The sequence below is a fragment of the Nelusetta ayraudi genome, unplaced genomic scaffold, assembly GCF_046127955.1.
Source record: "Nelusetta ayraudi isolate G7.1 ecotype Tasmania unplaced genomic scaffold, CSIRO-AGI_Nayr_v1 ptg000068l, whole genome shotgun sequence".
In the NCBI taxonomy this organism is placed as follows: Eukaryota; Metazoa; Chordata; class Actinopteri; order Tetraodontiformes; family Monacanthidae; genus Nelusetta; species Nelusetta ayraudi.
In genome coordinates, this window is record NW_027466118.1 from 1,494,308 (window position 1) to 1,636,591 (window position 142,284).

Genomic DNA, 142,284 nt, shown 5'->3' on the forward strand with positions numbered 1-142,284 from the left:
CTGGACACCAATCATGGTGTATGACACCTAAATTAACAGATCAATCAATCATAAAGCTCTCATCGTGAGTGCAAAAGGATTTTTGCAAAATCCAGTTGTCACGTGTCTGAACAAATCACACTGAAGGAATATTTTCCAGACTACTTATTGATGCAAATAACACTTCAACAAAAAAAGTGACACTTATTTTTCGGATCGAGGCAATGCATCATCTTACAGACGCCTCATCCGTCTTCCGCAGGAAAAACAATCAACAGCGGCGGCTGAAAGCTCATCATCCGAGCCCCTTGGCAACGACCGCTGCTTGCAAAGACGCTCAAGTTGTAATAAGAACTAATATAAAGGCAACAAACTGTCGCCTGCGGGTTAGACCGGCTGTACAGCAATGCAATGCAGTTGGAAGCACCTCGTCAAGCAGGAGGTCAAACTCTGTCTGGTCTAAGTTTTGTGGAAAACTTTATTTATTTATTTATTTGGAACTTTATTTTGTGCAGTGTGAAGAGCTCCAGTAAGAGATCACATTGCCTTCCTGTGGATAAGTCAGACATCCAGCGTGTACAGGCCTCTCCTCTGTCTGTTGCTCTTTTTTTTTTTTTAACCCCTTCAGCTTCCAAATAGTCCGACTGCTAATTGGGGACGTGAACGTTCCAAACTGTTGGGGAGCAAAACAGATTCTTGAGAAGGGGGGGTGGGGGGGAACCAAATCTCCTTCCGTTCTCACATCCCAGCTAAAACAAACGTGGTGGCACCCGCGCGTGCACGCTCTCGCGCACACACAGAGCCACAGTTCCCCCCAACCCCCATCACCCCCACCCTCTCCGCTTCTTTGCGATAACTCCTACAAAACGCCTGTCATCCTTGCTCAGTCATACACAAGCAGGGAGTCGGGCGCGAGCCGATGGATCAATTTAGCACAGAGAAGCTGTGGCATTCTTCAAATGTAATGGGGCTTTGATGTCGACGCTGAGCTGCATTACAGAGGCCCCGATGAAGCCGGCGAAGCCTCTTTTCATCTGCCTGCTTCCTATGCAGAGGACGTTGGCGGGAAACATGCCGCACTTCAGCTACGCTGCCGCTGTAGCTGCTGCTTCTTCCTCTTCTTCTTCTTCTTCTTCTTTTTCTTCTATCTTGTGCAAAGTGGAGTGCGGCTCCTGGCGTGCACACCTACCACTTGCAACATGCACTCCCCTCCGCCCCCTTGCTTCCTCTCATCTTGCTTCACATCACATGATTGGTCCCCTTCCTGCCAGCCAGCCATGTCACTTTTGACCCATTTGCGACACTGATATGCTCATTTGCGGCCCCTTTCGAAAAAGGGGGAAGACGTGCTCCACCCCTCCTCCCCCACCTCCACCCACTAGCCCCCTCCTCTCCTCTCCGGTCTTGATACAGCCAAGATTCCATCTGCGTGACTGCGACTGCTCATCAGCAGCTTCAGGCTGCCCCCTGGTGGAGCATTGTTCCACGCCACGTTCACGTGGAGGCGTTTGACAGCGTGACTTTAAATTGCGCTGGCTGTTTTTTGTTTTTGTTTTTTAACTGCGCTACTATTTGAGTTTGCCCATGAAAATAGGTTTTGTACTGTATGCTGTGGACAACTTCAACAACGGATTAATCCAAAATGCTGCAGTGAAACAAGTTGAAAATCACCACGGAGGTGGTTGAGGACATGTAGAACAAGAATCTTGTGTAATGTGTGGAAAACATTTTGATTTTTTTTTTAATGAATATTTGAATTTGTCTATCAAAGCAAGTTTTGTACTGTACGCTGTGTGTAACTTCAGATTATCAGAAAATGCCACAGTGAATCAAGTTGGAAATCACCTCAGAGGTAGTTGAGGACATTCATCTGGTGGAGTTTGCAGAAAACACTTTGATTTTGTTTTTTGTTTTTTAAATAATAATAAAAAAAAAAAAAACTGCTCGTACGATTTACCGTAAGAGGTGTTTTAAACGCGCACTCAATTTTAAAGTGTAGATCGCGCGACTGAGCCTTTTCCGAAGCGCAGCTGGCGTAACCGCAATGGTTTTAAAGTGGTTCCATTTGTCTTGATTGGATGAAAAGCAACTGATTACATCTTAAGTGCGGTGGGAAAATATGCCATAGTAAGAAAAGCGGTTTAAGATGTGTGTGAAAATCCTATCCGGATGTGACACACACCCACACAATTTCTCTTCTACCGTTTAAACAAAATCAAAACAGTCAAATTACAAATTAAGACATTTGATGAAAATCCAATTGAATAACTTGATTATTTAAAAAAAATATATATATTATTATTATTATTATTATCAAGGCCAAAGGATTATTTCATTTGCAACAGCTGCAGCACTTCATAGTTCACTCGCTAATTAGCATGACTGTTTCTGTGCCCAAGTAGCCCATCAGTATGCCAGGCACGCTTCATCCCCGTCACCCCTCCTTCCAACCAATTTCTGCCATGCTGTGAATTGCAACGGATCCCACCACTTCCATTTGTCTTGTGATGCCAGCTTAGTAACCATACAAAAAAATAATCATAACAATAATAACATGGCACAGCCTTCAAAACGGAAGTGTTAAATCAAGATACTTTTGAAATGCTTAGTTTATGAGGCCTGAAAAACGTCACCTGGTGAGGAAAGCAAACAGATGAGGTCAGAGTTACTGCTCGTAAGGCCCCCAGGGCAAAGGGACAGAAACAAGTTGAGTGGTGAGACGCTGCTGTTTTGATTTGTAACTCGTTTAAAAATGCATGCGTGCGGTTCAAAGCGGGCCAACTGTCGGCCGCAGCGAGCAGCATTTCCATAAAATTGCATCTCGCTGGAAGGAGATCAACACGATTCATCCTCCCTCCCCCCCCCCCTCTTGTACACCAGAGCAAGGCACACTCCACTCTCATATGGACTGGCTGCCAAGGACTAATCACTTATTATGCTCTGGGGTCTGTTTGAGACAATGTGGATTCAGCGCTAATTGTGTTTGAGGACATTTTTCTGATAGCAGCATTTGTGCTGTCACTTTGACTGGAATGAGGGCCGTGCAGCTTTCCTCACGTAAGTGGATGGCTGGATCAGTAGCATGAGGTTGCAACAATTTCAATCATGAACACTTTTTGCACAGAAAGGCAGAGGACGTAAGATATGGTACCATCAAGGAAATATAGTGCAGTATACATCAGTTTTTCAGGGTAAAAATCATCAAGTCAACAAAATATGGCTGTGTCCACATAAATAGAGCCCCTCTTCATTTCAATATAAATGTTTATTAAGAGAAAATGAGAACACAACAATTTTTTTTTTTTTAGTGACTTTAACTAAAAATGTTCCAAGCAAAATGTATTTTCCTTTTTGTGCCAGTAGGTGCCACACATTGGGCCTTTTAATGATGAAGCAAACCACACCAGTCAAAAGTCCGTCTGAAACAGCGTAAACCAATATTAGCCTCAGTGCTGTGAGTGACATTCATGCTTCTTTTTTTTGTAGCGGCAGATAGTGTCTTTTATTTTGTTTTTCCGAAGGACAAAGTGACACACACAAAGTCTGTATGAGGCGAATGGGAATCGTGAGACGTAGCAGTTCAGCACTGAGCCAATCCGTTCCGTCTTATGAGCACAGAATCAGTATGAGGAGGGATTTAGACCTGTGTTTGCCGCAGCAGCTCGGGAGGCAGATCAGGCCAGGCGAGTCTTAGTCCCTTTAATTCAGTGGTCTGAAGGAGCTTTACGACACCGTCCAGATTCAAGAAGCAGTGAGAACTGGCAACGCTGCATCCAGCCTTTCAGTCCAAAAAAAAAAGAATGCTTCATAATGATGTCCGATTTAATCATTTAAAAGACAAAAAAACAAAAAAACAAAACACAACCACAAAAAAAAAAAAACAGACAAACAGTGCCCACAGGTGAAAGGTCAATTCCCAGGTTTAAGATCAGCTTTCATCCCTCGACCCACTGGTTCAGTCTTCAGTGGAACTATTTTGTGCGTGTCGAGGCCCTTTTATTCTGCACTGTGTGTCAAAGATCTCACACCATTACAGTGATATGCTGGCAAATGAGGAGGTGGCGCTTCACAGGCCACTGCACGAAAAGGCATGTTGAACGTGGACAAACGCGCTGCTCGACGTGAATACAAAACATTGTGACTGTACAAGAAAAAAAAAATCCAAAATCGCAGAACACAGACATTTCTATGGCACATTTTCAAAAAAGAAAAGCGTGACAAAAAAAAAGCTCTTTTGCTTCACCCAGTTGAGCCCGTATGTTCGTTAGCGTAATATCTAACACATAAAAATAGAAGCTTCGACATTCCATGGAATGTAGCACTTTAACAGTCTGACCTCACCGTGGAGCAACAAAAAACTAACATCTGCAGGTTCTCAGAACGTCCGTCTACCCGAGGATTCTCCTGCCGCTGTTTGGCGAGCAAACGTCTGGCATCGCTGCCCCTACGATGGCTGGTTTTAAAGGAATAGTACGACATTTTTAGCAAATTTGGCAATTTCCATAATTCCGATAGTTGCATGAGTAATTATCAGTGCCAGTTGTTTGGTTTTTTTGAGGGCAGGCTGGAGGCCAGCAAACAAACGGAGACTAATGGTGCAGGTCCCTCCCTTCCTCCCTCAAAACTCATCAAATACACAATCAAACAATTCCAAAATGACCTTGTGGCCAAGTTGTGACCTGCACATTCATCACGCTGTGAAATAATTATGTGTAGTAATTATGTAACATTACAACACATGACGCAAATGCTCAAAACTACCTTCTTGTGTAAACCACTGGGCAAAGTGACAGAGTGCCACCTCACACTATGCCCTCGGATGGTCAAACAACAGGCACTGATAATTAAAGGGAGTGCACCTGCTCATATAATTACAGGGATTATGCCAAAAATATTGACCTGTTCCTTTAACATCATTAGCTAATAACTATACAGACTGAGAAAATGAAACAGTAATTCACAACTAGCAAACATGCATTAAGTGTTGCATCCACACTGGGCCGCAAAATAAAGGGGGGGGGGGGGGGGGGAATCACACAACTTCCAGGTATAAAGCAGAGCTCTTGCTGGCTGTCAGTTACTACAAAAGCCTCTTCTTTTTTTCTTTTACCTCACCCAATTACAAAACAAGCGCGTGGGCAGCTTGCACTCCTCACAAACAAAAACATTCCATAGAATTGTATAAATTCTTATTGCAGTAACAAAGGGAGATTCTAAGATAACAGCGATATAAAATGAGCTAGCCAACGGCTGCTAAGGCCAATAATTGCAACTGAAATGCAAATATAGGAAGAGCTGTCCACGTGAACGTTTAGCCATTTATCTGCATAGTCCTAATAGTTTTGTTTCTAATGACTTATAATGTACGCAGTGTGGCCACTCTAAACTGCAGGGAGTCTGATTGAAAACTACGTCTCACGATGGAACAGCTCACCGCACTGGTTTGGCTTAACGCCTCGCACTTGTTCATGTGAACAGTTGTAGAAAAATAGTGACACCCAGTGGATAATGTCGGTAGTCTCGATAGGATAAAAAGCTGATTGAATTATTCTACAAAAAAAAAAAAAAATAATAATGATAATAATAATAATAATAATCCATCCACCCATTTTCAATACCGGCTCATTCCCGAGCTCAGGAATAAGTGGGTATTGAAAATGGATTAAAATAATAATAATAATAATAATAATAATTATAATAATAATAATAATAATAATAATAATAATTAAGAATAGTAATAATAAAAAATAATTTATGCCTCAAGTTGGACTGAGCTCAGAAGTATCTTTGGTCAGACCCCTTTTCTGAAACCTTTCTGAATTCCCGGAGAAGAAAAAGAAAATCAAGAGAGACGACAAATTAAAACAAACAAACAGCAAAAACTATACACATACATTGCATGTTGTAAGAAAATCACTATATATTAACTAGATGATTTGCCTTCGAGCTAATTTTTTTCCCCCCCGACAGTACCTGTAATTCAATCTGCAGCCCAACCTTTGTGATGTGAGGGCATTTTTTGACTTCATTCCTTTTGTGTGTGTGTGTGTGTGCACGCGCGAGACGCGCGCCTCTCGGACTGCTCATCGAAAGTGATCTATCTCCGAGAGAAGTACTCGAGAACGAGGCGGAGGTGTCCCAGGCGGTCTTTGAGTGAGGTAAGAGACAGGACAGTGGTCTGATAGGCGGGGTCCAGCTGGAGGACCGACAGTAGCCACCAGCACCAGGCTGGACCACTGGTCGAGGCCTAACGAACACAGATAGAGGGGTCGGATTCAGAAAGAGGCGAGAGGTCCTAGTTTGCTCGCCTCTTGTTTCAAGGGAGTGGATGGCAAAGAAAATGGTCTTAATATTTTACGTGACATCACAGTTTGGAAAGAACATATTTTCACTGAAGAACAACAGGGCTGCAGCTATCAAATGTGTTGCTAGTTTTTTGATTGGTTATTCTACTAATTTGTTTTTATTAATAAAAACGAGTAAGTGGAGCCTATTTCTCCGCGCCTTTAGGTCAAAAAATAACATGCATCACGGTAGATCTAGTTTATAGACGCTTTACAACCTTTTAAGCTGTCCAGGGCAGAACCCAATGACGTGCGGCCTCGATGGACCTCCAGACAGACACATGGCTTGGAGAATTTAAAATGTACAGAAGAAATTTCACCGCACCTGAATGTTTTCCTCCTTGTCCGGCATCACGCCATACTGTCTGTCGATCTGCTCACGTAGGCGACTGGCCAGGCGCTGGTACCAGTCCTGGGTCTGCTGGTAAACACTGTCGTGGAGGTGCTCCAGAATCTCCAACTCACTTCCATCGACCTGGGAGAGAGACAGAAAGAGAGAGAGAAGGTCCAGCGGTCCTGATGTTTCAAGGTCGTATTTTATTTAATCATGCATTTTTGGAACGAGCCGGACCTTGTGGTCTTCCATGTATTCTATGTCGGCCGTGTGATAGCCGTCCCTCTGGCCTCTCTTCAGCACCTTGAATCTGCTGCCACCTACTGTGTCCACGTAGGAGCGTCCATCAGGCAGGAGCTCCAGAGTGTGAATCTCCAACATGCAGCCGTAGTCTGCAAACCTGAGGATCATGAGGCAAAAACACACACATGACTCGATGACTTGATTATACACACACACTAACACACACACACACACACACACACACACACACACACACACACACACACACACACACACACACACACACACACACACACACAGATATTAATTAATGGAGGGTGTTTAAACAGTGCAATTGAATACTAAAGCTAAATCAACTGTATGTCATCCAGACGAACTGACTACTTTGGGTAATTATAAAATAATAATAATAATGATAATAACGCACCCCTTCCCGTGCTCGTAGCTGCACATTCCAAACTTCTTGGTGCCGGTCTCCATGCAACGGCGCATCATCAGCCGATAGCGAGGCTCAAAGATGTGCAGCGGGCAGGGCACCCCTGGGTACGCCACCGTGCAGACAAATATGGGAATGTCCTTGGTAAGGCTGCAAACCAGAAGACAGAAGAGAGGAAGAGAGAGGCAGATGATAAGCAGAAAACACTTTCAAAATAAAGCGTATTATAATATTACCAAAAGATTTCATTTAAACCAATACCAAAAATTCTTGTTTTTTTTTGTTTTTTTTATTGTTTTTGTTTTTTTCTTTCCTTGTTCCTGTGTTGATGAAATTTGACACAAACCAATTGTGGGCTAGCTTGACCGCATTTGTAAAATTGTTGGCTGGCTTTACTGGAGCGTTTTGCAGTCGTTCCTTTGGCTGACAGTGCATGCGAGTGATTCATTTGTGAGAAAAGACGGCTTCTCAAACCAACTGGCCCCAATGTCAGTCTTTGTTTATGAATGCAATGCCATCTACCAACATTAACATTTGCAATTGCCGTGTTGTTGATACCAGTTGATATCCATGATATCAACAAATGTGATATCTGAGTGGTGACGTTCACTACAGTGTTCAATGCGGGCACGTACTTGGACAATTCAGCCATCTCCGCATCATGAACCTGTTTTCTTTCAGCCAGCTGTGAAGGGAACAGTCGAGTCATAATGTCCTGAAGCAGAACTGTGGGGTTGTACTTCCTGTTTTTCAAGTACTGGGAAGAGAAAACAAGGGATTTGAATTATGCATCTGAGTAGGCAGGTACCACACGAAACAATGGGGCTGGTTTCAAAGGAGACGGTAAAACAAGGTTTTTTTTGTTCCAAGCAACATAGGAAAGAAAGATTTTTTTTTAAATAATTACCAAGTTATAACATGGATTGTTATTTAAAACAAATTAAATAACAATCAATTTAATCCATAATTTAAATAACAATTTTTCAATTAATGGAGGTGTTGATTTGAAGGTGTAGAGTGTACACTGTATGTACAAATTATGTTGTCATGAAGGGAATAAAACAATCAAAATGAAAACAAAATAAACAGAAAGCAAATGCAAACTGATGTATGAAGAGCTGCCTGATCTTAATTTAGTGACTAAAGAAGACAAAACAAAGAAAACATTTGGTTAACCGTAGGGCAGCACTGTTTTTATTTCCCCCACTGCAACAGAAACGATGCACAAGAGAGTGAGAACATGCATGTGCACCTCTTGTAGTGGCTGCTTGCAGAGAGGACAGCGGAGGTTGTGGTCCAGGCTCCTCTCGATGCACTTTTTACAAAAGGTGTGACCACAGGGAGTCGTGACTGGCTCGAAAAACAACCTTTCAAGAACAGAGAGAGAGATGGGGGTTGAGGGTGGGGGTCGCTGGTTAGTGGAGGGGCGTGGGCGTGGGCCTGCGTGTGTGTTTTAACGCTAACCACGGAGGAATAAAGCGCAGCGTGACATGCAGCCCGCTGAATGGCTGCAAGCCGGCGAGGCCGAGGCCCCAATGCATTATTGATCACTTCAGCGCACTGACCTAATGCAGAGAGGGCACTCGAAGTCTGACACAGTGAGAACAGCCAGAGTCGTTCCTCTGCTGAGGCTACTTTCACCTGAGAGAGAGAGAGAGAGAGAGAGCAGCAGTGAGCATCTGAAATGACGGTGCCATTCAGAGCCACCTAGTGGTCACACGAATGCCATTTGTCATTGAAACAATTGATAGTGAAGGAGATCCCTCCGTCGCCGCACCTCGGCTTCGCCCGTCTTCTTTGCTCATCATCATTTCTTCGTCATCCTCGCCAGCAGGGAGGAAGGAGACGGCTTGGCACAGGCTAAGGCAGCACTCGGTTCCTGAGTCGTGCTTCGTCCTGGAGACCTGGGGATGGTTTCAGTCAAAAGGGTGTGAAAATTGAGACTGTATTGTGGCAACTAAATGTCATTCACAAGTCCAAGGTGATGTCACATGATCAAAAATGAGTCTTGAGGCCAAGAGCTAAAAGTAATACGTTTTTTGTTTTTTGCTTGCTTGCTGCAGCACACAGGGCACACGCCCATCACCTCATTCGTACCCATCACTCTATGCACCCACTTACTACAACTGATTGGGTAGTATAGCAAAAGTAGTGAGCACTGGCAGATGGCAAGGAAAAAAAGACAGGAGACAAAGATTCAGAAAACGTGGATGTAGTCCAAAAATTTGACGTGCAGTCAAGAAATTAAGTAGTTCAATCGTAGCTGGAAAAGCATTACTGCAATTAAAAAGGTTTTGTAATAAACATCATTCCGTCTACTTCATACCGACAAAATATTGTACAGTGAAACGCCGCTGTCACATGATCAAACACAATTAGCATTTAGAGCTAACCTAATCCTCTGTTTTTACCTGGTTAGCCTGCCTCCTCGCTTTCCCTGCTGCGTCATCGCCATGTGCATGTTTGAGGCCCTCGCAGGTGGTCGGCCCCTGGGAGCCACTCAGGCTTGTGATGGGGCAAGGCTCTTTCAGGTACTCCGACACCATCTGCAGCATGCAGGAGACCTCATCAGGCACCGACATGCCCTCCACCTCAAGGATCTGAAAAAAGAAAGCGGTGACAAATGTGACAGGGCCTCAAGAGACATTTGTGTTTGTGTGTCCACAGACTCCCTCTTAGTAGAAGCAATTTTGGGCAATCACATTTGAACAAAGATCCTTAAGGATGCAAATAAATATTTGCACAAACAAAATATTGACAGTACCTGGAGCTAAAATGCGATTATTAAATGGAGTTTATGAAAAGGTTTACGAAAGGTAATTTAGACATGCAACCTTTGCAAAACTTGACACCACATGGTTTTGAAAACCTAATTACAGCCAGTTGCGTCAAACAGGGACAAGTGTAATGCGTGCATAAGTTAGACGAGCAAACCTTTCTGATCTGTGTCTTTGCAGGAGCAAAGTCAGCCTGCAGTTTTAGGCAACGGTGGAACTGAACGAGCGCCTCGGTCTGCTGACCCATTTCCAGCAGCACATTCCCTTTACGAAAGAAGCCCTGCAATAGAGCAGAAGGCACAGTTACAGTCAAAGACACGCTGAAGGCATTTCAATACTACCAATGGCAAAAAAAAGGAAAAGAAAAAACATTCAGTCACTGTCATGATGGTACCACTGTAGCCACTGACATCACGGGGGACCGTGGCTCAGATGGTACAGAGTCAGCCAATAATCAGGAGCTCAGCACTCGGACTCCCGGCTCCTCAAGTGCACACTTCCACACTTAACCTACAGCCTGCTGAGTTTGTGAATGTCAGTCTGTGTGAATGATTAGTAGCTTATGGTCTGCTGGTTTGCACCCTGCACGTCGGCCCGCATCATCAGCAGATGAATGTGTGTGAATGGGTTAATGTGGCCTCTTGCGTAAATGTGCTTTAAACGGTCAGAAGACTGAAGGAGGTTCATGTAAGTGTGTTCCACTTGCAAAGAGAGAGAGGAGCGGCTTTTATCCTCGGACGGAATTAATGAGGTCAGGTAATTCACAATTCCACACTTGCAGCTAAAGCCACTAACAGAGCAAATTTATAGAAAAATTAATACATTTTAAAAATATATATATATGTGCATAATAATGAAACATTTGTAGGTGTTTTTGCTATACTGGCTGAGCCAGTCGCGTTCAGTACGTGATTCAGCACGGTGACATAAGTAGCTGTTTACATAACGCTGAGAAAATCACCGCTAAGTGGTCACTGATGTGAGGTAACATATAATGGCAATTTCAGAATTGCTGAGTATTTGTTTGTTTGTAGTGTGTGCACACGCTGCGTTTGCAATGTGTCTGTGCTTGCACGCGCGTGTCTGTGCATGTGCGTGTTACAAAAACAGCCAATAATTCCAGGTTAAATTTAACAGACTTGTTAAGCCGTGGTAAAAAAACAAACAAAAAAAAACCCCTGAGCTCTAACTTAGGTAACGATGACTACAACAGATACGTAACTACTGTTTGTCCAGGGGAGAACGCGGTGCATTAATCCACTCTGTGCCACGGCCACTATCTTACCTCCGTCCAGTTTGGGCGAAGGCAGCAGAGGTAGTCGAGGTCGGTCAAAGCATCAGAGTAGTGCATCATGGCCCAGTTGGCTTCAGCTCTGTAAAGCCTCAAACTCAGATCATCCGGGGCTGGTAAGAAAAAAAAGGACATATTTAGAAATACACATTAGTTTCCACGTCTGTTACATGATTCATGTTTAACTTCTGTATTTTGCGGTTACCTAGAGCTACTGCATGCATTCAAGTTTATTAGCACGTGGGGCCTTAACTGCAGATAAGGTGCTACCCAGTGGCCTGGTTACAAACTAGCAAACTCTAAAGCTACAACCTCAAATCCAGTGAGAAAAGTCCAGTAAGAAAAACTTGACTTATGAAACAACAACCAGGAGACTGACTGGCTCATGTTGGAAAGACAGTGTCAGTTTTCAACTCCTCCAGCCGAAAGTGGCGCTGAGGATTAGTGAATGTGCAGATAAGACAGCTTTCCAGGAACTCAAGCTTCATATACGGACACAGAAGCAGGAAAACAACATGAGTGACGTAGAGAAATATTAGCTGAAGCTTGTCCTGGTTGGGCATAAATTTAAGATCCAAATTCTCATGTACATACAAGAATATGGATTTTTTTTTTCTCCATATTGTCCAACATCCATTGGGTAACCTACATCACCATTGTCTCAGCAAACTGAGAAATTAGATTTATTCCATCTTCTTTTGCTAGCTCCACTTTTCAGATGGTACACTTCCTTATTGATGCAACCAAGCATGGTGTTCATTCGACCTCTGAGACCACTTGAGGTCTGACAGGGTTTTTTTTTTTTTTTTGTATTAATCTTCCAGTGATGCAAAGGATAAAAGTAAAAAAAAAAAATATTAAAGTAAACTATAACCAGATGTTTAGGTGTAGGCTGTAAACAGAGGGCTAAACACATTGTTGTCTGTCCCTCTGCTCCCCATGATATGAATTAATAGGAGCTCGCCAGGACTCTATCATAAAGTACATGTCTAGTCTGCCAGCTGTGGTCAGTGAGGTCAGTCAGCCTTACATAGTTCCAGCCCCTCGTTGGCGACGCGCAAAGCCTCCTCGAAGTTGCTGAGCTTGAGCTTCTCCAGTATTTGGCATTTCATCCTGGCCTCGTCGGGGCAGCACTTCTCCACGACGCCGATGAGCAGGACGTTGTTCTTCATGGCCCTCACCTCGCGTTGTTTTAACCTCTCCTTGCACGCCGGGCACTTGGACGGCAGGTAGCTGCCGACGCACCTCCGGCAGAACGTGTGGCCGCAAGACATGGTCACCGGCTCGCACATCAGGAAGAGGCAGAGCGGACACTCCAGCAGCTCCATGGTGGGCGGGTTATGTCACCAGGACCTGCGTCCCACGGGGGAGAGTTGTAGCTTCTTTTTCTGGCGTCAAGGCAGTGATGAGGCTCCGCTGCGTACGAGCAGTGCATGGACCATTTAGGTAACACTCGGCGAGCGATGGAGCCAGCCAGCCCTCTTCCCTTTCCTCGGTGTGTTATAACACCTGCTCTGGCAGGGCAGGACACTTTTCGCTCTAGTTACGACGCCGCAGATTCAACCCCCTCGGCTGCCACTTGCGAGATTCCCTTTATGCTAAAATATACCCGCTGACATATCTTTTAGCGCTTCGTAAATCTTTAATTACGGGGAACATGATACCTCCCTCTTTTCTCGCCAACGAAAAACTTAAGCTTTTTCACTCCGCTTGAATGTTCCGTCTTCCTCCGCCGCTCCCGACACCGAACCTTCAAACGCCCGCCCGGGTCAACCTGGGTAAACAGGAGCTGTCTTCACTGAAATACCCCCCCGTAACCCGCTCGGATCCCCATACAGCAATGTCTCCGCCGCCGCCACAAAGCTACATGTAGGTTAGTGTGCGACAACACCATTACGTTACATAAATAAAGATCACGTGACGCCGAGGAGTGCAAGCCGATTGGACGAGCGACCGCCTTTCCGCCCTGTTGTGAAACCCTGGGATGCCGAGTTTCGTAACGTAATTTCCACAAAAATCCTTTCTTTGCTCCCCACTTGAATATACAAAATGTGCGTTTGGGCTCTCCGAGCGGCGGCTGGTGCTAAAATAAAAAAAAATAATGGAAGAGTGCCAGGAATCGTAATAAATCATCTTGTCACGCTGTAGGGAATCCCTGAGCCGGATCATAACAGTCAGGGGGGGCGGGGTATGGTGGGGGACTTTGATAAGTTCACATTGGGTTTTACTTACATTCTGAACTATTACGTCACGTGGTTGAAGTGTGTTTTGTAACCTAAAAAATGTCCCAAAACGGAAGAAAATGTTACGCGTAGGGCGTGTTAACATTGTCGTTGCACCACTAGTTCAGCGTTCCTCCCTTCAAACTGTCGACATGTCTGCAGTGAGCGAGTGCATGGTGAGGCGATGCACCAGAAATTCGTTCTACGCAGAAAAATGTCGATGACGTCTGTTATGCAACACTGTGCAGCTTCAGTGGAAGTCACGTCGGGTCAGCTGCGACACTTAAAAGCACACATGGTTGTGTAGCTTAGCACCAGGATGTTTCTTTTAGCTGTGTGTCAATAAAACCTTTGTTCTAGTCAACTCAAAATGCATTATTTGATGAGCTGCAACTTTAAGGGACTGTTAGATGATAAGCACAGCACTGTGGAAAAAATCACTCAAGAAAGTATTTAAGGGTAGGAGCTGTGAGGAGTAGCTACAGTATATAACAAACCTACTGACATTTTCAGACCCACTCTCGGGCAAAAAGACGTTATCAGTATGGATGAACGAGTGATGAACTGAAAAACTACATTCTTCAGATGTAAATGGCTGCTACTGTGACAAAACTGTTCTGCAACTGCTGTGCTCTATTGATTTTATTACAAAACAGGAAGATTGCATGCCAGATAAATTGTGGAACATTGAAATCTTCACTGCAACTATCGACTTAAAAAGAATCAATTTCAAACAGGCTTTTAAGCAAATACAACAAACCTATTCCAAGTACAAACAAAAACAGTATAGATGTACAAATATGACTTATGCAATTTCATCAATTATACTGCACATGGCAGCATCTTTGTCCCATATTTTTTCATTCTTTGTTGATGTGGCACTCTTCTCCGGGTGACCTGCTGCCATGCAGCTGGCACCTGCTTCCTCTACGTCCATTGGTTCAGTTTTCAGCTTGGGTGCTTGTCCAGACGAGCAACCAACACTTGTTGACACCGGCATACTGCTTGTTCCTTCACCAGCACTGTCCAGGCCATCTAGCTGCCTTATGTCATCAGGCAAAGAGGCGAGGCAGCCCTGGATCATCTCCACCACCCTCTCCAGATGTTTTTGGAACCTCTCAGCCGTCTCTAGCCTCTGTCGTTTCTGCACCTCCATCATCACCCTGAGAGTCTCGCGGGCTTGATGTGGCCTGTATTCATTTATCAGGTGGTGCAAATGCACGAACAGAAGCTTTAAATCCTCCAGCTTCTCTTCTCGCTTTATGCTGCCAGGGCTCTTGATGAGAATGTCCAAAAGGTCCAGAAAGTTCACGAGAATTGACATGTTGAGCTTCTTGAGCTCCCGCTTGTGGTCAAACTGCATGGGATGGAGCCTCTCAATACCTTGGCTCTCCAGAGGCCGGATGATGAGGTCGTCACACTGGAACTTGTTGCCAAACATCATGTAGCTGTCTCTGATGGGTGGAGGTGGCTTGGGAGCGAGACCCTTGCGGATGTTCTCATCTGTGTACTCTTTTATGTACTGCATAGGCGGAGGAGGCAGGGCACTGACCTGCTGCGGTTCACCCATGATGCAAAACCTGAAACAGACAGTGTTCAATCAGTACCATGATCGCACATTATCATGTAGCTATTATCAAAGGCTCTGATTAAAAACAAAAACAAATGACGGTATTGCGGAATCGTCATTTGAGACGTGTAAAGACACGTCTCAAGGCAGTCATGAACATCTCTTTTCTCTTCTTACTAGTTAACTTCATAAAAATTAGTAACGTCTGGGGGGTTTATGCATCAGGCAAAATACATGAAACATTTGACTATTTAACACGTAGAAACACAAAAAAAATAATAGACACAGCAGCTACTTGAACCTCGTCTTTTAGCAATACAGATGAGCTGACGATTCGTTGAAAGACGAGGGGTGCTAATGAAAGCGACTTTATGACATACTTCTATTAATCTGTCTTTAAACGTTCATTCGTGGTCTAAAATCTGACTTACCACTAGCAAACTACATTTATTTCCCATCAACCAAATAGCTGATGAGATAGCTTAGAGCGTTGCTCGAAAAGGTTGCACATAGTTACCTAAAGGAGGTTCCAAGCGACGAAACAGAAAATAAATGTAAAAGGTTAAACTGTACGGCCCCCAAAAAGTAGAGGAAATACTGCTAAATAAATAACAGAGTTGGTCTACGGAAATTAGGCGAAGGGATTTTTAGCTCTTCGTCTTCTTCGACTTCTTCCTCTTCTTCGACGGTGGACAAAACTCCGCTTTGGGAAGCATTACTGCCGCTCGGTGGCGTAAAGATAACATTACAATTGCTTCAATCGTTGCTTTCCAATGCACAAATAGGAAAAGACTTCACACTCCCTCTGTTTTTTTTTTGTTTTGTTTTGTTTTTAAATATACTTGTACTTAAATTATACTTTGTATACTTTAATTTAATGTTTGCGTCTTTTTTGTTTTTTTTATCTTTAAGTTTAAAATGTATATAAAACAGCCAAACCCAAAGTGTTATTTAGTTTGCAAACACTTCTGCATAAAGCTAAAAAGCTAACTGCCGCATAGCATATATTTTAAGATTGTGTGTTTTGTGTCATGTACAAATGCATATCAATGGTTGTGAGGAGCTTGCTGTAGGTTGGGATGCATATGGTTATTTTCCGACGTGGGCTGCAAACTTCACTGCATCAACAACAAACGTGGGTATTGTTTTTTTTTTAAAAAAAAGTTGATTCATTTATACTTTTACTTTCTGCGAGGTGTTAAATGAGTTTTGTTTTCATAATTACCAAACCGAATAATCATTGGAAACTTCAGTGCGCTGCGAAAACACTGATTCTGCACACCGCACAAACCTACCTGTCGCAACAAAAGTGAAAGCGCATTTCAGTGCATGCATGAACGTATGCATACGCTCTGCATGCAAGTCACAGAGAGAACAGAAATGCAGGGGTGTATCTTGGCTGGGAGCCGAACGAGGATGTGGTTTACGAAGTACAAGTTCAATGCGGAAGCTGGTCGGCTTTAATCAAGTTGTCATGTGCTACGTTTTGACGTGGACCTCTCCCCCCTCCCTTTTTGTCTCTCCCTTCTCGCGTCTCTCTCTCTGTGTCGAGCCAATGTAGTGTTGCTCACCCAGTGTCGCTCATAGCTGTCACCATGTTCCCGAGGGTGATTTTAAAGGGCTCAATGATCAAAAAATCTCAACAAAAGAAAAGAACATCGCCGTGCAACTACAAGGAGAGGTTCTTTGTATTGGACACACAGGATCTGAAGTATTCTGAGAACCGTCCTGGGGTAAGAAAACGACTGGAAACAAAACGTTTCATTTGAAGTTGTTCTTTGAGGGACAGATTACACAACACTATTGTGATTGGCTATAATGATAATAACTGAAACAAAGCAGAAGTAAATCAAGTTTAACCACTTTAACTGTAAACTATCTACTGTATAGTTTATTTTTATTGTTCTATTTTCACTTTCTGTATGTTTTTTTGACTGCTCCAACAGTGTGGTTTCCCAATTTCGGATCACTAAAGTTCAATCTAATCTAAAGTGAGAGTAATGCTTTTTTTGTTTTTGTTTTTTAAGAAAAAGCCTATGGTGAAAGGCTGCATCGAGCTGCACAGAATCAGGTGTGTGGAAGTTATATGCTGTGATGTCCCAATACCATGCAGCTACAAGTACCCTTTTCAGGTAATCTTCACTATTCATCTGGAATTGTATTTTTGGGATTTGGAATGTACACAGCAATTTTGTATGCAATGTCTCTCAGTTTCAAATGGTTTTTTTTTCCTTTCAGGTTTTTTATGACAACCACTACCTCTACATTTTCGCCCCCGACAATGACTGTCGGCAGAAATGGGTCAGAGCTCTGAAAGAGGGTAACGGCCAAAATAAATGTGCTCATTGGTCTTGTCATTGGTATTTCATCAGTTCAAGCAATTTGTTTTTTTTCCCTTCAAACAGAGATAAAGAATAACAATCTAGTTGCAAAATACCACCCAAACTTCTGGATGGATGGTAAATGGCGGTGTTGCCAACAGTCAGAGAAGCTGGCCACGGGTTGCCAGGTGTACAACCCACTGGGCTATGGTATGTGTCACTGTAAATTTTAAATGTATTTAGATGTGGCATTGTCACAATTATTTATATTGTGTAGAGACTTTCCAAATTCTTAGGCCAGTCGTGAGCTAGATTTAAATTTTACCACAGTGTGACTCACACGGAAGCAAAAACAACACACAGTTTAATTCTTGTAATTTCTCCACAGCCTCTAAGAAGCCACTCCCTCAGATTCCTGATCCAGAGGTATCAACTTCTGAGAAATTACCCGTACCATTTGTTGTTTGGAAAAAACAATTTGATTTGACGTGTTTGTGCCAGTAATTGGATTCAAGTTGCGACTGATTTAAAGACTGTGTTCCCTCGTTCCTTTTTTACACCATGTTGCCTCATGTCTTTAGCTGTTTTCTTGCCTCATAATGTAACGTACCTAATAGAAAAGGGATCCACTCAGTGTTAAAGCATTTTGATTTGATCTATTATAAGTCCAGATTTTTCATCTGATATAGATGGTCATTTTTAATGCCTTGTTGTGCCGACTCATGAAATTCTCAGTGGGCTATGAGGACATTTCAAGATGAAAAAACTGTAGGGTCTTATATGAATACTGATAATGAGCAAATGCCTACTTGATGAGAAAGGATATATAAGAAAGGATACATATTCTGCTAAGAATATGACACATTACTTTTTGCCACCTCCAAAAGGAAGGAGGTTGCTACAGGAATGGTGTTTCTGAGATGTTTTGGGTCAAAGCTGTTTCCTTATGTGTAAGGGGAGACGAGACGATCATCCAAACATGGTCATTGCACTCCAAGACTACTTTCCAATAGGAGAGGAGGACTTAGCTCTCCAGAAAGGGCAGAAGTACGTCTTGATTGACAGCTCCAGCTCTGACTGGTGGGCCTTGAGGAATAGCCAAGGGTGAGGCTCACACAGTAGTTATCACAGTCTCCGTGGCAAATTTATCAGAGCACAATGCAACTAACACTCACACACACATTTTTTTTTTTTGAAGTGAAACGGGATATGTGCCCAGCACGTATGTGGCTGAGAAATTTGGCGGCAACTTTGAGAGATTTGAGTAAGTCTGAATTTTCCTCTGTTTGCTTTTAATGGTTTTATTTTTTCATAGAAACATTGTTTGGCTTATATTATGATCAATTGTTTCTCTTACAGTTGGTACAATAAAAACATAACTCGGGCAGAAGCAGAGAACCTGTTGAAGAAAGAGGTACTTATTTGCTATTATATTATGTTCGTATTTTACAAAGCTCTTGGAATAAAACTTCTGGCATTAAGCATGATGTTGCTAACGCAGTGCGCTTTGCGCCTTGCCATGCTTGCAGCTGCACGTTGGCATTTGCAAAATGCTTGTGCACTTGCATATGAGTGCATGAGTTTGACACGAAAAAAAATGTTGCACAACCAAAATGTTGACTTTGGTTGCGAACTTCCTGCTGAGAGAGCTTGACACACAATTAGCGGGAGACACAACGGTTATGCAGCATGCAATTCTTAATAACCTTAATGGAGTTTGTAGTGTGCAGCTTAAATGAACGATAACCATGCGAGATGTATTCTGTCCTAATAATGTTGTTTGTACTTTCCTTCGTTTCTACCGCTAGGCAAAGGAAGGTGCATTCATGGTGCGAGACTCACGACACGCAGGTGTCTACACTGTATCCGTCTTCACGAGGACGCCAGGGTAATTTCTTTAGATTATTTTCATCATGTGACATACTGGGAACATTAGTTTTTTTTTCCCTTCCTCGTATCAACTTTGGTGTGTTCAACAAGTTAGAAGTAAGGTTGCACATATTATGAGTACTTCAGGTGCACTGATGGTAACACTTGCAAGTGGATACTGCGTGAAGCAATATTCCAACCAGCTTTTAGTAGCATTCAGGAAGTTATTTAAAAATGTATTATTATTATTATTATTATTATTATTATTATTATTATTATTATTATTATTGTTATTATTATTATTATTATTATTATTATTATTATTATTTAAAAATTGGAAAATAAAAAAATACGACTTACACATTTTCCAAAAATATTATGACAGCACCAGACAGGAAGGAAAGGATTTCACTATTTCGCTTTTTCTCTCTTTATTTCCTGCAGGACAAATGGTGAGAAAACTCCCGATGTGAAACATTACCAGATCAAACAGGCCGAAACTGGCAATGTCACATTCTACCTTGCTGAGAAGTACCTCTTCAGCACCATTCCAGAGCTCATCCACTACCATCAGCACAACGCTGCCGGTAAGGCACAAGTGTTTCCTGCACGTTGGCAGTCATAACACGAGGAAGTAGAGCTGTTTTTTTGTTTGTTTGTTTGTTTGTTATCATTATTATCATTATCAAACACTTGTGTTCAAACAGATCCTGTTTTGCAACAAGGTTACAAAACCTCCGATGAGGTGTTCTTGTTCATACTGAAATGTTTCATGGTGATCTGTGTTGCATGGTTGTCATGGCAGGCTTGATCACACGCTTGAGGTGCCCCGTTTCCAAAGAGAGACGCCAGTCTGTGGACATCGACCTCTCCAAAGGTCAGACACCGCTTTCAGCTCCAGCACATGTCCCAGTGGTGGCACTGTGGTTGAGCTCATTCGTCTGATTTAAATCCTGTTTATGCTGAAAAAGCTGGGAAATGTGTTGTGCAACACACCAAAAGAAAAAAAAGAAATTGAAATTATAAAATGATCCTGAATAAGTGATGATGGAAACAGATGTGGGCCCATGGCGCCACATTAAATGCCTCATTCCGTATGTAGCTCTGCCATGAGTCACAGTTGAAGACCATTCTTAAGAATGTTCATTTATGTTTTTGACATGGCTCTCAAATTAGGATCATGAGTAGCGAGTGACAAACAGCAGCGTCTAACACCAGGCTGCGCAGTCTGTCATGTAACGCCGTGTTGGTTCACTTTAGACACATCACTTTGTGCATCACAATGGCAACACATAAATATAGCTACAAGTGTTAAACTACACAGGAAAAAATTTAAAACTTCATGAAAATGTGTTCATCTCGTTGATTTAAGTTTCACTTTCAGATACAACACTTCACCAATATGGGCGCTACAGTGTGACTCACACCTATGGACAATTTGCCAGCTGGTCACTATCACTGAAGTCACACTGTGGTCTACATATTTTTTGCAAAGGCTGAACATTTTTATAGGGACACAATTCACTGCAGCACAACTAGAGCTAGAAATGGATGGTTGGATGATGATGACAGTGAAGTTATTATTAGTCTATTTCAAATAATAACAATATAGCTAACAACAAATAATATATAATATTGATACTCCACAACACATTGACAAATTTGTTGAAACCACTTGAAAGGCCATTAAGTGTCAGGCACTTTATATTTTCTGCAATACGACCTTCATGTCCCTTCCTACCCACAGACCAGTGGGAAATAAACCCCTCTGAGCTGACCCTGGGTCAAGAGTTGGGCTCTGGCCAATTCGGGCTGGTGTTAGAAGGAAGATGGAACAAGAAGAAGGTGGCGGTGAAGATGATACGCGAAGAGTGCATGTCGGACGACGAATTTAAAGAGGAGGCCAAGGTCATGATGTAAGTACAGCTAAATCGCGCCCTTCAATCCTCTCTTTTTTTGGGGGGGGGTGGGGGGTGGGCGTTTCTCCGTACAACAACTCAAACACGTGTGCGTGCACGTGTGTGCTTGTGTTCTCTAACAGGAAACTGTCTCATCAGAAGCTCGTTCAGCTCTACGGCGTGTGCACCCAACGCTCCCCCTTATGTCTTATCTTCGAGTACATGGAGAACGGCTGCCTGTCCGAGTACCTGCGAGCCAGGAAGGGCAGTTTGCCGCAGGACACCATGCTGATGATGTGTCTGGACGTCAGTGAGGGGATGAATTATCTTGAAAGCTCCAACTTCCTCCACAGAGATCTGGTACAGAACCGATGACCAAACGAGTCACCCCGTCCACCAAATGAAAATCTTACTAGGGTCAAACAGATGAAAGTCCCAGTGAAGAAAACATAGAGAGGGACTCGACAAACATTTGGTCGGTCACATACAAGATTGACGGTGAAGTTGGGAACGTTGCTGTGTTTCCTTCTCCTACAGAGGGGCAACACTTGACAAATTAGACTAAAAAGATTTTCGTGTCATTGTTCTGCTTTTAGAAAATACTCACATGCAATTCTGACTTTCAACCACCCAGCCTGTGACCACTTGTGTCGTACAAGTACTCAGTAACTTCCTGTTTTTGCTACGTTGAACTCATGCAGGTCCCATGTTCAGCTCAAAAAGACCCCTCAGCACTCAGCGGTGCTACGCTGTAGAGTGGTTATAGATCTGCGGGAATGTAGACTTTGCAGCCTTGCAACTCAGCTAGACAAGAACTTCTCGTCACACGGTCTCGTAACACCATTTGTTGTTTGAAAAAAACAATTTGATTTGACATGTTTGTGCCAGTAATTGGATTCAAGTTGCGGTTGATATAAAGACTGTGGTCCCTTGTTCCTTTTTTATTATGGCCATGTTCCTGTTTTTGCCATGTTGGACTCATGCAGGTCCCATGTTCATCTGCTCAAGGAGACCCCTCGGCACTCAGCTGTGTTACCCTGTAGAGTGGCTATAGATCCGCGTGAATGCAGACTTTGCAGACTTTACCTTCAAGGTTAGCCCAGAGCTAACCTTGTGTTACTTCACAAGCAATGCATTTGCAGGTGTGTCCCTTAAGCCACCTGAAACAACTCTTATTATCTTGCAAAGTCCACAGATGCTACATGTTTATTATCTCACACTGAAGGGAGCATCATGGCACAATTCATGGGAGTTGGATAGGATCAGGACTGAGTACATCAGTGACAGGGCATGATAAGATATTTTTGAAAATAAAGCCAGAGAGGACAGACTGGGCAGTGAATGTATCAGTAGAAGGATGCTGAGGTAGGAGGGCCAGAGGAAGACCAAAGAGGAGGTTCATGGATTTAGTGAAAGAGGACATGAAGTCAGTTGGGCAGAGGGTAGGGTTAGACGGAGGCAGATGATTGGCTCTGGAGACCCCTGAAGGGAAAAACCCAGAGGAAAAGAAGAGAGTCTCTCAATTATTTATCCAGTAATGCCAAGCGCTTTTTCAGTTGTTCTCCTTTGTTGTGTCTGAACTCTAACTCACCCTTCGTTCATCCTTCAGGCTGCCAGGAACTGTCTCGTTTCAAAGAACAACGAGGTGAAGGTGTCTGACTTCGGAATGACCAGGTAAGGCTTCACTGACTCCGCTCTCTCTCTCCCTCTCTCTCCGCTGTGAAACGGTCGACATGATGCAGGATGAGGCCGTTTGCAACTCTTCCCACTGCAGATTTGTGCTTGACGATCAGTACACAAGCTCCCAGGGCTCCAAGTTCCCCGTCAAGTGGTCGGCACCAGAGGTCATCAAGTACAGCAAGTTCAGCAGCAAGTCTGATGTCTGGTCATTTGGTATGTTTAAATATCCACCTTTCATCTTTTTTTTATTTTTTTGATTCATTTTAGTTGCTGTAGTGCAAAATGCTTTTTTGCGTCTTCTTTTCACTGTGAGAAATTCCTATAGTATTTCTGCTCCTGCTAATCAGAGCCTCATCAAAGTACAACAGAATCACAAAGGATTATTACACATGTTTTACATCAAGTGCACTGGAAACAAGCCAAATTCAAAACTATGTACCCTGGAAAAGAAATAAAATTATTTCTTAGGAGTGAGACATTTATTCACCTTTCTAAACAAAATCCCAAAACATTTTTTGTCATGCATTTGGTGGTTTTGCAGTTTTGTTGCTCTAAATATCTATATATGCTACAAATATCAGACACAAAAAGTCCATAAAGTTAATTAATGGCATCCTCAGTCATTAATCAGATTGATTTAGTGATCATAAAGTGTGTGTTTGTATTTTAGTATGAATAACGTAGATTGCATTTCAAAATAAAGTGTCTCCTTTCACAGGCGTGCTCATGTGGGAGGTGTACAGCGAGGGGCGCTTACCTTATGAGAACTACTCCAACTCTGAGGTGGTGGACTCCCTGAACTCAGGGCTCAGGCTCCTCAAGCCACGCCTGGCTCCAGAAACAGTCCACATCGTCATGGAGTGGTGCTGGAAGGAGGTGAGTGCAGGATTGAATTGTGTTCCCTGTTGAAGAGTCGTTTCCAGCCGAAAGTTGAAAAAAAAAAAAAGGATTGCAGGACTGTGCATGACGTGTCTCCTTTCGCTCTATGCTTGCTTTGACAGAAGGCAGAAGAGCGGCCGACCTTTGCTCTCCTGCTGCATGAGCTCGGCAGCATGGCAGATGCGTGCAGCTAGAGAAAGAAAAAAAATAAACAAATAAGTTGTATTTAATTTATTTATGGATCTGTAAACATAAATGGTGTGTCTATTACCTGTGAATTTGTATTGAGCTGGGTGACCTTAAAGCTCAGTACCTTTCTAGCTCGATGGCCTGTGTTTAACTGAGATAATTAGCACTTTATTTTTACCTTCCTGTGTGCACAGGTTTTGAAATTGTATTTACACTGGGGAGTTGTCCTGAGGCTTTTGTATAATGATGAAATCTTGTTTGTGTTGTTTGATTAATTTCCCATTAAAACTGGCTATATTTTTTTCCTCTGTTTACAATGTTTTTTCAGCACCACACCACAACATAATAATAGATTAATAAATATAAATATATATATAATATATATACACACATATATATATATATATGTATATATATATATTTAAATAAATGCTGAAACAATTATCTAAGACTTGGTTTGGTTGTATGGGCTTCAAATGAGGATGTAAAAAGCAATTTGCTTGTCCACTCTGGTCCAGCTGGCTTTGCACTTTGCACAATTCAAAACAGTCATAAATAAAGAATAAAGCAGTTGTTTTTCTTCAAAATTCTGTCTGTATTATTGGATACAAGGTAATGGAGAATGTTTTCTCTACGCCTGGAGATTTTGTCTTTTCTTTTTGTCAATGTCAGACATGTTCAGATTTCAGATTTCTTTGATATGATTTGACAGATCACGAAAAGCACATCACCCACTCGGTGACAATTAAAAAAAGAAAGAAAGAAAAGCCAGGCGCCATTTGCAGAAACATCAAAGTGACAAAAACACACGTATATATATATTTTTACTGTTATGAATAAAAGAAGAATCCCTGTTCACAAAACTTGACTTAATGAACGTCATGAATGTCTTGATGAATTTTGGTATCGCAGTGCATGTTTGTCAAATAAAAACGTTTCAATGTCATCGCAAGCCTTCAGGGTACCGTCACTTAAAAATAAGAAAAAGCTCATTTAATTCCATATAAGCTAAGCAAAATTGAAAGAATTAAGAATGAAAAACAGAAGTGAATGTGGAGGACGTTATAAGCTAGTTTATTGAGAACAGATCTTCCATAAAGTTCTTGGCCACACACACACACACACACACACACACACACACACACACACACACACACACACACACAAAAAAAAGCTGTTTATATAGTTATATATTGCATATAAAGAATCAAATGTGCACATAAATGCTCCAGCGGGCAGTGCCGACATTCCTGGCGAGGCCCCCTTATCATCCCCAGCATCACCATCCTCTGCCCATCACCTCCGCTCTGTGCGACTGTCCCTTTAAGAAAATGCACTTGCAGCCATTTTCTGCTCTTTGTGTGGGGTGGATTAGCAGAGGGGAGGCACTGGGCGAAACTAGAGCATCAATCGCCGACTCAAGCTGAGGAGTGCAAAGGAGCGGCAGGAATAATAAATATCATAAAAAAGGGAGGAAAGGGAGAGCTGCTAAAACGTCGGATTCGCCGTCGCGCAACCGCGGCACCGTCTTCGTCGTCCGGCCGGAGAGACATGCGATTTGCAGGTACGTGGATGGAGCCGCATCGCTGAAAAAGATGAACGGAGGGTGATGGTGATGCGAGCCTGGGTCTAGTGATGGTGGCTGCAAGGCTGGAGAAACCGTTTTCTCTTTCTCTCCTCCCTTTCACAATTTTTCTGCTCCCACTCTCGGTTCAACTTAGCTCGGCGAACCGCTATTCGAGCACCGAACGCGGCGTTCGGCAGCCGGGGAAATCGGCCGCGTTCTACCGCAGCGGAGTGAGCCTTTCCCCCCGCCGTCCCCGCTTTTACGGCGAGATGAATGGGATCCCCGTTAGCTTCCACCGTGTAGCTCGCACCGAGATGGGTGGGGTGAGCGGAGGGTGCCCAGGGTGTGTGTGTGTGTGTGTGTGTGTGTGTGTGTGTGTGTGTGTGTGTGTGTGTGTGTGTGTGTGTGTGTGTGTGTGTGTAGTGTAGTGTGCACACTCAGGGACGGGTGATGGTGGGGATCAAATGAATGCCGAACCGGTTCGCTTCTTCTCCTTTGCATACACGCGGAGGTTTTTTTTTTGTTTTTTTTTTTGGGGGGGGGGCAGAGATGCTCGCCGAGGCACCCCCTTTTACCCCCACGTTTTTGACCCATCTGACCGTCGGAGGGCGCCGACTAGTCAGGAACGCGTTAAAACGTCGCTTTCCTCCCTTCCACCGTCTCTCTGGCGTGTGTTGCTGATGCACGAACGACAGGTTCACCCACTTCCGTTTCGCATGTCTCCACACAAACTCAGTTCGATCTGACGGGCAGGCCCTAGTGTAGCGCGACGTGTCAACCTAATAACCCTGAACTAGCAAGTGGCGGGCCGGGCGATGTGCCCGTTTGTTGCAGTGATGTAATGATGAAGGCTGGCCGTGCCGTGCCGTGCCCGGCCGAGCCGAGCCTAGCCGGAGAGAGGTCCAACCATCAGAACGTGACGCCCTCCTCCTAAGCATCAAAATGTGGGATTCCTTCCTGCCTGAGAGAAACGGGCGGACGTGTTGCATCAGAAATGGTGTCCGTGTAATTCGATGGCTCTTTAAATCGTCTGTCATTACAGGTAAAAGGTTCATTTCCCTCCTCCTTTTCAACGTAAAATGCCTCTGAAGATGGTTTTTGAAGATTTGCAGGCATCACGAGGCTTGAGACAATGTCATGCTGGTGTATTTGGCTAAGGCAAAGATTCCCACAGCTGTACTGGAAAAACTGGTTGATATTTATATCTGACTGTCAGACAGACGGTAATGCTAAAAGGAAGCCAAACAAGCAGAGAAAGGGGGAAGTTGAAGTAAAAGATGCAGACGGAGCAAACGTAAAAAACATATTTTCAGACATCGTCATGTTTCAGTTGTGCACCCCAACGTGAAAACCTGTGGAGGAGGTCGCAGGCCAGTGTGCGAGGGTTCTTTCCTGGCAGGTGTGGTCATGTGACCCCCCTGTTTGCATGTTGTCGAGGGATCGGGTTGAAGCAGCAGCAGTAGCAGCAGCAGTAGCAGCAGCAGCAGCAGCAGCGGCAGCGGCAGCAGTTTCCCTCCGTCGGTGTCTTTCACATGACACGCAACGCTCCCTTGACACATGACGTCGGCGTGTTTGTGTGTGTGTAATCGAGTGGTCACACGCATTTTCTAAACCCCTCGCTCCTCCATGTCGGGATCCCATTGTGGGGATGAATATATGTTACAAAGCCAGCCTTAGGGGGGGAAAAGCCGGGCGAGTGGCGTGACCCCGGCACTGACACACTTTCCCCTCACTCTGTGTCTCTCTCTCAGGCTGGATGCATCACATGGATGGCTAGTAGTACAACCCAGACCCCCGGCTTCCTTAGCATCCATTTGTACCCTTTCCGATGCACTATTTGGTCCTTCTGTTTATTTTTTTTTTCACTTCTTTTAGCTAGATATTAATACCCTCTGAACCGCCGGCTGCATCCTTTGACAATTGTGCCGATTCTCTGAAAGAGTTGCACGTTTGAACGCGGCCTACAGCGAGGTTGCTGTGCAGCGAGGAACCAAAGTGGGGCCCATTGCATTGTAAAGACATACACACACACGGTCACTCACGCTCATACAAATGGGGGGTGGGTGGGAAAGTTTACTCAGCCAGCCAGGGCTCCAGCTCCAGCCTGCATCCCTCCCTCCCTCCCTCCCTCGGTCCGTCGGTATTCCCGAGCACAGATGGGAGGTCGGTAGCAGCGCTGAGCGTGTTTGTTTGTCTGACGCAACCGCAGAGCTGTTTCCTTTTCTGCAGGCCGGACTGAGTCTGAGTAATTTAAAATAGACATCAGCTGACAGAATGGAGGAAATATATCTAGGTAATGCACCACTGTGGTTGGTTGACCTTGCGACGTAATGCGCTCTTGTCAGGCACTGTGATGATGAGACGTGGTGAAAATCAAAAGTTGTTTTGATGGGCTTTGCGTTTCATTCATTCATTCTTTTGAACGAAACGTACGAAAGCTTTATTCTTATAGAACTGCCCGCATCACCTATGTATTGTCATTTCTCTCTGTAGATTCCAATTATCAGGAAAATGCACATCACAGAACACACATCACAGAACGTCACTTGCGTGCACATCTCCTTTTAAAAGTCAATCATGGAACGCAGGCGTCATTGGAGCACAACCAGTCGCTTTACTTGTTGTGGGAAATCTAACAACCTTGTTTGATAACCAACTCACACCAGTGTGATGGGTTGATGGCAGAGGCAAATACACACATCACCGAACGTCACCTACGGCGTGCACATCTCCTTTTAAAAGTCAATCACAGAGAGTTCTGGAACGCGGGCGTCATTGGAACACAACCAGTCGCTTTACTTGTTGTGGGAAATCTAACAACCTTGTTTAATAACCAACTCACACCATTGTGATGGGTTTGACGGCAGTGATCAACAGAAAGGGTCTCTCTGATCAAGTCTTCTCTCAGTGAAGGTATGACCTGGTCTTACCTGGTCTATTTTTCTGTGCCATAAATCTGCCTCAGACTGCAGATGGCAATTCTTCCATTTTCGACGTCTTTCCTCAGTCAGTCACCAAAAACTCACCCCATAAAAACTACTAATGCACAAATATAACTGCCATCATTGGATTAGATAATACTCCTTTTGTTACATTTGGGCTTTTTTAATCAAAAGATGGTTCAACAAATGACCGTTTGCCTGTTTTCCAGCTCTCAAATGAGGAAAAACGAATGCTCTGTCGAACAACAACAGTTTTCTAACTTGACAAATTCCAGCGTCCACGTATAATTGCTGAGCTCCGTGTCTGCCTCTGGCACCGAGAGGACAAACGGCCCCATTTTCATTTTATCTGCCTGCAGTTTCTCAGGTCTGCCTGACGTCTGGACTTGGAGTCACTCGCCTCTCCGTGCGAATATTAATCCGATTATCGTCTGTGCGCCAGCCCCGTCTGCCAGGTCAGACGTAAAAATTCAGTTTTTCCGTGTAGGCGCGTGACAGGCTGGTGAGAGCAGGCGCACCGCACCAGCTGGGCAGGTGTTTCAAAATTGAGGAAGGGTGCCGTTGAAATATCAGCTCTGCTCGCAAGCCAAGCTATCAAATATATGTACGTGTGCCTTCGCTCGCTCGAAGCAGCTGTTGGAAATGGGAAATGGGAAATGGTTGGGGTGGGGTGAGACCAGCAGCACGATGGTTCATCTCTCAGATTGGTTCCTTGAGTTCTCGGTCAGGGCATTTTGAGAAGTTTCATAACGCTTCAAGGAGAGACAGAAACAGAACTAGGGGGCCTCTCCACTTCCTGTCAGTCTGGTGACGGATACAGAGGTTACAGGTGCAGGGAGAGTCAAGAAAGAAAGGGGGCTGCAAAGAGGAAGTGGAATCATCTAGATATGCAAAAAGGGTGAATGTGGCAGAACTGCTGTTGAAGGGAAGGATCAAGACCATCAATGTGATCCCATCAAACCTTTCAATGTTTGGTTTTTTTCAATAATGCAATTATTTTTGCCCTCTGCCCCCTTTTGTGAATTTATCTTCTCAGCTCAACTGCTTCCAGCATTCTTTCAGGTCCAATATTGTGCATAAGAAATTCCCCATGTTTTCTGACAGTAAGTTTTTGTCCCACCCTCTGAAACAGTCTTCTTTATTTTTTTGGTAGGTGCAGTAAAAAACATCATCAACAGAGGGCTAAACATGCAACTTTCTAAATCGGTATCTGCAGTTAGCTGCTCTGCTTGTGTCCTGGATGAGAAACGGAAGCATTATTGGACCTCCAGAACCATTGTAGTCAATTTCCCCCCCGCATTTATTCCTCTCCCTGAAGCTTCAGCCTCGCAGCCTTGCACCAGTTCCTGGCGAATTGCGTATTCGGGGTAAACTTTGCACGCTCTGCCCTCTGTCTCGGCGGAGCTTCCTCTTTCCTCCTTTGCGTCTCTGACATGCTCTTCCTCCCTCTGTTTGAATATCGTCCTCAGTCTGCGGTTTTGTGTGAGTGACGCCTCGCTACAATGACGACCCACGTGACCCTGGAGGATGCCCTGTCCAATGTGGACCTGCTGGAGGAGCTGCCGCTGCCGGACCAGCAGCCGTGCATCGAGCCGCCGCCCTCCTCCATCATGTACCAGGTGGGGCGGGCGCTGCCGTTTCATTTCAAAACGCAATCATTTCCGACCCTCCCTGCGCTTTGCCGCTCTGACCCTCCCTCATCTCCCCCGCAGGCTAATTTCGACACAAACTTCGAAGACAGGAACGCGTTTGTGACCGGCATCGCGCGCTACATCGAGCAGGCCACGGTCCACTCCAGCATGGTGAGACACCAGCGATACACTGTCACCAGCGCACAGACACAAACACACAACACACAACGCGCTTTGTGTGCCGATAATAATCTTCTGTCTGTGGGTATAAATCAGCTTTTATACACATCCGAGCTTAAGGAGCGTCGCATCCTTAAAGAGAGCCTTGTTTTTTTTTCTTTAGCCAGCTGATTATCATTTGGTGCTTTTGTTCAGGACTTGGCCCAGCTCGCACACACACACACACACACACACACACACACACACACACACACACACACACACACACACACACACACACACACACTCATAGAGACACACACACACTCACACACTCTTCCATCACTCTGCGGTGAATCAGTCAGGCAGTGGACCTGTAAACCTCTCTGCCCTGACGGTGAATGAATGGAGAGCGTGATGCGACTGGCAAAGAGAAGTGGCGCTTAATTTAACCTTTGTGTGTTTAAAAAAACAAAACAGGAAGTCCCACTTTAGCTGCTTTAGCTGCTCAAAAAGAGCACTGCTCAAGTCGTTCTCACCTACTTCTGAAAAAAATGAATAAATAAAGATGTTTCTGTTCTGAAACCCTCGCGGGGACCCATTCATAGAAAAAACACACTGGGCATGTGAGCCTTCTCGTTCTTTTCCAAGAGGAGGAGGAGGAGGAGGAGGAGGAAGAGGCAGAGGAAAAGAAAGAAGAAGGGGGTTGAGGAGGAGGTGGAGGATGAGAAAGAGGAGGAGGAAGAGCAGGCGAAGGAGGGGAGGATTAAGAAAAGGAGTAGGAGGTGGAGGAGTAAGAGGAGGAGGAGTAGGAGTAGGAATAAGAGAAGGAGAAGGAGGAATAACAGGATGAGGAGTAGGAGAAGTAAGAGGACATGTAGGATGAGGAGGACTAGGAATACGAGAAGGAGAAGGAGGAATAACAGGATGAGGAGTAAGAGAAGTAGGAGGAGATGGAGGATGAGGAGACTAGAAATAAGAGAAGGAGGAGGCAGCAGAGAAGGAGGAGGAGGAGAAAGAGGATTAGGAGAAGGAGGAGGAGTAGGAATAAGAAGGAGGAGGCAGAGGAAGAGGAGGAAAAAGATGAGGAGGGGTACTAGGAGAAGGGGAAGATGGAGGAGGGAAAAGAAGATAAAGAGGAGGAGGAGGAGTGTTGCTCCCTCTGCTGGTGAAGAACCAAACATGTCTCCACTGGGTGTTTTCTTTGATCTGTGCAGAACGAGATGCTGGAGGAAGGACACGAGTACGCCGTGATGCTTTACACCTGGAGGAGCTGCTCCCGAGCCATCCCCCAGGTGAGCCACGGAACCTCACACGGGATGCACTATCACTGTGTCCCACAATCACACTATCGTGATTATACTTCTGAAATGTCTTCAGTCAGTACAGACAACCCACCACCCCAATAAACACCAACTTTCTTTTTGCATGCGACATGTAGAATATTTGCAGTAAGCCTGTACATTTAGTCAACATTATAGTGACAGTGTACAGTAAAACGGCGTTACTTCACGGTAGAACGCTACCACACAGGGGTCCTGTCTTGAAAGCAAGTAGTCCAACGCCCGTGACTATGAAGAAATAAATAATCTGCATATTTTTTTTACTGCATTGCTGCGAAAATATGCTTGTCACTTCTTCTCTTAGTCTCAGCAGCCTTAATCCTGTGTGTGGATGTCCTTTATTATCTCCAGTCCAGTTAAAAATACCTTTCCCTGATGCTAGTGACCTTTTAGCCTTGTGTGTCTTATACCAAATCCAGGAATTTAAATTTACATCTGCTTGAACTATTTTGGAAATGTCTGTTTCATGCCTGCCAGCTTCCTGAATATGCAGATAAAATAAATGTTTTCCAAGAAGAATGTTGTGTCAATTTGGCATTTGTGGCATGTCAATTATTTTTTTACTTTTTTTTTCTTCTTTTTTTTTTAAATAAAATTTTAACAAATGATTCGAAAGCAGTGCAACATCACACACATCTTGTCAAACTGATCTTCTGGCACCCTGTATCAGCGCTTAAATGTGAGGTGTTGGGGACAATGAGTGCAACTGCTGCAAGGTCAAGCTGTGTGACAGCTCCCTCTTGTGTTCACTAGGTGAAATGCAACGAGCAGCCCAACAGAGTGGAGATCTACGAGAAGACGGTGGAAGTGCTCGAGCCCGAAGTGACCAAGCTCATGAAGTTCATGTACTTCCAGGTAAAATCCTGCAGACGACCTCTTGCTTTGACCTCTGACGCGCAGGCAATTTCAGAAAATCCCTTTCCCTTTTCTTCCCTTTGCAGCGAAAAGCCATAGAACGCTTCTGCAGTGAGGTCAAGCGCCTGTGCCATGCCGAGAGGAGGAAGGACTTTGTGTCCGAGGCCTACCTGCTCACCCTGGGCAAGTTCATCAACATGTTTGCGGTGCTGGACGAGCTGAAGAACATGAAGTGCAGCGTCAAGAACGACCACTCGGCCTACAAGAGGTAGCAGAGCGGAGTGGAGCCTGACTCTCAGAGGTGGGACATCCTAGCAGGAGTAAAGACTAGAGACGCTCTTCCTTTGCTTTCAGGGCGGCGCAGTTCCTGAGGAAGATGGCCGACCCGCAGTCCATCCAGGAGTCCCAGAACCTCTCCATGTTCTTGGCCAACCACAACAGGATCACTCAGGTCAGTAGGGAGACTCCCCAGGTTTCAAGGTCTATGATTATGGAAGGGGACCTCCCCAAAAGAGCTTATGATTCCAAAGGATTGTTCAGTTTCTCCTTTGCACAGAGTCATATTTCAGCCTCATTACTGATTGGACCATTTACCTCTCTGGTAAAGATTGCATCTGTTTATGCAATTCTAAATGACAATGCCATGTTCAAATAGGCGAGGAATTCAGCATGGAATTCAGTATGGCATTATTTTTGACCTACACCTTGAATGTTGTGCTGTCTTGCAATTAAATGATGCCTGGACCCTAAAAATGCAAACATCTTCAACCTTTTTATTTTCTAGATTTTCAAGTATTTATTTATTTATTTATTTTTTTTTTTAAGTTTTCCTTTTCACAATGTTCATCCCCACTGAAAGGTACCACATGATAACCCCTTGCAGGGTCCTCACAGATTTTTGTACAAGTATGCTCACATGATGACGTGATCCAAAGAAATTGCTGACATGGAAAGAAAAATACATATTTAGCCCTCTGTTTACAGCCTGTAGCTATAATGGAGGCTTTCTTGTACCTCCCACATGTTTTGGAGGGGACAAGAACATGCTGGTTACGGAGAGTGAGCACCTCTTGAGTATCAGTGCGAGTGATAAAAAATAGGTTACAAGTGATTGCTCATAACACTGATCATTGAAAATCTTGCATATAATTGGACTTTTAACTTAAATTATGTGTAGATGGTGTTCTTTCCTGTACATCTGCGCACGCACACACACACACACACACGCACTCTGAACTAAAGTGCCTCTGCCTGTCTACACAGTGCCTGCACCAGCAACTGGAGGTGATTCCTGGCTATGAGGAGCTGCTGGCAGACATTGTCAACATCTGTGTCGACTATTACGAGAACAAAATGTATCTGACTCCCAGCGAGAAACACATGCTGCTTAAGGTAGGAACACTTTTTTTTTTTTGTTCAACCCACGCACACACACACACACACACACATACACACACACACTTGCGTACGTGCACGGCCAGTGGCCTGACCTCTAGCCGTCCATCTGTCCTGTGCCCCCACAACATCTTGCCTCTCTGTTGGCGACAGGTGATGGGCTTCGGTCTCTACCTGATGGACGGGAACGTGAGTAACATCTACAAGCTGGACGCCAAAAAGAGGATCAACCTGAGCAAGATTGACAAGTTCTTCAAAGTAAAGGCTTTGGGGCTCATTTGCATCTCTTTCATCATCTAGAGTTTCATCTGCATGCGCAACAACTTTGATGATTGGATTTTTTTTTTCTTCACTTCTCAGCTTCAAGTGGTGCCCCTGTTTGGAGACATGCAGATCGAGTTGTCCCGCTACATCGAGACCAGCGCTCACTATGAAGAAAACAAGTCCAAGTAAGATGACACCTTCAAACAGTCAACCGCTCATGTAAAAAAAAAAAAGCAGATGCCTCTGGACCTCTGTGACGCCCCCATTATTTTTTTTTCTCCTGCAGGTGGACTTGCACCCAGAGCAGCATCTCGCCCCAGTACAACCTGTGCGAGCAGATGGTGCAGATCCGGGAGGACCACATCCGCTTCATCTCCGAGCTGGCGCGCTACAGCAACAGCGAGGTGGTGACCGGCTCGGGCCTGGACAGCCAGAAGTCGGACGAGGAGTACAGGGAGCTGTTCGACCTGGCGCTGCGCGGCCTGCAGCTGCTCTCCAAGTGGAGCACGCACGTGATGGAAGTGGTATGTGTACTGTGGTAGTGCGTTGATCTAAATGAGAAGTTCTTATCCACCCCCTCCCGCCCCCCCCCTTTTTTTTTTAACTCTTCCTTGTGTCTTGCAGTACTCGTGGAAGTTGGTCCATCCCACTGATAAGTTCTGTAACAAGGACTGTCCGGGCACGGCGGAGGAGTACGAGCGAGCCACGCGGTACAACTACACCAGCGAGGAGAAGTTTGCCCTGGTGGAGGTCATCGCCATGATCAAGGGGCTGCAGGTATGTGTGGACCCCCACGCTTTCGTACTGAACTAAGGGTTAGATGACCAAACCAAACACAATTAGCGCCCGTCGCCTTTCGAAACGTAGCCCGAACATGTCGGGGCAAATCCTCTCGGTGACTTCGAGCCTCGTGGAAAGATGGATATGCGATACCAAGATGTCTTCCGTATAGAGGATGAATTAAGAGGAACTGTGAACTGTCGACAACGGAACTCACAGAAGGCACAGATGACCTTTGATCAGGTGGAAACCTCCTGTGCTGTTCTGATCCAAGTTCTCAGTTGCTTGGTTGGAAGTAGCTGTTGCACAATAAGAAAAAAAAGGAAAACATTCTTATATTTTAATACATATTGCATTCACTTGGATCAAAAGCTCTGTTTTTTGGGGTAATATATTTTTATGGTTGGTTTTTCGGGGTATTTTTTTCAGATTTTTGGAGTGCTTTTTTTTCAGTGTTTCTTCAGAATGATTTTTTTTCTTTTCTGTTTCTCGGACTAATCTTTTTTCTCGGACTAATCCCTTTTTAGAGAGCATCTGAAACAATAGCATCTATTCCTTTATTGAGAGATGGATTTAGTGGAAGCAAACATGGCCAGCTTGTTTAGTTTAATCAAGTTTTACTTTGACTTGGGTTTAAGCCACTGGGAGATGTTCCTGTCTTTAAGTCACACAGATGGTATTAGCATTACCGTAGTTTGTCGACTACGCAGGCACCTGGGATCTGAGATCATCCGGGAGTCTCTTGCAGGTTGACGGATTTCTTGCGGGATTTCAAAGTATCACGATAATTTAAAAAAACAAAACAAAACAAAACAAAACAAAACAAAAAAAACAGGGCTGAAAATATTAACACGAAAAATGGGGGAAAATTTGTCAGAAAAACACATTACTCAGAAAAACTGCACAGCACATTTTTAATATCCTCTCTTGAGATAACAACAAAGCCTGTTGAATGATTCCTCTGATGGCCTGCTGATGGCGCTCTGTCATGAACTGCGCAGGTCCTGATGGGTCGGATGGAGTCGGTGTTCAACCAGGCCATCAGGAACACCATCTACGCAGCACTGCAGGACTTTGCCCAGATGACACTCAGAGAGCCGCTGCGGCAGGCAGTGCGCAAGAAGAAGAACGTCCTCATTAGGTACACACACACACACACGCGCATGTCCACTGTAATCTGATCTGATCAAATAAACATAAATGGTATCACTGGGACTTTTGCTGCAGCGTCCTGCAGGCCATTCGGAAGACCGTGTGCGACTGGGAGGGAGCGAGGGAGCCTCCAAACGACCCCTGCCTCAGAGGGGAGAAAGACCCCAAGGGTGGCTTCGACATCAAAGTGCCACGTCGGGCTGTAGGACCCTCCAGCACACAGGTAGGACCTGGTCCAAGCCGGCCGAGCACTAGAACTTACTAGAACCCTGTGAGCTTCAGCTCCTCAGTGAAAAAAACCCTAAGTGGTGTTTATGGACTCGTCCCTGCAGCTGTACATGGTGCGCACCATGCTGGAGTCGCTGATCGCAGACAAGAGCGGCTCGAAGAAGACCCTGCGCAGCAGCCTGGACGGCCCCATCGTGGTGGCCATAGAGGACTTCCACAAGCAGTCCTTCTTCTTCACGCACCTGCTCAACTTCAGCGGTGGGTGCAAATGCTCAGCGTCCGACGTGTCTTCCTTTTTTTCTTTTCTTTTTAATATCCCTGACATGGTCTCATCTTATGTTCTGCTCCCCCTGCTGGCCGTGCAGAGGCCCTGCAGCAGTGCTGCGACCTCTCCCAGCTCTGGTTCCGGGAGTTCTTCCTGGAGCTGACCATGGGCCGCCGGATCCAGTTCCCCATCGAGATGTCCATGCCGTGGATCCTCACCGACCACATCCTGGAGACCAAGGAGCCCTCCATGATGGAGTAAGGGGCACAAACAGGCAGACTGTATTGTATTGTATTGTATTGTTGCTCTGTGTGGCTCGACTGCAGCCCTCCCATCTCCCTCCTCTCTCCAGGTATGTGCTGTATCCCCTGGACTTGTACAACGACAGCGGCTACTACGCTCTCACCAAGTTCAAGAAACAGTTCCTGTACGACGAGATCGAAGCCGAGGTAAAGCCGAGGGGTCGTTCAATTTTTCCCTCCGTCCATACTCTCGCTCTTACTTTCGCAGTAATGCAGCCTCTCTTCCTCCTAGGTCAACCTCTGCTTCGACCAGTTTGTCTACAAGTTGGCAGATCAGATATTCGCCTACTACAAAGCGATGGCTGGAAGGTAGGAGAGGTTTGAAGTCATTTTTTTTTTATTTTTTTTATCAAGTTATTGACTGAATTACGATGTGTCGTGTGTCTCTCACAGCGTTCTCCTGGACAAGCGATTCCGGGCGGAGTGTAAAAACTACGGCGTGATCATCCCGTACCCTCCGTCCAACCGCTACGAGACGCTGCTGAAGCAGAGACACGTGCAGGTACCTTCTGTCACCAAAACGTCCATTGAATTGAATTGAAGAAGCGGTATGGAAAATGAATGAATGAATGAATTGAGATTAATTCATTATTAATTAGTCAATTAAGTAAACTAACATTACTAAAATGAAGTACAACAAAATTAAAAAGTGCCTTCCTTCTGTGCGCAGGTCTCGTAGATCTATAAAGACTAAAAGAACTGTGAATTAAATTAATTAGGTATAAATACTAGTAAAACCTAACTGATAAAACCATACCAAACTAACCAACCAAAAGAAAATAAAGACACATGTCTCACAACACACTTACCACATTCATCATTATCACATTCTACGGTTATTGCGCTACGTTCCATTATTGCACATTATTGTGTGTGTCCGGTTTATTGTTTATTCAGTGCAGTTTTGACTCTGGTGTAAAAACAATTTTTCATCATAATTCAACAATTCATCATAATTGTTAACAAATGTTTTTGTTGTTGGATGTTGGAAGATTCTTGGACCACGGGCTTGCAATAAAAAAAAAATTGCTTCGCGCTACATTAATTAGCCCCTTAAAAATGTTTATTTTTTTATCAGCCTAAACACACTGCACTGCATATTTTTTTATGCTGCTTTCATCCCCCAAAGCACCGTGTGTTATCAGCTGATAATGGCTGACCAGGCTGACGACAACAATAAGCACACTGTTTTTTTTTCCATTTCTCAAGGTAACTGCTGTATCGTCTTCAACATCACGTGACTCCAAACTTTTCTTTCCTTGTGCGTTTTGCAGCTCCTCGGTCGCTCCATCGACCTCAACCGCCTGATCACTCAGAGGATTTCTGCAGCCATGTACAAGTCTCTGGACCACGCCATCAGTCGCTTCGAGAGCGAAGACCTTACCTCCATAGTGGTGAGATCAGTAGCAAAACCTCACAGAGTGTCGTGGCTAAGCTAAGCTAAGCTAAGCTGTGCTTGCCTTTTTTTTTTTTTTCCTCGCACTCGCACCAAAATCCTCCTTTTTCCTGTTTTCTTTCCCGTCAGGAGTTGGAGTGGCTGCTGGAGATCAACAGACTGACCCACCGCCTGCTGTGCAAGCACATGACCCTGGACAGCTTCGACGCCATGTTCCGCGAGGCCAACCACAATGTGTCCGCCCCCTACGGAAGAATCACGCTCCATGTCTTCTGGGAGCTCAACTTCGACTTCCTGCCCAACTATTGCTACAACGGATCCACGAATCGGTCTGTACAGCCATGGTTTCGCAGCTAAAAAAAAAAAAAAAAGAAATTCTGGAATTTTCAGTTGGGCTACATATTTGTGGGGGAGCACTTAAAACTTGCATGAGAAGCAACATCTACCTATCATAATTCAATCAACTGCTGAGTGATCAACATTGAGAAACAATTTGAAAAAAGAGAAAGTTTGCCTTAAAAGGAACAGAGATCTTTAAAAATCCAAGATTCAGGAGGAAATTGATGGAACGTTGTGTTTCTGTAAATGGAATCAGTTTATGGAACAATCTGAACAAAGAAACCAAAGAATCCAAATCAAACATAACATTTAAACAAATAATTAAAGCTAGTATGTTAAAGAAATATAATGAAATATGTTGTGTGTAGTGTGACAGTCTGTTGGCCAGCAGCTATTTTATGTTATTTATTTTTTGTTCCTGTTGTTGATGTTTTTTTAAATCATGTTCTTTGTAAATGAATTTCTGTAGAAAAAGGGGCCGATGTAATAACATTAGTCTTCTTTCTGCTCCCTGTCACTCTAAACCGGAGAACGTTTCTATTTATATTAAGTTGTTTTTCTGAAACAAAGAATTAAATGAAATGAAATGCAACACGCTGGTTCTCTTTGTCTCTGCAGCTTTGTACGCACGGCGATCCCCTTCACCCAAGAGCCTCAGCGAGATAAGCCGGCCAACGTGCAGCCTTACTACCTTTACGGGTCCAAGGTAACGAACGAGCGTCCTTCTGGGGAATCTCAATCTCAGAGCAGGGAAAAGAGACCCCTCCTGTTTGTGCTTCACGCTGCCTCTCTCCCTCTGCAGCCCCTCAACATCGCCTACTCCCACATATACAGCTCCTACAGGAACTTCGTCGGCCCGCCTCACTTCAAGACCATCTGCCGTCTGCTCGGCTACCAGGGCATCGCCGTGGTGATGGAGGAACTGCTCAAGATTGTCAAGAGCCTGGTATCCGTCTTCATTTGTAGCCCCGTCCCTAAAAGCGCGCCGCCTTCCCTCCCAGCCAGCGACGCTCCCTCCGCTCTCTGAGAAAATTCTCTTCCATCCGTCTCCTCTGCCTCTCCGCAGCTGCAGGGCACCATTCTTCAGTACGTCAAGACTCTGATAGAAGTCATGCCCAAGATTTGCCGCCTGCCGCGCCACGAGTACGGCTCCCCAGGTGAGCCCCTCGGTCTCCAGTCATTTCATAACGTGATCGGAGTTGATTGGTTTTACATTATTGGGGTGATATTTGCACCACGTGTCCCAAAAATCTACTTTAATTCTACCAGGTACATAGCAGTGTTTATGTATCTGCCCTAATGTGTTTTCCCCCCTGGCATGATGTCTTTGTGACATTGCTCCAGTTTTATTAACCATTCAGTCAAATGTACTGTATTGCATGTGACAGTATTGAGGTAAACCATCCATACAGATCTCAGCAAAAGCATGTTTTCCAGAGGAAACACTGAAAGGAGTTATGACAAATTTAACTTTATTGGGTCACTTATATGTCCCGTATTGTTCAAAATGCACTTACTAGCAAAATTTTCAACCAATAATGTGTCTCTCACCTATCTATCCATCTTTCTTTGATTGACGGACGGATAGATAGAAATTATTATTTTTTAAAGTTGGCAAGAAAAAAATCTTGTGTTTGTTATGCACTGCAGGATAGCAAAACAATACACTGCATGCATTATCTATTGAGTTTTTTTACACTCTGACCAGGTGTGCGCAGTTGACCCCTGACCCCTGAGCGCTTTCACGCCCCAGTGCACCGTGGTCATTCAGATTAGAGGCCAGTCAGATGCTACCAGGAGGCTTTAGTAATCTCTAGATTACTAATGTTCTGTACTCAGAGTTCCGTATGTGGCTTATCACCTGCCATCGTACAGTCAGCAGTCCATGGGACACAATGTGGGTCACGGCTGCTGCTGCTGCTACCCCCGCCGCCGCAGCGGAGTCAGCCAAAGATTACCAATGACATAATGAAGCGTGAGAGGATGCTTTGGTGTCTAACCGCGCATCCAAAACGCCGACCTCAAACTGTGCCTTCATTTAATATCAGCTGCGTGATCATCAACACTGCCGCTGTTGTTCTGTTCCTGCCATTCCAGGCATCCTGGAATTCTTCCATCATCAGCTCAAGGACATCATAGAGTATGCCGAGCTGAAGACAGATGTCTTCCAGAGCTTAAGGGAGGTGGGGAATGCCATCCTCTTCTGCCTGCTCATTGAACAGGCGCTGGTAAGACCTTTCCCACCGTCCCCTCACCGTCCCCTCACCTCCACTCCTGCGGCTGAGCGACCTGCAAATACCACTTATTTGTATTCCAGTTGGACGCTAAGTCGAGCCAAAGTTGGCAGTGCCGGTGACAATGCTGATCCCTTTTAAAAAAGCTTTGCCTGTTTCAAATTAAAGCCACACAGTGACTGAATTACACATTTCCTTATTTACATCTCAGTGGCAACCAAGCACTAGAATTATTATTTTTTTCTTTAGAAAATGCAGGCACGTCTTTCAAAGTAAAAGCTCCCTTGGTGATTCTTGATTTGATATGTGTCGATATATGTATTGTGGGAGTCAATCAATAGACAAACACTGGTATAACAAAATGGCAGTATTTGGGTATTGAGCTGCACAACATTAGTAGACATCCTTCCCAGTGAAAAGTTCCCTCACTGAGCACCATGTTGTTGCGGTGGTGACCAAAGGACTGTTTCTCTGGCAGTTTCCATCTAAAGCTCAATCAAAGTTCTTCTGATAATCATGACCAATAACCGCTGACTTTGCTTCTCTCAAACACAATTCTACTGTTTTTCCTTTCATGCTGGCGGCAACCACAGGTGGTAAGGATTTAGGTGTTGTTGTTAGTATGGAAACTAGGCAGAGGCCAAATTTGCCTTTTTTTCCATAGTTTCTCATTTCTTTTCTCTCTGGTTTGCTGTGTTTGACAATTTTACTTTGACACTCACAATTTCACATCCCATTCAATCAGCCAAAAGAGCTAAAAAAAAAAAAAAAAAAAAAAGTTTCAGCTTCTTACTACTCTGCTGGGCATATTTAACACTGATGTCATGTTGATTCTTAAAACTAAAATTTTATCAAGATAGTAAATAAAACAAACACACAGAGCCACCCACTTAGCAGATGTTGCATGTTGCATGGTATCTTTTGGTCAGTGCCACCCTTGGAAAAGGTGATAGCACGTCTCTGGTTGGTCGGTCTGAACTCTCTCAAGACGCTTGTAAATCTGCATTGGCTGTTTCTGTCCTGTTTTATCTCTACTTGCATGGATTTCTTTTGGTTGTTAGTGACTATGATTTGACTCTGACCGCCTGCAATTGTGTTCCAAATCCCATACTTCCACAATTAGCTTGTAGCAGTGCAGCTCAGTACCTTGTGGCGCACTTAAAGTCAAGAACACTGCATGCACTACTGTACTGTGTGAAGTTGCTAAGAGGCCGTAAAAACAATACATATATATATATATATATATATATATATATATATATATATATGTATATATATATATATATATATATATATATATATATATATATTTTTTTTTTTTTTATATTTATGTTTTAAATGTTGACAAGACACACAGCCCACAAATGTGCCACTTTCGCTACAGGTGCACTAGCTAGCGAATGCTAATGTTGCTATCATGCTAACACTTCTACATTGCCATAACTCTGTTAGTTTTTGTGTGTGTGTGAACAATAATGTTAACAATAATAATAATTAATTACACAGCTACGAAATATGAAATTTGGGACACCGTTGCAATTTTTTTCCCCTCTACTTTGCATGACTCTTCCTTTCCAGCATCTTTAGTGTTGCTGCTGCTTGTCTAGTTTGGGTCTAATTCACACCTCGTTGTCCTGATTAGCCAAACACCATTACTAGCCGCCCACTGATGGTTGTAAACTTGACCCCGTGCTGGTAAACCAGATTAGATGGGATGCTGTGCTTAAAAGAGTGTGACCAATTCTAATCTCGCTAATACTTCTCTGCAATTATGGACAGATAAACGGCGCCATAAAACAGACACAGCTCTCAGTTCTGTCACCCCCTCTCTGTGTAAACTGTAGGTAATTTTAAGTAATCCCCCTGTTCGCTTTCACAGCGCGGAGCTCAGCTGCGCTTTTCCTTCAACCTCAAACATTCGCCGTGTTTCATAGGGGGTCCATATCGGTGCGCGCTGTGAATTTGGTGCATGCGTCGCATGGCGTGCTGCATGCACTGTAAAGTAGTCGGTAAATCTTTGAGGCTGCATGCATCACTTCTTTTGCGAAATGACCTCCCCTGCGTTGTGCTTGAACCTCAGTCCCAGGAAGAAGTGTGCGACTTGCTCCACGCCGCCCCCTTCCAGAACATCCTGCCCAGAGTTTACATCAAAGGTACTGTGTCGCGGGGGTTGGCAGCATAGAGGGAAGTTTCCAGAGTTGGTGCAGATTCTCTAGCTCCCTGCTTGGTCTTGTGTGTTGAATGCAGAGGGGGAAAGACTGGAGGTGAGGATGAAGAGGCTAGAAGCCAAGTATGCCCCTCTGCACCTCGTGCCTCTTATTGAGAGGTTGGGAACCCCGCAGGTGAGTCGGCCATCTGAGAGTTATCCTATGTATTTTATATGTAGTTGAGTATTTTACATTTATGCCCCCCTTTCCAGAATAAAGACAACCAAAAAACAGCTTTTGCAGCTTTTCGTGTCTTCGTGTAATTTGTGCAATATAAAAGCGACCTGGTTGTGTTACACTTAAAGCTGCTCCGTACTCTTGAACTTGTTTGTCTGTAATCTTTGATTTGATTTGGTTTAATTTATTTTGAACATGTAAATAAGACAGTAATAAGAATAAGAGACGTAAAAGAGGAAAAAGAAATTAAAAGAAAAACAAAAAACAGCAAATTTAAAAAAGTGACGTCAGCAACCAACAGAAGAAAGCAGACACCAGATAAATACAAGATAAATAATGTTTCTCATGTTTGAAAGGGGATAGGAAGAAGTACAAGTTCTTTCTCTTTCTTTCTCCCAGCAAATTGCCATTGCACGCGAGGGGGACCTCCTGACCAAAGAGCGCCTTTGCTGCGGCCTGTCCATGTTCGAGGTCATCCTGACGCGCATCCGCAGCTTCCTGCACGACGGCGTGTGGCGCGGGCCGCCGCCCACCAACGGCGTCATGCACGTGGACGAGTGCATGGAGTTCCACCGCCTGTGGAGCGCCATGCAGTTTGTCTACTGCATTCCCGTCGGCACACACGAGTTCACCGCAGAGTAAGCGGGAGGCCTTTTTTTTTTTGTTTTTGTTTTTTTGCAAACGTTTCTGCTAACCCTTGGCGTCCAACCTGAAATACAGCAAGTCAAATTCAAACAGAGCTGAGCTTCTCTGTGAAGCAAACAGACTTGTTGGCTGTGTTTTCCAGCGCTGCAGCCCTTTCTGCAGGGGGAAAAAAAAAATAATTATAAGGAACTTGTCCTCTGCGATGTGGTTGTAAGAGAAGGTGTGCGGGTGCAGCAGTTATTTTTTTATGATTGTGTTTGGTTGAAGGCCAGCAAGAAGGAAAGCGTTTAGTCAGCGGTGCAGCTCTTTGATCAGAAGAGATGAGTGATCGCTTCATTATCTGCAAATTGTTTGTAAAGCATCCATTAATCACCGGTCACACGTCCTTGTGAGGGGAGATGCATTCACGGCTGGATGGCATTGGCTCGTAAACAACTGACGGAATTAAAAAAAAGAAAATAAAAACATGCAAATGTTCTATTTTTCGGCTTCAAAGTTGTTTTTTCACTTTTGTTTTTGTTTTTAACGATCACTGCTTGCAATAATTTTAATTCCAATGTCCTCGACCTCTCAGACAGTGCTTTGGCGATGGGCTGAACTGGGCCGGCTGCGCCATCATCGTGCTGCTGGGGCAGCAGCGGCGCTTCGACCTCTTTGACTTCTGCTACCATCTCCTCAAAGTGCAGAGACAGGACGGCAAGGACGAGATCATCAAGAACGTGGTGGGTGAACTCGGCTTTGCATGCACGAGGAGGGACTTTTGTATCTTTTCTACTTTTCTACTTTCTACCGCTTCTTCTCCTTTTTTTCCCCCTGCAGCCGCTGAAGAAGATGGCGGACCGCATCAGGAAGTACCAGATCCTCAACAACGAGATCTTCGCCATCCTCAACAAGTACATGAAGGCGGTGGAGACGGACAGTTCCACGGTGGAGCATGTTCGTTGCTTCCAGCCGCCTATACACCAGTCGCTGGCCACCACCTGTTGAAGCAGAGCCCTGCCCCCCCGCCCCCTCCCTCACACACGTAGTGCACACACACAGGTAGCTGTGATACTAATTTCTGCCTCCTCCTGGTCTCGTAGAGGTACTGAGTACTGCAGCGACTCAAACTGGCTTCGAGAACCCAAAGACGACAACAACAACAACAACAAAAAAAAGAAAAATCCTCTCAAATGGCCCCTCCCACCAAAAACCTTGTCTTTGAGTCTTTGAAGCGTTAACCTCCAAACATGGATCGGACCCGAGGCGGAGTCCTATACTCACACAGTCTCCTTTGTTTCCTTTCTTTTTTCTTTTCTTTTTTAACTCTGGCTACCAACCGCAGTCATGCATGCCTTCTTTTCTTACTTCCTGCCACATCCACAGACCAAAAAATAAAAAACATGCTGACAGAGTATCTGAATCAACTAAAGCAACTTGATCCATGTCAATTTAACCAGACCCCTAAATGGTAGAAACAGCTGAATTTCTAACATGGTGCTCTTTCGTGGCAGCACCGCTAGTACCTGTGCTAACATTGATGCCGCCGTTGGCTTGATACATTTTGAACCACTAACTTGTGTCATACGTCGAACACGATGAAGCATTTCTTCTTTTTTTTTTAATTTGCCTTTGCCTGCTTGCTTTTCCAAGGAATGGAAGTACTTTTGCCATTTTTATTTGATTTTATTGTTGTTGTTTTTTTTAAAGTTTCATCACTGCCATCTGCTTTTCACGCCTCCCCCTCGCACATCTTTTTAACACTCTACCAGTTGTACTTGTAAATTTTCACTGTTGAACAAAGTGAAGTGTTGAGTGTTGTAAGTGTTCCCGTTTTTAGTTTTACTATTTTAATTTAAACATACATGTCTCTCTCTCTCTCTCTCTCTCTCTCTCTCGCTCTCTCTCTCTCTCCACCCCCCCCTCTCTCTCTTCTTCTGGCTTGAAAAGTCATCAACTACTTCCTTTTGGTTTCCTCTTTTTTTGTCTGTCGAAAAAGGTTTTTATATTGCGAACATGACAACAGTGAGTCATGTTTGCTTTTTTCATGATTAAAAAAAACATTGACAAAAGAACAACAAAGAGAACATACTCTCATGGTGGTGTGAAGACAGTTCTGTTCGAGATTAACCTGTTTTGAGTGTGAACTGATGACGTCGGTTGCAGACCTGTGAATTTCTTTTCACGTGAAGGAAGTGGAAAATCGGATCTGATATATCTGTTATTAATTTAAGGGCAATTTCTTAAGTATAGACAGTATTTACTATTGTTGGACTGTTGCTTTAGGTTCAGTGTTATTAAAATATGCAAAAATTGTCCCTATTTTTTTCATATGAAAGGAAAAACAAATGCATTATTAAGTAATAACCCTCCTCAAATGACCCTGTGAACTTTTTCTGCTGTTTTGAATGAACAAATTTTGTTTTGTAACTCCTGTCTTTTTTTTTTAATCCTATTTATTCAGCGTATTCATTTAAAGGTTAATCTAGTAAAAAAAAAAAAAAAAAATGGAGGTACCAATGTATCATCTCAAAACTATAGCATGGCAAGTGTAATTTATTGTCATCAATGGCTCCATTTGTGACATGAGGCTTTGTTTATGATATTGTTGTACAAGTGACCATGTTTTGAAGTAAAAAAAGAGAAAAGAATATAACATGTACAACAATGTTCCTTGAAAGGATTTGGAATTCTGTTGTATTTCCATGAAATTAAAAACGTTTAACTGAAAAAGAGGTTTGGTATTGCATGATTTTCTTTTTTTTTTTTCTCTGTGTAAATGTAGAGTTACGTGTTCCAGATGTAATTGTCTAATTATTTTATGTCGTATTTTTTGCCGTTCGCGTTTTTCTGTTCTGTTTGGCATTTCACGGCCACCGTACCTTGAAAAGGGCGTTTCAAAATCAAACAGCGGGTCGATGTGTGTGACGTCACAAAATCACTTGGCGCCTATTGGCCAGGACTACGTAAACATACTCTGAGCGTTAGTTTAAAATTTCAGCGGCGACGCATTTATTGTTGTGACGTTCGGGCGCTGCGCTGCAGCCTTCTTGAAGGTTCATAGTAACAGAGTAACATTAGAAATGTCTTTTTCGAGGGCGCCGTTGAAAAGGTTCAACGATACCGTCGGTAAGATGCTCTTGACAGTTTTAGCTAGTAGAACAAGTAACACTTGTAGCACACGCCGAGATATTTCTTGGTTGACAGCCTGGTCGTTGCTCCTGCTAAGCTAAGGTTATCATAGCCAAGTGTACGCCATCCATTTGCACGAAATTCAAATGTATGTTGTGTGTGTGCCGTTTTCCATCGAAGGTTGTGCACCCCCACCGGGGTCCTATGAGATAAAACCAGAGGACCTAAAGGGACCTGCCTCCTTTGAAAAGTCTGATCGGTTCAGAAATGCTAAGGCAGGTGGGTAACTGGGACCACACAGAAGTAATGGGATTAATTGTTGGGCGGCGGGGGAACCACAGTGTATATAGAATCAAACCTTCTGGCGCCCATCATAATCTTCTCCTCTTCCAGGAGCCATGCCGCCCCTACCGTCGCCCTCCCGCAGTGTCCTCGCCTCACCCGTGCGCAGGACCATGTCGGTGGATGTGCTCGTACGTTTTCATTTATTCCAGCAACGAAAAACACTCCGGAATCCGCATTTCCAGCCTTCCACTTTGTGTCTTCAAACCTCCTTTTTGTGTGCTGTGCAATAGGTTGAAGGGTACAGCTCTAAGAAGGAGAAAGGCATGACTCCTGCCCAGAAACAACAGAAACTTCTGGAGAAGGAGGTGAGCTTTCATTTCAATGAGGGACTGCCCTATAGGATGATAATGAAAATGATGCTAAACAATTTTTGGACAGTGTGCCTGACATGTAAGACATGTAAGGTGGAAAAATCTTCTGTGTAATCGAGGAAGAGTCCAATTGCAAAAATAACAGTTTATAAGTAATGCAACACGCTACACACCAACTTAAATTTACACAATTTGGTTATTGCTTGATTGTTGCAATTATCCTGAATTTTTAGTACTATATAAAGTTTTTACATTAAAAAAAAAAAGAAATCACTCTTAATTTTGCTTCTTAAACTTGTTGATTAATCTTGGATTTTCCCCTTAAGAATAAATAAGTAAATGAACAAATGTCACATTCAGCCTACTGGTTTGTTTTGCCTTCTTCCAGATAAGGTCCCTGGTTCAGCAGCGAGGTGAGCAGGATCGTCGCCTGCTGGCACTGGAGGAAGAGTTCAAGAAGGTGGAGGCCAAGCTGCTTGCCGCTGTCCGGGAGAAGACGAGCTCTGTTTCCACTGCTACCACCCTCGAGAGACAGTGTGTCGAGCTCAAAAAGATCAACGACTTCCTTAAAAGCAAGGTCTGCTCCAGCGCATTAACAACATTTCCATGTTTTACATACCGTGGAAAAATAGGTAGCAGATTCTAGAATCTTTGTTTGTTTTAGGTTTCTGCTGACATGACCAAAAAAAGAATTAATTCTCTCACTATGGAGTTGATGGAGGCCAGGAACACTTTGGATGTGAAAAACAAGGTATATTTTTTAATATTCTAGTCTGAATGTTGTATAGAGTTATTTTATACATAAAATTGTATATCCTTTAATATATAATTGTGTTTGTGTCTAGGAAATAAAAGTCCAGCAGATTAACTCTGAGGCTAGACTAAAAGCACTTGAGACCGACCTTGAGTCTATGAGGACAACAGTAACTGCACTTAAAGGCAGAAATAAAGAATTGGGTAAGATTAGAAGAGAACACTTGTCTGCTGAAGTGTGTTTGTGTGTTTTCGCTGTGGCTTTTCATCATCATTATTATTTTTTATTATTAATGATAATTTGTTTTTGCAGATGATCTCAATCAAGTCAGCCAAACACAGAATAAAGAGATGGAGAATGCTCAGACAAAAATCCAAGGTCAGAAGAAAGTTAATGAATTGCAAAGATAATCAAGCCCTTGTCTGCTGGTTTCCACACTCTTTATATTTAGTTTGTATGTAATGGGGTCAATGTCCTGAGAGAGGAGAGTCACATTTGTTTTAAGAGCCATTTGTCCCACATCAGGGTTTTTACTCTTTATGTGCCATAATTAACGTCTGCCGGTTCAGTTTCAGTCAGGTTGTGGTTTGAGCTCTAACTTCCAAAACGTCTTGCTGCCATACAGAGCTGAGAGAAGAGCTGAAAGCCATGCAGGGTTACTTGGACACTGCTAATGACCGGATCCAGGTATCAGTAATGCCTTTTTATTTTTTATTTTTTTACACGTTGGACACCTTTTCTCTCAGTCTTTTTCCTCATCATTGACTCTCACGCCATTTTAAAACGGCAAAGTTTTGATTATGAAGATTAAACCATCTGAGGTTGGATTAAAGATTAAAGCATTTAAAAAAAAAACAAAAAAAAAAACCCAAAAAAATCACATCACAACTCCATAAACATTGTCTTTCATGCGCTTTACTCCACATTTTATGTGTAATGACTGCCTTAAATCAATGAGTTCAAATAAACCCAAAAATTTGTATCAGGACAACTCTGATTAATAATGCTCATACATAAAATTCCAACACAGTCAGCTCTCTGAATGCCCAGATCTACAGAGTGTATTTAGCAGAAATTTGAAGACGTTTGTAATGTAAGCAGTAGAATTGTGCACTGTGGAAATAAATGACAAAAATGAATACTTGATATTGTTTTTGGTTTTTTTTGGTTTTTTTCCCACAACAAAAAATATTTCTTATGACCAACTTGTGTCTTTGCAGGAGCTTCAATTGAATCTCAGAGAGAAGGCAAAGGAGAGCCGTTCTACTGTCTCACAGGTGGAGAAGTTAAAGTAAGAAAATCCCTCATGGTCCCGATGACGAAAGCTGTCGTGCTGATATTTTTTTTGTGCCGTGACACTCATCATTGACTTTTGTACAGGCAACTACAGAGTGAGCTAGAGGGTCGCATCGCTGAGCTCCAGAGCGCACAAGAGGCACTGAGACAAAAAGAGGAAGAGGCTTTGGAGCGCAGCAGAGAACTGCAGGCAATCAAAGATGCTTCTGCCGAGGTGGAGAACAAGTTGGAGGACAAGGAGTCGCAGCTCAGGTCGTCGCGAGCGCAGATGAGCGACATGGAGGAGCAGCTGGAGCTGGTCGAGCAGCAGGCCGAAGACCTTCAGACAACGACTCGGCAGCAGGAGCTGGAGCTCGCACGGCTGAGGGAGGTCCTCCGGAGGACGGAGAAGGAGCTTGACGAGCGAGTGGCGCACCTGGAGCAGAGGTGTTTGTTTTCTGAGGAGGAGAGAAGTACGTTCGGCAAAAAAAAAAGGCGGCAATGGTGGAAGAGTAACGGGCGGGCACGCAATGAATGTGTTGGTTTTTTTGGGGGGGATTTCAGGCAAGACCCAGGAGGAGGGGCTAATGAGGGTGGAGGAGCTGAAGGCGGAGCTCACCACCCTGAAGGAGGTGACCAGAGAGGACAAGAAGAGCCAGACCGAGCTCACGCAGCAAGTCAGTGATCTGAGCGAAGAGCTGACAAAGGAGAAGGTGAGCTTTTTTTTTTCTCAAATGGTTTGTTGCTTTTAGAATATTATTTTTTCAAACCACCTACACACGTGGGTGACTCTGACGCTGAAGACAAATGTCAAGGACTGCGGGAATAAAACAGCAACCGAACAAAACCATGCAGTGTCTGTGTACTGATTTGTGTGGTGTAATACAAAGGCACAGGAGACCGGTCAATTTGTTTTTTTCCAATGTGACTTATAAAATCATTGTATTTAGACATTGAATATTTAAAGAGACTGAAAAATCTAAATGAAAAATGGATAAACAGATGTTCTCAGAGATGCAAGTGTCCGAGGCAAAGTACAAGAGATTACTTTTCAAGTGGCGTTGTATAGATTATATATTATGTTACTGTTATTATGTTACAACCATGACCTGTACCATATGGAGAGAAAAAGAGAACCACAATACAACCTGTATGTCAGTGTTATAAGACATGTTTTACTGCTGCAACTTCCAGAAACTTTACCATCAAATGGGAAGTATGCTTGTTTTTTATCCCCTTACTTGGCTACTTTCATTTTCTCTCTGTGAAACTTGAGAGTGGTTATGTGGCTCAGGAGCCTCTGTCGTGATTGGGTGAGCAGAGAAATTGGCGACTTTTACATTTTTCCAACTGAACCATCGCTCTCTCTCTCCGTGAGTAGAATTGCCTTAAAGCAAGAAAAAAAATAAAATAAAGCTGACTGTCCTCAACTGTCCTGCAGGCGCTGGTGAAGTCCCTGTGCGTGCTGCTGGAGCAGGAGAGGGAGGAGTACCAGGAGCACCAGAGGCGGGTGAGGCAGGAGATCGAGGAGGTGTTGGGGGAACAAGGCCTCCTGGAGGACATGGTGCAGCGTGGGCCAGGCGTGGCCACGGGAAGTCCGGAGGCCCTGCAGAAGCTGCTGGAGGAGTACAAGGAGTTGGAGATCCAGCTGGGTGACACCAGGGCTCAGCTGGAGAGGTGAGAGCACAGTGACCAAAGTGCTATTTTGTTATTTCCAATTATATAAAGTTATAATATGAAAGTGATACTTGTATCTAAAAAAAAAAAAAAAAAAAGCCCCTGACTGTTCTTTTGCTTTTTATCCAGTAAAAGCAGTGATGTGGTGTCTTTGAAAGACGAGCACCTGGCAGCCATGGAGGAAGTCAAGGAGGCGCACGCAAACGCACTGAGCCAGGCGACTGCGCTCGCTGCCGAGCTGGAGAGGTGAGCTTTCCGCTGTCAGCGATCCTTAGAAGTATTCCGGGAACGCCGGTTTTGATCCGCGAGTTGCCAGTTTTTAGCTTTAAACTCGGCCCGTTTTTCTCTTCTCGTCAGCGCCAAGGAGGCTCTGACGGGAGCAGAGGGGAGACGGGAAGCACTGGAGGCAGATTTGGCGAGGACGAGGCTGCACATGGCAGAGGAGACGCGAAAAGCGCTTCAAGAGAAGCAGGAGGAAATTAAGCGGTTGAACGAGGAATTAAAGGAACACCAGGAGAGACGTTCTGCCGAAGCCCCGGTGAAGGAGGAGACTTCCAGGTTTGTTCTCGGCAATTTGTGCTGAAGTGATCTCTATGCTCTGTGATTTCCTACACTCACGTTTTTTGTGCGTGTGTCATCTAATAGACTACTGCTGGAGGTGCAGTCTTGCCTTGCAAAAAAAGAGCAGCAGATGAAAGCCATGGAGGCCACGACCACTCGGCTCCAGCAGCAGATAACAGAGAAGGAAGACGCTCTAGGCCGACGCGCTGACGAGACGGCGCAAATTAAAGATCGGCTTCGAAATGAAGAGGAGAGGTTCCGCACGCTGCTCAGTGAGGTCAAAGAAGAAAAAGATAAAATTATAGAGCAGCTCCAACAAGAAAAAGAGAAGGTGAGGGCAGAGACGGTGATGAGTCTCCACTCCCAGATAGAACTGAAGGACGAAGCCCGGCTGGCCGCGGAGAGTCGGCTGAGTTCGGCGGAGGAGGACCGAAGTCAGCTTCAGTGCCGCCTGGACGAGGTGGAGCAGAGGGACTCGAGCCTCTGCGCCCAGTTGGACCTCCTGACGGAGAGGACGGAGGACTTGCTGCGCGAGTTGGAGGAGCACCAGCAGGACGGACTGGCCCTGCAGGAGCAGGTGCAGGTGCTGACCCAGGAGAAGGTCACTCTGCAGTGGGAGGTGGAGGAGCAGCGGCAGGAGCTGCAGAGGAAAGTCAGCGAGGCGCAGGAGAAAAAGTGAGGACGGTTTGTTTCTGGATGTGCTTTTTGTGTGTTTGTGGTCTTTTCATGTGTGTTCATTGAACATTTCTCCCCCGAAAGCTCCCACAATGCAGAGACGGGACACTGGAGGAAGCAGTATGAGGAGCTGTTTTCCAAAGTCAAGCCTTTTCAGGTCAGTCAGTTATTACCACCCAGTTTTGTTTGGTTTCATCATTTTTGCAAGATTATGTAGTAATATTTTGTGCGATTAAAAAGCAGCATTAAAGGGATTGTTCAACATTTTGCCAAATTTATCCATTGTCATAATCCCTGCAGGCACATGAGTAGGAACATCCCTGGAATAGTCAGTGACTGTTCTTTCAACACCCAGTGTGGGGGGGGGGAGTTTTGAAAGAGGGAGACAATAGGTGAATTTTCTAGAATGTTGAACTATCCCTTTAAAGCTAAAATAAACAAAACACCAAATCAATTATGTACCCCTGTTTATGTTGCGTGCATTTGGAAAATACATTATTGATACTTTTTGCCGAGTAGAGACGACAAACTACACATCGGCGTTCACTCATGCACACTAAATGAGCTCCTAACTGAGTTCCGAGTGAGAAATGGAGGTTTGTCCTTCATGGGCGGAAGGAACAGGTGGCAGCGGGCCTTTGATTGAGTGCGCTTAAATTGGTTCAGTGGAAATGACAGAAGAGTAAATGTTGGTTTGTCGTACTACAGTGGATCGAGCGGAATGATCAGTGGAACACTAATAATGACACAGGCGGCAGCTGTTCATATTTATTCATGACACAAAAATAACCGAATTAGGAATCAATCTTTTAAAAAAAAAGAAAAAAAATGTTCCGGTGACTTGATTACAGTATTGTTTTATTTTTTCATTCATTTGCCAGATGTTTTTCTTTTGGTTGATATTAAGATACTCTTCATCTGCGACAGGTAATTCATATGAGCGATGGTAATCTGGATGTAACGTGACAAAAAAAATTGAATTATAATCAATAAAAAAATTCACCTTGGATAAACGGTATTTTATTTTTTTAAATTTGTTCTTAACTTTGATGGGACATTCTCACCAGTTAGTCTCACAGCTGATCCAGGGATTTTCAAATGAATTTTTCGATTACCATATATAAAACAATGTTGTGTTAAAATGTATCAGATTAATCAGTCAGTTGACTAAAGAACACCCAGCACAACACAAAAATAGCACTATTCACAAGTTGATTGTAATGTCCCTGGTATTTTTATTCATATCCCCACCAATCATCATTAGCAGGTGATGAGAAGCATTATTGTCATTATATCATATCATTATCATAACTGATCAGGTGTACACCCCCATATTAATATTCAGCCTGACTTTTCAGTCACTCCAGACTGATCATTTTGTGCAGGCGGAAAGAGTAAACAAAAACTATTTTTATTTTTTAAATCTCTTTCAATTTATATCCTGGTCCTAGCCCTGCACATCCAGTCATGTTTGTAAACACAAGTGTTTTCTGAATGAAAATGCTTCTGTGTGAGTCTACGTAATGCTGCCCTCATTTTAGTGCTTTTAAACTAATGTTAGTATATGGAGAAGACAAAGAAAATAGGCATTCTCATCAGGCTGCAGCCCCGGGTGGCCGACCCGGTGCTCCTGAGTGCATCACTTAAAGCAGACTGGATAATATATTAAAACGCACTCACTGGTCACATGGTCTGTGTCTATGCTTCCAGGAACAGCTCAACGCATTCGCAGCAGAGCGCAATGCGCTGCTCAACGAGAACGGGGCCAGCCAGGACGAGCTGAACAAGTTGTCCAACGCTTATGCGCACCTGCTGGGCCACCAGAACCAGAAGCAGAAGATCAAGCATGTGATGAAGTTGAAAGACGAGAACAATGCCTTGAAACAGGTGACGCATACATGAGCTCGTCTGCTTTCCGCACTGTACTGCACCACACAGGGTTTTTTCTTACTTTGGCTCAACGACCCGTCTCTCTTATCCCACCCTTTTTCTTTTTCTTTTTTTCACTTTCTCCCTCTTTCCCACTGTGTCTGTGTTTTGTAGGAGATATCACAGCTACGGTCCCTGGTGAACAGGCAGAAGAGTGATTTGGATCAGCTGAAGTCAAAGCTTCCCGGAGCTTCTTGTCGCAGGTTTGATCCCAGCAAAGCGTTCCAGCACAACAAGGAGAACAAGGAGAACAAGGAGAATGAAGCAAACGAGGCTCTTAGAGAAGGTGAGAACCGAGGACCACCGCAACCTTCTGAAGGTCAGGGTTTTGGGTTTTGCATGGCTCACATTTTGGCTAATTCTTATTCACTTCCCTTGTTCAGGTAATTTTCTTGCATAATGGAGCTCCGCCGCCAAGCCACAACTGACAGCCATTTACCAGCTGCCCACTTTAAAAAAAACAAAAAACGAAACTAACTGAGGCTTTTTTAATTTTTAAAGCAACAACTTCCATTGTCTGTCTAACTTCCTAGAAGCTTCTTAGAGCAGCAGAACCCTGAGAGAGTGTGCATCTTGCATCTTTGTGAATAAACAAATAAAGTCTTGTTTTAAACACACGGAGAGAGACTTGCTGACCTCCCTCGTTGTGTTTGAGCTCGCGGCGCTGCTCTTTTCCCTTCACCCGGAGCCTGTTGGCCAATGCTCGTCCTCGGCCAGTAGGGTGCACTCCAGGACTTGGAGCGTTGCGTTGCGTTGGAGCAAAAATCACTATTACAAGCTGCAGCCTCGACAGTGTGTACCCGGTTATAAAAGAGGAGAAACTTCAACATCTTTGCAGAGAGGAGCCATGGGGTTATGGGTCATGAAGCTTTATTTCCTCCAGTTGATAAGACATAGCAAGTATTGAGGCAGAAATTGACTTTTTTTTTTTTTTTTTTTTTATACAAGCTATGAGTGGGGAAGGGAGCAGTCAGTCGCAGTATCCCTCCAGGTGGTAGACGCTGCACGGCTTGTGGCAGCACTGCTCCACAATGCCTCTCTTGACCTTGGGCTCATCACGGCTGGGCGGAGCCTCCCAGTGCCGCTGCCCCTGCTGTTGCTGCTCCTGTCGGCTCCTCTTGGACAGGAACCCTTTTGAAGTGGGAGAAAGTTTACAACAGCCTCAGGTTAAATCCATGCCTGCTGGTGTGCAGACCACAAAATCCTCCAACTACCCCCTCGGACTGGTGGCTCTTTAATGGAGACTTAATGGTTCGGTAATCTGATCTCCCCAATCCATTTAGCTTCGTTAGTCTCTCGGGAGGAGGAGCTCCACAGACGACCAGTGTCTTTGCCACTCCAAAGTTCACTTTGAAACTTCTGATAGTTAAAGGCCGATCTTCTGACAGTGTGCGATGGGAATTACTTGATAAGGAATTCGGGGATTTCGGGGGAGATTTGCGAGCATCGAATTTGTCAGATTGTCGATGTTCAAAAGCAACAAAAACGAAAGCTTGTCCACAGTGCTGAATTCAAAAGAGGCCCGAGATGGGCTCTGCACATTAATGATGTATGGGACGGATACATAGATTTCGTTTGGGTTGGAAGTTTCTCAGCAGGCTGTCTCAACATTTATTTATTTTTCCCACCATCGGGACTCTAAATTGGCATTCTCATTAGGAAGCATCTGAACGCTGCAGTCAGAGATGTACGGAGAGCCTGGGGTCTCGGGGCAGTGCCATGCTGTTCCTGACAGAACCCCCACCATCAGTAAGGACCAGATTAGAACTTCATTAAAGGTGCAGTGGGTAAAATTGTATCATCTTTCGGTCGGACTTCAGATAGGATCGCTCATTTGCTCACCCTCTCTCCCCTGAGCTTGCCAATGAACTATGCGGTCTTCGCACATCAAAAAGGGTTGTCGTTGACAACAAGCATGTTTTTGTTCTCTATCAAATGATGTTCCCTGAAATACACTGATTTCAACTGATTGTTTGCCTCATTAGCAAAACTTTAGGTCAAAGACAAGCAAGACAGCCAGTATGAAAATATTTTTTTTTCCTCTCTGAAACTTGGTCGCGTTGTGTTGCTAAAATTAGATTATCTTGATTGCTTCTTTTTGTAAGCTATGATTAGGAACTTTCAAAAAATAAAAAGATTCATAATAACAAGCTCATTAAAAGTGTTTAGACAGAGAGCGTGGTAGGTTTAGCAGCATACACATTTGCACTAGGAGAATGAAGAAACACTTGGTTGGTGGAAAAGCGATGGAAAGGCAAATGTATCAGCACCTGCGCTGACTAAAGTACCTATAAAAGCACTGGCCACCGCTGGCAGGCCATATTCAAATACATATATTGTTTTGTATTTGTTCTGCAATAAAAACAGTGAGCTCACCATCTCAATGTCTTCTTTGTTCACATTACCCTGCCACACAAATGCATATTTGCGGTCCTCTTTGTCTACTTCTCTTTGATGTTTACAAACTATTACTGAATAAATCAAAAGGTAATCTATAAATCACTTTTCCTCCAACGGAAATGTCCTCACAGAGAAATATAATTGAACAGGGAATAATGACCATTTCTTCTCAGCATTTCATTTATTTTTATTATTCCAACCCGAATTTACGAAACTGGGACTAAGCGGGTATGGAAAATGAATGAATGAATGCTCTCAGTCTCAGACTGAATTGTCCTTACCGGCTGCCTTACGAACGTGACGGTGCGAGTCGTGCGCGGGGAAAACAAAAACACAGCATTCCGAACCTTTCCGTCATAGTTCTTGTGTCAGTCTTACCGAGCAGATGCTCCAGGTCCCGCTTGCGGTGGTGGTGGCGGCTCGGACTGGAGAAAAAGCCTCTTTCTCCACATACAAAGTAGAGGGCGTCCACCAGGTGGGAGCCACACAGGTGCTGTGTGGGTGCCGGTGAGCCGCCGTGAGTACAGAGCAGCAGGAGCAGCAGCACAGATGCTGCCCATAATCTGGCCATAGACGAAGGAACTCCTGGAGGGAACGCAAATAGTAAGAGACAGTCAGCGTCTAATTAACTAGATTTCTGTTGTGTTTGTATGTCACCCCTGTTTCCACCTCAGTTAATAATGCTTTATGAGTACTTTACGATGAAAGGATCGCATAACAGGACCGAACTATATATACACTTGAAACTTCAACACCTTTGGAAGATTTCTTTCATTCATATAATCATACCAGCCAAGAGAGTCCATAGATTCATAATTTTAGAGCATTGGTGGGCATTTTTTTTTTTGACTCGTAAGCCATAATGGGTTCTAAAATTTGACAGAAACTTATTTTACTTTAATGTCAATTAAATAATAATCAAAAGCGTTCAAATAAAATTGCTGTCTTAGCCCAACTGTATTTAGCTTTTTATTGAAAATGACTCTTAAAACACTGGAAAAAAAAAATGGATGAAATACAGCTATTTTATGACTTACTATTAAAAGCATTTCTTTAAGTTCGGCGGGCCGGATTGGAAAGTTTTATGGGCTGCATATGGCCCCCTGGCCGTAGTTTGCCCATGTCTGTTCTAGAGTGTAATAGCTTGAAGACAGATGGCTTTGAGGTGAGCAGAAAACTCAACTATTCATTTCTGTTTTTACAGGTGTATGATTCTCTTTTATTCAAAGGCAAAAAAGAAAGTCCACAAACTTGCTGGATGTTATTTGACCCAAATCTCAGATTTCTTCCTTCCTTTCTTTTTTTTTTTAAACCACTCAATAAATCTGAACAGGCAAAGTGGAATATTCATATTAACCAAGGATTAATTACTACTAACACATTGTACAGTGGAACATTATAGTTCTACATTGACGAAAGGAGCAAATAGCTTTATCTCAGACCGAGATCACGTTAACAAGCCGCCGTATAAAAAGAATCTGCCCGCCAAGGCGTGTTTTGTTATTTCTTACCCTCCCCATTGAGGTAAATTGAAAATTGATTTTATTTTGCTCCGCTTGTATCTCCCCAGTGAGCTTTTATTTTCTCAGGGCTGCTGCGAGTCTGAGTGAGCGCCCCAGTTTTCTCAACCTGGCGTGCAAGCAGCCTCAAGGTCAGTCTCACACCTCACTTCTTGGCATCATCAGCAAAAGTACTCAAGACCGGGGGTCTGATCCGTCCAAGACTACGGAATTCCCATTAGTCAAATCCTATTTGTGATGGATGTTCTCCCGGGGGTTGACACTTCAGCTCCAATTTCAAGGTGAAAAACATATTTAGCAGTCGTTAAGAAACTATATAGACCTTTTGTGGACATCTTATGGTGTGCTGCCGATGATTGGATTGAAAATGAATCATTTTAACGTCCTGAACAATGCGCCTGTCTGCCAGTGCAGGCATCGCAGCACTGACAGACTGGCCCCGGCACTCCCTCTATCCCTCTTGGCTGCGTGCCAGGCTCCTTGGCACCTGAGATTGGTTGAATTATAGATCCCATCCATGCAACTCATCTGTGGTTATTATACACATAAATTATATTTTTAAAAACAAGGAAGGAGGGGGGAATTCAGTCTTAAGGGAATGGAGAGGAACTTGCTTACCTGTGTTTGAGGCTGGAGTGCAGCAGCAGCAGCAGAGCAGCAGCAGCTGGTGCTTAGAGATGAAAAGGGGAACAGGCCTTTGGGAGCGCGCAGGTAGCAAGAGAACATCTCCACTTGGCCACCTTTTGCCTCCTCACCCTGCACCTGGACTTTATCAGGCTCAGCGGAAAATGCTAAGTTCCTCTCATTAACACCTTGACCTGCGAGCGTGTTGATCTGCTAACGAGCGGCACTAAGCAATTTATCTGCGGTGCGGATCAGCGGCGACGTCGAGATGAAGTTGGGAATGGCAGTCGCCCAGGGAGAGAAACCGCAGAAGTCATCCCCCCCGCTGAGCGCTGTCCTGACTGGCACAGTTTACTCACTGAAAGACAAACACCATATGCCATGTCCCGAACGCAGAACGGCAGATTAGGAGACTTTCAGGGGCCGGCGGTGACAGCTAGTGGCACGTCTGGGGTGGGGCCGTGTCCAGTGGAAATGACAGGAGAGGATGCACTCTTGGGGGGGGAAAGTTACTGGGTTACGCTTAAGATGTCAAACGTCTGTCCTTCACACAAAACCACATCAACTGCTAAAGTTTCTAATTCATGGCTTTATTTACATATTTATTTTATTTTATTTTATTTTTTTGCTTGTCTCGCTTGCATTGCATACGCATTTCATCATTTATGCAGAGCAAGGAGGGCATTAGTGTAGATACATGCCATTTATGTTGAGAGATTTCCTCTGATGTCACAGCAAGCAATATGTGGTTAACTGGGATGTCATAAATCATCATCATTTTATGATGCATGGCATTTATTAATTGATCCCTCTCAAGTCTCTCAAGTGCCATTTGTTTTTGTCCAGTCACCCACATCAGCCCTTATGCTCCCTTCTGCGCGTGCACTGTTCCATCCTGGTTAAAATCAGATGTTTCCAGATAATATCACTTGTAATAATATTTTGGGTTTGGTTGGTTTCAAAAATAAAAAAATCTCAAATGCCACAGATTCACAAATACATGCATTTTCCCCACAAGCATTTCATGCCAATATTTGTAGTGCAAAGAATTAAATATAAATTGCAAATCAAAATATGATATTTTATTTTAACATTAATCTGACATGTTTTAGATATTCTATGAGTCTCTCGATATAGTAAAATAATGGTCGATGATGATGATGATGATGATGATGATACAGGGAACAGTCTTTATTATCGGTGCATAAATTCTCCAACAAAATAATGAGGTTCCAGCGTCCATCAGTATACAACAGTGATTCAAAGATGGATGTTCCATTTGTAACCTGCCAGTTGAATGTGAAGAATTCTCACCACTGAATAAGTATCTGTCTTAATGTGAAGTAAGATCACTATCTGCCCTCCGGATCAAGAGTTACATTTTCCAGTAATGACATAAAAGGTGTTTCTTTTTTTTTGTAGAAAACCATGACATCACAGTGCAGATGACCTTTGGCTGAATCCAAAATGTCACCACTTTATCATTTTATCCTTTGAGACATTTGTCTGAATTTCTATTATGGTTAGTAAAGGAACCCTTGATCTTTTGTCGGAATAGAAATGGCTGAAAAAGGTCAAAGGTGTCTTGACCTTTGACACCGGGGCACTGCAATCTGATCATGAGCCTTTCTGAAAGAGTGCCTGAAATGTTAAAGGCAAATTTGAAGATCGTAAGAAAATGCACATATTTATTGCAACGTTAACAAGCCATTTATTGTTCATGAACAACTGGAAGAGTATGTTGCGAGTGCAGAGCTGTTGAAGGAAAAATGATGAACATAAATTGAAGCTTCAGCTCGTTGATGGCACAATAAGTTATTTTGGTCATCCTGCCCATAAAGACTGCTGCTGCTGCTGCCGCTGCTGCTGCCATCTCGTTCTTAAAGGATCACACAGGCCGGCAGGGCACCTTCCCGTAAATGACACTTCAATTAAAACGTGCATTGTTTGCAGCTTGTTCATTTTTCCTTTTTTGAAACACTTTTTTTTTTGTGTGTGTGTAACTTCAATAAAGGCAGCGTAAATAAAACAAGGCAGCGCAGCCATCGGGGCAGCACATCTTTTTCTATCTCTGAAATACTGCACAGAAAAACCAGCAGGGTGGAAATGATGAAAACAAGTTAATAATTTATTAAAACATCAGCGAGTAGCTTCCGAGCAGCTCTCCTGCAGCATATAAAAGCTGACATTCCTAGAAAACGCGTTTGCCCGCATTATTGTGAGTAATTTGTGAATAATTGTCAGGTAGTGAGTTAAAAAGGTGTCAGCTCACCACAGGGCCCCTTATTGTGTTGCTTTCTTTGCTTTGGATTGTGGAAAAGCCGCACACTTTTACAGTAAACAAGTCGTGTATAAAAAAAAAAAATGCAAAAATAACTTCCCAGCAATAGCAAACCACAGGTGGTGAGACCCTTAAAATTTCACACCTCAAATATTGCATTTTTCGGAGAATGTTGTTTTTCAAAAGCTGTAGCAGCATCTGACACAATCATATGCAAATGACTTTATTTGGTTTATTGTCAAAGAGAAAAAGTAACAAAACTAATTTCTTGTACTTGATGTGTGGTGCAGACCATTATCTGGATGGAACTATGCACATGCAGATGGGAGCATGTGTGTTATTGTGGGTGGCTGTGCAAAAATGGCCCTCGGAGACAAGGGTGAATTTTAATGTGATTTATCACAAATATATGTCTGAACAAAGTGGGAGTGTAACATGTTTAGCTGCGGGAGTTTTTCCCTGTGTGTTTATCCTCTGTGGTAGTTTGCTGCAGACTTCATTAACCAAAGGGTCAATTTGTGTGTTCAAGAGAGAAAACCCCTTTTCTGATACTGCATTGCAGATTAAGTGTGACACTAATACCATCACATACATAAAAAAAAAAAACAATCGCACCGCTGTCTAAATTGTCCTTGTTGTTCAGTAAAATGCAAGAGAAGCAGATGTTTGTTCCTTCTGCGGGCAGATCCTTAACTAAATGACAGTGGAGTGGGGAGTGTGTGGAGGGGGCTGGGGGCCAGATCTCGCTCAGCCTCGCTAATGAAAGCCGGCTGTTTAGAAGGGACGATGAAAGAGAATAGCGGAACAGAAGCCATCCAGGCACCTTGGCACTGCGATTTGAGGAAGTGTTAAATGTAGAAGCCCCGGAAAGGTCCAACTTTGCCACGCTTTGAAACTCCTTCCCCTCCCCCGAGGGAGCGGCGCAAAAAAAAAAAAAAAAAAAAGGAAAGAAAAGTGGCGCGAGCGGCGAACAACAGGCACATCCTCCTCTGGCTGGCTGCACGGCGCCTTCAAACAGCCACATCAAATGGCAGAAGACGAGCAGACGGCCTCAGACACGCAGAGACGCACACAGAAGTTGGGGTTGGAAAGTCGGCCGGGTCCCCAAGGTGGGAGTTGCGTAACTCGCCTTCTCTTCCGCTGCCGTTTGAGGAGATGAAAGCGAGTGCAGGAGTTCAGCCCGGCGAGATGTCGTTAATCTGCTGCGATGGTCGGCCTCTTTAACTCCTGTAATTATCCCCAACTTTCGGACGAGGTAAACCGAAGAGACAGACAGACACACACACACACACACACACACACACACACACACACACAAGCAAAGAATCATCGACTTTCACGCTGCAGAACAACAGACCCGTCTCGGATCCTCGGGATTTTTTTTTGTGAGTGAGAATCCGAACCGTTTAAAAAACAAAGGCAGAAAGTAATGAGACGTTTTCTGCCAAGTCAAACTTTTTAGAACCGGATGCTGATGCTGCCGAGGCTCAGGAAGAGATTCCGCTGTGCGAGTCTATTGGATTCTGAGCGACGAGTAGGAAAAAGCCAAATCAGTAGCTAACAAAAAGAGAAGTGCAGAACTTTCTTCTTCCTTTCTTTTTCTTTTCTCAAACTCGGATGCTGGGCAAGGGCAAAGTGTTTGCCTTCCGAGAGGTCAGGCAGTCTCTGTCATATGCAAACATTGTCTCATGCATGTGTGCGCAGACATGCAAAAAAACCCCCAAAAAAAACAGACTGGACACATCCACCTGTCCCAGACACCGCATCCTGCGTGTGTCACGGCCTGCTGGCTCTCATCCTTGACAGAACGCCGTAGACTTTCACGGAGCGCCGCCGTGTGTGTGTGTGTGTGTGTGTGAGCATCAAAGTCAGCGTGTGTGTGTCAATGAGGGACGAAGGGAAGGCTGACCTGGTGGCTCGCACTCTTCTGTTCCGCCTCTGACAGTCGCTAATGCAGCGCTAACCTCTGTCATGACCTCCTTGCTGGGGCGCCGCTGACTGGACCCGAACAGATCACGTACACGCACACATGCTAATGAATGAACCAAAGGGATATCCATTCAACGCCTAAGTGTGCGTGAGTGTGTGTTTCTTTCCGCACACACACACACACACACACACACAGGCACACACGCAAGGACGTTTCAGCATCAGAATTGTACGCTGACAGGTCGAGGCGGTGAGCGGAGCTCGGTTAGCGCGCCGCTTTGACAGCGGAGAAAATGACTCGGTGTTCTAAAAGTGACGGCGCCACGTCCCCCGGAGGGAGGTGACACATCAACGGAACGACGGCCCCGTTTTTGATTTGCGAGCCAAAGAATGGATTTCCCGTTTGAACCCACGCCATTGGGCCCTTTAAAGCCGGGCTCAGCGTGAGGCGGCGAGATGATTTCATTCAGAGCTGGCGCGTCTCTCGTTTTCAGCTGTTCCGGCTTTTTATTTTTTTTTATAGATTAATTTAAAAAAAAAAAAAAAAAAGCAGTCCCTTCCTCTTCGAGGGGGATTTCTTTTCCTTTCTTTTCCTTTTTTGCGACACTTCTCAGGTAAGACGCCAGAGTTGCCTCTTTGAAGCGCCGTCAGTCGGTCCACCAGTAAGTGAGGAGTATGAGACTGAGAGAAGCTGAACGGTAACTGTTTCTCCATTGAAGATTGGACATGGATACAATGCAATCCCAACCAGAGCTAGCCAGTCCTAGCCAGTCCCAGCCAGCGATAGCCTTGCTGTAACAGGCTGTAGCCTAAGCTGGCAACCAGAGCGAATTGATGCAGTTTCTTTGTAAAGCTAAATGCTAACATGTACATTTGTGCCACCACTTGCACATTGAAGTTGCCTTCAAATAAATGTTCAGATTTTTTGTTTGTGGGTATTTTGTCATTACCATTTCAGAGTGTTTATTTTTTTCTATTTTTTAGCTTCTCGGTGTCTGACTCGCACTTCAAGTGACGAAACCTATATTCCATCGGAATTGAGTCATGAATTGTATCATATGGAACCAGTGTGGGACGCGTATGTTAAGAAGGGTTGGATCTCCCCCTCTTTTGAGGCAAACGACCTCGGCGTTATTCTGGATCCCGCCTTATCTTGCGAGTCGCAACACTAAACTCTGCCTTCTAATGCCTCAAAACATCGGCAGTGCGCCGACACACACGTTCCATGGCTTGCAACCTTAAGTTGAGGTCTGCACCATCAGCAGACTCCTGTGGCCCCCACGTCTCCATACCTCATCCGCGCCAGTGGGCGGAGCTCCGGGGGATAAATCCTTCAGCCGAGGGTTGGGGGGCGTTGACTTGGACCTTCAGCGCTTTCGAGCTCTAGGAGTGACTTCTCGCCGAGTACGGGGGATGGAGATTGGCTGTCACAGTGTGTAGTCCCTGTATTGATGTATTGATAATAAGACGTTGGGCGGAGAGATGGAACCAAACCACCGGGATTAGAGCAGAGCTGTGTACTGCCACCCGCAATAAGGAATGCTGTGTGTGTGCGTGTGTGTTTATGTGTGCGTGTCGTCCCACCCGTCCGCGCATTTGCGCCAATCAATACACTCGGTATCACTCCCCTGAGCGTGTCCCCTCCCCCCCAGCCACCACCCTTCCCCGCCGGCCGCTCTTGGCGATAAAGCAGAGAAAGCAGAGCCCACCGCCAGACATATGGGCGGGATTAACAACAGGTGCTTATTTGGTGGAAAGAGGGGAGGAGAAAAAAACGAGAGGGATGAAGATAGAGAGATTTCACCGCTTTCCATTATTTGGCCTGAGAATGTGAACAGCAGCCACTGTCAGGGGGAAAAAGGTCAGAATCAATCAATCCAATGCTCTCTGGCCGAGCAGCACCTCAAATTGCATATTGACTCAGTGTAACGTCTCCAGGACCTGTGGATTGGATACATCTCGACATCCTTAATGCCCCACTCGGAGCTTCCGGAGCGGCTGAAGTATCGGGGCGGATATCTCGGGGAGTTTGAGTGGAGGCTTTTCTCAGCCCCGACTCTTTGTCTCCCCCTCTCACTTCCTACCTTATATCTCCTCCACCGCCCTGCGATAAAAAGAAAAAAAAACTTCTGCACCTCTTCAAGCACCGCTTGGGGGCGTGCACAGGTGGAACACGTCCGAGAGTTTCCATCGCTGGTTTTTATGGAGCGGAATGTCAAATATGCCATGTTTCCTCTGCTTTTTCTCTCCCCTCCCCCACCGCCGACGTGCGTGTCTACCTGATCTGGATGTGTGAGGGTGGTCGTCTATCTGCTGGAGCTGTCAGCGACTCTATCTGAAGAAGGCAACAGCAGCAGCAGCAGAGCTGCACGTTTCTCCGCGGCCTCTGCAGAGTTTGCATGCAGCATTTTGATCAGGAGGTGCCGCCGCTTTGATGTGTTGATGAGAATCTTTTTTTTTTTTTTTTTTACATCAAAATACGTGGATACACACACAACCTTGTGGCTGTTTGGGTGTGTATTTGTGCGTGTGTGTGTGTGTGTGTTTTTTCCCTGAGAGCAGGAGGGAGATGCTTCAGATGCCTTGTCCCTTTCATTCCTCGCTCCTCCTTTGAGGTAGGAGGATCCCGTGGAAACGTAACATTTCATTGTGGCTCGCCGCTGATAAAGATTGAATTATCTTGCTTCTCGCTTAAATCCCCGTTCGTTTTTTCCCCCTCGTTTTTTCTTAAACCGGGGGATGAAAGATTTTGTCTGCTGCGCCCGAGGTGCTGCGTTGCCCCGCTGCTCGGTAATATCTGAAATTAATTCCTCCACCCATCCCTGTTGTGCCTAAACAATCCAAGGGCACTGTTAGATCCTCAAATTGAGAATTTACTGAAAAGGCCTTTGTGCCGCGGCCACTGATAGCTTCTCCCTCTCTCCCTCTCTCCCTCTCTCTTTCTTTTTTCTCTTCGGCGTAACTCCATTTATTTATTACCGCGTGCGCAAACTGGCTGGTATCGCCCACGCAGCAAACTACATGCGACGCTTAATCAGAAGAGTTGTTTGCCATTAATGAAGTAGATTTTTGTTGCCCGGCGACAGAGGCAGGAAGAGGACAGGGGACGGCTCTTTGAAGTGAAAGCGGAGGACTCCCCTCTGAGGCGACACAAAGGAGAATTCTGAGGGAACAGAAGGCGGCGAGGAAATGAGGAAAACAGAGAGTGTTTATCGACGCCACTCAGGGACGCTTTATTCTTTTCCGGGTTGAGGCTTTATTTACCTGAAAATGATCCTCGTCCACATCATTATCTTCCCTTATTGGCAGCGTTATTTTTGATGGCACAGTCTGACACCCGGATGTGTATCAACAAATTGCAGGGGCGGACGCAATTCAAAAAACAAAACGAAATTAAACAAGACAAAATTCTTAGGTCTTAGGTCTTCAACATGTGTCTCCACTTTTCAGAAGTTGTCGTGCTACAATACAAAGTAGCGGAAAGAGAGAACTGGGGTTGATGATGATGATGGATGGTGAAAGTAAAAAATATAAAAGAAAAAACCTCAGATGAAGATGAATAGTGTCTGATGTATAAAGTAGCACTGAATTTTAAGAGAGTGCTTTTCAACTTTGATTTAACTTTAACTTTTAACTCGACACTGAATTTTTACTCAACGACAGAAACAATGAACCAAAGCAAAAGCAGTACTCCCAAGAAACTACTTCATCTCCTATTAATAATACTAATACAAATACAAAAAACAACTGCAGTCACTAAAAGTAAATTAATTCCACAGGAACTCCAGAGTTTCTTCTATTGTATTTCATGTTCAACCATGCTGCCTTTAATCATCACTGCTCCTGCTAAACATGGTTCACTGGAGGAACATTTGCTCATTGTTTGAGCGCCCTCGTCCCTGCGGTCGCAGACCTCTTGGCTGTGATCATGCAAAAAAAGTATCTTCAAACCAGATAAAAAAAAAAAAAACACTCTGCTGGAGGAAGATTTGGGTCGCTTCACACCCAGACGTCGCCGGCGTGAAGCGCCTGGAAACTAACGGAGGCGTGGGCGCGTTTCCACATTTGTAAGAGCTGCAGGAGTCAACACGCTCTGCAGCAGGTAAATATCCCTGCGTGAGCTTCCTGAAGGGAAATAAAGGATTAAAAAAAAAAAATACGGACTTGAATCCTGTCGAAAAGTAAAGATTACAGCTCAGAACGGCTCCGAGAGGAGGAGACAAAGCCGATGATTCAGTGTGGCCAAACTAACTCGTCCTGAGGGGAGCAGACCCTCGTAGTCAAACGGCTCGGATTTATCGAAGTGACTCCACAATAGCAACTGTAACCGGATTTATGAATATTTTTTATTTTATGAAGCGGCGTGAAAGGGGTCGCGGCTGGCCATTAAGCCGATTGATGGGACGTGTTGGGCAAAGAAGACGCTCCCAAAGTCTTAAAAAGTTAATGCTATCATCTGCTAGCGCCTGGCTTGATGGAGTGGGAGGGGCCACGTGCTCCGCAAAAACAGACATATAAACTCGGCCCAGGCGGTGTCGGGACCTCGCCGGTGGTGGTGGGGGGCGGGGGTTGGTCGGGGGCGGGGTAGATGGATATCGCTTGGCAGTGTTATGGGGTGTGCCGTGGCGTGCCGGCACATTAACGCAGGTTATTTATGCCCGGCAATGAAGAGCATAATGAAAATTGGACACAACTATAAATATTAGCCGGGGGAAAGTGTAACGTGAGGGGGAGGGAAGGGATAATCATTGACGCAATTAAGGTGTCGGACACATGCGGCGTGAGCCTGGCCTCCGCCGACTCCCTCCCCCGCCCCCATCCTCCAGGCTGTATGTTATCCCAGAGCATCACATTTAATCAGCGGCACGAGGTTGGGGGGCCTCGGCATAAATCCACGACTCTTAGAGTGGAAGGCTGACATTTTAAATATGTTAATGCCAAAGCGATAAAGTCATCAGCCAATCCATATCCCAGGGTTGAGGTGGGTGAGGTGGGTGGGTGGTGGTGGTGGGGGGAGTTATTGACAACGTGCTACGTTGGCCAGTGGCGTCACCTGCGCGTTAATCGGCGCCTCTTTGGAAGCCACGCCCACTTTCGCCGGACGAAAAAGACACAACGATCGTCTTTGAATGCAGGCTTTAGCGCCCTGTCAAAAGTGCCTGTGAAAGAGGGGAGGAGAGGAGCGAGGCAGGGGGAGTCAGGTGGGGGAGACGTAGGTGAGTGATGGAGACAGATGAGGAGAGCAGTCCGGGAGCTGGAGCGACCCCTGCGGACCCGCCGCTGATAAACTGTCAGCGCTGGCTTTCATCCGTCACTGTCCACCCTGCTGCACATCAACCTCCCCCCCCCCCTCCTCTTCTTCTTCTTCTACACCGATTAAGCACCGGCTTTTTTCCCTCCATCTGCATTAGTCTTGACTCCCATGACACTCCCACTTTCAAAATATCCTTTTTTATCAAAACATGTTTTAAAAATGACAAAAAAAAGATTATTAAAATGATAGTTACAGCTCTTACAAATATGTATTTCTTCTTATTCTCAATTACTCGTGGTTGCAGTCAACTCACTATTGAAGGTGAGAATGATACAATGCCTGCATTTGCAACACGCCACACACAGGCGTTTGTGGTGTGTTTCATGGCCCATTTCAGGAGTACATACTTTATAAAACGGACTGGTCAAAATTAAGAGTGGGAAATAGGTTTTTACCAGGAAAACAACTTTTACGGAGACGTTGTTCCTCCATCGTGTCCTGGGTCTTCCTCGGGGCCTCCTCCCGGTGGGACATGCCCGGAACACCTCTCCAGGGAGGCGTCCAGGAGGCATCTGAAACAGATGCCTGAGCCACCTCAGCTGGCTCCTCTCGATGCAGAGGAGCAGCGTCTCTACTCCACGCTCCTCCTGCGTGACTGAGCTCCTTATATCCTGTCCCCTGAGGGTGTGCGCAGCCACCCGCCAGAGGAAACTCATTCCGGCCGCTTGTATCTGCAATCACGTTCTTTTGGTCATTACCCAAAGCTCATGCCCATAGGTGAGGGTGGGAACGTAGATTCACCCGTACATTGAGGGCTTCGCCTTTCGGCTGAGCTCCTTCACCACCACGACAGATGGGTACAGCGGCCGCATCACTGCAGACGCTGCACGGATCCGCCTGTCAATCTCGCGCTCCATCTTTCCCTCACTCGTGAACAACCCCAAGACACTTGAACTCCTCCACCTGAGGCAGGGTCTCTACACCGACCGGGAGAAGGAAAACCATCATTTTCCACCAGTCGAACAAAACAAAACCAAAACAAAACAACTCCGCTGAATCTCCAAAAGTGGAAAATACGAGAAAATCCTCCCAACAGACACACAGCTTGCACGCTGCTCTCTCTCTCTCTCTCTCTCTCGCCCTGAGTCTTTCTGATTGGCAGGTAAGCACAGGTGTGGTGTGCACTGCAGTGCGGGGCCGCGGAAGGAGTGGCAGGGCCTGCAATCATTAGAGAAACAGGAAAGAAACAGCCAACCGTCACTGGAGAATATCAACAACATGGACATTCAATCATGAAGATGATCGAGAGGCAAATGGCGACCCTACACAGAAAGTTCCACTCTGGCACACTTGCAGTTAAGATCTTGATTATTTTCAATTTTTTATTTTTTTATTTTTTTGGATAAACTTTGACGTGCCTGATGCCACTTGGAGATCAGTTCCATGTTTATATAGACCATGGAAATAGTTATACTTTTTCATGCATATCAGCGATGCTGGTGTCCAACTAGCAGAACCAATCAAGACGAGCTGCCTTATTTTGGCATTTGTTTTTCTGAAGTGAGTTGGGGTCACCAAGCCCAGTGGTGTTTTTTGTAGTGGCAGCACATTAACATGTTATTACTTTGGTGACGTCTCTTGCAGCAATTTGGAATTGAAGACGGAGCCAGTTGCATGAACAGGTCCAGTTTTTTGACCCCTGGCTGCTGTGTTTTGCTCTGATAATAATCCTCTAAGTGCATGAATTTTCATCAGCTCAGTTCATGAGTAGATGGAATTGAAAAGCTAAGTTGTGTTTTTAAAATGCTGGCAACTCGTGACGATTGGACAGACTGCTTCCTAAGCCTCCTCGCTCGCAGTCTGAGAGCCGGTGGCCACTGTGGGCGACGTTGCTGGTGTCCTCGTGTTCTGACAACATGAAAAGCATGGATCTCGATTTTCTGGACAGAAACCTCTTCCTTTTCATTTAACAAGAAAACAAAGGAAACTTTTCATAAATTGTATTTGAAAAAGCTATAAACTCAGTTCAATTATTTTTTTGTAACAAATTTCAGTGTAACTTTAAAATCTCTAGAAATGGATCAATCCACCAGTTGCACCCTGCAGTGTTTTTTTCCCCTTCTTCTTTATTTCTGCCTTTTCTCACTGGACTCTGTGGCCTCTGCTGCACTATTGAATTCCGAACCGCCCCAATCCTGTCAACCCATTAGGAATCAGTACTTTTAAAGAACTATTTATTATCACATGTACTTGCGAGTGTAGAAAAACGGCACGCTGTGGCAGAAACCCAAAGGATTGTCCGCTAAATGAAAGGCGGATGAAGGACTGGTGGTTTGAACCAGCCGCAGCCGTCCTCATCAAAGACTGTTTTGATAACTGTGGGGACCTTGACAATATCAGACGGATGAGGGACAGAGAAATGACCAAGCGAGACGTGGTTATTGTTTAAAGACTTCCCTTAATAAGCACGTTGGCGACTTGCTGGGTGCGTTTACTCCCTCCTTTATGACTCAGAAGGAAACAGATGTAAAGCGTCTTCGAAGCTGGTCGACTAAAGGGGTAAAACATTGTAAAACCTGCCGCGTGTGGTCGTTAATATCTAGAAGAAAAAAAATTAAAGGTTTGACCGCAGAGAAGCTGCAAACTTCTGTTGGGTTGAAATTGAGTTGTCAACATTCAGCAGCATTATTGTACACGGTTTCACTTAGCGAAAGAAAGGTGAATCTTGTGGAGTAAAAAACAGACAGATGGCAGAATAAACGTCATCAGCCCTTCAAGATGAAGAATTTCATTTCATTTCAGGCGGCTCAAAAAAAACCAAAAACATGTTGGGTGCTGACAGTTCCAGTCAGTCCCGCTTCTGACGGATGACCAAGCCAAACCGGGGTGTCACATTGGCGACGCCGCGCATCCCTCGACTTGTAAAAACTAAAAAGCGTGCGGCGTCCTTGCTCGGTAGAGGGGGGGCGGGGCCGAAAGCCCTCAGGTTAATCTGACTAATGGCAGCTATCTTGGCTGTCAGAGGCAGGCGGGGACAGACACTGCTGGGCTCGGATGACTTTGTTTCGCCCCTGTCTGAGGGAGCCCTGCCTGATTGGGGCTGGGTGTGCGTGTGTGCGTGTGAGAGAATCTGTGTGTGTGTGTGTGTGTGTGTGTGTGTGTGTGTGTGTGTGTGTGTGTGTATCAAAAACAGAGCGGCAGACATTGATTTGTGTGTGGTGGAACAGATCAGATTGTTCCCTCATGCTTGTCCCTCTCTTTTCCGTGGCAGGGTGTGTGTGTGAGTGTGTGTGTGTATGTGTGCGTGTGTGTTGGGTACATGTCTGTGAGGGCTACCTTGTAATGTGTGTGTGTGTGTGGGTGAGATCCTGGTTCCAGGGCCAAACCGCATCATTTTGCGGCTGTCATGTTGTGTTAAGTGATGCTGACACTCCTCGCTTAATTCCCCGCATTCACTCGTCGCCGAGGACGTCAATCCGCGCGCTCATGAGCGGCATCTCCCAAAATGGCATCTGATTCATTACACCCCAGTTACACACCCCAAAATTTAGCGTTGCATCACCTCCACCCACACGCGGCGAGCGCATCTACATCTGATGTGGTGCCAAAGGAGGAGTTTAATTCCCCTCACAGCCGCCGCGTCTCCCGATTTTCTTTCACAACGTTACCTGATCAGGCATCGTTTTAGTTGTGTTTTTGGAAAAGCAGAGTAGGAATCTGCGTTGTTTTCTTTTAAACAGTAGCCTTGTAAAAACCTGGCCCGTCTTGTCAGGCGTCATTTTCAAAATCCAGATAAAAGACACAATCCAAGTTTCTTCTGCTCCAGATTTATTTCTGTCACAGTAGCATCTGGAAGTTTTCAAAGGTGGGGAAAAAAAAACCTTTCTATAAATGGGAGGATTACATTTTTTAGGACTGTTTTTGCTAGAACTAGTTCCGGTACCTAATAAAGTGGCCAGTGAGTCTATGGCATAGTGTTATATGAATTGGAGTGTGTTCAGAGATGCTGTTCGCCAAGGCCTTGGTTGTAATCAGTGGTTATTTGATGTGAGGTGGCAGTGCCAGTTTGGAAGTAGGTCAGCTGTTTGTCAAACGGTCAGACCAGTGCTGACGGAAACTGACAACCATATCTCGTTTTTTTCCCCCCATCAGGTTAAGTGAACAAAACCACAGAGACGTCGTTGTTAGTCTGTCTGTCCGTCTGTCTGTCCGTCTCTCCATCCACATGCCTATCGTTCCTGTCTTCCCCGGTGGCCAAATCCTTTTCTGCTGGAAATGAGTGAGAAGAAAAGGTTGGGTTTTTATATGCTGTATATATACTGGCTAAAATTAAACCCCCCCCACAGTTGTCTTGGAGGCACTTTAAATCGGTCCAACATGTGGGACCCTGGTTCGTCTGGCAGCCTTCAAACTGGGTCATCACAACAGAGGTTGCAGGAGTGGCGGGGGCCATGAGGAGTGACAGATGCACAGCTGTCAGAGAGAGGAACCAGCACTGACTGAGGCCGACCGGTGCAACTGGAGGAGATGCAGAGCAGATAGGAGTGCACCGAGCATTCAGTCATTTTTGCCGTTGTTTTCCACACGTGCGCATCGTGGATTTTTTCTCGCACAGCCTCCGTTAGCTCCGCGGGCAGAGTCCCGCAGCGAGTCTCTCCGGCTCTCATCAGAATTCTGCTCGGCCGCTCTTCTCCCCTGAGCCGCGGGACACCTCGCCACGTTGACTAAAACCCTCTCCCTCTCTGGCGCAACAGTTGGCTGCCTCTGGAATTTGGAGAACGGGTGGACCCAGGCAGTTTGGAAATTGAATTGAAATAAACAATATCTACCAACGGAATATTCTGTTTCATCGCTGCCCAAGAGTCTTCAGGGACCAATATATATATATATATATGGTATATATAAATATATGTATTGTATATATTTATATGTAGAAATTTGCTCATTGCACTTGATTTAACGTTTCAATAAGTACGGAGAAACTTGTTTCTTTTTCTCTATCTCCGTTGCTGTTTGCAGTACTGACACAAACTCAGTCATGTGAGAAGCACACAAAATTCAATCCAGAATCCTTGTTTAAACAAGGATGGACGCGGAAAACTTTTTCCGCCGGGGGAATCTTTGCAGCGCATGTTGTCTAAATATAGCGGTGGATTTTTCTCACCGTGTATTGCGGCAGAGCTCAACGGGCCTCTACGGATCAGCTAACACACTTGTACAGATGCACAGATACACATTGAAACGTGTCTGTGCTCACACGACGGCGGTCTTTGAGAACCAGAAAAGTTGTGGCAGCATCATTCCTTCTCCCAAAGCAAAACTGTGTCACGGCACACAGGAATCTTTTCATTAAATTCTTATTTCAGTCCAATAAATGTGAGTATTTTACATCATTGAATAGCTCACACATTCCCGTGTAATCTACGTAATGCCTGTTTAAGGTAAATGTCCGCAGCAGCAATTCAGCAGTCTTTCATGGCCGTCTACTCCAAACTTTCTGAACAAAATGCCAGTACGAGCAGAGTGGAGCTGTTATCTCAGTCTGCCTCAACAGGAGCCGCACATGTGGAAGCAGAATATTAGTTAAATCCCTCATTAATTCTCACGAAAACTGCCGTCAGTGTCATTGTGGCTGCGATGACACTTTGCAGAAGCAAATGGGCTCGACAGAAATTCTCTGCAAAATTTCTGGTTAATTTTTTTTGCTTCCATCTCACAATGTTACTCTCGGCTGTTTTTTTTGTTTTTTTTTGACAAATGGGGCAGCAGGGAGACTCACTCGCTCTCATCACTTTAGCCAAACCTGACAATTAAACCCTCGGTCGCACATGTAAAACTTTTACAGCCAAAACGTAATTTGAGCAAATGTGGCGCCGTTTTCCAGACTTTGGTTGGAGCCAATGGGGAAGGCAGCCATGACTGCAGAATTGAGTTAGGCTAGAGGGCGCTGCTGAGCTGGGCCTTTTCATCCTTTCTGGTTTATTTACGAAAAAGGTTACGCTAAAAGTCGCAGGGATGGTTTGAGACAAAACAATCTGGCGATATTGAAGAGGAAAGTGTCTTCTGTATCTGAAGAAGTGAAGCATGTCAGGTTATTAAAAAGAAGACATGGGCAACGGATAGAGGACAAGCAAAAATGAAATGGAAAATAACCAAAGCAGCCAAAATGTTGGTATGAAAAATAAGCATTTCAGTGTTTTTTTTTTTTTTTTTACGTTCATGTGAAAATGTTGATCTTTAAAAGCTCTTAGAGAAAGTGAATGGAATATCCTGCAGCTCGGCTGACTGTAGAACAATGGCGCATGACTTATTGTACGTCTTGCATTTTATTGATTAAGTTGAAGCGACTTTCCATTTAATCACTGCAGCAGATGTTGTCGGACATAAAGTCCCTCCAGGGACCTGCGTGTTATGATGGTGGTAGACCTCCTTGTGCCCCGACTCAGGATGAGTTTTAAAAAAAATATCTCAGTTCCCCTCCAGTTTGTTGTGCGATTTGATGGCGCACGGGCCGCAAACACCAACAAAATGCTGGGAGGATTTGGAAGTAATCATATCACCACTGCCGATAAAGAGGCGTGACGCTTGTCGACGTCCCCTCAAGCCTCCTGAAGCCCACCAGCGTTTCCAAACTTCCTGCTTGTCTTTAATGAATTTCCGGAGAAATAAGCCTCCGAAGCGGAGCGGCAGGTTGTGCTGCATCAGAATTGTGTTTTCCTGCAAACGGGAGCCTTTTAAAGTCTGACGCTTGCACACCTTTCAAAGCAGCCTCCTTTGAATCTTTAGTGTTTTTGATGTATAGTCCGATGGATTATGTGGGAGAATACTAAATAGACCCACTCTGTTGAAAGTTTTGTAGACTTTTTGTAATGTTTGTAATTTTGGATGGGAATGTAAGTGTCACTGCAGGTTTGCAGACTGTCAAATATTTTTGTTGTTGTGATGAGTGCAGTTGGTTTTTAATTGCTACCAACTCATTTTTCTGAGCCATTTTCCCCAGGAACCGCACTGAATCCCAAATGTTTATTTATTTATTTATTTATTTCCCCCCTCTCCCCTCAACAGAGTTCTCGCTCCATTTGCTGCAGTCGGGTTTCCAGCAGGTTGGGCAAAACCCAGAGCTCTGAAAGGTGCAAATGATTCTGAAATTGCAAATGCATGTCGCTGTTTGTCTGTCACAGTTAGCATTTTGAATCATTAGGCTTTGGTGATTTCTTTGAGGAAAAAGTAAACAACCTTTAAAGGAGGACGATGGTATTAGTCGGCACGGTGGCTTAGTGATGAAAACCCAAATTTTAAGTCGTGACGCTGATGATGAGCAGCTCAGTGAGGCGGCGAAATGATATTTCAGGGGAGCAGAAACAATAAGTTCTCTCACACTAAGTGCTTTGAAGTGCCTCCAATAAGACTAATAAGTTGTGTTCAATCTGAAACCGAGCCTCATGTTTCCAAATCACTGTTTTTCCGCCCCCTCCTCATCCCCCTCTTGTGTTTATTTTTTCTTCATCACTGGAAACGGCTTCATTGTTAATTCCACCGACAGATTGCTGCAAAAGGTTCCTTCAAAATTGATTCCGGCAGCAGCACAACAGCAGGATTTAATCCTTGTATCTCGCACAAATCCTACAGTAACCTTGAGCGACGCTCAAGCCAAACTTTCCGTCTCTATTAAGTCTGTGAATTATAATTAACATTGCTGGCAGGTCCGGTGTTAGTTTCTGTGGCCATATGCTCATCTCCCCGAGCTTCACAACAGCTGAATCAGTGGCTGTCTCTTTTAACCAGAAAACACAATATGACGGCATTTGGCACGGCTCATTTTCTCATCTTAATGCAGGCGCCGGTGCCAAGAGCCCTCTCGCTCAGAGGCTCCGAGCGCCAGTGGGGGGCAGTGTTGCTCTTCTGCACGCGCCTCCCCGCCGTCTCTCTGGCCTGTGCTCGGGCCCCTTTGTTGGCTAATTAGCTTTTCAAATGTTTTACGTGGACTTTGGTGCATTGTTTCCCGTCTGCTCGCGTTCCGCACAACTTTGAGGAGAGATGAAAGGATAAGCAGATTGTTGCGGCTCTGCACCTGTTCGCTTCGAGTGAAGCCGAGGCATTTTTGAACAGCGCTGACGAAACGCGACAGGCAATAAGCGTTACTGTAAAGCTGTGACATTTCATTTAGAGAAGAAGAAAAAAAAGAAAAGAAAAGACAAATCGTCCTCTATGGGCAAATCAAGGCTCCTTCACTGTCTATTATAACTAATGAATAGTTGTACATCTGACAAATAAAATCTATTGTGCCTTCAAAATACCCGCGAACAAGAGGTGACATAAAACCTTCGGAGCTTCACAAAATTACCATTAGTTGTTGAGCATATTGTTAATTTCAATGAAAATTAATTTGCTTTTATTTCAATTTAGCACGGTCAACTAAGTTTGAATGGAATAATGAGAGTCCACCATTATCATTAAATGTATTCTTATTGGCGCTGGCCCCGACTGAATGGTTTATATGCTTGAAATAGAATAGGAAATTGTGGGTGCAAACCTCCTGGGAGAATGATAAGGAGAATCCTCTCCCTTTAATGAATCAATTGTGTTTCCAGCAAAGGAAATTAATTACATTCCTAAATAACATTTACTGGAATGGTGGTGGTGGTGGTGGTGTGTGGGGGGCGGGGTGGGGGTGTGTGTGTGTGTGGGGGGGGGTAGAAGTTTAACAATTGGCAATCAGCTGGGCTCGAGGAGGCACTCTGCCGGTCACATGACACGCGCCAAATGAAACATCGTTCATTAGTGACGGCGAAAAAAAAAATAAAATAAAAAATGTGCAAAGAATACGGTGAAGGTGAAAAACATACTTTTAATCAAAAGCTCGCCGTGGAAAAATGAAACTTGGGATCAATGCGAAAACAGTCGCGTGCACGGCAAAATTGTCAGCACACAAGGAAAAACTCAGTTTTGTCACCGTTTTGTTGGCAGTATTGAAATTGACTTCCATTGAAGGCAAAATTGGCTCTCGCTGCTTTTCGTCGAGGTTAAAGGGCAGAGTTTTAAAAGCTGTACATCTTTGTCGTCTCCTCTTGGGAGAACATGAACGTGTCAGAAAGTTGAAGGTGAAGCTTGTTGTTCCCTCCGTTTAGCTTTTATTGCGTCAATCCCCGCTTTTGTTTAACATCCGGCCGTGCGCCTCGGACAAACGTGTCCCAATCTGCTTCTCCAGCCGCATTCTTTAATAATTGCTGAGGCGCCATTTGTATTAGCGGCGCAGAGTGCCCTCGGAAACCTGGGCTCTGACTTCCAGACGGCCTCTTTCAAAGAGTCACGCCGTGAAGCTCATCACTAATTCAACGCCGCGCACCCTGACCAAGCAACAGGAGCGCCAAAACCAAAGGAAGAAGGGGGGAGAAGAAGAAGAAGAAGAAGAAAAAGAAGAAAAAGTGTCTGTTTAACATATTTAATACCCACCGTGTGCCTGTATCATCACGCCCATTCTCTTTGAGAAGGCCGAAAACGATAATTAATTTTTCATAGTGTGAATTAGAATCCTAATTTGAAAATGGTAGATCAAAAGAAACAATTTCAATGGCTGGCTATTGGAAGTAATCCTTGGAGGCCAAGGACGAGAGCTGCGGCGCTGCTCTGGAAGCAGCTTTATAGCAGATTGCAAAGAGGGACCTACTGTTTTTTATTTATTTATTTATTTATTTTTCTCCCTCGCTCTCTCTCAGCAGAATTACATTAATAAACCATGCACTTATTAAACAGTATCAGCGTTCACAGGAGGAATGAGTCACGCTTGTTTTATATAAAAAAAATATTTTTTTTTCTCCCTTGTGAACCATTTGTTTAAGTCACGCCGAGGTAGCTCTCTTGCAGCTTCTTTTCCTTCTTCACCGAGGTCGTGTGAGGCTGAGCGGGTGCTTTACCTGCAGCAGACAGCGGAGGACTAAAACAGCGGAGGAGAAAAAGCTCGGGCTGAAATCTCAGCACTGAACGACTGTGAAAAAAGGGGCTTGTTTCCAATCTGGTGAAGCGCTGAGAATGTAGATAATGTAGCGGACGTCAGAGCAGGGTGTATTTGTTTTCAGGTTTGTTTTTTTTTTTCCTTGGGGTTTGGGAATCGGTTCGTTTCTTGTTGCCGTGCTCAGTGGCGGGTAGCGCTCCTCCTCTACTGGTTCGGTTCTCTGCTTCTGCAAACTGTCAGAGCACCGGCTTCCTGCTTCCAGGCGATGGATACAGTGATCAGGCAAAAGAACCACAAACAAAAAAAGGAAGGTGCGTAGGTTGTGGAGCCCCCCAACCTGCTTCTTCCTTGTTTAACCGACCCATGCAATTCTGATTTTCTCATCTTTGAACAGCCCCCCCCACAAAAATCCCTCGGTTTTTGTTTCCCTGACGCTTTATTGGACCTTCCACAGGTTTAGGCGGTTGCAAAACGGCCACAGGGGGCAGAACAAACACTCAGATTTGAAATGAATTTATTTTATTTTTGGGGTCATATTTATCTACAAGTAAAAAAAAAAAAGAACAATGTTAAATATGTCAAAGACTTTAATTTCCAGAAAATATTTGAAAAACTGATTTTGGCTTGTGTATTACTCTATACGTATTTCTTTTTTTTTATTTTTGTTGTTAAAAATGCAATGATAGCAATGCAATTCTGTATGGATTCTTCATTTACACACACGCAATGAGGACAGATAGATCAGACTGGAATGCACTCATAAATAAACCAAAATGAAATGAATATATATATATGATTTTACCAAATCTGGTATTGCTAGCTTTTTGTAGCAATACCACATTTGGTGAAAGCATGTGTGTGTGTGTGTGTGTGTGTGTGTGTGTGTGTATACACACACAGAGTATATATATATATATATATATATATATATATATATATATATATATTTATATATATGTATATATATATATATATATATATATATATATATATATATATATATATGTGTATATATATATATATATATATATATATCTCAAATGCTTAGAACACCAGATTTTCTTTGCAAACTCCTCTTTCAGATTTTGCACCTTTTTTCTTCTTAAGCTCAGATGTGTAGCTCAGATGTGTTCGTCGGCTCTTTAAGGTCAGTGACCGATCTCCTTAAATCAGTTCAGTTCCGTGACTGGTCGCTGCTGGTGTCGTAGCTCTTCATAGGTTGACGAGTGTGTGTCTGACATGTGGCTAAATAAGTGGCGTGCAGGTTTCAGCACGCTGTAGTGGAAGCAGTCGCATCGGGTCGGGATCAGTTGCGCGGGGCTGGATGGAAAAGGTCGGCGAGGTTGTGAATCACAGAGGAATCCTAATCAGGCCTTGTTTCAGCTCTAATTAATTACAGCCCAGAGGGCACGAGATCACACGGAGACGTACAAGCTAGCGCAAGCGCGCGCAGCGCCGAGCGGCGCTGGGGAAACACTGGGAGGGGAAATTGTATCCTTGGATTGTAATCCACTGCGGGACACGTATCAATCCTGAGTGCCTGAATGTCCTCCGTGCCAGTTAAAGCTTAACCTTGTACCACGCCATGTTCCTGTCAGCCTGTCACCACACCTCCTCACCTCCTATTTCTGGAAAATACAATGGATGATCTCCAAGAGTGGTGGCAAGGCAGGACCTGAGGCACCTACCTGTTTCTATGTGTAGACAAAAGCAAGATCACAGAGCTTTTTTTTTTAAAAACAATTTGTAGTTAGATTTTCACCCTGAAAATCCTCCTGCACAGAAACCTTTTTCATGCTAAAACTCTTAGCACAACTATTTCATTAGAAATGTTAAATTCCAAAAACGCTCAACCATCCATTGTAGCACATATGCACATAAGGTCAACCCTTTGTTTTAAACAGTGCCGTTTTTACCTATTGTGCTTCCTAGCGAGCTGCAGCTTGAGGCTTCGTATTTCTATTGTAGCGCTGCGACATTAGCGGAGCGTCACCGCCCTGTGGGGAACCGCGCTACGCCGCCGCGGTTGACGCAAGTCTTGCAAAGCCAATTGAGGGTACATCAAAAAACCTGTTTCCCGCCAGGTAAAGCCTTCAGTGTTCGTGTTCTTTTAATGTTTAATAGTCATCCTGTTCTGATAAATCTGCAACAACGGTGCTAATCTCTCCGCTGTACCCCGCCCCACTGCCTCAACATCGCCAACACCGCCACCTCTGCAGCGTTGCTTCCTGCTTTTGTCAGAACTAACATGGAGCAGACTGAAAATGTTTTTCCGCTGGAGATTTACAGCACGTGAGGTTGCTGCGTAGGTTGATGGTAAAGGTTTCATTTTCAGGGTTTCCTTGAGAAAACATTTAATTTCTCATTTAACAAAAAAAAGAGAAATACGTGAGAAATAACATCAAAAGATAAGAAAGGTTGTGGTCTTTTAATATTGGGATTCTGCACCTGTGTTCAGAGCAGCAGCACCATGAAGGCCAGCGTGAGGGGAGCTCTGATTAGCATTAGTAAGGCCAGCCAGGGCAGCTCTGTTTGCAAACAGAAGGCAGCGCAAGGGCAAGGCATAGCAGGAGATGGCTCAGTCTGAGGCGTGGCGTGTGTGTGTGTGTGTGTGTGTGTGTGTGTGTGTGTGTGTTGAAAATGGCTGCACGTTCATAATAATGTTTTTCTTAAATGAACGTTGCCCAGCCAAACCCTGGAATCCACTTCCAGATCCTAATTTCCTGTAACGCGACGATCTTTGACAGGCACAGCGTCAGAAAATGGTTTGACGTTGAATTGAAAGAAAGCTGAAGGTGATTAATGACAAACTCACAAAAGGCGCTGGAAAGAAAAAAAAAACAAAAACCTTGACCTTCAGTTTAGCAGTTTTTTTTTTCTCTCTTTCTCGTTTGCTGAGTGGGTGAAAAACATCGACTTAACTTCGATAATGCCAACTTCTCCAACTCATACCGATGCAGAGTACATATTTTCCTAATCGATTTAGGGGCAAATCCTCCTCCGAAGGCAAACAGGGCTTTAGTATTCATAGAGGCATATCCGCACCCCCCCCGCTATGTTAATAACGCCGTCTTCAGATGGGGGCCCCGGCCACAATGAGGACGGGCGAATTCCGAGCACATTCTTCTACATGTGTCGACGCCGGCGGCACGCAGTCGGAGCGCCGCTATGTCATCCCTCTCCGTGTCACGCTGCCGGCCCGTCCCAGCCAACCCCCAGCAAGGACGCCCGCTGTGGGTAATGACAAGGCGATGGGTGACCTCTGACCCGGGCTTGAACTGAATGGTGATCGGGGGGGGGCAGCGAAGGGCACGGAGAGGATAAACAGAGTGAGAGGTCGAGGCGCAGACTAACCCCTCCCTCCTCGCGGCACGTCGGCCGGTCCGATGGCACCACAGCCACCTCCAGTGTTTCTTCCTTGTGTGTTTCAGTGATTCCCCCACAACCCCCCTCCTCGTTTTAGCGCTCTTTAATAAATGTTTCATTGGACTGTTACACGAGGGTTAATCTGATTTCTCCTCTCATCTGTTCTATGTGCAGTGAACATTAAATGTTTATGTAAATCGGAGCCTCCGAGCAGCCAGTTTCCCTCCGGTCAGATCTAAATAGATGCTATTTATTCAAATCGGTGGGGGGGGGAAAGCGGTGGAATTTCGAGACTGCCCGACAGGAGCCGAGAACGGTCATTAACTGTATTAACATACATTTTCTCCATTTATGTATTCATTTTTGTATTCAGTTTTCTGAGTGATCCCCAACCATGTTCATTGTTTTTCGCGCTATTTCCATTTAATTCATCCATGTGTGATATAGCACATGTTGAAAACGTCCACCCTGACTTGGAAGTGATTGCCCTCGACCGTGGCAGCTCCTGGCTGCTGAGATCAGCACGGTGGGCGGTGACCACAGGACGAAAAGCAGGACCGTCCACCAAAACAGCGTCACATGAGGCAGGAAATAAACCAAAGGAACAAGCCAGAGCTGTGTGTGTGTGTGTGTGTGTGTGTGTGTGTGTGTGTGTGTGTGTGTGCGCGTGTGTGTGTGAGAACACCTGCAATCTCAATGGAATTATTTTATGAGCTTAAGACGACCAAATAAGTTAAATGAATAATAATTTGCTATCTTGAGAAAATCTTTATCCTTCTTTAAGAAAAAGTAGAAAATAATCTTGAATAAAATAAAATGACAAATCTCATGGCCAGATTTCAGTTCTGTTAATGTCAAGCAGTAGCAACCCAGTCACCAGCCAACGTAATTACCAAACAAACAACCACAACAATAAAACATGTCTGTTTCAAGAAGCCCATTCCTCATAATTATTTACCTTTAAATAGTGCTTTAGAACTTAGCGTCCTTGTAGCCAAAGTGCTTGATTAATGAAGTAGTTTGGATAAAAGAGAGCGCAGACCAATGGCTTGGAGCCTTTTTTTTTGGTGTATTTGTCGTGGTCGTCGTTTTTTTTTTTTTTTTTTTGGCCGACACTTGTTCACTGCTGTTTATTAATAAGGATCCTTTGGGTGAGCCGACCTCCTAAATGGGGTTAGAGCCCGGCGAAAGCAGCTTTTTCTCTCTGTCTCTCCCTCTTTCGCAGTGAGTAATTGGATTGCGGCTTTGAGCAAATGTGTGTTTAAATGTTGGGATCGAACAGCGCCTGGGGTGTGTTTACCTGCGACTGCTCGGTCCCCCCGCACCCCCACCCCCCCCACCCCTCCATACCCTCCTCCTCCTCCCCCACCTGCCCCGCCTCCCCCCGGCCGTCGCTGCCTCCCACCCTCCGCTCTAATCGGCCTGATAAAGGATATCCACTGCAGTCCCCCAGCCACAGCTCTGCAGCAACAGATTAGCCTGTCTGCACGTACCCGCCAGCCCCTCGGGCACGCGCACACACACGCACAGACGCGCACATGCTGGTGTCTGGCTGCTGGGGAAATGGCCGGTAAAGCAGAAACGTAAAATAGGTGTTGCTGGTGTTGGGGACAGATTCTGGCACGCGGCGGCGCGCATTTGCTGATCGCACTCGAGCGCGCACCCAAACGCCCTCCCTGCGAAAGGCACGTGAGGGGCGGAGCAACTCTGCCCCTGTTTGCACTTGGGTCATTTCAAGCGTTTTTCGTATTCCGATCGGCACTTCGACGCATAGCATAGCATAGCATAGCATTCCTCACGGACGTGCGAACAGAAAGCGAGCTCAGTCCACATTAAGGACCGCCTACTCCACTCACCTCTCCCGTGTACGTACTTGGTCGGCGCCCCACCTCCCGCCGTCGCCATTGTAAAGTTACAAACAAGAAGCCAAAACAAATCATTTTTGTTAGACTCGTTTATTAGCACGCTAATAAATGTTATTCCGCATTAGCGTATCTTGTCAGCGGAGCAGCGGTCGCAGTTTCCCACATATGAGATTAAATGTGCGACGTTGCAATGGGTGGCCGTCACAATCACCACTCTGTCCCACCAGTCATTACTCCTCGTTCAGATCCATACGAGCTGCAGTTGAATTAAAACCAGTGACTTGATATAGTCCGCAAACAGGAAGTTGATTCTTATTCGTTTTCAAGTGAAACTAGCTGTAGTTTGCGTTTTACTCTCTCTCTCTCTCTCTCTCTCTCTCTCACTCTCTCTCTCTCTCTCTCTCGCTCTCAGACTTGAAGTGCTCTGCTAACAAGCGCGAGCTAGTGAGCGAGCGAGCGGCGCGCTGACAAATTGCCGCCTGCTGATAAATTGGTGCGCGCGCGCACGTGTACTTTGACTAACAACACTCGGAGTAATGAGCTGGTTGCCCCCAAAGTAACCTCTGAACGCAGACTTACAGAGATGGATGCTGCCTCTCAAGGCATGCATGCACTCCGCACACACACACACACACACACACAACACCTGTGTGTGTTTGTGTTTGCGTGCCCCTGCACACATTTGTGAGAGAGGTGGGGGCGGGGTGGGGGCTGCATGCACAGCAGCGGTCCGAGGTCACGGCGGATGTCGCTGCACTTGAGCGCGGTCGGCCGGCCACTCCGGCACCGGGCTATTTGTGCTCCTCCAAAGCCGAGACGAGAGCAGCGGAGCTCGTTCATTCGAGGGCTTTTATTATTATTCTCGGGGACGTTTATTTTTGTGTTTTGTTTTTTTTCCCGACAGAGGCCCTTTGTTTATCTGCAAATGGCACACACACACACACACACACACACACGTTCTCGCGTGTGGCCATATGAGGCGGAGACATTAGCCGATGTTGTTGCTAATTCCAGATGCACTCTTATTTACTGGGAGCATGAAATGACACCACTCAAGCTGTTTGTGGCCCTTAGAGAGAGAGGTTCTTATGTAGTTTATTGAAAAAAAGAAAAACCTTCTGGAAACATTTGGAGTTCTCTAACAAAATACATAAATAAATAACTAAATTGCTTCCGAAAATACACTAGCAGACACGGCTGCCACCGCAGCAGCTTCCCTGGGCAGCGGCGAACACCAGGCTATCTGTTCATTAAAGGCGCAGGCCAGCTTGCATGTGCTTTATTTTTTTTTTTCGTTTTTTTCAAAAGCGGCCGAATCCCTATGCATCCCAAGTGAGAAGCGGCGCAGCTCTGTAAACGCCGCCGCCGTGCCCTCATTTAGCCCTCAGTCTTCAGCCCAGAGGCTCACAACTTTTTTTCTTCTTTTTTTTTTTTTTTATAGCCGCGGCGATGGATTTAAATTACACACTTTTACGAGCAAGCGTCCTATAGCCCGACACGGCAGACTGGATATGATGACATGGTTTATAATTGGAAAAACCCGCCGCACCTGATTCACATCCCGGCTTTAATGTGACTGTGGCGTCAGATTTACAGTTGATGGAGTTATTAAAACAAAAAAGGAAAAGAAAGCCAGAGGCGCCTTCTGACGCAGCGGGATCTTGATGTTTTTGCTGCTGCTGCAACCGGCGGGATGAACACACTGATTCACGGCGTGGATGGCGGCGTGGTCGCCTGCCATGCTGCTGCGTGCTTGTACGGCGGATCGGCTGTTCGGCCGTTCCTCTCAGGAGCAGGTCGTCTCCGGAGTGAACGCTGAATGTTTTTATTGTCATCAAACAGATGCGTGCGTGATGAAAATGGCAGCGGGCTCGGATGAAATGGATAAAACAGATAAAAAAAGAAGATGAAAAATGAAGCGAGATGAAATACGAGTTAAAATGACAATGATCACAAGAGCACATCCCGACAAGCACAGCACTCTTGGCACAACGAAAGAGAAAACGAAAACAAGAACAGCGCCTGTGCTGCCGTGTGATTGGCCGATTAGCTAATGTTGTTCTTCCTGAAAAAGTGACTGGCGTATCTCAGGGAGGTTAAATTCCAGGTTACATTCAACGCTTTTCCAGGTTCCTTTTTTAACCAGGTTCTGAACTTCCCCCCGCTGCTGCCACGCTGCACACTGGCGTGGCTGATGGAACCGGGGAACAAAAGAGAATCGCGGCCGTCGGCCGAGTCGAAAGACAACCATCCCCCCCCCCCTCTTTTTGTTTACTTTCGCTCCCCTCCACCCCCGCTGCCCTCCATCATACCATTTCCGAGTTTGTTGTGTTGACTCTCAGTCGGGAGGGGGTCGGGTAGGGTTGGGGGGGGGGGACCGGAGAGTGATATCTTGTTTGGCTCCTGACAGCACCACTCGGCGAGGAAAATGAAAAGAGATGGTGATAACAAAGAGACTCGTGCATTCGCGCACACCTCCCGCCGGCCTGTCCGCCCCACGCTGTTCACGGGCCAATTCAGGCCCAGCAATTTAGAGCCAAGTTAAAGTGGAAGGAGGAAGAGAAAAGACTAAACTAGTCTGTGTGTGTGTGTGTGTGTGTGTGTGGTGGGGTAGAGTCTGCGAGGGGTGATTGGTAGGATGCTGATGGACGGATGTAATTTTCAGACAACAGGAAAGTGATGTCATTTCCAGGATGCAATCGGCGGCGTGCCGGGGTTTGAGTGCGGTCGTGCCAGAGTGGAGCGTCGCGAGGGACAATGGCCAGCGCTCGGGTGGGGAGGCCTCTGCAGCCGGGAGGGGCGAAATCATTTTTTTGAGATTTTTTATTTATTTATTTATTTTTCCGGGAGGCCACCGGAACAAAAGCGAGTGGCACTTAGACAGAAGAGGCGCGCCTTGTAGCGAGTGCGCGGCTAGTTGGCTCGCAAAGAATGAATTCTGTCTCCGGTCTGCATTAAAATGAGCTCGCGCTTGAGAACCGATGATTGAGTTACTAATAAACCACCCCCGCCCTCACTCCCCAGCTTGCCGTCTTAACAGCCCAGTTGAAAAAAAAAGAAACAAAAAAAACACAACATTGGAGGCGGGAATTCTAATCTCCAGCAAATGAGCTTTCAAAATTGGGGGGGGGAGAATTTATATTTGCTATCAGCGTAGATTGTGACTTGTGTCTCGGCGTCGCTGTTGGATGTGCTGGAGTGATGTGTGTTACGCCGGAGCGGCGACGTTCCGACGCATTGCACTCCCGACTGTCTCGGAAAAACAATTAGCATGACAGATGAATGAAAGAATGTGAGGCTATTTTCCGCGGGAGACGGAGACGGAACCCTCGTGGTAGTATTATGGGCTGTTTGAGTGCAACTTTTCATTTGGGGAAGGAGGCAAATAGACTTTTAGTGGCAGCAAATCTAAATGGCTTCATGGGATGTGTGTCGGTACCCTGGTGGATGAACTCCTTCCCTCATTTCTTTGGCCTACGTGTGTGATTAAAACAAAGCATTTCTGGAAATCACTGCACGTTGTGCCAGTCAGATTGCTGTTCCCGTCCTTTAACTGACTTTGAGCGGGCGGACGACTGCTGTGTTTTGGTCGTGGTAAAGTGCAAGGAAGGATCAGGTTTGACCAAAGCTAATGGGAGACTGTAAACAGAGGGCTACGTGAACTGTTTTGGTTGGTATCAGTAAGAGGTTTTGTATCTTTCAACATCTTAGCTGAGGTTCAGAATGAAAAATAAAGATCTTAAAATGGGTACATTGTGTGACTGGGGATGTGGTTTGTTTATGAATATTTTAAGTCAACACAAATTTTTATACTAAATCAATATGAGACAAACTAAATTTACATACATTTCAAAGCAACTCCTTAACAAAGGCAACTTGATGGATACGAGTTGGACAACATTCTTGCATTTTTCTAATTTCTAAAAAGTCTAAAAGTCTTTTTTCATTCTCGTATCGCTAAGCAACATCAGTATTCACAATAAATAGTATGGCTTTACACCGCCTGGCCTCCTTTATACCCAAACCCACTAACCACTTTTGTCATCATTAAATAAGTGACTCAGGTTAATTGCTAGGGCGCTGCAATTTTGGAGCCTTGTCAGTGAAATGGATTTGACCTCTTGATTTAGTTGAAAACGCTTCCATAGGCTGCTGGGCAGTGGGATCTCTCTGCAGCCTGAGAGATTCCTCATCAGGGAGTTTACCGGGATGCGATCTGCAGATGAACGGATTGAAGTGATTCTCCTGTGACTGCCAGCGACGGCCATCTCATTTTTTTTTTTTTTTTCATATACAACAGTAAACATTGATGTGTTCCAACGCCATCCCCAGCAGTGAACCTGGGGGTATAATAGATCCAGCGGTCTGAGGGAGGAGGCCAGAGAATGCATTTAAATGACATCATCATGAGCTGTAATGCATAAAAAAAAAAAAAAAGGTTGACTGGAAGATTTGCTATTTGCACTTTTTACTATTACACACCGTATTGCTTTTAAAGACTTTGTACACAATTATGTTTTTTCCTTTTTTTCAATTTTCAAAGCATAGGCATTCAGCCACGGCGCAAGGTGTTTATTATAAGAGGATACATTTTCAATTAGAATTAATAAGGGATAATGTTCAGTTCAGTGGAACTGTCAGTTTTCCTTTGGCACCTTATGGACACTCCATGAGCACGTGCAATCTATTCAATATGAAATTAAATGCAGAAAATTAAGCCATTAATGTGAGGATAAATGGGTAATTGACCCCGGGCCCCTCCACCGAGCAACCACAGGGCTGCACAGGGAGGCCTGTCAAAAACTCTGAGCAGAAGCTAATATATAGCCACGCGCTTCTGGGACCTGCAAATCTGACAGTTGATACAAAGTTTACAGAGGGAGGGTGGGGTGACATTTCTTTTTCTGTCTTTCTTTCTTTCTTTTTTTTTTTTTCTTAAAGACGAAAGCTGTCGATATGGATAAAGCAGCGGGGAAGAAGTGAACAGCTGAATCCATCAAAGATTAATGAGAACACCTTGGTTTGTTCCCGCTGCTGTCGGCTTCCTGAATAGCCAAACGCGAGCTTATATGCTGTGCCCCTGCTCCTTGAGTGTTTGTCAATTTGGTATTCTTTGCTGTTTCCAGCAAAACTAACCAATAAATATTTTGTCACAACCTGCCGACTAGCTAAGACCACCTAGCTTTGTGTGCTAAGTTACGTGGCGTTAGCGCGCGCATCAGTTGAAAGTTACTTAAACCAGCTGTGTGTGTTGAACAAATGCAAAAGCATGCTATTTTACTTACTGATAGTTACTTCATTATTTCATCCTTCTGTAGCTGTTCCAACCTCATACACTGGTTGGATGAAGGCACATTTTTGCGAGGCTTTGTACATTCTCAGGACATGGTCTAATTTGGCTAAATCCTCTTACCTTATCCTTCTCTTATTATGCTGACAGCAGGTCGGCCGTGAGGTTAAACACTCTCCAGTTACATATCCTGTTTCGGTAAAAATGTAATGGTATTAACAAGTCTAATTGGCCTGTATCATCATATAACTGAGAAGTTGATCTGGGAAAACTTGTAACTGGGATTTAAAGAGGCAGACGCAAGTCCGATTAAATCCCTCGACGTCGCTCCAAGTCACCGGGCGCTCAAAAAGTAAGACCCTAGAACTGATCCGACATGTGACCAAAAAGATGAAGGGTCATACACACAAATCACTGCCTCATGAAATCGCCTGCTGATCCGCAGTGGAGCCAAATTTCATTGCACATTCACCCGGAAGCAACATTCTTTCGTTCAGCTTCTCCCCTGACCCTCTTGTCCTTGTGAATCTCTTTGGGTCGGCCGTTCCAGTAAACAGGCGCCCATCCCGTGCGCCAGCGACTTTATGGGACACCTGTGCGAGCCGCACTTTTATAAGCTCATCGGCTGCATGGTTTTTACCTTCTATTTTTTTTCTTCCTGTTGACAAAGTGACATATGCTGCAGGGGAAACAGACACCAAAGTCCTCGGGACGCCTCGGCTGAAGCCTCCCGAGCCGCATGCAGATGGCGGCTTTTGCTTTTGAGTCGGTCATGTTGTCATGTCCATGCCAAGACGCGGTGACCTTTAACGCCCCTCTGGCGCAATACAACGGCAATGTAAATAAACAATATGCAGTAAAAAAAAAAAAAAATCAAATAAAAAGTCATCCTGAACCATTGGGGCCAATAATGATGGAGAATATTTGATGAGTTCGTAAACCTGTTAAATATGCATCATTATAATGTGCCATAAGCCGAAATGCTGAGCCGGCAGCATTGGTCCAAAGTGATAACACTCAATTAGCCCCCTTTTTATTAACAGCCACAGCCATTTGCATGCATTTTGCATAACTCAGATGGAGCGGATAAGAGCTTTATTAGTCATATATCTCCTCCTTGAAGCCATGCAGCTCAATAGTTCGGTGGGCGGTTAAAATTCAGAACCTTTTTTTTTTTTTAGATCAAAAAAAAAGATGCATTTACATGCTGCCCTGCAGAGTTATATCAAGTGAGGTTATCACCAGGAAGAAAGCCGAGACAAACGCTGCAGAGGACGTGCGAAAGCCCCCCCCCCCCCACACTCGAGTCACCTCTGTGTGTTCACGTGCACGCTTGTATACCAACCGGCGCAGTCGTGTTCACCTAGGCTCCAGTGTGCACGTGTAGTCCCCCCCCCCCTTTCCGAGTTTGCTTTGTGCTATAAATCTCAAGGCCCTTGCGCGCGCGTAAACTCGCCACATTTCTGCAGACTTGGCTTCTCACGTTGCCGCGGCGGACGCCAGGATCTGCTGAGGCTGCACTTTCTGCTCAGGGCTGCAGGAGGTCACTGTCTGTCAGACACACACACACACACACACACACACACACACACACACACACACACACACACATAAGGACTGACGTATACCGACACATGGATCGAGCTTCCAGTATAAAGGAGTCTGTTCCCCTGGTGGCATTTACCAGGGCTTGCCAGAAGTCAAAGGTCAGCTTTATGACTTCTGAATGAGGAGGTTTGCGGGGGATAATGCACTTGACTGCGTCTGCTGCACTAAGCTGGATATACCACCGAGCTCTCGAAGTAGGTGTGCTGAGAAGAGAGGGGCCAAAAAGATAAAAAAAAAAAAAAAACAACAACAAAAAAAGGAAACTAAAAATGTTCTGGCGCGCGACACATTTTTTTGCAAACTGCAGGTGAAAACATCTCCGGTGCTGCAGCTCATCCTCCAACGTCCTCCACCGAAGATATGCTGCTAGATATATATAAAAAGCATTTATTGGGGCTCATTCAAGCTTTCCCACAGCCACGCTCCCTTTTTTGAGGATGTTCTGATGAACATTTGGAGCTCCTGAGCGACTGACTCAACTCCCTCAGCTCTTGCAGAACGGAAAGCAAAAAGGGCAGCGGCGGATTTCAAAGCAACGCGTGCAGAAAACAACAATGCACGGTTGTGCACGAGTCCGGCACGCGCGCGCGCGCGTGTGTGTGTGTGTGTGTGTGTGTGTGTGTGTGTGTGTCTGTGTGTGAGGGTGTGTGCGTGTCCCTATGTCTGCGGCTGAGAGGTAATGAGTGCCAGTGGAGGGATTTAAGGAGAGGATGATGCGTGGGGTGTGTGTGTGTGTGTGTGTGTGTGTGTATGTGTGTGTGGATGGGGGGGTGGGGGTGGGGGGGGGGGGGGGTGGACCTTGTGAATAATTACCTTTTTTTTTCCAGACTTAACTTGCTTTCCGCAGATGGCAAAAGAAAGTCACTTAATATTCCCGTCTTCTCTTCTTCGTCTCATCCAGCCACAAACTTGGAGCTTTCACCTACTTACAGTAGCACATACACTGACTCGGGGATCCGGTGCCGTTTGCCGCGGTGCATTATAACGAGGCAGTCTGCGGACAAATGAAGAAAAAAAATATTAAAAAAATAAAAACCTTCGCAGCTCGCGAATGCAAATGAATTCATTAGGAGGCGGTCTCGTTGGCCCGCTTAGAGTCGGTTGACGGGAACGGGCCGAAATATTCTGATCATGCAACACTGGCGTAAATGATACCCCCGCCCCTCCCACTTCTACAGAGAGGCAGGGCTGGAGTGCCGACGCAAACTCAGGAGTGGTTAACGGAGCGCCGCCGAGGATCGCCAGTCATTTAATGACAGGCCGTTGGAGCAACACTGGGACATAATGCAATATCACCACGCGGTCCAATTTAATCATACCTGCGGGGTGAGGAGGTGGGTGGGGGTGGGGGAGGTAGAGAGAGCAAGCGCGAACACACACTCACACACACTCACACACACACACAGACACACAAGCAAAAATCCAATAAGGGAAATAGAAGTGATGGATGTCAGAGGTGGCGGTGATGAAGCGGCTTTCTGGAAGCATAAAACGTGTCTTCTTAACTGTGCCGTCTGCAAGCCCCTCTCCCCCACACACACTGTACAAATGCTCACCGGCGCCCCCACTTATCACTTCGCCACAAGCGTATCCAGCTGAGAGGAGCGCGGTTGCTGTCAGAAAACAAAACAGAAAAAATAAATAAATCTTGCTCCGAGCCCGGCAGTAAGTCTTCTTCCTCCTCGGCCCTGGTGAAAATATATTATTCCGACCCAGCAGCGGCCACTGCGCTGTTTGTTTTGGGCAGACTGTGGATCCAGATTGTGTTGGGATGTTTCTCGTGACTCTCGGGGTGAAGAAAAAAGAATATATATCCTCGCCCCGGCCGGCTGTTGACCAAGTCCGATTCCGATGTACATCACTTTTATGTGATCCCCATTTCAAACACACATCAGACTTGTGGCACAAGACGCATGATTTATTCCATTGGACATTAATGATTGCACTGTATGATTTAGAGACGGTGTCAGCGAGGGGAAGACAGGAGGCAGAGGTGGAGGTAGCTGGGATGAAAATGCCTCTCTATGGGGAGTGACGAGGACGGATAGGAGGAGGAATGAGTTCATCAGAGTGATAGTGCATGTTGGATAAAGCCAGAGCGGCCCGACTGAGATGGTTTGGACATGTACAGAGAAGGTACGGCGGTGGATATATGGATTGAAGGATGAACTGGCAGGCGGGAGGCCTGGAGGAGGAGCAAAGAGGAGCTTTATGGATGTAATGACAGAGAAGGTTAGTTGGTGCGAGAGAAGAACAACCCAAAATAGAATTAAAAAAAAAAAAAAAAAAAAAAAAAAAAATATATATATATATATATATGTATATATATATATATATATATATATATATATATATATATATATATATATATATATATATATATATATATATATATAGCCTAATAGCATAGTCGCCTAAGCCATATTTGAACATTTTCGAAAAAAAACCCACATTTTTTAGCGAGCAAATTTTTTTTCAGATATAATTTGGCCAAAAAATTACTTAGGCAATTATGCTATTAGGCTAACGATAACTACACAGGTAATTATATATATATATATATATATATATATATATATATGTATATGTATATATATGTATATATATGTATATATATATATATATATATATATATATATATATATATGTATATATATATATATATATATATATATACATATACATATATATATATATATATATATATATATATATATATATATATACATATGTATATACATATATATATATATATATACATATACATATATATATATATATATATATATATATATATATATATATATATATATATACATATGTATATACATACATATATATATATAAATATATATATGTATATATATACACACACACACACACACACACATATATATATACATATATATAGATATATACTGTATAAATTGTAATTTCTTTACTTGAGACTTCACTCCAGTGAAGACTACACAATTTGTGTGATAATATAATCCAAAACTGAAATATCCCCCTCGCTCTCTGATATGACCATTATGTTATGACTGCACGCACTGCACAACTCACTGTTATGGTAACTGTAAAGTTGTTGCTGTTACTGAAAATGAGGGCTGTAATAAAAACACAGCCGCCGCACTGGGGAACTTCATAGCGGAGTATTAGAGCGGTCTGGTTCATTAGTTCATAAGTGCGGCTGAGGTCATTCTCGAGTTGCATAAAAAGATATATACCAATGAAAGGATTGTTTAAATATGCTTTTGTATCGCGGCGCTAATGAAAACACTGGCTGCTCATCGTGGAGCATTATTTACAAGAGTACGAGAGAGAAACTCTAACTCCCTCGTTGGGATTCGCAAATGTGTGCAGCGAGTGACTTGGCCGCAGGGCTGAGTTTAGAGAAGATGGCAATATTTTTTATTGACCTTGCCACTTTACGAAACAACTCTTCCTGTCCACTCGCACACGGATTATATACGATTTGTGACATTTTGAATAAAACAGCAGCAAATTTGAGCAAAAGATAACAGTACGTGACTTCAGACTCGCGCCGGCCAGGAGGAGAGTGTGAATATAATTGTGTTGCCTGGCAACAGTATGTTGTTGTTGTCCCCAGTTCGTGCTATTGCAGCGCCACTCATCCATTTGACTGGTTTACTGGGAAGCTGTCATCTTTCAAGGCCTCCGACAATTTGCGCTTAATTCTTAAATCCAGAGCTCCAACTTTGCGACCGGTGTGATTTTGAACTTCTGCTGTTTGCAGGCAGTGCAAATGGAAACAGAGAAAATAGAGACATTGGCAGTCTGAGGCCCTGTTTGCACTCGGTCACTTGTAACCGTTTTGGGGGATTGGATCACGAGAACGGATCTGGAAGCATCTGTTCGCACTTAGCCATTAACATGCGTCTCGAGCGTGCCATTTGTGATCGCATTACACCCCCCCCCCCGCAGAACCTATGCAAATGCAACATGCGTCATTTCCGTTTGACCTGAAAGCGAATAACAATCAACTTCCTGTTTGCGGACTATATCAAGTCACTGGTTTTAATTCTACTGCAGCTCGTATGGATCGAAACGAGGAGTAACGACTGGTGGGACAGAGCGGTGACGACTTTATTTTCGGATCAACGGTGGCTGGCAAATGTTCGGATGCAACGTCGCACATTTAATCACATATGTGGGAAACTGCGACCGCTGCTCCACTGACAAAATACGCTAATGCGGAATGAAATTTATTAGCATCCAAATAAAAGAGTCCAACAAAAATGATTTGTTTTGGCTTCTTGTTTGTAACTTTACAATGACGACGCCGGGAGGTGGGGCGCCGACCAAGTACGTACACGGGAGAGGTGAGTGGAGTAGGCGGTCCTTAATGTGGACTGAGCTCGCTTTCTGTTCGCACGTCCGTGAGGAATGCGATTTTATGCGAAGCGACTACCAAAACCACCTCCCCGAGGCTGTTTGGGTATTCGGATGACAAAACGGATTTGGACTGTTTGCACTTGGTTACTTAGTGTGTTTTTTGCCGATCGGAATATACGAAAAACGCATGAAATGACCAATGATGATGGGATGATGGGTCAAATGCGGAGGACAAATTTCGCATCCTTCGGGATGTGACTTTAACTTTTTAACTTTTTAACTTTTTAAAGTGTTTCTCACTTTTCACAGCCTTTTTTTCTTGTGTGTTTGCTCGTCTGTGTTGGATCTCTACTTTCTACTTTATTGGACCTCTAACTCTTTTCTTTTTATTGCCGCCGCCGTATCCCGTGGTCCTTTTTTGTTTATAAACAAGTGAACCAATGTATGTATCACCCCACACACACCTCCGTGTCAGCGTCGCCAGCTGTTTCTGTTTCTCGTGATTTCGGCGTAAATGTTTGCAAAACTCACATTTTTATATTTAGAATTTGTCCAGTCAATACAAAACTATAAGTTCAAGTTTTATTGGTAATGAATCTGATGTTGGCGACCTTTTCCCAAAGCATATTTGGTATCCAGTTGGAGGTAATACCACACCCGCCTACTGTATATGTTTGATTCATTGGTATATAAAATCTCTGTGAATCTGTCCACTGTGGTTGAAGGCTATGGCGCCGTTATTTGTCCTGGTGGCCCTGGACTGATATGACAAGGGATATATGCTCCACCCTGGTGACAATATGTGTTTTCTGCTTGACACACAGAGACCAATGGCAATGTGTGATCAGGGTCACCATCATGAAGAGCAGTCATCTTGTCCTCCGCCCACTCTCGAAAGCTGCCACCTGTGCCTGCGGCAACCTTAAAGGAACACTCCACTGATTATCTCCCGACGTTGATTCATGAGAAAAATCATTGTGATAACCCGGTGAATGTACTTTATCTTTTTTTCTTCCCTCAGTCTTCCCTGCTATAGCTCTTCCGACTGATCGAGGTTGGAAATCTAATCCGCTGAAGTCAAAGGATGCATCTTTTACCCATCACAAGAGAGTTTGCGCTGCCTGCTGCTACAACTGAGAACTACTAGTTTGGCATATTTTTCAATAACACTCGTAGATCTGAAACCTGTGTGAAGTCTGCTGTCAGAAATAGACCCACGCGAGGAGCTGAATGAGCCAGAACAAAGGGTGGAGGATCTAAAGCACTGAGAGCTACCTTTTTATGATTTTTTTTTTTCCTTTAATGAACATGGTTGCACAAAATTCCATTCATTCAGTCCATTGACTCAATGGAATATCCTGTCACAACCAAATGGAACAATGATTTTAAAAATGCAAGTAATCAGTTAATATGCCTTAAAAACACACAGGCAAGTATCTGGACAACTATTAGAAATACTGACTGAGATCATCAGTGGCTGACTGAAGTCATTATCTACACACATTTCTAACCTTTGCTGGCTCATGGAGATCGCGTCCTGCTGTTAAGACATATTTTCCTATCATCCACAATTAGATGACATAGATTATGTGGCTTGTGGCATCCTACGTCTTACAATTATTTTAAGGACAGAGAACCTGGGAGCTTATTTTTTCCCTCCAGCTGCCCACAGTGTGCTCAGCTTTAAAATGTGTGCTACTACCAGTGTCAGACTTATGATCCATGTAGCACGAACATTGTCGGAGATGAAACTCGAAGTAAACTCCACCACAAGGAAAGTCGGTGGGAGAATAATGGCAATAATAAATAAAGCAATAGGAATATACAGCTTGTGTTTATTTGAAAATACCACAGTCTTATTTGGCATGAAAGGTGTTCATTTCCAGATCTTTGTGCTGAGCGTCTCTCAGTGAAAATCAGCTGCGTTTTGAAAACAAAAACATTCCCAATGTTTTAGAATGTTTTCACGGTCTTGGCCTGGGCACGGGCCCAAGCTCGCCTCCAGCAGTTTGATTAGCGCGAACACAAGAGTGCCATGCTTGAGTACGGTTCACCACCCGAGTCCACTTGACAAAGGCTGTCTCGGGGCCCGGTTCACAGGTGGTATGGGAGCAACTGTGGCCCGGGCACGCGTTAACTGTGGCCAAAAACGAGAAGAGTGGGTGTGCTGTGCCGTGTGCAATAATCACACATCATGTTTAAACCAGGAAGCGCATGGCTGCACACAGGAGTTGGTGGAGTACAGGAAGCCAGTGTGCGGCAACTCCACTGGATCCGTCCCTTTAGTGTTGTGCCATCTATCGTGTTGAACTTAGTACGTGATGCTAGCATGTAATCTATATCTGTCCCCTTCTTGGTTACTAATAATAAACTTGTCAAGCATTGACAGGAACCATCAAGGTATTTTAAAGGAAGTCTAGCTGGTATAAATGGGCAACAGACAGAAAAGTCCCAAAGCTACATTCACAATATTATTTGCCTACAAAGTTTATTTTGACAAATAACATAACATTCATTTTGGATTTGAGGCAAATGTTGAGCTATCTGTCAGGAGGTGTGCTAAATGCTACAGCCTGTTGCTAGCTAAAAAATAAATGACACTATTAGCAAATATCTCATCACGGTAGAAACAAATGAAGTGTAATTGGTTTTGCAGCCAGCAATAGAAGCAAACACATGCAATATATTTGGATCACCGTCAAACAATTTACAGGAAGAGGAGGCTCATGTCGAGTTGTTCAGGAAGTCGATCGCAGCAGGAACAAACAAGGGAGCTCCTGCTCATTCATCTTTGATGGATTCAGCTCTTGGTGTGTTCTCCTGCACTGTTTCATCCACATCCGAAAAAGCTCCCGTCTTGAATTCCCTAGCCTTAGGAAAGTGAGTAAAAGAAGAAGAGAAAAATTGACACCACCCCTTTAAACTTTCTGGGTATCGGCTGTCAGATTTTTTGAAGTTCCTTTAAGCACATTGCTTTGGTATATTAGCTTCTGCTGACAGCTTGACAGGCCTCTCTGTGATACGGTTAATGCTGTCTCGGGCGGAGGCTGTTGCAGAGAGAAGCTCAGCGGTGGATCAGTTTTAAATTACTCAGAACATATAGACAACACACGGGAAGAACAAAAAACAGGTAAACCAATGAGGTAAAAAGGCATCTTTGTCTTTTGTCTTTGTGTCGATTGGAAATAATGAAATCATATTATGGTTGACTCAACGCTCTGGGGTACAGTTTTGCGGTGGTTGTGAGACTGGATTAGATCGGATTGATTGTGAGTCATCCAGGATGTAATAAAGTCGGTCGTGCAATCCTTTTTTTTTTTGAGTTCCATTTTGATGTGCTTTTTATTTTTTGTTCTCTTTGCCCGTTTTGAGTGAACTCACTGCTCAGTTAATCGCCCAGTGGTTCACACTGGGAACCGGGATCGTAAATTCACCGGCGAATGGAAAATTTGTTGTTCTGCTCTCTCAAATATGCCTGCAGGTGGTTTTGTCCGGAGGAGTTTTAGCATTTTTTTTTTTCCATCCTCAAATACAAATTGGCTGCGTTTGGTCTCCGACTTTTACGGGAAAGTGAAGGAAATACCTCCGCGGCAGAAGTGAACCGCAAACGAGACGTCGGGGGAATTGAGGCGTCTGCAAGCCCAATTTTTCAAACTTGCCACAGCACTTGCACCTAGTTTCCTCTCACTTCTCCCGCTGCTGGCTGAATAAAATAATAGTCTTCTTTTCCCTACGAGAAAAGGAAGTAAAAGTAGGACACATGGTATATGGTCCCTAATTTGGGGGAGTAATTGCATACAAGCGATCACGAGTAGCCGAGGAGTAGTTGTGGGAGAAGCGCGGGTTTATCGTAATAGCAGTTCTGCTTCCTTCACTGTCTGTTTGCGGAGTCATTTCCTCGCTCCTCCTCGGCGGATACAAAGATTGATATTATTGCAGTAGGACGCGCTTCTCCCTCGCGCCCGGCTGGAGTCGTTCTCCCTTGACCCGAAGCCAAAAGCCATTTTGGGTGCACGGGGCTTCGCATCCACCGGCGGCGGGCGAAACACGTGGGTTAAAAACTACAGGCATGGCAATTTCCCACCTCATTCCCCCGCCTTCCCCAACGCTCCACTTTAGTCTCCAAGGCCCCCGGGGATCCATGAAGATAAGGATAGAACATCTCTGGATGCCACTTTGCATAAATGTTTAATAGCAGGGAAAACATTAGCATCAGTAATTAAGGCAGTAATTTAAGCCGAGACGCCATCAACAGGCGAAGCTACTTCCACGCTAGAATAACACCGTTGAAACGCCGTAATTAGCTTTGCTTTGATTGGACGGGATACTGGTTTGCCGAGAATGTTTTTTTCTCCTGCGTGTGTGTGTGTGTGTGTGTGTGTGTGTGTGAATGTGTGTGCGATTTCACACATCTGCCTGCACGCCGCAATTGCGGCGTCGTACTTTGGCTGCTTGCCCACCTCGGCGGAGGAGAAAGTTTTCGTGAATACCTCGAGCTGCTCGCAGCCTCCCCGATTGATCGACTGTTTCCTGTCAGCTCCACATCGATCGGGCGGCCGAGGACGCGTGCGTGTGTGCGCACACGCCGCACGTGCGCTGAGTGGCATTTGACATTGGCTTGGACTGTGTTAAACATTGGCCCCGAGGAGGTCAAATATTGTCTCCGACTCCCCGAAGGTAGTCGATGTTGTCCTACGCCGTCGCTCCGTGTCGGAGCCTCTCCTCCCTCGGCCTAATTCCTCTCTAAACTCAGGACTCTAACCTTTCGGCCGGTCGAGGACCTCTGGGACGGTGCCCTGCATTCTTTTTCATTAAAGTGCTATGATAGCAATATGACTGTGAGGGAGGATGATATGTTTTTTTGCTTTTTTTTTTGCTTTTTTTCTCCCGCCGGCATCAAAAATCGTTAGGAGTGCAAGGAGGTCAGCCTGGCTCGAATCTGGCTCTTAATAGGTCCTTAAAGCTAGGCCCCGGGGATGGCACACACACACACACACACACACAAACACAGACGGCCACAAACAAACTCACACAGCAGATCACATGAAACCAAGCCAAGTCATTCCACTATTTATTTATTTCCTTTATTCCATTTTTATTTCTTACTCATCTTTCCCTCTTTCTCCAGCCAAAACGCAGCGACCCTTTGCTGCTTTGCGAGAGACAGTTGCGGAGGCGTCGGCACTGTCCCGTGATTCTGTAACTCTCCGCTCATTTCTCCATCTCCTTTTCATTGTTCTTGCTGTCTGCTTCTGCTCAGTCCAAAGCTTCACGTCACGCATCATCTACGCCTTAACCTGTGACCTTTGACCCCTTCCACCACCCCCAGAGCTGAGAACCTTTCACTTGCCCGCTGATGGAGTTTTTCTTGGCGGTTTAATTAAGGGTATTGAGTTTGCATCAACGGTGGCGTGTTATATCGCCGGCTGGATGCGCGCACGCGCACGCACTAAACCCACACACAAAACACATGTCTAACCTTACAAACACTGGTTCCCGCGCTGCCCTGCGTGCTCCTATCCATCCCAGCTGACAGCCTGTTAATTGCCGGGGGGGTTAACTGGAAGTGGTGGTGTAATTGCATCAGAGTTTTAATTTACCTCGGCCTCTTATTTATTTACCAGGCCGCAGATTTTCGAGCTGCATTAATCACCTGTGTGTGTGTGTGTGTATGTGTGTGTGTGTGTGTGTGTGTGTGTGTGTCAGGACAAATTGAGGACGGACGGGCTGGATGTCGCCGCCGCGGCTCCGTACAGACGAAGCCCTGTAGATCCTTCAGATAGACTCTGTGAAAAGAAATGGCCGCATCCTTCCGAGGCAGCGTGTTTGATGCTCATTGAAAAAGAGGATAATGACTGAATGGCAGCGGTGTCGCTTAAGGCCTCGTGGTCTTTTTTTGGTTCGGAAACTGTTCCATTTTATTTATTTATTTATTTTTTTCCCTCTCTCTCTCTCTCTCTCTCTCTCTCTCTCTATGACTGAGCCGTGCCGTGGCCGTCTTATTAATGTTGTGCGCAGCGACACTTTTTCTCCTAAAAAAGAGACGCGTCTCAAGCGGCCTTGGATCTTAAGTGTGAGGCATTTTATGACGCCACCGACCCCCCCTCTCCTCCCCACCTGCAGGATCTTTTTTTTCTTTTGCTTTTTTTTTTGACCTTGGGAAAGTGCCAAAGCTAGAAGGCCTTGGTAATCAAATTTATTTCACAGGGATGTAACTTTAAAGCTCCACGGACTCGCCTTTAGTTCAAGGCTTCGGAGAGGAAAGATGGGCGATGACTCAAATACCTGAAAAACTTTCACTTTATGAAAATGTCATCTCCTTAAACAGCCTGACCACCCGCACTCTGAATATGAAAGAAAAGTCTTTTCAAGCCCTTCTTTGGGATATCGAAACGTTGCTTTGCATCTGAGTCTGTGTTTGTGTGAGTCCCTGTGAGTGGGCATCAATGGCCTTGTCCACGCCTTGGTCTCGATCCACAAAAAACAGATTTTTGTGGAATCATCTGCGCCTGAACCATCACTGATTGGAAGCCGACAGCCGCTGAAAGCCTTTCTCGGGCATTAAAAGGATCCGTACGACGAGCAGAAAGCCTTGACTCTGAGCGATTCATCTAGATCAGAGATTATAAACGGCAAAACCTTTACAGATATGGACTTTTTTACCGGTAAAGATTTGCCATTTAAACCTCGGACTTTCATGGTGCAGCCTCCATACGTAAAGGGGCGAGTGTTTATTTGCATAGGTTCGGCAGGGGGGGTTTTAATGCGATCACAAATGACACGCTCGAGACGCATGTTAATGCTAAGTGCGAACAGATGCTTCGAGATCCGTTCTCGTGATCCAATCCCCCAAAACAGTTACAAGTGACCAAGTGCAAACAGGGCCTTTGAGAGTTCGGCTAGTCCTGCATTAGCTTCGGATGAAGCTGGTGAACGAGGGTGGTAAACTTCCCACTGGTCTGGATATGGCAGAGGAACTATTTCAAATGACTTGTACGTTGCGCATGTTGCGTCACGGTCACCTGGATGGCTGGGTGACCCGCGGCCGCTCAACCCCTGCCTGCCGTTTGCAGGCTAATTGATTTGTTTGCAATGCATTAGCGGTTGATCGGCGCGACGCGAAGCCGATGATTGCTCCGTTAGAGGCCCCCGCTGTAAGTGCGCTCAGCTGCCGCGCATATATTAAGCTTAGCGAATCACCGTCTCTGATTACATTTGGCGGCGCAGATTCATTCAAATGCACAGCGATAGCGCGGCGAATAAGAGAGGCTCTTTGCTGCCCGGAAGCAAATACAATTATCGCGGTCTTCTAACCTTTCCATTAAAAAGAGAAAAAGGTATATGGTTAATAGGCCATGAGTGTAATTAAAAACATAATAACCAGTAAATACCTATGCGGGATGATTAATCTGCATAGCTAGAGTCAATGCTAGATTGTTCAAAGGTAAAATCCAGCGATAGAGAACTGATATTAAAGTAATGGTTCACTTAAAATAATTTTAAGTCAATGAAGCCTCTCAGTGGAGGCACAAACCTTTGAAAACACACAAACAACACACAGGTGGAAGGATGCTGAGCTATAAACTGGCAGGCAGGAGGCCTGGAGGAAAGGGAGATGCACAGACGCAGGGACGTCTCGGACGAGTAGTTAGTCAGAGGTAAGCCAATCAGCTGCCTCCTCTCAGGGGAACCTCCGGCAGGAGAAAGTAACCATTCTCAATATTAACCGAGGGGAAGAGTTTGTGTCAGTGGAACTCTACTGTGGCCAAGGACTGTTACTAAGGGTCCATATGGCTTGTATGGCGTCTCGACGCTCTGCAGACAAATTTGTTTTTTTCTTTTAAATGGCAGCGTTCACGCTGTGATTCAAGCCAGAAGTATCCACGGCTACGTCCTCGCCAACAGCCACATGCTAATGTGCTAATTCGCGTCAGGATGTGGCAAGCTAGTTTGCTGTTGACTGGAGCTCGCCGTGTCTGGGACTCTTTGGGAGGCTGCAGTGAGTGTTGCACATGGCTGAACACATGGTCAAAATGGACAACAGAGTTTCTTGGACTCTGGGATGATGGCGCACAAGCAGGAAAAGACAATTAAAAAAAAAGTTTTATCTGTTGCCATGGGAATTCTGTGCTGGTGAACTTGCTCGACGAAACCCTAGACTGGTCATCTGGTGGCGAGTGGTACTGTTGCAGTTTGAGTTTTGATTGAACTGTCCCTTTAATCTTATCAACAGGGTGTCTGAGTGCATGGTGGGTGAGGACTGAGAAAATATCTAAATAGGTTTCCCTGCTAAAAACTCTGTAGGTGTGTCTGTGTGTGTGTGTGTGTGTGTGTGTGTGTGTGTGTGTGTTTGTGTGTGTGTGCGTGTGTGTGTGTGTGTGTGTGTGTTGGCATGTGTTTGTTGGGTCTAACAATAGAATTTATTCCCAGAAGCAATCTGAATCTGCAGCGTGATGCCTTCTGCCTTGATCTGTCCGGCCCCCTGCTACGACCTGACACACACACACACACACACACACACACACACAACCTCACAGTCACTCACTCACTCACACACATACTCACACACACACACACACACACACACACTTGGAGCCTATCCATCCATCACCTTGACGTGATTGTTCCTATCCTGTTACTTTATGTTCTAATCCATCAGCTATGAGCAAAAGCGGCAATTACAAGCGACCAGTGAGGCAGCCGGCAACCGGAGCAGGAAGTTATGGCACAACGCTTTCCTACAAATTGCTATTTAAGTCCCCGTCTCCCGCAGAGCTCCGGGGATCACATGGAGGGCATCGGACACTCCTGACAAAGCGAGTCATCGGGACGGATTTATCAATCTCGCTCTTAATTGCAATGAGCGAATTCTCCCGTGGTGCCCTGGAGAGTTTGAGTTTGCCTTCAACTGCTTTGTTTACTTCGCCTCAACTTTGCAACACGTGATCGTTCCAGTCCTCGCTTGCTCTTTTGTCCTCCCCATCCAAACCCCAAGTTGTTCCTTCCTCCGCGAAAAGCCGGCGTCCGTCGCCGCCTCTTTTCCTCGCCGAGACTGATTCTCATGGCGGAGGTGAAAAACCGCGGCGTGAAAAACGAGCGCGCCTCTTGATAGATCCGAGTGATACATGAACTATCTGCGCCCGCGCTGCTCTGCGTTCCAAGTTTCTTAATGAGCAACAGAATAAACTAGCGGGCTTCATGCATAGAGGAGAAAGGGCAGCATATGGTGAAAAGAGAGGACAATGATTGAGGATAGACGCAGAGGAAGGTGAAGTGATGAGCGGCGTCCTATAGGCCTGGGCTCAAGGAGATGGATGGTGCGTGTGTGTGTGTGTGTGTGTGTGTGTGCGCGCGCGCGTGCTCGGGTGGAGTCGTCCTTGGTGCGGCGCTGATTGCGTGGAAGGTGGCGCTCAGCAGGACAGATGGTGCTGCTGGGCAGATGAGTGAATAATGATGTTTCACCACAGTGCAGTAATTACCTGCTACCGGACCTGCACGGCCGTTTGCCTGCGCGCATATGGGCGCCGGCGCGCGCGCACGGACGGGCTCTCGAATCGCTGCCATTCATCTAAAGCGGCACCAGCAGGCCGAGCGGGTCGACCGCCAGCACGATCTAGCAACGTCCGACGACGCAGCTCCCGTAACTTGACGCCGTACGTTGATGACACATCAGTCGCTGAGCAGTGACTGTGCGATTATATAAGGCATCAGAAATGACTGTTAATGAGTTCCGCATGGAGGGGTGCAGGAGGCGGGGCGAGATCCCTTCTGGGGTCCGTGGTTGTGCTGCCGAGGGATTCACTTAATTAACATTACACGGCGTCAAACTGTGAAGTTTGCTGCATCGGCGTCAGATAGCCCGAGGAGCAAAGTCAAGCAAAAGTAAAAGTGTGAGCGTGGAACTCTGTGCCTCGTGTTTGGGCCGAATCCACAATCATGGGCTCCTTCAAAAAGGCACGCTTGCTACCCCCTTTGTTTCCCTTTTCACTCTTTTGGAGAAAAGCAATTTCTTTGACTGACAAGTGGCATTAGCATGTCGCTAACTGCTTCAGCAAAAAAAAAAAAAAAGCGTTTATGTACGGTTGAAATGACTTATTGCACCCAATTTATCCCGGCCAGCACAGAGGATGAAAACATCATCTGTGTGTGTGTGTGTGTGTGTCTGTGTTTTTGCATTGGATTCATTTTTCAGTTATCGACCAAAAAAACAAACAGAACACATGGGTTTAACTCTATAGTGGGCAGGACGTCATTATAGCTGATGTGCGTTTTGTTTTTTTATCCTGTGGAAATAATTATGGGGTGAATTTTGATCAAATTTATTATATACAGTATATATTTATTTTTTTTAATTGCCAAACTTACAGGAGTATTAGGAAGCCGTAGTGCACCATCCTGCTCCAAGGTCTTCTTCTGGGCTGCGTCTGTCTGTTTAATTAGGCACAAACCTGCTGCACACACGCTCCACATACAAGTCAAGTTTCGGCAACTTCGCGTTTGTTGGTGAAGCATCCCAACTTTGATGAAACACTGCGGACATGCTGCTCTGAAAAACAAAGCAAAAAAACAAAACAAACCCTTTGCACCTTCTGTGCCAGCAACTGTTGGCCCTGACACTCTCTGTGTGCGAGAGCTCTAATTAAAGCTTAATCTACTTCTTGGGCATTTGGATATTACAGATGGATGAAAAACTTTTGGCTGGCTGCCCTGTGATCCAGGATGGACTTTTTTTTTCTCTCCCCCCCCCCCATCCGCTGGTGAAGAGCCAATGAGAGATCAAGTCTTTATTGTTTATTTTAGGAGATGTTGTTCAGTGCATGTCAAATAAAGCTGTTTTGGCTCATACGGGCATCAGGGGGCTGAAACGGTAACTTGACAGGATTACTAACTTGGCGCAGATTTATTTCAATCGTTTTTTTATTTTTTTATTTTAACGTGATGAAAATTCTTTCTACTGATTAATTTAAAGTTTCTTGTTTACACTTTTGCTTTGCAAATGTTGCCCTGCCTAAAACATTTAAACAGCCGGACAAGTTTCGCTACGACAGGAAGCTAGCGGCACCCTGCTTTGACATTAAACCATTCCTCTCCACACATGAGCGGCGCACAAATGAGTTCCTTCTTATTCATCCAGCACGAGCTTGATTTTTTTACTCTATCCATCTATTTCTTTTTTTTTTTTTTTTTACCTCCCAGGATGTGTGTGCGTGAGTGTGTGTGTGTGTGGGAGGGTAGCCTGGGGTGAAGGTGGGGTTGCAGCTTTGACAAGTTGCCAGTTTCTCCCATGCAGGGCCAACACGCAGAGAGACAACCAATCATTTTACACTCACACCTACAAACAATTTGGATCGACCAATTAGGCTGACATGAATGGCTTTGGACCGTGGGGAGGAAATGTCTGAAACACCTGGACAGAACCCTCGCAGACACATGACGGACATGCCAACTCCACGCAGGGCGCCTCAGAGTGCCTCAGAGTTGAACCTGCAACCTTCTTGCTGTGAGGCTAGACCCCCCACTCCCTCCACTGACCCCCTCCCCCCCATTTTACTTACAATTGCTACCCACTTTACTGAGACAGAATTGATGACGAATGAAGAATTTATGTCCGTTCAAACATCACAGCTTCACTTTGAAACTTTTTCCATTTGTTGTTGATGACGTTCAGGCAAAAACACACAAAATTGTGCAAAGGCCGCTAACGAGAGCCGGCGGACTCGAGCCTGCCAAACACATTTTAAGCTGCGGACCGTGAGGAATAAAGAAGCGTTATAGCAAACCCATATTTTAAGTGTCAGTTTGCGCGCCGCACTCAGCGAAGCTTTTGGCCGTTTTACATTTTATTTTGTCTTCACTTTATCTTCCTGTCAGCATATTTGCATAAAAATTTGGGCGCTATTGCCACAGGCTTGAAACACACTGGGAATTTCTCAGCGGTGGATTCATTTGACATGAAATAAGTTTAGAAAATACATGGTTGGGGGGGAAGGGATGGAAATGAAAATTGTTTGGTTGGTTCATAAAGGTTTTGCATGAGGGGGTTTTGTTTTACGATCAAAGCTGTAAAGTTGGTAAACAGGATTGCACGACCAAACACACATTACCCGAGAGTAGCTGAGTGACTTTTTATGGTTGATAAAATATTTAAGGTGATCGCGGCAGCGCCGACTATTCCCTCAATCCCGGTGCTATTATATTATTAAAATAATAATAAAAAAAAAAATCTCTTCGTGTTGGACCAGATTCAAAATTTCCCCGCATTCTATCTTTGCACTGTTGCAGCTTGTTTGCATTGTTGGACTCATTAAATATTAGCTTGTCTTACCCTGTAGAGACGACTCTGTTATTATGTCAGGAACAATAAAAAAGTAACTCCAACGTGATAAAATATATACTGCATTTTACACATGTGAGTCTATGCAGTTTTAAACAAGAAACAATCGGACGTTCTTCCTCTCTTTCAGGGTTGTTGTCATGATGCCTGAACAGGCAAGCAAATGATTAACATACAGTGATGCAGTGATACAAATTACACAGAGAGTTCATATTATTTCACAGAGGATTTCATTTGATGTGACCCTTTGGTGCCTGGTTCTGCACTATTTGTTGTTCCTGGTGTTGGGCTGAGGATTTAAAGGAGGAAATGGGTCTTTAAGCTGATCCAGAGCAGCAGCATCTACTCTAGATGTCCTGACGCCACTAAATTCTGCACAGAGCCAAAGTTGTGTTTTTCTGTCTCTGGCGGACAGAATTTTAAGCCCGCCTTGCTGGGTGGGCTCCAGCACCGCTGGAATGCAAGATAAGTGGCGGTAGGACGCAGACGGACGGATAATAGGCTGAGCATTGCGTATGGTTTCTTTAAATATCAACATTGTGACACAGATAATGGGCACGTTTGACACTGTTGTGCAAGTCGTGCGATGGAAAACAGTGTGCTGGCAGAGGCAGAGATCGACATCATCAAGCGTCTTGCTTTTGTTTTCAGAATAGGGACAGAATGCCAAATAGGTGAAGCTGCTCCTCATGGCATTGAACACACAAACAAAAACACACGCACACACACACGTACACACACGTACACACACACACACACACACACACACACACAAACAACCCTCTCTGGGAGGCCCCCTGATGTCTGATGAAGAAATAACTGGTTATTACACCTAGAAATGATGAGCTCTTCCCATTCTTGAGTTGACTGTGCAGACAAGTCTGCTCTGTTGATTTGAATAAAACTGTATCCTGCTGTTTTGAAATGCGATCTCGGTCAAATCAAAAAGAGAGAAAAAAAAAAAACCCAATCCTCTCCATCAAGTAAACAATTACTGATAATATCTCATTAACTGCTTCACCGGTGGGCACCATTTTTAACAGTGTTCAAGAGATAAGATCAAATCAAGTTGTAGGAGCAGCAGCAGCAGCAGCTTTGCGTCTGCACACCTGTGTTGAACGTCTGGCTGTTTTTCTGCATTAATTGATGGCGAGCGCATGCTTTGACCGGCAAAAAAAGAAAGAAAAAAAAGATATGTTTCACGCTGGAGGCATCGCATTCGGCTGCTTTATGACGCCTCTGCCTACAGTGGAGACAGTGGATCACTTTCCCCGGCAGCAGTTTTCTGTCAGCTGTCATCCCCTGGTCCAGACGGCAATCGCTTCATCACAATCAGCAGCTGGAAAGTCACACAAATTACCCACAGGAAGCCGGTGCAGAGCCAAGGAAACGGCCGCACATTTTCCCCGCGATAAAAGCCCAGGACGCATGTGGCGACAGTAAACATCGCTGCTCAGCGCACGTATGCTAATGAGTGTGACGGAGGGGAGGGTGCGAAAGAGATAATGTCCTTTATTGCAATTGGTTAAATGATGAGGCCTGGCGCTTGTTGCCAAGTAGACTGAGCAGGAGAAGCTCCCGTAATAATGATCTATGCAAGCGCCTTCAGATCACAGGACTCGCGTTACCGCGCTAAAGACCCCTGGGATTTCCTCTTCATAACATCTTTTTTTTTTATGATTGTGATTAAATAGTCGTGCCATCTCGCAACATGAAGGAGCCCTCCCTCTTTCGTAGCACTTTGCTAGTTTGCTGGCTGCGAATGCGCTAATCGGATTCCCGGCTAGTGGTATAGGGAAGGCTCATCATATAATAATAACAAATAATAATGGATTGCATTTATATAGTGCTTTTCAAGGCCGCCAAAGCGCTTTACATTGAACCCATTATTCACTCACACTGCTGGAGGTGAGCTACATGTGCAGCCACAGCTGCCCTGGGGCAGACGGACGGAGGTGTGCACCACCAACCACCACCAACCACCACTCACATTCGTACAAGGCAATGTAGGTTAAGTGTCTTGCCCAAGGACACACCGTCAGACTGGGATGGGGAGGATTTAAACCTCCAACCAAACCACTCTACCTCCTGAGCTACACTCACCCACAAAATGGATGACATGGAAGAAAGGAATAAAACTCTTCCCAAACTATAACAATTAAATCTCTAAAATGTTTCAGTTCTTTTGTTCGATTAAAAATGGACGTATTAGTTTCTTAGTGAAAGTCTTATAAGGCACTTTAACCATTCTTCACACCTCGACTCGTGGGCCAAACCACTCACATACATGGATGGGAGAAGGAGGAACCCCTGATGGTTTGTCAGAGTAATGACCCACATGAGTTTCACCTTATTGCCATAATATAACACATTTGCCTGTAGGAGGTACCAACGTGAAGAAGCCTTCCGGAAGAGAAAATGAAACGTCTTGAAGATGGCAAGAACAAACCAGTTGCCTCAACTTAACCCGACTACACTGAGAGGACCTGGACGACTGAAAACCTTCACAGACAAAGAATGAAATTGAATCCAGGCTTTGTTCTGTCCCTTTTTCTCACGCTTGCTCATCTAATTATCTGAAATTAGAATGTTGGGGTGTTTGCGACACAGTCGAAACGTGGGATGAAACGCTGCGCAGTGAAACCTTTGGAGCCCGCGTCGCCGGTGACACGCCGGCGAGACAGAGTTGAGCTTCCACTCGGGGCCCCGTGGGGAGATGTTTCCTCCTCTCTCCTCAAAGGCCACTGCGCCGCTCGATCCACACGCAAGCTATTTCGGGGAGGAAGGAGTTGAAAGTTTGTTCCTCCCTCTGATTTCCGCCTCTTTTCATCTGCGCTCCCTTCATCCCCCTCTCCCCCGCGGGCTGCGCGGTGTTGGTGGACCCGTTGGAGATAAACTGCGCTCTCTCGACAAACGCAAACGGAACAAGCTTCTATCTTCCAGCCACATCAGAGGGAGAGACTTCCCTGAAAGACACCTCAAGGCAGACGGGCCTCTGCAGACGCTATAAGCGCCTTGAGAAGCGCTACTCCAAATGTGGCGTTTTTGGATAAAAGTGAACGTAGCCTGTGCATTTTTTTTTTATAACGTGAACGGCAGTATGCCAGCGACTCTTGAGTGCTTACTTGTTGCTCTTTTTTTTTTTTTTTTTTTTTTGATGTTTGATGTCCATCCAATAACCCAAACCCGGGCAGGAAGCTGAGAATAGTGCCACTTGTTCCTTCGCCAGCTGCACAACAGTCAGTTCAGTATGATTTTTAAATACCTTTGAACTCTTAGTGCAGTTACGCAACAATACAATACAATAATACAATAACAATACTTTTTAGTTGTTGCTGGTTACGTTTGTGTGCCTCAGCCTCTTCCTGGGCTGATCTGTAAGTGAAGTGGCAGGTCTGATCTTGAAAAGGTCACCCATGACATCAGCAGTCGACTGCTTTAGGCTTGACGCGTATTGGTGCTGATAGCCGCACCACTGGTAAAACCCCTCCGCACAGTCTCTCTGCCCTTATTTCCTTTTCTTTCCCACACACACACACACACACACACAGGCAGGCATGTGCATAAGCAAGCCTCCTTTCGACTATCTGAAAAGGTCAGTCCCACTCATCCACTCTCCTTACCGCTGACCAGTGGGATTATGTGATAAAAGCTTTCACGGTGTGTGTCTGTGTGTGTGCGCCTGTGTGTGTGTCTGTGTGCGTTTGCTGTGTGTGTATGTTGGCGAGCCTCTCGCAGAGGAAGAAAAGTTTGAAGATGGAAAGGTAAGGACAAAGTCAACGCAGCAGTCCAGGGGCAAGCAAAGGTGTCTCTGGCTTTCATCAGCCACCGCTTCTCCTGCGGTTCAGTCGGATAAAACCGTTGAAAAAAACAACAAAAGAAAAACAACTACCTGACAAAACGCGCCCAGCAGTTCATTAAAGCGTGCCTGTGTTATGATAAATATATGACATTCATTTGCACTTTTCATTGCAAACAAAACTTGGAAATTGGTCGTCATTTTCAGGGCAGTTGGACGCCTTTGCGGTCAGTTTATTGAGTCAGCTACAATGCTGGTGCGACCGACAGGTGATGAATGTTGTATGGTTTCGAAGAAACTTCCCATGTTGTGGAACTGTTACTGTGTCCATCGGTGTTCACAAATTGACAGGAGCCTCCTGGTTTTTGTCACAACTGCAATCCCTTATTCTCCAAAAGGTTGCTGAATGCTCTCACAACAGTCTAATCTACCTGGATTTCATCATTTCAAGATGGATGTGCGAGAATCAAGGGACGACACGATCACGACACACATTTCTTCGTTTTCCAAACAAGCTCTCACTAAATTTTCAAACTCCAGTCCTATTTCTATACGTGTCTTGTTTGATGATGGCGACTACAATCTAAATCTGGTGGATCCAGCTTTATATTTCAGTTGTGGACTCCTGCCACTGTGCTGAAAATTACCGGATCCTTACTAATGTCACAGTAAATTCAAATTTAAATCAGTTTTGCCTCCAATTGTGTCCTATTATGCCTTAAAATTGAGTGTATCTACTTTAGTCTGCTGGTTTCCAAACTGGACACCAGACTTGGTTTCTATGTCCTGATGCTAGACGGTGGAAGTTGTTGCTTGACTTCTTAAATGGGTCTCTCTCCCATTATTGGGGTAGTTGAACTTTTCTAGGTCAGCTTCTGAAGGGACAGCTGGAGGCAGGCCAGATGAGATAAACCACTGACTGCTGGAAGGCAAAGTTACTGAGAATTCTGTGATGTGCGAGGGAAAGAAGTCAAGACTCCCTCGGCATGCAGAGCCCTGGACGGCTCTTTTCTTTTCTGTTTTGTTTGTTGCTCCGAGGCCTTCACATTCCGAGGAAAAGGCAACCTGAAAAGCCAGGTGGAATGTTTCAGAAATCCTTTGACTTTACTTCACATTCCACACATGCACAAGGCATTTGGAAAGGGTTGCAGGCGTCGTTGAAAAATGATTGGATGGACCACATGTATATCATTTATGTGGACTGCTCAGAGTCTTACTGGCAGTTAGCAAAACACATGTTGTGCACTGAGAAAAGCCTTTTGTGCTTTTTTTGTAGGTCATTTAATAAGAAATTCCCAATGAGTGCACATCCACACCAATCTCTCTCTCCTTGTACTTCCCCCTTTAGATGTATGTGGGAAGCTTATGAGCTGTTGAATCCATTGAAAATTGAGGCTGACTCATGCTATGGATGGATGGATGGATGGATGGATGGATGGATGAGCGAGATTCCAGAGTTGAAATCTGCGGTGGCCACATCCTTTCATGGGGTTTTGGCTTTGGACTTGTTAGGAAAATATTCCATCCACCCAGTGGCGGATGTGTTCTTGTCTGTTGGAAGCAGCAGTGATGATGCCACACAGGTGGATCCTGAGAACACTCTCTCTCTTTCTCTGTCTCTCTCTGTCTCTCTGCTGTGCAGTGAGCGGCTCCGGAACGTTCTTTACCTTCTTCTTGCATCAGCCTCTCTCGTGGCCCCATGTCCCCGAATGGGAGATAAGCCAAAAGAGAACATGGAGAGGTGGATAAATAAGTGCAATCCATTATGATTTCCCCTTTTTTTTCCTAACGGGAAAGTTTTTCATTGCCATCCGCTGCAGGCAAAGCAGTTGCGTGCAGCCATTCAGTCCCTCATGCTGCTCGTGTTGTTTTTACCCGAGCAGATCATCGTGTTCTTCCTCGATAAGAAGGGAAGCTACTTACTCCAATTAAAGTCAAAAAACACAGCCTCAATATTAAGTGGACTTTCTTTAATATTAAGATGCTTTTTTTTTCGTACCTCCAGGAGCCCCTGAAGCTCTATTGTAGAGCAGGAATGGACAGACTGGACCTCACCATGGCAACTGTGTTCATTAAGAATGCCTCAGTGTGCCAGCTGTGATGTTGCGACTTTGCTTTTGTGATTTCTCAAGCTTTCAGCCAATGGGAGTCGTTCGTCAGGAAGCTATTGGCCGCAAATTTACAGGCGTCTTTCGCTTAAACTTGATAAACCACGACGGAGTCATCCATTGCTGTAAAAAACAAAGCAAAACAAAAAAATGAAAAACATCCAGTTTCCCTCTTTTGTCGTGTTTTTGCGTCGGGACCGAGGCTCTGTCGCTCCGTCCAGAGGACCAGAAGAGGTCGGCGCCAGTTCAACCCTTACATCACTCAGCCGACGGTGAAGGGAGAAGAAAAAAGAAGAAGTGAGGAAGGGGAGAACGGTATGAAGTGACTCCAGTTCATCACGGGAGGGGGGGGGGGGCTCTGCATCCATCAAAGCAGCCATGTCTCCCACTGCCGGCCATTTTCTGATCTGAGCTGAAGGAGCCGGTCCGGCAGCTGAGTCTTCTCTGTGTTTGCCTGCCATTTAGTGGGCTGTGGAGGCGTGGAGGGAAAGAGGAACACGTAGTCCGGCGTTGCTGAGGTCCACAAAGGAAAACACACACACACACACACACACACACACACACACACACATAATCAGATAAAAAACAGTGCAGAAAGTAGAAATAAGGATCTCTTTATATGAGACCGTGCAACCCATGTTGTTAGCCAAACTTTAGACCACATTGATTTTTTTTTCTTGTTTTTGTTTTATTGTTCCACAAAACCCAATACGGGGGAACAATCTGTTTGTTTTTTTTTTGCTTTTTTTCCCTTTTCAAGGGTTTTGCTTGAAGAGCCGCTCGCTGAAAACCTTCCACTGCGCTGCGCTATTTTTAAGCTCCGCACCTGGAGGGCATCAAGCGCTGCGGCTGAACATGTGTAAGTGCCAAACCGTGTCTGCCATGCTTTTGTTTTCGCCCCTCCCCGCACCCTCCCACCCTCCCACCCCCGTTTGATCAATGGCTTCTCCGCTCACCTTGACCTCCTTCCTGAGGTCGTGTTTGCCTCCTCTCTCCAGGACCCACCCTCCTCCTTTACTTCTGACTCCTTTTCCTTGGCGGGTGACTCTTGCTAGCCGGGATACCTGCGCCTGGCTTCCCTCCTGCGTCCTTCCTCGTCCCCAGGTAACCACACCTTCCCCCTCATCCCCTCTTCTTTTTGAAAGATAGACGCCACAGAGTGAGTCACGGTGCACCGCAGAGGTCCCCGGCTTTGCCTGGAGACAAATGCAAGGGTAAAAAAAAAAAAAAGAGAGAGAAAAGAAAAGAAAAGGGAAAGGCCAAAACTTTGCTTTACTATTGACGTAATCCTAAAAGTTTACGCCTGTGAAGCCGGATCAATTTCTCCACACCTTATCCTATTATTAAAAGCTGGCCTGAGGGCTGAGACCGCTAGATCTTACAAGGAGAAACTTGTAACGAGAAAAAAAATAGTGAGCGAGAGGGCAATGGAGACACACGCAGCAGCAGCAGCAGCAGCAGCTCCTCTGCCCCGCTGCTAGATGCTGGATGTACCTGAACAAAACATGTGTCTGGTATGAATTTGATTTTCCAACTGTCATTAATGGATGAGCCGGCCGGGGCTTCGGCCCTATATCACGTAGAGCTGGCAGACCTGCTGTAACGCTCGCAGACAAGAGTAAAGATAGGAGCAATCAGGGCTTCTATGAACAACACTTCATCACTGTCATGTTTGGGCAAAATTCAATTTGCAGATGTCGGACTCGGCCCCCTTTTGTCTCTGTGTCTGCATTACACGCACACACGCACACTTACACACACACACACCAGTGTTTCTTACTGTGTGCAGGTACAAAACCACATCTATAGATAATTGTGTTGCTGGGAGCATTTCAGGGGAACAGGGACAGAGGAGAAGCGAGGCCCTCTCAACCCGACGCACTATCAACATGCACGCCAAATAATGTCACATGCTAGTAGTACGTCCATTTTAATGCACATCAAGCTATGCAAGCCTGTGCCTCGGGCCTAGACAGACATGAATTTGCACACTTCCTGTCCCCCTGAAGCGGAATTACAGGTGTAAAACCTCCGTGAGCACAGTTAAATTTGTACAAATGAGCGACGTGTCATAGGAGGTCACGGATCTGTTGAACCCGAGAGCCTTTATAATGAGTCTTTCCTTTAGAACAACACATTAAGATGACATAAACTCTGCTTCCTGTGTGACTTGATGTCGGTGCCAAAAGTGCCAAGTGGCAACATCAGTGAGTGGAGGTTTAACGAGCCGGCAGCAAATTATTACGTGACATAGGCTGAGCATGTGTGTTGACATTCTTGTTCACATCGCCTGTCATCCGGGTGCCGGCGGCGCTGCTGTGTATTGATTTTTTTCCTTACAGGTGCTGCCGTCCGACTGACACTGATTTCTTATTTCTGTGCCTCATTATGAATTTTAATGCTGCATTATAGCTGTAGGAGGTGGAATGTTAAGATTTTATTTTGACTTTCTGTAAATGCCACAACCAACTTTTCAAAAATATTTTTTCTTTTGCGTATTAAAAAAAAAATACCGACACGCAACAAAGAAAAACGACAAATTTGCTCACAGTAGTTTGATGAGGGATTTTTTTTTATAAATGTTAAGGTTTTTTTTCTTAACCCACTTAACCCTAAATTCCTCCCGATGGGGATGGCAGGGCCTGGAAGCAGCCACCCAGTGGTATATGAGTGTGTGTGTGTGTGTGAATGGGTGAATGAGAGGCCATTGGAAAGCACTAATTTAAGTGCAGTCCATTCACCATTTAGCATTTCTGCAAGATTTTCCCCTTCATTCATTAACATTGTTCATTAATATATATATATATATATTTTTTTTTTTTTCGCATTCCTGCAATTTAAAATCATCAAAGGTCACAATGACTTAGTTTGGACACAATAGTAGCTAAATGGTGCGATGCAATACTCTATTCTATCCAAGCATTTTGATTGATGCTACCAGGACTTCTATTTCTGTTTGCTACATGGGGTGAGTGAATAAATGAAATAAATGTGAAATCTAATGCAATTACTAGTACTGCTGCAACTGCTTCTATATAGCCTTGTTACTGAGCATTACTGTAGATTTGCAGTCTCATCTCGTTGCTACTGCGACTACTATTGCTGCTACTCCTGCTACATAACCATGTCACTGAGCATAATTACTGTCGTTTTGTTGCCACATGCCACTGCTGCTGTGATGACTGCTACTGCCACTGCTACCATTGCTGCTGCTATTGCTGTTGCTACTAATACATAAACCTTGATCCTGCTACCATTGCTACTGTTACCACTATTGCTGCTAACTGCTACTCTTACATAACCTTGTGACTGGGCATTATTTTTATAGCTTTGTAGCCACAACCCACTGCTACTGCTACGGCTACTGCTAATGTTTCTGCTGGCCAAATCTTGATCAAATACAACTCGAAATTAGGCTTACATAGTTAAATGCCGTGAAGACAAATTCAAAATTGCTTTCTTAAAAAAAAAATGTCACGGTGAATCAATTCGGGCTGTACTGAGCGTAACTCAGCTGTGTCTTGTCCTTCGTCTTCCCCTGCCTGCTCCTCCCTCGGCCTGGACAGGAAAACACTAGGTTGTAACTCAGAGTTGGCAGTCTACCGTTTCCCTGTTAAACTCCAACACACTCCTTCCTGCTTTCCCACGTCTGCACCGAGGAGACTTGCAGAATCAACACGTTGCCTCGCCGCTTGTTGATCATTTGTCTCGCACGCGATGGCTTTTTCCCCCCCCCCGACCCGCCAAACTGACGTGCTAATGGCTTTTGCCCGTGATGCATTTGACCGCTTTTGCTTCTAACTTTCAAATCAACGCGCATAATAGGTGGTGATTACAGTACGGCAGCTCAAGCTGCGCGGCCGCGCCAAACATTTCCTCCATAAAGAATGGGACTGTTTTAGAACCCGCCGCTCGGCTCGGCGACAAATGGAATCGATTAATAATTGCCATTCCTCCGCCAACCCTGATCGCTAATTTTCACGTGGCCGCTTGTGTAGGCTGCTTGATTTGTGTGACACGGTGGCAAAGTTTACGCGCCTGTTTTCCCCCCTCTGCCGCCTGTATCCGGGGACTACGGCACCCGTGATTTGTTTCCTGTCCGGTCCCGGGAAAATGTATTCTTAATTGCGTCGAAACGTTGTTACACCCACCAGCCTGGCAGGTCACAAATAACAGTCCAGCTGCTCGGCGGTGGCCGTGCGAACAACACGAGGAGATGGGAATATTAATGGGCGGATGAGAGGAAGGAGGTAAGAGTCGGAGGTGGAAGGGAGTATTTCATCCCCCTCATCAGCGAGGCTGCAGGTGTCCTCCTGTCAGGACTGGGTGGGCCGGGCTGCGACGTGAATGTCTGATTTACGCCCCCCACTTTCTTGCTTTTTTATTTATTTCCCTCCAAGGGGCGAAGTTGCCTTCGGGCGCTGAGATTTACAGGCTGAGAGGATGTAAGCGCCGCGAGGAGTCCAAACAATACAGTGGATAAGTGTTCTGCAACGGTCGGCGGCGCAAAATGACGCAGTATATCTATTATTTTCCCAGTGCGTGCGGGGCTGTGCTGTGGGGGGAGGGTGGAGAAGCCCCGCCCTCACCTCCTTGATCAGTCAGATCAGACGCCACACAGGGGAAACGCCTTGTTAAAAACGTCCCGTTTATTCGCAGCCTTTCGAAACCAGGCGAGGGGTTTTAGCCTAAATGGAAATGACTGATGTTTATTGGCGACTAATAAGCTATTACCTCAACCTTGCTGCGAGCCAGAAGTCGATCCGCGCTCATTTTGCCGGCGAGGGGATGGGATGGGATGGGATGGGATGGAATGGGTGGCGGGAAGGGTGGAGGAGGAAGGGGAGGGCAGGGGGCGGATCGGAAGCATTAAGGAGACAGAGGGCAGAGCCGGATAAAAAAAATAAAAGGAGAGAACATCCCCTGTTTGTATTTCAGTGTTGCCGAGAGTAAGCCGCAGCTTAAAGCAATTTATATACCTGTGAAAAATGTGCCGACCATTTAATGGCTGTGGAATTAGCCGGGAATTGAACAGCACCCATTTCAAGGGCAGGCCTGCTTGCAGATAATCATCACCATTTACTGTAATATTGGAGCCAGAGGATAGAGTCCTGTTACAGGGAGGTGGGGGGAGATTAATGAGGGCCGCGTCCGCGGGGTGATTGTATTTATATCATTCCTGGAAAATGTTGGCCTGTTCTAAGGGGCACAGGAATTCATATTTTCCCGTTTTTGACACACTACACCAAACATCAATTGATTGTTGCCGATGCTTTGAGGGGTATGTGTGTGTCTTGAGTGTGTGTGAGTGTGTGTGTGTGTGTGTGTGTGTGTGTGGTGATGGTGGTGGTGGTGGTGGTGGTGAGGGGGAGGGGGGAGGGGTTCAAACCCTTAGAACAGTGCCACCCAGTGGACAGAGCTCTCCTGTGTGACTATGTGCTCATCCGCGGCACTATGGGGACTCAGCGAGATCAAGAGGCCGACTTCCCGTCGCTTTTTTTTGCAGAATGTTTGGAGTGTGAGCAGGCCTGGGGCACGCGCACCACACACACACACACACGCGCCAGTACGGGCAGGCACGTGCGAATTTTGCCTATTTTTCCCCCCCCCCACGTTTTTTTTTCCCCCCTCGCGTGGTTTTTTAGCAGAAATGATAGATGAGAGTAGCTCCTGGTGTATTGATTGCATGCTTTTATGGAATTACATCTTTGCAGCAGGTTGGGCTTTATGGGGAAGACAAATAGGCATGACTAAATGAGAGTAAGCACCTCCAGAGAGCTGCTGCTGGTGCTGGTGAGAGGGGGGTGTGAGAGGAGGAGCATTTCCAGCACAAAAAAGGGCCAAAGCGCCCTCTCTAACCAACCCCCCCCCTCCCCCTGACCCCCACTCCCCTGCATGTCATCGCTCAGGAGGGGGAGATAGCTGCCACCCCCCTCTCCCCCCCACCACCACCCCCGGTGGAGATTTTTGAAATGGAATCCACTCGACGTCCGCTGTGCTGCGTTCACTGATATCGTGACACGGTGCGGTGCGCGGAGGCGGCGGTTCTCAGCCTGATGGGTTTCTCCGATTGCCTCTTAAATGGACCCCACTCTATTTCCTTTTTTATTGATTATTATTATGAGCGCGTTTCATTATAACAGGAAGTTACGGCGGCAAAAACACGCAATTATCATTTCGGCGCGCGCGCACGTGCACGAGGCCGAAACGTGTCTCGGAGGCGGCCACGTGCAGGAGTTGAGAAAGTCGTTGGGCTCGCTTTCGGAGCGCTAGCTGCACGACATGCGCACGCACGCACGCACGCACAAGGGAGGTGGGGTTGTTTATTATTTTTAATTTTAGCTCAGGAATTCATTCACACTTTTGCGGCGTTGTGTTAACGCGGCAATTTGGCGATGACAAGACAGTTTATTATAGGGAGTCAGAGATGCAAATAAGTCTGAACTTCCCTGAACAACCATCGCCTGCGGCCCCTGACAGCTCGGCCAAAAATTATAAATAAAAAATAAATAAATTTAAAAAATAATTTTAAACAGATTTATATACATATTACTCTGCACTTATTTGTCTGTATTATTCTTTAGCAGCATCCAATTGGATACATCTGTCCACTGGCATTGCTTCTGCCGCACTGAGGAGTCAAAGGGCCGCTGGTGCCAATCCCTGCTGGGCGAAGGCGGAGCCACACCCTGGACAAGTGGGCAGTTTACCGCAGGGCCACACAGAGACGAAGAAATTTGCACTCACACCCTCGGCCAAGGTAGAGCCTCTAATGAGTCCAACATGCTTGTTCCTGGAATGTGGGCGGAGAGAAGCCAGGCAGACATTGGGGGAGAACATGCAAACACCCAAAGGCTTCAGCCACGGGAGTGGAACCCCGCAACCTTTTGTGAAGAGACGGTGCTGACCACTGCAACGCTGTGTTCTTTTGTGTTAAAGACGAAGATTCGTCACGTCTTTCACGCGTGTCTAGTGGATAGAGTTCTAGAGACATTTCCAAAAGATGAAATAAGCTGATAATAGATGGATTCAAGGTGGTTGCCTTATTTTATTCTGACACCGTCAATCATCTCATGACCCCTCATATATATCTAATGATCTTTTTGGCAGGCACCAAGTGGGGGCCGTCCATCCAAATACCATCTTGATTTCGGCGTGACAGTTTCCCTCTGTCGTAGGCGGGCCCCCCCAAGATTGAACCGTGAGCAATTTCAGTCTGTTATTGGCTCACTCAAGCATATCTAAATTTCATCTCGGCATGATAAATTATTGAAATTATATTATTTTTTTGGCCCCCTTATGTCATTTTTTTCCCCCTCCCACAAAACATCTTTTTCCAGTAAAGAGGAAGATTATTCTGTTGTAACTAACTGTGCTGGCTACGGAAACCCATTTCCCTGCTTGTTATTTTATTATACAGTTAAATCTCTCCCTTTTTTTACGCTTTTGCTTTTCGCTGAGAGTGCAGAGTGAATTTTGGAAGGGGTTAAAGTCAGCAAGTGGGATGAATGAATACCTGAGTCCATCATATTTTCATATGATTTAAAAATAAAGATTAAAATATTTCAGACCTGAGAATCTTCTCTTACGGCTTCAGTAACCACACGATGAGAATACGTTTAGCTTGGACCCCCTGCTCAGAGTTGTCGGCCATGGGAGAAAGGAGGCGTCAGTGCTTTTATAACATCAAACCTTGTTCTCCTCCTTTCGAAACCACTGTTCAAAACCAAAAGAAAAGAGAAGAGAGATTTGGTCATTATCCTCCGTCAATTTTGTGCAAAAACTGTGAAATAATGACAGTCAGGCCTCGCTCCGCTCGTCATGCAACATGTGTTGCTGCACATAACAAGATGTGGCAGCTTTGTGCACAACTGAGGCTACTTCTCAGTCAAGGAACTGGAATCGCTGCCTCTGATCCTTCGCTTTCATGTGGCCAATTACCCACATGAAAAAGGAAAATGCATCATTAAATAAATTTGACCCGTGAATTCCGCTCTTATTTCCACGAGGTGTTTTTTCAACCAACCTTATTAAATGTTTTGGATTTCTTTCATCATACTTTTAGGTAAATTTGGATAAAGCTATACGCCCACACTGACTCCATCTGAAGACCCACCTAAATTTGCCGCTAATTTGCTATTTTCTTTTTTTTTTTTTTTGCCGAGGTGAGGACACAGTGACAGTGTCGAGGCATGAAGACTTTTCTGTGTCACTCTAAACATGGATTTATGCATAAAACAAGAAACATAATCTGGGATTATACTCTGACGAGCTCTCACGCAAACAATCTGTGTGTGTCATCGCTGCCTATTAAAGGTCCCAGATGATGCAAATTTTACTTTGTCTCGCAAAACAGCAATATTAAGTTGTCTGAGGTCACTGAACTCTGATAAGTTAATTATGTTAATAAATGCAGCCTCTGCTTCTTTTGAAAATACCCCTGTTTTGAGTGTGTTATGACAGAATTCTGAGATTCAGCACTGCTACAAAACTGTCAAGACACCAGTTTTAGCAGGAAGCTAAAACTGCCCAATGTTTTAGCTGGAGGCAGTAAACAAAAGGCTAAATTGGCTACTTTCTGCCTAGCTTTCTAGAAATGGCAACATAACTCTTCACCAGACTCAAAAAAAAAAAAAAAAAGTGAATGAGAACGGGGACACGTACAGTATTTTATGACCAAAAATGACAGAAAAGTGCACAGTTTTAAATACAATTGCAATACTGCATCAGAAACTGCATCAAAGACAACATTGCATATAAATACACAATACTGGCCCTTTGAGACCACAGAAAGGCAATAGCGACTGAAATATCGATTGGTTACAACCAAAGTATGCAGGATAACATAAACACACAGTACGTCTAGCCTTGAAGTAGTGTGCAGACTTGTACGTATGTACACTACGCAGACAATTTACATAAACACATCGTAAGCAGTGTTGGTGAGTAATCTATTACTAAGTAATCCACTACTGTAATTAAACTACTTTTTTGTAACGGGGTAATGTAACAGGATTGCTGTGGCAAAATTGGTAATTATATCATAGCTACTTTATCAAGAAACGATTCCATTACTTTTCTGAAATATTTTGCAAGATAAAAATGTCTTATTAAACTTTTTTTTTTAAAGTAATTAGTAACTGATTACTTATGAAACTAAGTAGTTACATAAGTAATTAGATTAGTTTTTTAAAGAAGTAACCAGTAATCAGTAGTTGGATTACTTTTATGGAGTAATCCCAACAGCAGTGATCATAAGGCACATCATCCTCGTTGGTAAACAACAAACAAGGACAAATAAGGAGGTGATATTCATACAGCGCTTTTATCCTGCTGTCACATCCTGCCGAGTGCGAGCAGATAGGAAAACGGCGTTTCTGTCGCAGCAGCGCCTTGGCCTGATTTGCGGCAGGACGATAAGCTCGGTGAGCTTCGCCGCCAAAAGCGGGTGACCGGTGGTGACGCGTATTAAGAGAGCGATGGGCAAAGCATGTGACTCACCACGCGTCCCCATATCTCTCGCTCAGCTTCCAATGGTCATACGTGAACCGCCTCCCAAGACATGCATTTCTCAAGTGTGCCCGCACCAATGTTATTTCTTTGCAGCGACTTCTTTTTGTTTTTTTTTCCTTTTCCCATCAGAGTCCCGCTGTGCGGTGTGTCTGCTAGCAACATGGGGCTATCAAACGCATTGTATAAACAATTGGGGGGGGGGGGTTCAAAGGAAAACAAAGAGAAACGATAGCTTGTGCAAGCAGCTGTCCGTAATATAAGTGATAGCGTAATGTTTGCAGGACAGGGATTCGGGCAGATATGGGCGAAAGGAAGAAAAAAAAAAAAGGCATTTAAACAGTGATCACTGCACGGCGAGAAGAAGGAATGCACGACCGCTGTGCTCAACATGATGCGCTCTCTGAAGTGTCTTTGCTGCGGACATAATTGTGTCTAACTGGTTGTTGTTGCTCGTCTCCAAAGGCCCATTGAACGCACTTCATACAGAAAATGCAAAAACCACGGCCCGCAAACGCTGAGGAAAGTGGAGTTGTTGATTATTCAGCCAAGCGTTTCCAGTGTGATTATGCGCTCATTAAACACTGCCTTTAAACAGCTGTGCCGCTTGACTTCGGCCACTGTTATTTCACCATTTACGCAAAGCTGAGAATGCAGTCGCAGTTGCAAGGCGCAGTGGCCTCGTACAAGTAATCGCCAACGAGCTTCTGCTGATCTCTGCTGAACTCAAGACATTTTAGCTGCTAGCTAGAACCACTGGCTTTGTTAGAGCGTTTGTATGTTTTGGAAGGGAGTACAATTTAATCCAGCCAAGGTGTGAAGAAGTGGAGCAAGCAAAAGAGGTAAAGGTTACCCTGTACACACCTTTAGCAAAAACAAACATTTTTGTTACTGTTTTGATGTGTATGCCCACTTATTATGTGTTTTTTGAAGGTTTAGGGTTAGCCTAGCCTAGCCTAATAATTTATTCACCCTTTATGAAAACACATTTGAAACTAAATAAATTGCTCTGCCATTGACGGGTTATTAAGGCTTAGCTTTTATTATGAGCTACTTCTGGTTTTCCTCCCAAGACGTTTGCTGCTTTGGAATAACATTGATTACACTTATCCGCCGTGTGCAGGACTGCGAGGGATGCTGCATTAAGGGTTTGAAACGCTGGCCCTTCATTAGACGGATCATCGGAAGCAAATTAAAACCACGTGGAGCCAAATGGCCTGAATGAGAGGCCTGAAACCACTCCACACCATATTCTCCTTCCACCAGGAATCTATAAATGGCCCATTTAGCATCTGTGACCCCGATGCCTGCTACCGGAGGAGAGTTATGGCCTTTCAAAAGGAAACCATCATAGATTTTAGTGAAGTAAGAAAATGTCCCTGAGGTGCTGCTAGAGCAAATGAAATTATGCATGACCTCCTCATTACTTGCCTTAATAAGTGATCTATGGACTGGGAACAATAAAGATCCAGATGTCACTGACAAGTATGAATGAGGAAAAATAATAATAATTAAAAAAAAAAAAGCTGTTGGAGGACAAAAAGACATCTCGTACTGTAGAAATGTGTAGAAATACATGAATACGGGAGTATTCTACGGAAGTTCTTTTTCTTTCTTCCTTCGTATCGTCCAGCCTGCACCTGATACCTGTCCCTCATTGCTATTCATTGACCCTGGGATGGAGAGATGACCATCGCGCTTTCATTCATTTCATCTGAATGTTATAGGGATCACCTATATATGTGGGACAGAGGTGTGTGCACGGCGTGCACAGCGCCAGCAGATATTAACGCAGGCTTGTAAAGGTGGAGGTGCGACGAAAACCCGAATGTGGGTTAAGTAATTGGATTCTTGTCAATAAAAAGTGGAAGGTTGGTGCGTGTGTGTGTGTGTGTGTGCGCGCGCCCCTGCCTGCGTGCTTTTCAAGAAGGAAAGATTTAATTGGTTTTGCGTGTTTTGCATGTTGAGAGGCGCACGCTTTCATTTCCGACGTGATGATTTACCTCAAAGGATTCGGCACAGTGGGTGAGGGGCACTGCAGGGGATGGGTGGGGGGACTCAGAGGGGGAGGCAGAGGGTGAAGTGCAGAAGATTCCGCACGAGGCGACGCGATGGGAACAGGTGCGGCGCGCCGAGTGCTTGGGAAAACAACGGGAAGTTAGTTTTAAAGTTTGGCCCTCCTTCCCCTTTCTGCCCCTTCCTCCCCTATCCGGGCCGCTTAACACAGCCAACAGCTGGAGCTACAGCTGCGACGCAGCTCATTCAAAACCCTGCGGTGCCCGATTGCTGCAATTTGCATCAAAACTGACTCTCGCTCTGTGAGTTATTACCCGTTAAAATCTGAATGCGGAGACGTGCGCGCGCCTGATGCAACGTGCGTCTTTCGCTCTCCAGGTTCCGTGAGGCGACACTGACACAGGGATTTAAAAGCGCAGATCACGGCGCACAAACCATGGATTGCGTTATGAAGATGGTTTGCGAATACCTGCTTTCAAAGCTGGAGATTGTTTTCATGGTCAGCAGTTGCAACTGAATTGGAAGATTCCATATTTGGACGTGTGGGGTACCCACACGTCCAAATATGGAATATTCCAATTGTGCAATGTTTGGAGCACGAGTGGAAAGCATGACCACCCACCGGTAAGCTGATAGCTGGCCACTTTCATTCAAACTTTGACCAAATTGGACACAATAGACATTAAGACTTTTCTATACCTGAGAAGGTATGAATCGGCAGGTTTCTGGCACTTCAGCATTTGACCTCCTTTTTGAAACTGAAGGCAAACAGGCATTTTATTTATTTTTATCGTCACATCGCGGGGACTTGTTGGACTTTCCGCCGCTACCATTTAAAAACTGCTAAATTGGATTTCATCACAAACAGACACTCACGATTTGGCCATTATGGTGGAAGCAGTGAGCAGAATAGCTGCGCTGAAGATTGACAGAATACTATTTCATCTTAACTGCAAAGGTGCAGAAAATGTGCTACCTGTCTGCAGTTCATGTGTTGGTTCAAGTATGGAACTCGAGCCCTTGAGCCTCGGACCTTTCGTCCTTTCAGCAAATCTGTGCCGACTGCTCTCTAAATCTAAGTCCGAGTCTCACCATTGTTCAGTTGCCCCGTTATCCTGAACCCTTAATGGTCCTCTGTAATTTGAAAAAGTGTATTTTTGGAACAATGGACTTTCAGAGTCTTGAAGTCCATTGTTGTAAGTTGTAAGTTGTAGAGTTTCTGAGTAATAGGCTGTCGAACAAATGGGCTTTAGATCCAGCGGGACACGATTCTGCGGGATTGTGGTTGCTGTAAAGTGTCACAGCATCTCTTCATCTTGATTCTGTATCCCTCGGTATATACAGCATGGAAGCCCTTAAGCTAGAGAGGTAGCGCTCCATTTTTGTTATGGCGTTTGACTATAAATTATCGGGATACCTTCAGCTATAAACCCAGCTAGAGAAACTCTTTTGTTCAGTGAGGTTTGTAAGGTGGCCACTGTCTGTCCGAGGTGTTTGTTTTGCTGATTGGTCTTTGGGGGGGGCTGCAGCTGCATAAAAAATATATAAATGTGAAGGTGTAATGTCTGGTATCAAAACAAACAAACAAACAAACGAAAAAAATGATCAATAGCTCAAAACTTTTTTGTTACCTCAAGCAAAATCTCTTAAATACAAGATACAATTTTCATTTGTTTTAGATATAAATGGTGTGTATTTATAAGATACAGTTAATATATTTGATATAGGTTGTCAGTATATATTTGTTAACCTTTTGTGACATTTTTGAAAAGGGCCTTATTCAAACAAAGGGCTAATTTTTACCTGTTGTAAAGACAAATAATTAAAATCTTGATTGTCTTGGCTGGAAAGTTGAGTGACATAACAGTGATTGAACTGAACACGTTTAACTAGATGGACTATAGAAGTAGGGTGAGATCCCCACTGGACACTTCTTTGTTTCGCACAGTACATTTCAAATCCGATCCTGCTGCAACACTGCATTCTGCATGTTGGAGTAACGTCTGACCATCTGCTGAATCAAGACAACAAGCTTTGTTGTTGTTTTCTTGATCGTCTACAAGTGATCAACAGTAGCTTAACGGTGAATGGCAAAAATTCATTGATTTCAAATGAGACCTTTCTCACTGAAATAGTAGATAAATAAGCAATTTTTAGATGGAGGTGATGCAGGTCTTGCTTGGAGGTGCTTCACAGTTTCTTGGGTTGCGGACTGTGTGTTTTCCTGGCCTGCGTTCCACTATCTCAAGTTGCAAATGAATTGAGCAGCATAAAGATGTCAGGGTAACATTAAAATGGCAAATTTTTTGATTTACATTTTAGCCTGATTTGATGCACTTTTACAGCAATTTCCAGCTGTTCTCAGAGCAATCGCAGGGAGACCACGTTGGCAAGGATGTGCAATGTCAACGTTTCATCCAAATTATATATTTGATCAATACCCACCCTAGAGTGAAACAAGTTTTGGATAGCCTTCTTGTTTCTCGTTGCATTTTTTTCACATTTGGACCGAAACAAGAATGCGTGGTTTTAGAAGGAAAAATTGATACAATAAAGCTCAAAAGCTCAAAAGAAAGAACATATGATTTGAAAACAAAACAAAACAAAAACCTAAAAGGCTCTTCCTGAACACATTTAGCAGTGGGATTCTGGGAGCGGATATGTCACCCGATAACCCCTCAAAGCAAATGTTGCAAGGAAAATGTAAGTGTGCTTAAAAGTCACCCGCTATCTTTTTTTTTTTTTTTTTTTAAAAAAAAGGAAGTCTATGTTTGTGCTATTTGGCCTTTTTCCCCTTTGCGCTATCAAATAGTGGACAGAGCAGATAAGCAGAATATCACTGAGGCACACTCCTGTAGGCCCCAGCCATGCATTAAGGTGTCTCTTTCTCAAACACACACACACACAGGGGAAAACCTCATGGAAAAAGCAATCTGGGTGTCTGCAGATACAGACTGTCAAGCATTTCCTGTGCTTTTCAAGTGATCCAGCCTTCTGCTGTAGCTCTATGTAAGTCTCGGAATAGTTCTGTGTTATATGTATGTATAAATATATAAATATACAACTTATCTTCATCGTTTAAAGATTGGCAGTGCAACTACACTGTATTAGTCTCACTAGTGTAAACCTGATGACAGGGTTAAAAAAAAAAAAAGAGGGGCCCAATGCTGCCTTCAGATACGTAAATACATACAATGGCCCGCATGGGGGAGAGTGTGGAGAGCTTGGGGATAGAGGGAGCCTGCTTCTTTTACAGTCTCCAATTCACCCTGCCTGCTGCCATTACCGCGGAGATGTTGCAGCTTGACCTCGAAGACCACCTTTATATTCGCGGACTGTCATGAGCGTTGGATCCAATCAACCCGGGGGGGGGAGAATTTATTCTGGCTCAACCTGTATTCTGCCAGTCGCTGTCAAAATTGATGCCGGTGTCGTGGCCCAAAAAAAAAAATTGTGTACGAATCTCTGAATCAGATTTGCGGTTGTGCCGCCGACATCCTCGATGCCGCTACGAAAGTCGGTGTGTCCCGTATTTCAAAGAAAGAGTCACGACTGAAATGTGTGTGGTTCACGGCATTGTTTCCTGTCTTGGAGCTCAACCAAAATGCTTCAGTTTGGTTTATCAAGAAGTTAGTTGTTCACAGTTATCTTCCACACTTGCCCTAAACCTTCTTGCCTCCACGAGGTCTGGAGGGGAAGTTGACCAATACTCACAAATGTCTTTCGATGTATCCAGCAAAGCATCTTCTTCAATTAGCCGCATGCTCTTTGCTTTCCGTTTTCTTATTTTTTTTCACTGATGAACTTTTAGTTCTGGTTGCTTTCCTGCTAGGGGCTGTCACTGGCGGCTACCTGATCTGTTCTGCAGTTACATTGGACCGCAATGTAATTAGAGGCGAGAGTGCACGGCCCGTCGCCATCATGACTGCGGCAGTGATGCCACCGATTACCGCTACACGTGTTAACACTAATATTCTGGCCCGCAGCCCCCAGGAAGCGGCGCGAGGCACGGGCGACAGATGCGAGGTTCGCTTTGCAATACAGGGACGTCTTCTATATCACGTTAAGCAGCGCTAACTGCGGGCAAAGGGGTACAATCAATAAGCAGAGCGGCGCTGTTTAAGGGGAAATTAGCTCAAAGTAATTTGTTTTAATTAACACAAATTTTGCACAAGCTTTCAATAAAGAGTCTGCACAAGCATGACATACATAATCATTAGCTTCAGCGTTGAGGGATGGATGGCTACTGCACACAAAAAGGCTGAACGAAAGAAAAAAAAAAAGGCTACTTAATATTGGCCATGCAGCCGTCTATTTGTTGGTGGAGTCCCTTGGTATCCAGATAAGTTCACTCTGACTCACTAGCAACATTCATGCAACATCTCAACCGCAGATCCTCTTGTCCCGCTCCCAAAGGAGACTAAGAAAGCAAACACAAAGAGAAGCAAATGCGCCATGAATGCCCCCTGGACTTTTGCAACTAAAAAAAGGCCGGCTGAAATCGCTCCCTTTTTCTGTTCCATCTCCATCAAGGGTAAGTCACGGCCAATGAGCAGTGCACCAAAGAAGAAGAGCATTAAAAAGCATGCGGTTTGCAGAATCAGGATGCAGCAATTTAAAAATGCAATTTTGTTTTTGACTTGGGCGACAAAAAAAAGTAAATATGCAAATCATCCCGAGGATATCTTATCCCTCCTTCTAGAGTATAAGGGACATATATTTTTTGAACACATCAAGTAACATCTATGTAGGGGTTTGGATATATAATATAAAATAGTCATTTTGAAAAAACATTACAGTTAAAAATTAAGGTGGTTTTTCATTTGTAAAGATAAATAAAAGCACTTAGGAACCAAATTGATAAGATTGACTTAGTCCTGAGCATGAAAGGCTTAAAGTGAGGGAAGGTGATACTGGAGGACACGCTGAATTACAGATGGTGAGATGGGAGTTGCCTAAACCGAGGACCACAATGTGTCTTCAGTCCTGGGGGAGCTAGTTGGACTTGGCGGTGGTGACGAGGGGCCTGGATCCAATCTCGAGGCAACAACAGTGGTTGAGATTGATTATTGGAGGGGAGACGACGCCAGACGCGGTGACGAGGTGTGAAGAGGTGTGGCAGGTCAGTCGCACTTTGGCCGTGTTCATTCCGCCACTGGCTGCAAGCTTCTGTGGATACAAATTCTCAGGGCTTTGTGTGTCCCTGCCAGTGTGATTAAAAGTCTGTTGGGGCACATAGGAAACTTTCTATTAGTCCTGATAGAATTCAATTGAAAAACACATTTCAATGCAAAAAATACAAACAAAATCGAAACAATCCCAAAAACCTTGTACGCCAAGTTGTGACACGAGGTGATGGTAATGTGTTAAAAACAGTATTACAACTGAACACACGGCTCACGGTGCACAAGTTTGACCCGATACTGTCAAAACATTTCCTGTGGCTGTCAATGGCTTCGCGTTGAAGTGTTTCCAAAATGTTTTTGCTTTTTTTTTTTTTTTTTATTAATTATTTACTTTTTTGAGGAATGTGATGAAAAGAAAGGGCATGTTTGTGTGTTTTTCCCTGTTCTGCTGTGTGACTATTTTCAGTAAATTCATATAAATAAGCTTTGAGTGGTTGACTTTCCTGTCAGGGGTCATTATATTGCTGGATAAGAGGCAGGCTGCTGCTAAACTGTAAATCTCATTTTGGCGATGGGAGCATGATAACCCACTGGAGGTGGCACAGGTTGATCCACATGGACACTTTGGCACAATACTGTATGATACAAGTGGAGTAGGAGACAGTTTAGAAACCTTGGATTCATTGGTTTCCAACACTTTAAGTCCAGTATTCTTTTGTCGTTTAACATTTTCCCTGCTGCTGTGAATCGTAAAACCTATTTTGATTTTCAACATGCAGGAGAGTTAATCACAGGTCCTCCATTTATGTGCACAAAAACACTTTAATTAAAACTCATCGCTCGACAATTTACTGGAAGTTGAATTAAGCAGTTTGGTAATCACTAAACTTTCACTTTCTTCAAACAAAGGGTACATTCTGAAAATAACTTGCAGTACTTGGTCTCATGAAAACAACTACGCACACACACACACACACACACACACACATACACAATTTGTGCAATTTAATTCCAACTGATTGCAGCATTCCCAAATGCTGTGCCCCAGGAAAAATCTTGTCTTTCTGTTTTTTGTTTTTTGTTTGTCTTTGCAATTTCTCTGACACTGAAGGTCTCTGGCTTGGTACAAAGCACTCAGTCTCTATTACGGGAAGAGCAGGAGTGTCTGACTGGAGCCAAAGGAGCTCAAGGTAGCATCATAGATTTGACCAGTCAGTCGTGTAGAGCACTAAGTCCTTCATTTACTCTCCCTGCCTGCCAACCACACACCAGTGCCCTCACACACAACCACCAAGCAGGATGTGCAAGCGCTGCACAGGGATGTTTAATGAAGGCGGCCATGCCTTCACGTTTTCTTCCTCTTGCCTTGTCCTGTACACACACACACACACACAAACATGCACGCAACTACACACAATGTCCTTGTTTCCTCAACTTGCTCAATCCGGCTCTTCACACACACACACACACACACACACACACACACGCACACACAATTTTAGCAGCCTTGAGAAGCTAAATGGTGTGAAGTTGAGTGTCAGTCCATCTGTCTCATGGGTGTTTGGAAGGGATGGGATCGACAGTGAAGAGTGGGAGAATGCGGGGAAGCAGGACTGTGGGGGGAAGAAAAAGGGAAAGGAGGGATTTGGGTCAGTTCCATTAATATGAATCACATGTAGAACCCCACGGCGGATCCATCTGTGGTCGTACGGCGCTCGGAAACAATCCGAGAGACAGTCGACAGGACATTAATAGGTGAAGAGAGTTTAAAATAAACCCCACAAGCCATGCTTGAATTCCTGATGTTCTCCGGGTCTCGCAGAGCCTTCTTCAGAGTTCTCCTGCTGGTGGCGGAAATGAAGTGCGGCTGCTTCACCTTTGTGTTTTTTTTTTTTTTTTACTGCAGGATAAGGAATATATGCTCGTTTGGAAACCTTCATAAAGCGGCGCCACCTTCGTATCTGCTGCTCAATAAGAATGTTCCTACATCCCGAGAAGAAAATGACGCTTGAATAGATGCTTTATGGTGTAAATTCATTCAGCCCGACGTTGGCAGTGCTACCCTTTTAGTAATAAAATCGATATTCCTCTTTCACGGTTACTTTCAACGCTAAATGCCCCCACTTTGAAGCAGAGCTTCAGAGCCAGAGGCCGCGCACGTGCGTGCTGGAAGGTGAACGCTTGAAGGTGAATAATGCACTTCTATTGATCTTATACATGGTAAGCGCTGAATTGTTAGAGAAGAATTTCTTGTTACGCAGGATAAAAGGGTACAAAAAAGCTGCAGAGCACTCTGTTGTGTTATAAAGGCTACATAATACATAGATAGATAGATAGATAGATAGATAGATAGATAGATGGATAGGCTTTATTTATCCTAGGCTGGGAAATTTCAGTGTAGCACCGTTATGACGTACAGCAACAAGTCTAATAGAAATGCATCAAAAGACTCATGGCTTCATAATTTTTTTTTTTACTATATAAAAGATATTGAAGTTGCCGTTTAGCATTTGTGTTACATTGCCTTGGTCCTGTGTTGCCTTCTATTACTGTGCTTGCATTGAAAATTTTATTCTAATTCATCCTGAAGTTAGTTTTCCCACTTGATGTGTGTTTTTGTCTTTTTTGAATCAAAAATTCTCACATGCAAAAATGTTTTCTGGAAAAATTTTCTTAATTACACTTGTTAGACTAATTTAGCATATTTGATCGAGGCATTTTTTGAGTATAAAGTTGAACTCTGTGTCAACTTTTGTATTTGAGTTCCACATTATAATGCAAATTCCGGAGTTTTTATTTCTCACCTTTTCATGTGAGGATAACGACGGCGTGACGGCATTCATCTCTGCATAGAACTCTCTGGACTTGCATCAATGAAAGTTAGTGAGCGGCTTTCGCTTTGATGTCCATCAAAACTCCTTCTGTTTGATTTGAAAACAGGGTTTTTTCTTTTAAATATAAATCTGATCAAGGCAACTCGCAAGTCAGTTGAATTGAATGGAATTGTAAATGGGCTGAACTTGTTGCCTTTCAGGTCATGCTGAAGGTCCTTGAAGAGGCTTGTATTTACCCATTCACATGGATTACACATTAAAGGAGAGTTGGCGGAGGGTCAAATACATAGTACCTGTCTCCCGTCAAGTTTGTGGTGGTGTGGAGCTCAGTTGGATATGATAAACAATTGCTGCAGACTTGCGAGTCGTGCTCAAGCACACTTTAACTTCAGGGATGATGCACTCAGATGCACAAGGCAAAAGAAAACACAGAGAGGCACTTTCAATGATGGTTTTCTGAGAGAGAGTTTTGTGATTGTTATGTATTGTAAAGATTTCCATTCAGGTGGCACTCAATCCCGGACAGGGTGAAAGTGGGTGATAAACTAGAGGTACAAAGGATTCATTTCAAAGATGAAAAATCCAAACTTTTATAATATCTGCAATTTGTCACGATGGAACTTGATGAATTTCTGTCAGACAAATGGCCCGAATGCAAATGAAAGCAAATTATATTTCTTATTAAGAAAATGTCAATTTGTTTTGACATTCGTTTGAGTTGCTGTCGGCGTTGGCAGAGGGCACAAGAACGTAATGAAAACTCGCAACATACTCTGCGACATATTTGACTTTACAGCTGACTTTGAGGGTTGAGGTGGAATTACACTTTTTCATTTCGGAACGCTCAAGATAACAAAAACACATTCTCTTCTGAAAATTTCTGTTCTGATTGACTATTTTGAACAGCATCTCCCCTTGTGGTTGGAGCGTGTTGGCGAATACGGCAAGTTCTCGTGTTGGGTTTTTGCTTTTTCGCGATAGTTTGGCTGGGATCTCGAGCACTTGGAACTCTTTGTGCCACTATGACCCTGTGCGCACTGTGCTTGTTAGTAGATGCTATCAGGAGAGCCCTGCTCATGAAGCGTCACGGAGAGATGTAGGGTTTAGCAAGATATTTCGTTGCACCGCTGATTTGATTACCATTAAAATGAATGGCTCAGCATAACAGCTGGGATCTCCGCCTTGGCATCGCATCAGCGATCCCGTCGAAGCGTGACTCATAGTGCGAGTGGTCCCTCCAAGGAGGGGAGGTTAAACAGCCATAAAGTGGAGGATTGCCAGGTAATCTTCAATCTCTTCCGGGGGTCGTCTTAATTGAATCCTTTAACTCCCGAGCACGGCACATATTGGTCCGATGAACAATGTGTTCAATCATCTCATCAGCGAATGATCACCGGGAGGCTGTGGAAGAGTGCCTTTTTAAACCTCAGGGCATTCAAAACTTGGACTGGAACCTGTTATTCCCTGTACTCACAGTCAAGATCAGTAATTTCACCAATTTATGTGTCTTTGTTTTGTTTTTTTTATCCTGTGTTTATTGTGTTCGAAGTCAAAAAAGATTGAAGTTGTAATAAAATTCTGCTTAACAGACTTTGTGACTCATCGGATTTCTTTCTTAGCTACACCTCGCCAGTGTAAAGTACCAAATAAAGTGGCAGTTGGGTGTATATATTTGGGTCAAGGTTGATGGTACGGTGCGCTCAGAGCTGGAATCCTAGACCTTGGTTGTAACCAGTGGTTATTTGAATCACTGTTGCCTCTGTGCGGTCTCCACACTGACCTGTGGCCCCTGACATCAACAAGGTGTTTTCCTCCACGTAGCTGCCGCTCACTGCGTATTCTCTCTTTCTGGAACCATTCTCTTTAAACCCTAGAGGTAGTTGCAATGTTGTGAAAATCCCAGTAGAGCAGCAATTTGAAGCACAATGACCTGCAGCCACAGGTTCACTCTGCTCAAAGTCACTTTACTCCTTCGCCTTTCTGACACTTGCTTTCAACTTCAAGTCGTCTTCACCACTTCTATGTGCCCAAAATGTGTTGTGTTGCTGTCGCGTGATTTTCTGAATAGCTATTTGTGTTAACAGGTTATTGAACATTGTACCTCATAAAGTGAAGACAAAATATTTTACCTGTGTCTGTATGCTTATCAACCACATAGACAAGATGTACGGTGGTCGACAAGGGCCAAACACAACACTACCTAATGCACTTTAGTTGCCGAAAACAGCTGCATGTATGGAAACGATGCAAATCAACAAACACAAACAAAAGTCGAAACAAGGTACAAAAAGAGGATTGTGGTGCAAACAAAAAAACAAACAAACAAACATAAAAAATGGCATTGTCGGCCATTTGTTATTTGGCAATGGAAAGGGTCAGGGTTTTTTGTCCGGTAACGAACTCCCAGTTTTGCATGAAATGTCCTTCATGATGTGAGTGAAAAAGACACAGGTCACACCATGAAAAATACTACTATTGGTCTCAAAACAGTGTGTCTGAGAACCAGAGTTGTTCCAACAGTTTACACTTAATTTCATACACCTAAACAGAACTGTTTGCAACGACCCTTCTGCTTCTGTTCATTTCTTTTTTTCAATATCCGCAGTCTTTCATGTGAAATAAAGCCGGAGCTGGTTGACTGACCGACTGACCCTCCAGCACTCCACCAACTCACACACCCAGACAGCCAGACGGACAGACTTGGATGCACGCCGTGTTTCACTTTGATTTTTGCTTTTTGCATTATGTCATCACCTGTCCAGACAGGGCTTGGAAGCATGGAAGTTCAGTTGTCTGTGCACATTAACAGACTGTGTGTTCAAGTTGTGTGCAGGCCCTGCATAGTTGGGTCAGACTACACAAATACAGCCAGATTATTTCCCGGGATGCCTTATGGCCCTGATTCTTCAAGTCCGGCATTTCAGAATCCAATTTGCATTTTCCATCTTGACACCCTTCGGTGCAGTCGACAAAATATGTTGTGGCACCGACCAATAAGAGGACAGGGTGCTTCTTGGCGCTCACTGGCGACTGAGGAAAGGACTGCTGCATGGAATGTCATCAACATTCTTACCCCCTCAAGTTCTCACATCTAGTGTTGAGTGTGTTGGCCAAGAAAGGAAGCCTTCCACCACATAGTCTAGCCTGGTAAATTGTGAAAGACAAGATTATAGTAGTGTAGTGTGGATGAGACCTTCACCCTGATCTTAAACTAACCCCAGCTCATATGTTGCCACGCAAATGTTAATTCAGCACAAGCGAACATATGGCAAGGCCAACCAGTCACGTTACAGCGTCAATATCAACGACTAGCAAATACTAGCAGACAAGGTTGCAATGTAACACACATGCTAAACGGCAACAGACCACTTAAGCTTTTTTAAATGCAGTCTCACCCTGCTACTGTGGAGCTCTCTGTGCTTGCTTCCCTGCTAGCATTAGCATTGTCACTGGCGTTGGAGTTGCTCACAGTGGGCTTGCTAATTAACTCATTCCCGAGGCTACCTGGTCCTCCTGCTGGGGCAACGCCATTCAAGCCTATTTTACCAAGGAACGCATGCAGAGATTCTGTTTCATTTTTTTTTAGCATTTTAGTAAGTATAAACAACCCCCGCCACTCGGGCCATCTAACAACAATGCATTGCCCCCGCTGACCTCAACAGGGGGTTGGAGACAGGGAGCGTGAATGTGCCATTTGTCAAGAAAGGAGATTATAAGTTTGGGAAGACACTTCATGAGAACTTTAGAATAATGCATTTGCAGGTAGACTATTATGCAGTGAATGACTCATCTATTATAGTGTTTGTCACACAAGATATATTTGTTATATATATGAAAAAAGTAACAAAATATGTTGTATGAAGGAAATAAAAGAAGCAATTGCTTTGATGTGAAATCATACATTTCCCAGTATGAAACACTTTTTCAACTCAAAGCAGTAATTTTAGATAACGAGAACACTGCTGTGTCCATTCCCATCCCCAAAAAGAAGTCTGAAATTGTTGCATGGATGAAAGTGGCGAAAGCAAAGCACAAGTGAAATTGATTGAGGGATAGAGAGGAGGAAGTGACGAGGTGATTGCTGGGCTGAGACAGGTGGACACTAATAAAGAAACAGTGCAAAGGCAGCAGACTATGAAGGATCTGCATGTCAAGTATCCAAAGCAGACGGGAAGACAGATCCATCTGAAGTCTGGGGGGGTGGAGACAAATTAAATCCCTGCTACAAAACTCATCTTTCAGCCAGTGTCAGTCTGGAGCTGGGGACAACATGTCTGTCTGCGGGATGACATTGCATTTGTCACACTTAAGGCTTTTAAACACGGTAGACATTTTTTGTTTACGCAAATAATTTGAAGCACAAAAAGTATTTTGGCAAACTGCTGATTGAGCGTGGAATTATGTACGCATGCATAAATCATGATTTAACCTTGAGAACAAGCACATCTAACAATTGCTTTCTGTTCCTTCTACTGTGACGATGAACTGCGAATAATAATAATGATAGCAGTGGTAATAATAAAGACCTAGGCAATAGCTGCCTTTGACTGAGATGCCCGACTAAAGTCTTAATTTTAAATGCAAATGACAAACACGCTGTTGGATTTAGGTCAGGGGTCTCACTGGATGATTTATGGGCCTTGACGACTTTGACAAACATTAGCGCCGGCCATCCATTTGCATTGGAAGATTCAGACGAGAATTATTTTCTTGTACTTGGCTAACACAATACAAACCACTCAAATAATGTTACTCAGAATAAAGTTACTCAGAACTTTGGATTGTTAGTGTGTACTTGGAAATCTGCTACTTATCGGAACCGATGTCATTCACAGCTTTGGCAAAGATACCAGGCGCAAGTTTTATTTTGAAGAGGAAATTCCCACCTGTGTGCGCGCGTTTTTATTTACCTTGTACTAAAAATCCCATTTTAGCTGTTTGGATCATATAGCCGTGGCCTTTATCCAATATAAATGTTAATAAAATAAAGTTCATGGTAAGAGTTTGAGGGATAATTTAAAAAAAAAAAAACTATTTAAATGACCCAAGAGAGATGCAACAAAGTGGCCATCTGCTGTCCCCAGGAAGCTTCTGCATGTGAGTTAATGGTCAACTTGAAAGAGGTGTGAACTTTTTTTTTTTTTTCTTTGAAAGACCTGGTTGGGGTGTACTTTAAACTGTGTGGAGAACAAAGTTTGCTAACATTTGCCTTTTTAAGAAAAAAAAATGTAACGCCCCCCGCGTGCCTGCAATGGGTAAAGACCTTTTATAGATGTATACTCACGCACAAACACACAACAAAGACAAAGGCACTATATAAAATTGGCGAGGGGTCACAAATCTACTTTTACTAGGATACCGTGCCTTTGTTTTTATTTCAGCATTAACGGCCTTTTACAATCGCCTCTGCCCGTCTCCGCACAAATCTACCGGCGGATCGTTAAACTCATAAACACTCAGGGCTAACCAACCACAGCTGTGGTTTTTCATAAAAACCAGCAGCCCGTAGTGCGCATCCAGCAGCGCCCGGGATGGACGAGCCTCCGGTCGCCTGCACGTGCAGGCCGGGCCTGGAACCGCGTAGCTCAGGTAGTACAGGATGGATCTTGGCAGGAAGCCTCGCTGTGTTTGTTTGCCGCATTTTTTAGTTTTTTTTTTTTTTTTTACTATCGACGCAGTGAAAACGCGGGAGTGACTCTGGCAGCGTGCTGGCAAAGTGGACTGTCCTTGGAAAAGGCGATGCACGAAATGCATAGGGGGAGGAGACGGTATTCTTCATTGATTATAAGGCCTCACCAGCTGGCTTATGGCTTTGTTAATTTGAAGCTGGCAAAGTGACAACTCAGACAGACACTCAGGAGCGAGAAGGAGACGCGCTGACGCGCACACAGGCAGAAATTGGGTGGAGTTTTGGAAAAAAAAAAGTTAGAACAAGAATCAAACAACCAGGCAAAAAAAAAAAAAAAAAAAATCTAGAGAGAAAACTCACAGATAGAGCAACAGATGCTGAATATTGTGCTCATTTATTCGGGGCCTGCTGTGTTAATGGCTATGTAAATCGGCTGTGGTAGGAACCAGCGCTGGCAGGTCTCAACAATACCGCCTAATTGGAGATAAGCCTGAACAACAAGCCTATAGCATGGCCCCATAAATTATTGCACCCGGCCTGTTCCTGTTCGCTATTTGGGAAAATCAGTTCTCTTTTCACAGCTTCAGACTCTCTTATTATTCTGCTTCTCGCTGCCATTTTGCGGCTTATTTCCTTTTGAAAAAAATTGTTTTCTTTTATGCCAGATTTCCTCTGACTCCTCCCCATCCACCCGACTCACTCTCTCTCCCTCTCCCTCTCTCTCTCTGTCTGTCTCTCTCCCTTTCTCCCTCACGCGCGGCCTTCCCCCGGCTTGTAAAAGAGGGACTGTGCAGATTGAACAGTAAATTAAATTAATGTACGCCATTTCTCAATCATTTTTCATCCCCCCCTAAAATGATTAAGGCTGACGTAAGAAGTTCATTAAAACAGAAAACATTAGGCTCATTAAAAAGCCATTAAAACTATCGCAGAGAGGTGATTTATGCCTGAGTACGACTGGGGGAGGAAATGATTGGATGAAGGGGGCGGGGGGGCGGAGGCGGGGGTGGGAGGGTGAGAGTCCAAACAGGGCTGCGTGGAAGAGGAGTGAGCGGGGTCGAAGGGGACGGGGTGGGGCAAGAAGTAGGGCAAAAACACTTAAGCAGGTAAATAGGAGCAGGATGAAGGCAGGGAGCAGTGGGTGGCAAACTAAGGAGTTCCTTAAGTGCAGGGGGAATTGTCCCCACCCTTCGCTGTGAAGAGGGGAAACTCCTCCCCCTCCTCCCCCCCCCCACCTCAAATGTCTCCACAGTAAATCAGCAGCGCCTCACACCCAGACATCATTAACTGTTCTTAACTCTGCCCATTAGGCTCTGGCATTTACCAAACTAAATGTCATTGTTCCTTATCATCCGCACAGGAGGACGATCCGGTTCCGCATGCATGGGACTCTGTGCACGTGCAGGTGCGCTCATGCATACCAATGCAATGCGTTCTGTTCCCCCCCCTGCAGCCTCACCCTCAAGTGATGCAAAGGGGGGGATCTTTGACCCGTCTCGCTCGCGCCACCTATACGCCCCCCCGTATCTCAAAGATCCCATTGCACATGCTCGCGCCTCAGTTTTGAAGAGGCGGGAGGAGCGCTTTCGAGCCCGTCGCAGGTACAAAGTGGTGGGGAGGCGGCTGGAGACGGCAGAGGGGGATATTTTTTTGTTGAAGGAGATCTTTTTGAAGCGGCGGGAAAATGCGGCTCAGCTCCGGATCGGATCCGGCGGCGTGCTTAGCCAGCAGCTGGTGACTCAGACGCAGGCGCTGAGCCGCGTTTCTTGGAGCTCAGCTCGCCTGCAGAGTCTCAGCAGATCGGATGGTTAGATTCGGCTCGTTCGCCGTCTACCCGCAGGCGAGGTTCCACAGACAGGTCCGCCACTTATCTGGAGGACAAGTTGTCTGTGACGCCGCCGTGACGCCATGCTTTGTTTTTGTTTTTTTTCCTTTCACAACCGCTGCACAGACAGACAGAGTGGCACGTCGTCTCACCTTTACCACTTTTTGCACTTTGAGTTGTTTTTTTTCTAGATTTATATCGATTTTTTTCTTTTTTAATCACTGTTCAGCTGTCAGAAGTCGCTGCTTTAGTCAATTTCCTTTCATTTCCTCCCTGCTCCCAAGAGAAAAAAACGCCTCTGAACAAGCTCAACATCAATTCTCTATCGCCTAATTTATCCCAACGTCTCCGCACCACGGTCTGCCATCTGTTTTTTTTTTTTTTTTGCAATTTATTCAAAATAATCACAAGCCCCTTTGAATGTGGGAATCTTACGCGTTATTGCTGCATGACCCGCAAAGTGCGCAGAGCAGGTTTGAAGGCGAGGTATACCTGCGCTGTGTGACCGAACAAACTGAAAGTGTCCCCCGAAAACAAGCTCCCACTTTCATGTGCATATTTTTGACTCAAAAGTGAATTCCGAAGCGTGCCGCGCAGCGGCCAGTTCATGCTTTTAACCCCAGCTGCCTAATTGGCTGTGAAGCATCCACACACTTGTGTGTGTCTGTGTGTGTTTGGTGTTTAACCATGCAGCTGACAAAGAAGAGCTTTGATTTATCGTCAGGCGACAAGGCCGGTTGGCATTTTGCAGACATGAAAAAAAAACATTCAGTGCATATGTTTCAGAATATGGATGCGTGGCTGAGGGATGTATATACTGTTCGTCTGGCTGGTTTTCCCGCTTGGTGCAGAAGGGAATGCCCGAGACAGAGCTGCCGTTTGGTCAAATATCTCATATGCAAGCCTGCTAACTGTTTAAAGTCACTTCACTGAGTAGCGATACATTACACCCGTCACCCGAGAAATGATGTTTCTGTGATACTTATGAGGAGCGGCAAAATGTTGTGCAGGAAACATGATGCTGCCAAGGCTATTTTTAATTCACGTAATGAATGAACTGCTCTGGCTTTTTATATTGCTTGTTTAGTCACTTAAAGAAAATTTGTCAGGGAGCAGGAAAAGCCAGTGAAAGTCAACACGAGAATTGAAGAATAGGTATATCACGAGTGTAAAACTTTAAAGCAATAAGGATAACTTATTTGAGCTGCCTAGAGAGGAAAACTAATACCATTTTAATGATTTCAACCAATGAATAATGCTGCTCTTAGCAGCTTGCAAACAGCAATTAGGCAGTCGAAAGAGCCGAGGAGGTGGCTGCTCCCTCGCAGGGAAAAAAAAAAAATGCGGCACGTAAACTTAATGTTCTGCCATGTGAGTTTGTGCAATGGTACTGACAAACTCACATGTTGTGCAGGGAATTGTGCTGTTGGCTATGGCAAAGCTAACGCAGAGCTAAAACAATAGATAACTGAATAAAGCGTCGTAATTGCGCAGTTAGAAGTATGTCGCATTAGAAAATGTATGGAAACGACTTCATGTGAAAAAGCGTCCAATAATTTGCAATGCAGTTCATGCCTGAGGTGGTTTGTCTGTTTCGAATTGCTAGCTAATGCACACAGTGATTTGTGGAAACAGGTTTGCTGAGTGAAGTCTCTCATCATAGTGTTTCCACAGTTGAGGCTAAGAGCAGTCATCCTCATGGCCAACGCTCGCCGACCAACAAGAATAATTACAACTGGGCATATTGAGAGTAATTTGTTCTCCCTTCATTTCCTTTACTTTACCTTGTCTAGTCGATACACAACACACCACCTCCTAGGATGTAAACATTCTTTGGAAATGCAGCTCTGTGGACATCACATTGTCGGATGTCTAGACCACAATATTAAATTTTGGTCTACAAGGGACTGGTGTCCACTTACGAGAACATTAAACTGCCACCTAGTGGTGGAAGTAGAGTATGACACATCACATGTCAGAATCAAGATGGCCGACAACTCACCCAGAAGTTCGGATGGCTCCTGCCAATCCAAACGTCGAGCAGAAACTATATCATGTAAAAAGATAATTCTTTGTTTTTACAATCATCAGGTCCCAATTAGCCTAA

The 142,284-nt window shown here is 44.8% G+C and overlaps 6 protein-coding genes across 9 annotated transcripts; 3 read left to right on the forward strand and 3 right to left on the reverse strand.

Moving 5' to 3' along the window:
• Nucleotides 1-3,225: 3,225 nt before the first annotated feature.
• lonrf4 (LON peptidase N-terminal domain and ring finger 4) lies at nt 3,226-13,389 on the reverse strand. Its single transcript, XM_076041523.1, has 12 exons — nt 12,435-13,389; nt 11,399-11,517; nt 10,271-10,393; nt 9,748-9,936; nt 9,114-9,240; nt 8,902-8,977; nt 8,589-8,703; nt 7,972-8,093; nt 7,328-7,486; nt 6,895-7,057; nt 6,649-6,798; nt 3,226-6,226 (listed from the first exon to the last, which is right to left on the reverse strand). The coding sequence occupies exons 1-12, from the start codon at nt 12,730-12,732 to the stop codon at nt 6,077-6,079; spliced, it is 1,791 nt and encodes a 596-aa protein (XP_075897638.1). The 5' UTR covers nt 12,733-13,389; the 3' UTR covers nt 3,226-6,076.
• An 864-nt stretch (nt 13,390-14,253) lies between these two features.
• On the reverse strand, nt 14,254-16,602 carry med7 (mediator complex subunit 7). 2 transcript variants are annotated; one of them, XM_076041525.1, is made up of 2 exons: nt 16,492-16,602; nt 14,254-15,206 (listed from the first exon to the last, which is right to left on the reverse strand). In XM_076041525.1, exons 1-2 carry the CDS (start codon nt 16,515-16,517, stop codon nt 14,432-14,434), a joined length of 801 nt encoding a protein of 266 aa, XP_075897640.1. In that variant the 5' UTR covers nt 16,518-16,602; the 3' UTR covers nt 14,254-14,431. The 2 variants fall into 2 exon arrangements, with proteins under 2 accessions (XP_075897640.1, XP_075897641.1); XM_076041526.1 differs by lacking the exon at nt 16,492-16,602 and adding an exon at nt 15,714-15,897.
• A 128-nt stretch (nt 16,603-16,730) lies between these two features.
• On the forward strand, nt 16,731-24,336 carry itk (IL2 inducible T cell kinase). The gene is made up of 17 exons (XM_076041522.1): nt 16,731-16,929; nt 17,224-17,328; nt 17,435-17,516; nt 17,602-17,727; nt 17,906-17,943; nt 18,473-18,621; nt 18,716-18,781; nt 18,877-18,931; nt 19,326-19,405; nt 19,831-19,973; nt 20,192-20,263; nt 21,134-21,302; nt 21,428-21,644; nt 22,894-22,958; nt 23,059-23,177; nt 23,683-23,840; nt 23,966-24,336. The coding sequence occupies exons 1-17, from the start codon at nt 16,792-16,794 to the stop codon at nt 24,035-24,037; spliced, it is 1,854 nt and encodes a 617-aa protein (XP_075897637.1). The 5' UTR covers nt 16,731-16,791; the 3' UTR covers nt 24,038-24,336.
• A 1,059-nt stretch (nt 24,337-25,395) lies between these two features.
• cyfip2 (cytoplasmic FMR1 interacting protein 2) lies at nt 25,396-45,076 on the forward strand. Of its 2 annotated transcripts, none has more exons than XM_076041520.1 (30): nt 25,396-25,596; nt 30,011-30,160; nt 30,254-30,343; nt 31,549-31,626; nt 32,428-32,529; nt 32,616-32,797; nt 32,884-32,980; nt 33,793-33,921; nt 34,078-34,182; nt 34,285-34,373; nt 34,475-34,712; nt 34,813-34,965; nt 35,970-36,109; nt 36,196-36,343; nt 36,453-36,606; nt 36,714-36,870; nt 36,966-37,062; nt 37,148-37,224; nt 37,309-37,417; nt 38,190-38,309; nt 38,441-38,640; nt 39,269-39,356; nt 39,453-39,596; nt 39,717-39,807; nt 40,748-40,878; nt 42,965-43,037; nt 43,132-43,226; nt 43,668-43,906; nt 44,488-44,635; nt 44,733-45,076. In XM_076041520.1, exons 2-30 carry the CDS (start codon nt 30,044-30,046, stop codon nt 44,898-44,900), a joined length of 3,759 nt encoding a protein of 1,252 aa, XP_075897635.1. In that variant the 5' UTR covers nt 25,396-25,596; nt 30,011-30,043; the 3' UTR covers nt 44,901-45,076. The 2 variants fall into 2 exon arrangements, with proteins under 2 accessions (XP_075897635.1, XP_075897634.1); XM_076041519.1 differs by lacking the exon at nt 25,396-25,596 and adding an exon at nt 26,227-26,641 and having other exon boundaries at nt 40,748-40,880; nt 42,964-43,037.
• Nucleotides 45,077-46,865: 1,789 nt separating this feature from the next.
• Nucleotides 46,866-55,632, forward strand: hmmr (hyaluronan-mediated motility receptor (RHAMM)). 2 transcript variants are annotated; one of them, XM_076041533.1, is made up of 20 exons: nt 46,866-47,021; nt 47,205-47,303; nt 47,418-47,497; nt 47,600-47,674; nt 48,069-48,257; nt 48,345-48,431; nt 48,526-48,637; nt 48,747-48,812; nt 49,060-49,121; nt 49,655-49,725; nt 49,815-50,182; nt 50,274-50,422; nt 51,151-51,386; nt 51,516-51,632; nt 51,744-51,944; nt 52,032-52,622; nt 52,707-52,779; nt 54,333-54,509; nt 54,666-54,837; nt 55,500-55,632. In XM_076041533.1, exons 1-20 carry the CDS (start codon nt 46,976-46,978, stop codon nt 55,547-55,549), a joined length of 3,021 nt encoding a protein of 1,006 aa, XP_075897648.1. In that variant the 5' UTR covers nt 46,866-46,975; the 3' UTR covers nt 55,550-55,632. The 2 variants fall into 2 exon arrangements, with proteins under 2 accessions (XP_075897648.1, XP_075897649.1); XM_076041534.1 differs by lacking the exon at nt 55,500-55,632 and adding an exon at nt 54,935-55,168.
• On the reverse strand, nt 55,405-57,713 carry LOC142898558 (insulin-like). The gene is made up of 2 exons (XM_076041535.1): nt 57,330-57,713; nt 55,405-55,682 (listed from the first exon to the last, which is right to left on the reverse strand). Exons 1-2 carry the CDS (start codon nt 57,520-57,522, stop codon nt 55,522-55,524), a joined length of 354 nt encoding a protein of 117 aa, XP_075897650.1. The 5' UTR covers nt 57,523-57,713; the 3' UTR covers nt 55,405-55,521.
• Nucleotides 57,714-142,284: the final 84,571 nt, after the last annotated feature.

Excerpts from the sequence above, each read along its gene's own strand:
- med7 (XM_076041525.1), bottom strand. The coding sequence starts at position 16,517 with ATGCGCTTTCACTTTTGTTGCGACAG. Across the intron at positions 15,207-16,491 it reads TTTCACTTTTGTTGCGACAG|GTTTTGCATCATGGGTGAAC; the intron begins GTAGGTTTGTGC and ends TGTCTGTTTCAG.
- LOC142898558 (XM_076041535.1), bottom strand. The coding sequence starts at position 57,522 with ATGGCCAGATTATGGGCAGCATCTGTGCTGCTGCTCCTGCTGCTCTGT. Across the intron at positions 55,683-57,329 it reads GGACCTGGAGCATCTGCTCG|GGTTCCTGTCCAAGAGGAGC; the intron begins GTAAGACTGACA and ends CCACTTCAAAAG.
- hmmr (XM_076041533.1), top strand. The coding sequence starts at position 46,976 with ATGTCTTTTTCGAGGGCGCCGTTGAAAAGGTTCAACGATACCGTCG. Across the intron at positions 47,675-48,068 it reads AGAAACTTCTGGAGAAGGAG|ATAAGGTCCCTGGTTCAGCA; the intron begins GTGAGCTTTCAT and ends GCCTTCTTCCAG. Across the intron at positions 50,183-50,273 it reads GTTTTCTGAGGAGGAGAGAA|GCAAGACCCAGGAGGAGGGG; the intron begins GTACGTTCGGCA and ends GGGGGATTTCAG.
- itk (XM_076041522.1), top strand. The coding sequence starts at position 16,792 with ATGTTCCCGAGGGTGATTTTAAAGGGCTCAATGATCAAAAAATCTCAA. Across the intron at positions 18,782-18,876 it reads GGCAACTTTGAGAGATTTGA|TTGGTACAATAAAAACATAA; the intron begins GTAAGTCTGAAT and ends TTTCTCTTACAG. Across the intron at positions 18,932-19,325 it reads AGAACCTGTTGAAGAAAGAG|GCAAAGGAAGGTGCATTCAT; the intron begins GTACTTATTTGC and ends TTCTACCGCTAG.
- cyfip2 (XM_076041519.1), top strand. The coding sequence starts at position 30,044 with ATGACGACCCACGTGACCCTGGAGGATGCCCTGTCCAATGTGGACCTG. Across the intron at positions 38,641-39,268 it reads TACAACGGATCCACGAATCG|CTTTGTACGCACGGCGATCC; the intron begins GTCTGTACAGCC and ends TTGTCTCTGCAG. Across the intron at positions 43,038-43,131 it reads GCCCAGAGTTTACATCAAAG|AGGGGGAAAGACTGGAGGTG; the intron begins GTACTGTGTCGC and ends TGTTGAATGCAG.
- lonrf4 (XM_076041523.1), bottom strand. The coding sequence starts at position 12,732 with ATGGAGCTGCTGGAGTGTCCGCTCTGCCTCTTCCTGATGTGCGAGCCG. Across the intron at positions 9,241-9,747 it reads CGAGGAGGCAGGCTAACCAG|GTCTCCAGGACGAAGCACGA; the intron begins GTAAAAACAGAG and ends AACCATCCCCAG. Across the intron at positions 8,978-9,113 it reads AGAAGACGGGCGAAGCCGAG|GTGAAAGTAGCCTCAGCAGA; the intron begins GTGCGGCGACGG and ends TCTCTCTCTCAG.